The following is a 144,179-nucleotide window of genomic DNA, read 5'->3' on the forward strand; positions in this document are numbered from 1 at the left end:
GGTGTATACTTCAAGTTAAAGCTGCACTGATATACATCAAGGCTGTTATTGTATATATAATACAATAACAGCCTTGAAATATGGGGGGATTCAAGACAACGCAAGAAAACATCTCACAACACCATTACCATGTGTACACAGCATGTGGCACAGTGTAACTACGCTACACAGGAGTGTTATCCTTGTCTCTACGTGGGAATGACTGGGGTGAAATTAGGAGAACTGCTTTCAAAAGAAGTTCACAACCTCAGCTTTCCAGTTCCAGTCTTTTGCCTGAACTCCAATTTGCAGTGGGAACACTGTAAAGTTGTGAAGTATTTTGAGAATAATCTAAGTGGGTTATATGCCTCTCTGACGTTGGAACATGGGGAAAAGGGGTGGGATATGAGTGAAGAGGAGGGGTATAGGTGGGGGGGTAGGGGGTATAGGAGGCCTTTTGTAATTTTACATGTGACAGGAGTGAAGCGAGGGATGGAAATAGAACAATGGAAGAAATGCTGAGCTTCTGAGGAGGCTCTCAAAGACTTCCAACTCAGAGGCTGATAAAAGCCCTTCTACTTCATATCCCAGCACCCCCTCTTCTGTCTCTCAGACACACACACACACACACACACACACACCCATACACGGAGCTCTCTGAAGAGAATATCTTCAAGCTTTGTGCGCGTGCAGCTGAGCGACAGATCGCCAGGGTGTGACAACGATGATGGTTTCAAGCTGGGGAAACGTCTTGAAACGGAGTCACGGCAGTGTCACATCCTGAACGTGGTGTGATGAAAGTAGAGTAAACATGGTAAACATGCCAGGAAATTTTGGTCAAAACTCTGAAAGTGAGCAATACAATAGGAGGATGTGAGTTTCCACACTTGGGCTGACAGTGGACTAACTGTACACTGCCTTTGGAGGCACAGTCGATGAACAGGTGTGGTTCTTTTGGATTGCGATGTGCGGTGAAACAAACAAAAACAGCTGTAATTAGTCCTGAAGCATGAACTTGTTTGTTAAAAAAAAAAGACTGTTCTCTACTTACATATAGTGAGAAGCCAAAAAAACTGAAGAAAATATTTTTTTTTTTCAGAAATCTCATGAGATTTGATCCTAAATTGGGCTAAAAATGTGCTACTTTCAAAATGCAATCATGTAAATACTTTTCTACACCTCATAATGGTTACATGGTGAAGACGAGAGTGTGACTGGGGTTGCATATTTCTGTCTGAACTGGAGTCTGAGTCCTGAGTGAACGAGTCCGACAGGGTTCCAGTCCTGTTGGGTCGGGGTCGGGGTCGGGTGTCCACCCACTAGTGAAGCCACAGCCAGAAACAGGCACGAAATTGACATTGAAATAGTGTTTTGGTAAATAAGTGTGTGGTTAAAGGTTGTGCACGTATTTGTCTCCATAGTAACTGAGGTCCGTTCACAACTTGTTTTCGGTGGGTATTTTTTTAAGGCTTTTCTTTGTACACTTGCATTACTGTTCACGTGCATTGCCATAGATTTCATTTTCGCAACATCCCTCTAAAAGTTGTCTGTTGATTTTGAGCTATAACATTTCATGATGTCATGGTGCTGTGTATCAGTTTATCCCTGAATCTGCAAGTATGAGGTTCATCATAATGTTGAATGTATCTCAGCACTTTTTTATAGCAATTAAGTAAAGTCACTATTGTGATTCAATCATTTTGTTTCATTTAGCCTTTATTATTACATTTTCATTGATTGATTGATTTATTTGATTTATTATAGATTGATTTTCTACCTTAACTTTCCCAGCTCACATACAGCACAGTATTTAACAGTACTGAACAAATTACTTGAAAAATTACTTGAGTTACTCATTACATATACCCTAACCCTTCAAGAGGTGTAGAGATGGGAAACATTGCATTTGTGTGTCACTTTGCCCCTCTATACCAGACAGACCTGTGACCGCTGGCCCCTATTGCTCATACAAGGTCAGCTACAGGGGATCTGGAGAGGTCCACAACTCCTGGAAATCCCTGCAAAAGTAAAAAATGATGCATCGTAGAGAAGCCTGCAGTGTTAAGGTGCCACTATCTGGAATTAACTGAACAGGTCTACACGGTATCAATCCAGTCTACAGGCTTTCAAATGTGAACTCTAATAAGTACACCAGTGCACTTGATCAACAGACAGTACATACTGTTATGTTTTATTGTCTGTTTTTAATATACTCTACGCATCCAGGACTCGCTGGAAAGCAGTGGATTATCCTGCTGAAATAAACCAAACTACGGTTCAGAGGTATTTACTGGACATCAACAAAGATCATACCCGAGAGCACACAGCTCCCCAAAAACTCCTCACAGTAAAAGCTGCAGACCTCACACACCCTCCAACTCTGAACTAAACCAAGGGGGTTGCTGAATGTAGTCTTTCCACTGTCCAGTGTGGCTAACTAGGAACCTAAGACACAACAGGTAGAAAAGACAAGTTGAGGAATTAGCCAGGAAGATCACTCTCTGTGTTAGCAGAGGCTCGTTGCTTCCACCAGCCTAACATGTCCATCAGGCTGGACAAAAGATTTTCACAGAGGCTCCATTTTCTTCTGAAAGAGTGATGTGTTACTTGTTAGTGTGTTTCATGTATCTGGCGCCTGAGAGTGTATTTAGTGCCTTCACTTCATGCTGTTGCTGAAAAAAAAATTTTTTTCTCTTCATATCTTTCTTGGTTCCCTCCTTCTGAACCATGTTGAGAGAGGGAAGCTAATTAGAGTTGCGCAGCCTTGGAAGTTGAGGAGTAGGGGGGATAGTTAGCTGGCGGACTCATGGCGGCTCCCTGTGACATGATTGATTTGGACTGTCACAGTGCTCAGCTGGGTGTCATTGCATGGCGACAAATAAAGGATTACATCTTCTCACGGTAACGCCCCACCCCCACCCCCCCACCAACGCCGCCACCATTGTTCGTCCCACATCAAAGCACAAAGGAAGCACATTAGCATTTTTAATCAGAGGCGAGGCCGGGCGCTGTGCAGGCACCCAGTGCTGGATTTTTACTTTAATCTCTGGGCGCCCCCACTTCTGCCCCTAAAATGATCTCACCCAAAACACTGGGTGCACACACATACACACACAGACCGTTACTACACACACATTTAGACAAACACACACATTCACTCATATAAAGGACCATGCCGGAGGTTACAGTGTGACCCGGTGGTGGAAAATTAACGAGACCCATCTGCAGTCAGACTTCAATTAGCACTTGAGAGTTTGCCCTCATTTCGCTGGACAAAAGTCTAAAATCTTTTTTTCAGCTCAGCAAACGAGGACCATCAGAAGGGCCAGAATGCAATTGTCCTCCTCTGCCTTGTGTATGGCCTCCCTTGGAACATGCAGATGGATAATTAGGGCTATACTCCTGGTGAGAGGACAAAGATGATGCTAATTCCATTCATAAAGGGGCCTTCCGCTAATTACACACAGAGTTGCTCTCTCTACTTAGTGAACAATTGCACAGCTGAGTGGTTAAGGTTAAAGGGAGCAGCGTTCATGTTTGGAATCAAACGAGATTAGCTCTGATTGGTGTGTCCCTTCAGCCCTCTCAGGAATAATTTAGCTAATAAAGTACCTGAACTAACACTTTTTTTTCCTTTGGAGTCAGTCTGAGAGGAAAAAATGAAGTTAAACTCTCTATCAAGACTTAAGAGAATAAAAGAGAGCAAAGACAGACAGAAAAGGGCGTGAGGAGAGAAACATTCAAACAACCTTTCTCTCTCTAAACTATGGTTTTTACATGTGTAACCCATCAACTACAAATAATGCACCTTATATATTACTATTACTATATATACTCTTCTTGGTGTTGCATTCAAGGCCACTCTGAATCACTAGTCTGATGGTACAAGTTCTGTATTCTGCTGATTCTGTCACAAAATCACAGACAGACAATAAGCAAATGTGGAAGTTGTCAAAAGTATACAAAGAATTAGATTGTGTCTCAGATTATACTGGTTATTATTTTGTCTTTAACAGGACTGACAGAAATCATTTTAATTACAATATATCAATAGTATAAAAGAAATAAACTAATAAATGCAACAAATGTTATTTAACTGTTACTTAGCTAGGAGGTATCTGGGGATACATGAGCTCTTTTACATGACAGAATGGGAGAACACACATGGTCAATTTTCAACAATTACATTTAATACAATAAAAAGGACCTGAAAGAAATGACAGAAACAATATCCTCGTCCATGTGAAACAATTATATTCATAGTGAAACATTTTTTGAATGTGGTGTTTGAATAATACAAAGGCAGTGTTTCCAAATGAAGTTCATCCTGTAGACTATTCCCAGGGTGCATAATATAAAAAGGCAGTTTTGCTAAATTCTAAATAGACTCCGGGGATATTGAAGATTATCCGTCTAGATCATCTAGAATGAAAACACATAATTCATCGGTAAACAGTGATTGATTACCTCTCTCAATAAAGTTTCAAATGCCTGTTAATTGATTTTATTATCTCAGAAAACCATTGGCTGTCAGGAGGGTAGGTATTTAACATGAAACATAACCAGCAAGCTAATACTTCTATCAGCTCAAACGCTCACAGACACATTAGCTGGGCTGTTCACATTCATAAGATACCTGACGACAGCTCATCACGCACGTATGCAGTTTTACATATTGCTTTACTTATTGATGTATTGCTACCTAATGACCCACAGTGTCAACTTTCCTTTGGGAACATGTCAGACTTGAAAAATCACCACTTTGGCTCATAACAACACTTGCGAGAGAGGCAAAAATGTAGATCCCAAAACAATAAAAGCAAAGGAGTTTAGAGGGGCGGCTGGAAGAAACAGGCCTAATCTGCATGATCATCACTATGGCACGCGCTAGTGATCAAATACGGAGCGGGCTAAATAATAGATCACAATGGGGCTGTCACTGCCTTTTGTTTTGATGTGTGCACTGTGATGAGGCAGAGAATGTGCCTTGCAGTTTAACTTACACACTGCTGCTCATCTACAGTAGTGTGGCACATCTGCCCTGTCACCCACCGCACATGACTCGATTTGGGAAGAGAAAGGAGTGGGATAAGAGAGAGCTGTCACACTGAGAGACGATATGATCGCTACTAAAATTAGACAGTGATAACGTTTTCTGCAGAGAGACTGAATGAAAGTGAACAAACCGAGGCAAAGGTTGTCTCACCCCGCCGCAACTGGTAAGACGACTTTGAAACGGTGACTATCATGTGCGCCGAAATGAAAGAGGTAAAAATACAGGAGGGAGCAAACGGGTGCTGATTACAATGATGAGGAAGAGAGAGGGAAGATGGGAGGGGAGAAAACAAACTCGAGTCATCGTAGCTAATCGTGTTATCACACTTTGATGTGTCAGTGGCGTACACAATGTACTTCTATCATTTATGACTTTTAGTGAACACATGATGGCAGAGGATTACATTTACATTTGTCAGTGTGTGCGGTTAGGGGGGGGGGCTTTGAAAGAGATATGCTAATTTAGCCAAGGAGCAAAAGAACAACATCAAATATGTACCAGTGAATAGCCAAAGGACTTTCAAGTCTTAATATCCTTCAGAAGTGCTTTATCTTTGCACCACAACCTGCATTTACAGCACAAACAGGAAAAGAGCCAGTTGTAGCTTCAAAGCGCCGCTGGTCCATGAGTTTAATTCCAGATCAGGCTTAATAAAGGTTATCAGCTGGACCACTAATGAAACAAAGGCGAGTGCACATATGCAAACAGTGTTAGCATGTTTCGCATCGCCCCCTCTTTCTCTTCTCCTTTTCCTCTCTTCTCCTTTTCCTCTCTCCTTCTTTCATGGTAGGCGTTTGATTTTTTTTTTTTCTTTTTTTGCCAGCGTTTTAAGTTCTGCATCAAAGTGACTGGAAACAATACGCGACCCGCCTGACTCTGACTCTCTTCTCGCTCTCCCGCAGTCAGCGTTTGGAATCATAGCAGGGTGGTGCTTGTTTGATAGCTTGATAGTCATTTGTTTTGATCTGCGACTCCTTTGTCTCTGTTTGGGTCTGAAACAATAAGAGATTAGAACCCTAGACTGAGGGTGCAAGCGCAGAGAAAGAACAAATGCTTTCTTTGTTGTTTTCCTTTCAAGTTTTGTTCTTTCTCGCCACAAATCTTGCAATCTTTTTTTTCGCCTCCGAGTGACTTGCTGTGCTCTTAAAGCCCCCCAAAAAGCCTCTCTCAGAGGGTTGTTATGAGCTCGAGCAATAATGATTTTGAGCTGTTGCATACGCAAAAGGTTGCATCGCTAACTTTCTAGCACACACTGACAACAGGCAAAAATTGGTTCCTGTGGTTCAGTGATGGTATCCCAATTACGAAACCATGAACACACGGAGAAGGGATGCCTGATATGAGTATCACAGTGAGGAGAGTGGTAATCGAATGGGGACCATATTAAAGATCTTTTTCTCTGTCTTCGCCATCACACATCAAGGCAAGAGACAAAGAAGAACAGAAAGAGAGAAAGTGCAGTCTACTAGTGGAGGCCTTGACTGAAGATGAAAGCTTTCTAGGAATCAAAGAAGCCCCATCACTCATTATACCTTGGTGGGATGCCTCAATCCCCATTCCCCATAGTCATGGTGCAGGATGCCACATGGTAGACCTGGATTCCAGGTGAAGGTCAAAACACAAATCCTTTTTTAAACTGACAGTGGTCAAACACAAAGCTGGGACATCTCCAATATTGTGTTTTTCCAGGTTAAAATACTAAGAATTCAGAACCTGACTGGAAGGGAAATGGCAAAATTGGGATTACGATGTCTTAAAGTGCCTGAAAAAATTGGTCAACAGACAATACAGCTGAGACTGGTGGCTGCAGCGAGGCCTCATATGAAAGAATTCAGACACAGATATCTCTGTCTCTTCACTTAGAAAGCCCACAGATAAGGCTGTATGGAAGGACAGCGAGCTACAGTGAGGAGAGCGGGAGTTATGGCAGGGTTGGCGGGGAGGTCAGTGGTTTTAATAAGCACGACACACAATCTGATAAGGATGTGACTCCACATTGACACGCATTGTCTCTCTGGCAATGTGAGGTTTGTCCCGGACAGTCACCTACCCTCTCCCTCATTTCCTCTCATCATGCCTTCTCCCTCTTCCCCACCTCCCCCCCCCTTGTCCCCTCCCATCCCTCTGTTCTTTCGTTTTATCTCTGGGAAAAATAATGAAAGCAAGCACTTGCAACCGCGTCTCTATTGATGTTCGAATACACAACCAGCAGATTCAAAAACAAATTCTGGGATCAAAGTAAAAAAAAAAAAAAAAAAAAAAGGGGGGGGGGGTTTCCTTCTTCTTTCCAATGAAATTATGAGCGCAGAGGAGTCTAGGGTGCAGAGCTCATTTGCTAAGACTGTGAGGCAAATAGTCGTTAAAGAATGGCCTATAAGTAGGCATTAAATGGAAATGCCTGCGATTTCTGTGGATTAGCATAAGAACCTTTTCTTGCCAGGCCAGCTAATAATATTCATTTAAAATAAATACATGGGAAACGAATCTGTTTGAAAAGCGGGGCGATTGCACATATTTACTGAAGGGGCCGTCGAAATGAAAGAATGGAGTGCTCGGAGGGATGTGGACTTGCAAATCGTCAGTTCTTTGAAGTTCCAGAGACTGGAAAATTAAAGTCTTTACAAAAAATTAGAGGAGGAGAAAGGTTTTATGATTCAGTGGGCTTGTGAGGGAACACAAGGCTGAAGATGTCAAGCACTCGCAGTTATGTTAAATGAATTTATTAATTTTGTTTGTCATAATCGTGCCACGCAGCAGATGGTAACCTTTCATCTTTTACCTATGGCAGCCGTGACTTCCTGGTGAACTATGAGGAACTTAACTCCACCGCCGTGGGTTTCTGTCCCTGATTCCGCATGTAACGCTAACAAGAGATGAGAAAGTTTTGTTTTGTTAGCAAAGTCTTAAATTTGGGACATGAAAAAGCGAGTTCTCAGTAATCCAAACACATCAGGCCTCTGTTGCTCATAGGTTCTCTGTTACTGATACGTTCGTAGGCCAAGCCAATTAAAATGACCCCCGTACCCCCCTATAAACAAACACACTCACACACACACACACACTTCCACGGGGCCTTGTTTATATACCGTGTCAGCAAATGTGTCAATGTGTGCCCTGTGTGCGCCGGCTTCTAATGATGCTGGCCCATCATGATGGCCCAGTCAGACACTGACAGCCAAGCGCTAAAGTGGAGGAACTCCAGCCGTTTCTATAGCTACTGTGGAGTTCAAAGGCGGCCATCTTTTTCTGAGCATAACAAGAGAAGAAAGAGGCCATCACAGAGCAGGAGACCAAAGACGACCTCCAGGGTTACACGTCAAACCTAGCCCCCTCGACCCGCAGACCCTCACAGCCCCCCTTACCCCATGGCGTGGAGGCATGGTCCCAGGATCTGTGGCTGGACTGTCAGAAACCTCAGATGAGGTCAACAGAGCCAGGTAAAGATTCTCCTATCAGTATTATATTAGCCCACTTTCTTAAAGTCAAGGCTTTGAAGTGACACCAAAGTCTGTTGCAAGTATCTCTCATCTTATGTCCTTTTTTCTAAAACACTGCAGTGTCGACATTTCAAGCATCTTTCAGTGTTTAATGTTGAGCCTTTGATTTTTTTTAAGACACTAATTTTAACATCTTCAAGGGAGAAGTGAAGCCTCTGCATTTGGGTTCTTTTGTCTGTTGTCTTCTGCCCTTTCTCTCTCTTTATGATATGAAAAGATCTTAAAAGGAGAACTTGTTAAAAGGCGGATCTCCATCAAAAGTAATGCAGAATGTGCTTTTTGGTGACATTTTTGCTACTTGGCCATTTTAACACGATGCCTGTCATCCTGGGGCTACTTCTTCTGCTCTCAAAAAGAATTTTTTACAAAGCACACAGACAAAGACTGCATTTCAAGAGGCAAACAACTTAGATTGGGAAACCTTTGATAAATTAGTTGAACAGCAACCAATGCAGACAAAGGCCAAAAAAACTCAATTGTGTTGTGAAATTTGGGTATTCAGTGTTGAGTGTTGAGGCATCCGCCAAACATCTGGTAGTGAAATCATGTCAGTATCTGCTGGGTGAAACTGAAGACATATGCATTTACAAATGATTATTGACGCAGGAGAGGGACAGAGGGGTGAATGTTGAAAGAAGGAAAAGAGCACTAACTTTCATAGTGAGCTTTAAAATCATTCAATCCAATTACAATGTGAAGAAATGGAGGCTTAAAGGATAGGTTCTGAGTTTTCTCAGGTAGGAGTACAGTATGTGTGCCGACAGAGTTACTGCTAACATTAATCATGAAAAGAAAAGATGAAAAGCTCCTTCCTGGTGCCCCTATAGTGGAAAGGTGTGTTCAGACACTAGTGTGATAATATACATGATAATATACAAAGAAAATGGAAACAGACACAGAATGACTCTTGGTGGAAAAAACTGTGCCGACAAATTTGGGCTGACTTCAGGGCTTTATGAATCTACTTCTTAATTGTACAGACACAAGACACACACACACAGTTATGTGCACTAGCTAGTGAGAATCTATGTCTCTGCAGTCGGTAGATTGGCTGTTTGTGGTGGTTAAAAACGCACTGTGCAAATGTTTTTGTCTTTAGAGATGAGGGGACAAAATCACAGTCCTTGTTATGTGCAGAAATGGAGGCCAGTGATGCAGCGGGGGTTACAACACAGAGGTCACATTTAGTGCTGAACTGGAGAAAAAAAAGTTGAACCTCGCTCAACTTTTGCCAGATGACATCATACTGATGGAGCTGTTACTCAACCTGGACTTCCTGGATCATACTTTGTTGTCTCTCAAGTGCCTTTAACAACATGCTCCCAGCAAAGCAGTCCTCTGAGTTATTTTAATGCTGTCTTGTTTTCGGTCTGATCGTCCACCATGGCAGTGGGTTTCAAACTTTTTCACATCTAGGACCCTCTACTGACACAAATTATAAACTGACCCCATCTGATAAGATTTTCTGCTTTTATGTTTCATATTATTACACAGTTTGAAACAAATGACCAAAATAGTCAGACATTCTGTGTGTTTTTTGTGAATGGAATTATAGTGAAAATAAATTATTCCCCTTTGTGCTGAGGACCCCCCCCCCCCACTTTGAGAACCACTTGACTATGGAATATAATAATTATGGATATTAAGAGTTAAGGGCTTTTAAGTATAAAAATCTCTCCTTGTGTTTTCATCAACAGCAGTGATGTGCAGTGACTTTTATAGACAGACAAACACAGCGAAAGTTCAACTAAACTCTCCCCACACCATCTCATTGTGTGATTCAGCTGTTTACTACACCAAAGAGAAAAACTGACCAGACCAGAAAACACCTGTTCATGTCAGTAGTAGTAGCAAATCTCTCTCAGATCTCTGCTGCCCGTCTTACCTGTGCTAAAAGTCTGTCTCCTGCATCTGGCTGACTTCTGGCTGACTGTTCGACTAAAAAGCAGAACAGAATTAAAAGGCTTGGGTATTATGTGACATGGTTAACTGCAATATGTAAATTGACTTAATATGTGTGTGAAAGCATTCCTTGTAAAAAAGTGTTATTAAAAGCTGCTCCACACCTACACCTCATCATCACACATGCTGACCAAAGTGGTTAGTAAGAAAACTTAATAAATAAATAAATCACAGTGTCATTTTCTCATTCATTACTACTGCTCTTCACACTAAAGAAGAAAAAACTAATTTCAAACTTAAGCTAATTTTTTAAAATTAACAAATTTTTAAAATTTTCTAATATGCGAGTGTATAATAATACCTGCGATATCATAACTGGTCTCAGAACGGTGGAAGCTGAGTCAGTCAAGGGGCAGTTTGACAAGCACACTTGTCTGTAGCTAGCTATAGTTAGTCACCTGTTTAAGATCCCAGGATCATCCACAATGTACATGTGCAAACATCCAAAAAAGGCTGCTCCCCCCTCTGCTTGACTGGGCGGCTAGCTTCCAGAGACAATAGCTTACTGCGACCACAAGAGGGCAGTAAGTAACAAAATGAATGCACACAGGCCATAGATCCTTTATGGGACAGATCGCTGTTCTGAGATGTAAGGAGACATATCACTTCCACCTCAGTCTTTCCGTGCTCAACTACAGCAAAGGCATTTTACTCATAGTTGGATGTAGTTTTGTTGCAATTAACTACACTCAAGAGGACAGTGATACCCCCTGGATTTGTCCAAGTCAGACTGCTACAGCCACATATTAGCTTTTGTTAAACTTTTGTCCCATGTCACTGTAGAAAAGGATTGCCTGAAAGCCAGTATGGAAAGAAGGACTAATCACTGCCACCAATAACTCTTATGCGTACATAGTGGTGTGTCATGTGAGTCACACTTTAAGACAGACTTGAAAAAAATCAAAGTCTGTCCTTTAAATCTTGTTTGCCTTCCTCTCTCGGCTCCTCAAAAACACGCTCTGTAACAGGTGTAGCGCAGCTATAATGTCAATCTTGTCCCTTTTCCATCCTCCCTTCCCCTCTCTGCTCCTTTTCTCACTCTTTTCCAGCCAAGGATACCAGTTTGTATCTATGTATGGAATCATCAAACAAAAGTGAGCTTCACATCACATCAGGTAAAGAAGGCATGCCCAGGCACTTCTAACAGCCTCCCAAAGATGCCTGTTTCAAGTCCTCACAAGAAGGCTGCCTCTCATTGAAGTTCAAATGGATAGCTCTTGGGCACAAGCTTTCCAGGGGGGAGGGAGGGAAGCTTGCTCACCTCTGTACCAAACTCACACATCCTACCAGGGAGCTACGTGACGGGGAAAAAAAAAATTAAAAGTGCAGCTCATGGGCAAAGCAACTGACTCCTTCTTTTCTTTCTCTCAAGTAGCCCCCCATCCCCTTTTATCTCCCAACTGCCCTGTGCCGCCCCCATCCCCGCGAGCTGCTATTGCAGTGTCAACAAAATTGGGGCTGGGAATGTGGCCGTCTGATGAAAATCAGCTTGCTCAATTGGATCGTCACATGAAAAGAGCAGTGCCTCAGCACAGATTTCCGTATCTATCATTATGAGCCCCATTTATAGTGAAAATGAACTAATCGTCTAGTTATTGGTGCCTTGTTATCCACAGTATGCCCCAGCTGAATGGTGTTTTGCCATGAGGACCTGCCATTGAATAAAGACAATTAAACTACAAAGGGCTCGATTACAACTCTGCCACTTTGATGAGGGAACAATAATTCCACCAATACCAATCCTTATGAGTTCCTCAGGGTTAAACATTTGGGGGAAACAGTGTTAAGCTGTATCAAATTAAGTCAGAAGGGGGAAGTTCATTTAATAGCTTGGAACTCCCGATCTCAGACTAAATATCTTTTCCCATGAGCCTTTGCCTGCTCTGCCCCTCCTCCCTCCCTGCAGTGAGGCCTAATTTTCCTGTTTTTACCAAGAAGATTTCACGGTTCACAAGATCAAAAGCTTGCATAAGCTCCGCGTTTGTTTACATCAGCCTACACCCCGGAAAATAAAGCAATATTGACTATCTTTCTCTTTCTCTTTCCTGGCTCGCACTCGTCCGCCATCACACATGACCTCCCACCTACGCTCCCTGTATACGTGCTCTGATTCACTCCCAACACTCCCAGATGGAGGACGGGATCAGGAAAATGAATCCCCTTTCTTTTCTCAACGTGGTCCATATTCATGAGGTGATTCCAAGGAGTTTACAGTTAAAGCTAGAGCCACTTGGATCTTCTGAAAATGCCGTCTCTATCCACATCAGCTGTGACAGCGTCTTCTCTGTCTCCACGTGGTGTATTTTGACACAGCCCAAATGAGGTCCTTTGACATTTGAAATGGAAGTGTGACAAGAGGGACAAAAACAAGTACCAAATCAACACATGAATAAATAATCTGTTTGCCTTTTCAGTGTCCCATTTTGACAAACCACAGGCCATCCTTCCTGAAAGATGTCTGTGACTCATTTAGTGCTCAACTGTTTTGAATGAACATGTCTCTTTGATGTTTGGCTGAGTTTCGACATGTCTTTATAGCTCTGTTGTTTTATAATGTCCCACTAATTGGAGTCCCTTAAACAATAAAAATCAAATATCATGTGAGCAAACATCTTAAACAAACTTATTGAATATTACATATTGCAATAATTAGCTTGTGTGTCAGAGCTGAAATCTGAAACCTGCACAATATTGTCCTCTGCACTGGCAAGTTGTTATGGGAAGCTTTTTAAATGCAGTTGCAAGTGAATATTAATAAGATGCACCGAAATATTTGTCAGGCCACTACAGTTGGCAAAATTATATTTTTCTGTCCAAACACAATAAACAAAAACCAAAGAGTAATAAACAAGACTATAGTAGTAAATGTAACCTACTCATTCAGCACATACAACAGAAAAGACTTTCCCAGTTCCCTCCCTGACCATAAACCTCATCTCTACATTACGTGATCGTGAGACCTGGAGCAGATGGTTACTTTCCAGAAGCAGCTGCTAGGAAATTACAAAAAATAGTAAACACGACTCAAGAAATTCTCAAGAACTCACTGAGAACTGTACTCTTATTCCTGTGTGCCCTGGTTGCTTTCTTTGGTGATTTTTGTATTTTCTAATTCCAAATATTATCTGTGGGAAGTTCAAGATCCATATTATTCACAACTGTAGGTACCACATCTATTAACATGAGATGTGTTCATCTGCTATCACTGTTATTAGTGGTTCTTGGTTGTAGCTCACGTTCCTCCAGCTCTGCAGGCTACGTGTTTAGCCTGGCTAGACGCCCAAAACCGAATAATCATATAAAAACTGTGGCAGCATCATGTTTCAGAAATGACTGGTGAATGCAAATTGTAGATACATTTGTGAGCTCAGATCACAAGTATGATGTTTGTAATGATTTGTGGAATGTGTGAAAATGAGAAAGGGGAAATTATCTCATGTTGAAAATTGCACATCTGTTTCATGCCATTTCACTATTAGAGAAAAAAAGCTATGTCAGAACCATTGTACATTTAGTGGTTATTAAAACTGTTGATTCTACAAAGGCCTAAGTCATCATAGAAATACTGTAATTATCTCAGTTCTAGTACGGAGCACAGGATGGAGGACCCAGATGCAGACACTCAGGCAAGCACATTCAGATGGATGACTTTTCAATGAGAGGAGAGGGTAACAGCTTACATATGGTGCAGGCATGTTGCTGTTGTTTAGAGCTACGCTGCAACCTAGCTGCCACCACTCTGTTTCCATGATGTGTGAAGATTTTGTCAAACCTAACATTAGTGGAACATATTCACGGGTTGGGTAACTCACTGAATGACTGTTGCTGTCGCCTGAGTCATCACCCCTGCCGAGGGACGACCTTTCCCTGTAGTCACTCGGTCAGCGTAAAGCTAACTAAAGCTAACTGCTAGCAGCTACACTTTAGCACGCAGCTGCTGTGGGTTCTGATATTTTCAGTCTTTGACCTCACGTGAAGACACGTTTCCTTTCCTCTCTGGTCCAGGGACACTCGGGGGGCAGTCGAACCGGAACCTAGATGCTCAGGGCATCTACGCCCACCTGGTACGCATCACCCACTCGGCTATCAGGTCGGTCGGGGGCTCGGATGTGGATGGGTGCCACTAGCTAGGTAATGAGGAAAGTGGGCACTTTTTCGTATGTTTACAGACACATGACCGGACATAAAGGAAAACTAGTAGAAATAAATGAGGTTTTATTTGAAACTATGAAATTCTAAATTAGAAGTGCACTTTCGAAAAAACTGGGATAATTCGTGTCTCGGGAAAGAATATTATTTTTATCTTTTTAATATTCTTTTGTATATTTTCCGGGACAGTTGCTGAAAAAGGAGAACAATCATAGGAAAACCAGGGTGGGTGGCAATTGTAGTTGTTGCTGTTCAGCAAAAGTTGGTTAGCCTCAATTTAAGCAACATAGATGCAAGAACAAGTAGAAGTGAGTTGGTATTACTATTGAGCGACAGAGCTAATGGTGAAATTGTAATGTGGCTGAACAAAGGGACAGAGCAGCAGCAAGGAAATAACAGGAGTGAGGGAGTCATTGTGACAGAAACACTGTTATTGTGTGGAGGGCTGCCAGTTCAATGCAAAATGTTTATGATAGAGCAAAGTTTTGGGCTTATGCTTCATTTCACACAGTGAAATACATGGCTTGTAGCTAGCTCTCTTTTGATCAGTCTTTAGTGACACTGTCAACAAGGACAGGTGCAACCTGACATGTCAGGACAAGCTAATCAGTAATTTTCCACAGAACAACTGGGAGAGTCTGAACACAGTAAATGAACCACCACGTTTTGTTTTCAAATCCTCCACCACACTGATGGACTTTTTTTCCTTGAGTCAAAAACCATGACATAACATCCCGTTGTGCACGTTTGTACTTCATTTAGTGACTTGGATAACTGAAAGCTTTTCAGACATCAAAACCATCTGCAGTAAAATCATTTGCTGTCGGGGCCTCAAGTGCTTTTCTGACCTGGTGATTTGTACTTTGATGTTTAATAATCACACAGGGAGAAATCAACCGATAGAGAAGTAGAGATGTTTGAAACAACAATTCAAAACAGCCCCATGAGAAGTTACATTTTAACCAAGATGTTTGGTTTTGTTCTTGAAACTTGAAGCATTAACAGAAGTACTGCAGTATAGTACAGTAGTTGAAGGGAAAGTGGGTACACAAAAAAAAACGTTGCCTCACAAAATAACACCTGGGATCCCTGATTAATGATGTTTTACAGTGTAAGAGTATCTAAGGGTGTAGTTTTCCTTCATTATAAAACCAGGCCCACAGGATCAATAAATTCACACACAACCTTTACTTCCCACAATCTGCGGAAATTACAAGGATCTCAGATGATAATATTTCCCACAGTGTATGTAAAGTCTGGTCTTGAGCAGATTACAAGCCAAAGGTGTGCGAAGCAGAATGAAATCCCCCCACTCCCCACTGCCACCCCTACGAGGCAATTGGACAACCATCGACTCATGTGGGTTGGCGCTGGCACACCTCAGAGACGGGGGGGGGGGGGGGGCAAAGTACCTGGTTTTGGTTCTCATGAATGCTTTATAATGGTGAAACCAGTGCCAGCAGTTGAGGTGCCCAAGGCGTACAGAGTGAAAGAGTTACAGCAGGGGAGTGTGCACCTTTGAGCCTCGGCCAGAGAGAGACAGAGAATGTAAAAGAGGGAGAGTTTATTACTTTATAGTAAGCAACTATATTCACTTTACAACCAAACGTAATTAAATGAAGTTAATGTCTTTCAGAGAACCAAAACGACAACTTCTCTGCTTCAAACAAGAGAAAGTAGTTGTTTTATGTACAGTAGTTGCGTAGATGAAAACAAAATATATTAATGTAAATATCTGATTTCAAGGAGAAGCCTCGCCACTGCCTGGGGAGGAGTCAAATTTGAAGATGATTACAAGAACGTATTTCCCTCTGCTCGTCACAGGAAACAAACAGTCCAGCTCTGAATTTAACTCAACAAACAAGAACCATATGCCTGTCTTTTTTCTCCCGTCATCCTCCTCCACCACCCTCTTTTCCATGAGAAACATGTAAATACAAAGACCCAGAAACACATGTGGTTAGTCATAAAGCTGCAAATGTACCCCCCCCTCCCTCCACACCCCCCACCCCCTCGTTTCTCTTCTACTCTCTGTTCCGCCCCCAGCCTCAACCTCCTCACCCGAGAAACAAACCCGCAAGACAGAGGGAGAGAGGGAGAAAACCTAAGGAACAAGAAAACAACAAAAAAAAAAAAAAAACAAGAACAAAGAATGTTAGAGAGGATCACAGCGTTGGGAAACTGACTTAATTGCCTGTGTGTGAAAAGCAGAGGAGAAGAGGGACAAGCTGGCGACAGGGAGGCAGCAGAAAAAAAACAGACAGAACTGCTGTGGGCTCCTGCAGACTGCAAAGCCATTTCCTCACAATAGTGGCCTCTTGTCGTGCCAGGGGGGCCATGTTGGCCCATCAGTAAGTGGCATGTGAGATGAGGAACACAAACAAGGAAAGACAGCGCCACTACAGTCTTCATTAAGAGATGACTGAGTTGTGCGGTCGTCCATTAGCTTGTCGCGGGGGCGAGCAGATTCCTTTTGCGCTCACAACTTTCTACCTCCTCATCCAACTTAGTCCCTTCCCATCATCATGGCTGATTAGCCTAATCGTTTATGCTACAGGGATGGTTATCTTCTTGGGTGTTAGATGAAAATGGCTTGCAGCTGGGTTGTGTACAGCTCAATCTCTAACAGGTGCTGGGCTCTGTGGGTAAAGAGTAAACAATGGTGGCTAAGCCCCGAGCTTTGCCAGGCAGAGCGTCTGCGATGGGAAACAGTCGTGCTTGAGGGCTCATGCAGCCACAGCCCAGGTGGTTTTCAGAGGTTCATTTAGGCATGTGTAAACTCTTGGTGTGGTTTAACTTGTTTTGGATGGTGAAATTCAATGAGAAAAAAAAAATAAAGAGAAGGTTTAGATCATTTTAGCCACTAAATGCTGATCTGGTTTCCATCTTAGTTGCAGGGCAAAAGAGAGGAGATAGAAGACTGTGGCTTTATGGGATCATGAAATAAGATATAATACATATGCACGCTGTTCATATATCATTATATTGACTAAGTTGATGAAAATCCTCCGTTCCCTCTTTGCCTCTCCTCTTTATAGGACTCCAGTTCTGCGAGAGTCATGTGACCGCATCACATGACAGAGGCTAGTTTTTATCCCCGTGGTTCCTGGGAGGCCTCCAAACCCAGAGTGGCCTCACCACTTTTCCCACAGCCGTCTGGGGAATGGACTGCGGACCTGAAGGTATGTGTGAGGCACAACACTGAAGCACTATGGCTGTCTTAGGATAAAAGCGTGGAGAAATTCCCCAGTTTCTAAAAAAAGAGCTCAGTTCAATATTGTCAGTGGCAGCCACACCCAAGGGAGACATGTATGGATGACAATGTCTGGTCGCTGGTGCAGGTTGTTTGTGGTTCATGTCGGGGTCTTGGAGCATGAACTGCTTTTTGAATCAGCTTGGAACACATTTCGTGTACGTGAAAATGTGACACTGCTTCGTTCGTACCGTGCTATTTATCGATAGATTCAGAACGTGTCCGTATACATGTGCACACAGAGAGCAATAATGTAACAATTTCATCGTGCACTTTTGCGATACGGGTTGAGTGGAGCTAAACTGAAGTGATAATACGATAATCCACACTCAACGAAAGAAGGACAAGATTAAGAGCAAAAATATATTCCTGTATTTGAATGTCTTCTTCTTCTTGGCACCTGGCTGAGAATTGTGCTTTCACCTGATCCATGTTGTCTTTTGCACTACTGATAACACAATAATATTTTTAAAAGGGCCTGTTGAGCAACCAAACCAACCAAAAAGGCGACCAGAATGCCAGAGGCAGCCTTTATCTGTGGTGGATTTCAGTTTTTTTGTCCATGCCACCAACTGATGACTGGACTTGCAGGGCTTGAGTGTGGCGCTGGTTTATTGGTCTCATCTGTCCCAGATATAACTTTATGACAGGAGTATGTTTAGCTTCAAAGCCTTTTCTGACCCCAAACTCCAAACCAGCTCTCTGTTTGCATACCAAGCTGCCCGCAGTGTAATGTGGGCCGACGTGTTAACAAGACTCAAGGTTGCCATATCTTGACACATTAACATACTTTGTGTATGTGTATGGCCCGGAGGGAGTTTGGTTGAAGCGTTCATGTGAAAATAAAGACAACGCCTTAATCGCTGTATTTTTAGAAACGCCGCTCCCAATATTCAGGATGGTACAAGAAAAGACAGGAGTCTGATGGATTCAAAATACACCACACACCCTCCAAACTGAGGCCACAGGCGAAGCCTCTCGAGGGACCGCATTCCAATGGGTCACTGAGGAATGTGGACAAAATTGCGTGCCATGACAAACTGGTGTTATCGGATCATTTGGCCTTTCTGAGGTTCTAAACAATGGCGGTCCGAGTGGTGGTCAGCATAGACCAACTTTGGGCTGCATGGCATAATTCTATCTCTGTTTCTCCTCTCGAGATCTGAGAAAGATACCGTCCTGTGGTGTTTACTGACGAAAGAAGACTGCTAAATGGAGCTGTGGTTCACCGATCTGTAAATATGGCCCTTGCCAGCCAAATTGTTCCCCTTGTTGACAGTGGTTTGGGCCCAAAGCTCTATCTTGCCCAAAGAACACAGGCTTCCCCTGGGGGTGGTTTGAGACCCGACAGGGGGTAGTTAGACAAAATAGACAATGCTTATCCACCGCTGACACAGAGTTGGCAGAGGAAGAGAGAGAGGAAAAGAGACGGATGGATGCGCCCAAAATAAATGAACAAAAGTTGTCCAAAAAGAGTGCTTTTAAATCAGAGCAGAGAGGGCCAGAATGCTACTATATGCTTTTTGTCCTTTGAGTTCTTATGGGCAGTGTCTGATCATTGCAGCACTGAACTTCTAGTCATGAGATAATCAGCGTTATCAGCAGTTTCTCAAGAAATCTGCTCATAATTTGAGCGGGAAAGTTCATTTTTGACCGGGATGGAAAAAATAAAATAAACTCAAGGTCCACTTGCTAGCTCTTTTCAGAGCTTTCTGAAGCTGCAAAAGACTGTCTTTAAATAGAGACAGGGGGTTCAGTCTCCCCCCTGAAGTTCCAGATTCAATGGGGGGAGTTACAGAGCACACGATGACAACTGAGGCACTTCCATAATGGATTATCACTCACTGTACATTCAGACCGAAAGCAGCGAGAAGGTCAAAGTGACATCAGAAGAAGTCCAGGCAACTTTATGCTAATGATGCGATTTGGCAGTAACCAGTCGGAATGTAGAAGTGCTCCGCTCTGGAGAACATTAGAGAACACAACCCTGTAAACTTTTGTTCCCATCAAACATTTGTTCCCAAGCACAAGGGAGAAGATTTAGGTAACTGCGGTGGCGGGTTTCCCCATCCTTTATGATGTGTCCCATATTGTATAAAGGCAGATTTTCATGCGTTGTTTGATTATAAAGCAGGTCTAGGTTCTATATTAATACTGTGAAAGTATCAAAGCCTCAGTCCACAGAGAAATGCACACAGCCTGTATTCAGAAACTGAGCCTTAAAACCAGCCGTCAGGACTTCTGTAACTTTGTGATGTAACAACAAAGCAGTCACCTCTCTCAGCCATGACCCAAGCCCCGCCCACCTGGACCCATCATCCAACCATGCAGGATTTGGTTTCTGAGTGTTTACCTGCAATCTGCTATATTTTTATTCAATCACTCAGAAAACAGTCAGCCAATCAGAGGTGAGGCTCAGAGCCTCCTCTCCTCTGATTGGCTCATCGAACTGTTGTTACTAGAGCTCCAGAGAGAAGCCTGAGAGAGGAGATGTAAAACTACACTGAGATGGTTTTTGGTTCTTAAAACCAGAAATAAATCTTCTAATGGATCAACACTTCAAATCAACACAGGAAAAGTGTAAAAAATGGGAACTTTAAATGATAATGAAAAAAACAGTGCATGGACAAAGGTGTCAGACATTGTAGGTGTTCCAGCTGTGTTGGTGAAGTATAGTCTATATACATTTTGTGAAAATAGGAGAGAATTGGATGCTAACTAGCGCCATAGCATGCAAAACAGCATCCTGAACAAATATGCTAGCTGTCTATTTCATCTACGTCATCACTTTCTGTTAGAACGTATTGTCAGTATCCAGGTATCATTTGGCTATCAATCTATCAGTCATACATCATGAAATATCCACAATTATCTATCTATCTATCTATCTATCTATCTATCTATCTATCTATCTATCTATCTATCTATCTATCTATCTATCTATCTATGTATCCATCCATTCATCCCTCCATTCATCCATCTATCTATTTTTATCCTCATATCTTGAGCACATCATCTCAGAATGCCAAATTTCTTTCGGGTAAAGTCAGTAAAAGAAGCAGAGTTATGTACTTGCTCAACAGGCATACATCATGCTAGTCAAGGTTATGTTGAATCTAGATATTCCCTCCAGATAGCAGATACCCCCTCAACACCCTCACACCCACATACACATCACCCTCACAGCAGAATGACAGAGAAACAAGATAGTTCAGGGAAGCTGGAAAGATAAGTAAACTTGACAACACAAGAGAAGGGGAGAGTGGGTGAGAGAGACAGACAGCCAGACTGGAGGAGAGAGAGAGAGAGGCAGAGAAAGAGAGAGAGAGAAGGAGGGATCTCCAGCAGTGCCAGCCGAAAAGAGGATCAAGGTGGTTTTGGATGAGTTTCAGAGGTAAGCTGTAGTTAAAACCCCTAGCTTGGACTGTTCACACGCAAATGCCAAGCCCCACCGCACACATCATGAAAAACGAGACAACATTCAAGTGTTTGGTGACAGGAGAGAGGACAGCATCCGCTGTTTGGGGTTCGCTTCAAGAATGAAAATGCAGAATTATATCCAGTATCCTTCCGTCATGTGGAGAAAATATTCTCATATTGCACTTTGTGTGTTTTCTATCTACTGATACATGTGCATGTTAACAGATCATCTCCACTGTATAAATTTCAGTTCAGTTCAGTTTCTTTAGGTTGAAATTCTATCTCTGCATAGTTTAATTAATAAAGTTAGATTCTAAAAAAAAAATCAAATAAAAAAATCCATTTGAGCATTGGATTTTATAAAACACCATTCGTAGTGCAAACTCTCTCAAACTCTAGTGCAACAACTTTGTTTGCCCCAGCGACAGCAGCGAGTAATGATGATCATTTTCTGCGGGATGTGAGTGGTTCACCTCTCAAGGCACAAGCCATCAGCGTATGTCCGTCAGAACATCCACACCTGTTGTTTTCTTTATAAAGTCTTCTACTGTACCCTGACTACTTCTGTCAGTATCATGTGTGTGATGTGTGATGCCTGCTCTCCTCAAGTGTAGCAGAGGGAGGGACAGAAGGGGCTGAGGATGAAAGAGTGTCATGAAAGAGGTATATGGCAAAGCAGAGACAACATGCGCTTGAAATTTTTATGTCGGCCAAAAAGACAGAAAGAATGATTAGGGCTATGTGGCACTTCCTTCCACCCACTTGAGTCTGCAGTTATAAATAGGCATTGGGGTGCAGTATATCAACTTTATAAGGTGGTGATATGTCAGTGTTGCGTTTACAGCTTGTTATCCTGCCTCCAAATTGCCAAAAGGAATCAGCTAATGCAGGTTTAGGTATCCTACAACTGTCAAACTGTCTTAATAAAACTGGATCACTTAAGTCAGCGCTGTCCCTGGTTTGTATGATTTGATTAGCATTACGAGATGCTATGCTAAATCAAGCATGGACTTTGCAACATGCTTTGAATAACTGATTGCGTTTAGAAGTCATTGTAACCTCAATTAGCATCCATCCGATATTTGGGTAGAATTCTGCACAATACTTGCTCAGCAAACCAACAGTTTTAGTCGTGAGGATGAGGCACAACCTCGTGTATTGTACTTTGAGGCGCTTGTGACTTATGATGACACTGATCCGAATATTCTGGTCTTTTAACCTAAAGGTTTAACATGGCATTGGCCTCCTAATCACTGCCAGCTACCAGTCAGTCTGTTTGACCCATCTTCTCCATTACTCACCCTTCGGTCATTACAGGAAATGAAAGTGAACAGTCCAACTAGCTTTCCTCATTCTCACTTTCCTTGTCTCTGTTCAACCCCTCTATCTGGCACCGGGTTCCAATGTTTATGCATTTACTGAGATTGCTGGCGGGATTGTCAGAGAAAAAGGAGGGTTTATTTTTTTTTTTTCTGTTCTCTCTTTCTTTTTTTTTTCCTGTGCAATCTCTTGCCTTCAGAAACCATTAATGCCCATTCAACATCAACATCAAGGCACAGCTTTGATGTCTATTCTGGCAACAGACCTCTTTCTTTCTCCGCTGCCTGCTGCTCTCTCTCTGTCTCTCTCCTTCTCTCTATCCCCCTTTATCCCTTCCTCTTCCCTTCGCTCACTCTTTACGGTTACTGTACAATCAAATAATTAAACGGATTGTCGACAAAATGATTTTACCTGGCAATTAAATATGCAAAGCGAGTCGACAGGCAGTGTATGAGAAGGCGATTAAAAGGGGCCCGCTGCAAATCTACAAAGGCTTCACCAGCACAATAGGCAGCAGCCCCTGCCTGCCTCGCACACTAGCTTAGCCTGGGGAGTGACTGGTGCCTCTTTATACCAGTCTCACACAGCCATGTTTACAATAGCCTCAACCATGCTATGCCAATTACCACAATACAAGGAGAAATGAATGCCACTGTTTGGAGAAAAGACAGGGATGAAGGTAGTGGGATATGGGACATATAAGGCATACGCAGTGGTGGGAAAGAAAAGCGTACGCTGCCAATGAAATCAAAGTTACACCATAGAAATGCTCTCCATTGATGAAAAGGCGCTGTGAAAGAATTGTGTGCTTCAAATTAAAATTTAAGTTTAAAGAGCCAAAAGCGCCAAATGGGAAGTTAAGTTTCCGTGAAAACAGGAACTTCAGAGCCTACATGTAACCTGCGATGCACTTCAACAAAGCACCTATTAGGACTGGAATGCCACAGAAAAGGCTGAGGGAAGACGGGGGGTGGAGGGGTGAGGGCGGGCTCCTGATGTGCAGGGGAAGGGAATGCGACAGTCAATGTCCATCTATCAACGCTTTGCTGGGGAAAAATGCAAGCAATTTTCCTGGATAGGTTTCCCTTCAAAGCCAGTGCCCCAAGAGGCTGTAAAAATAGAGTTGGGGGGGGGGGGGGGAGGCGGGGAGGGCAGCGGCAGAAGGGTGGAGGGTTACACCTGCCCCGTTCCAAAGAGTTCAGCAGAAACTAGCTGGTTCAGCCTGATTAAACCCTCCTCATTGTGAAGTTAAGACCATGAAGGAATTGATTTTAAGGTTTGGGGAGTATGTAATGCATTGATTGCATATTGAAGTTTCACCGCTCTGTGCCTTTGATGAAAAGACGCTCGGAAATTCATCTGCTAATTGTGGTGTTAAAAATACAAACAGTTTTGCTGCAGAAATATTTTTTATGTCAAAAAAGGAGGATGAATATATATGTGCTTTAAGAAAGAGGAAAAAGCTACAGTATCTCATAGATGTGACAGGCATTGGCAGCTTGTCTGTTCTTCTTCCTTTTTTGCCATATTGCCAGGAACAGCTATCAGGGGAGAAAGAAATGAGAAAATCATTTTGTGGGAAGTGAAAGCTTGTCAGTAATGACTGTTGTTATCTTTGTTACGTGGCTACCTCTGCTTTTTGCCAATTCCAAGTCTCTTTTTAAGTCAACAGTTTGAACTGAGCCGTACAAGTGAGTGAGCCTGCATGCAGCAGAGAGCATCGCGCTTTCCCACCACTGAATTATTTCCTGGTATTAAATGATTTTTCCCCCCACTGCTGAAATAAAGCCAGATAATTGAGGCAAACATGGCTAGGCCCTCTGATGGGGAATGCAGGGTGCTTCATTAATGTTTGTGTTGACTGTCAGAGAGTAGAGTGCTGGTCCTCATTGCTCTTTAATAGGACCAATTAGCCCATGCCCCCATTTCCATGCTTAATGTCTCCCATTTAAGTGTTGAATACAGAACCTGCATGTTTAACCACCGAGGGGCTGTAATGCATCAAAAGGTTGCAAGCTTTAAGTGATTTCTGTTTACACCGTGAATTAACAGCTCACATTGAATTTAACCTGGACTTTTTTTTTCAGTTTTTCACTCCAGCTGTTTTTGAAACTTAATGGCAGTAATGGATATAATAATTAGTTCATTTTATTGATAATTTTAAAAATAAAGAGTCACCTCTCTATCATCAATCTGCACTGTGGTGTGATCACAGCACTACACTACTGTACTTGTTTAATGGTGACGTCAGGGACCACATTTTACATTCTTCATTACTGATAAAGACATGAAGGTCATAGAGGAGGCAGGTAACTGTCAAGAATAATTCTTGACAGTATTTAAGAAGAGGTTTCCTGCTTTGCAAATTCTGTCATTTTCAGTATAAATCATCTGACTATAGCATGGTGTGGTGTAATTTCCACTGTCCAATATTTCCTACCGTTTAGTGTGTTACGTGCTACATCGCTGAGCAGCTGATACTGACATCCTATAGTGGGTTTTAACTGGCAATACACTTGCTCATCTGACTTTCATAGTATTCATTTAAAAGGAATGTTATCCCAGAGCCAAGCATGATATTATTACCATTATTTTTTGATGGCCTTTTTGTGTAGCAACAAAGAATCATACAGTGTAATTACTGTATATGGTACACATCTTAAACCAGTAGTTCACCAGGACACTGTGAGGCTTGACGTGAAACACTTGACTGGCTAAATAATACTGCAGGTAAGCCATGAATTTAGCTTTTCTAGATTTGAACTACAAGAACGCTCATATCTAAAATAATGTGTTTATACATGCCTAGGTGTCTCAGACTTTATGAACTCTTCAGTTCATTATTGTCATAGAAAAATAATCTCTTACTAATACTAGGAAGTTTGTTGTGCAGTATAAACTGGCCATTATATGAAAACATATCATGTTGACACAAGTGGTGTAAGTATCTTTGTATCATCAAAGACGATTCCAGGCACAGCAGCTTTCATTTGAAAAATATAAAACTTTAATAAAGGCTACATCTCTCAATAATTACAATAATTATAGGTCCATGTAAATCTTTAAATGAAACTCTTTATATAATGTATAATTTACAGTTTAGATAGAATGAAACAAAACAAAAAGGCCGTGGTGTAAAAACAAAAACAAAACAAAAAAAAACATGATTACAGGATATTATTAAAAGCATAAAAATATCTTTTCAACATAAAACCCTTCTGAGAATCAAGGGATATATATTAAAACCCTGAAACAGGGTAGCACATGGTATGGCATCCATGTAGGCACAGGTGCTGTACTCATAAAACACCAGCGATAGTGTGTTTGATGTGTGTATTGTTTGTGTGTGTGTGTGTGTGTGCGTGTGTGTGTGTGTGTGTGTACTCTATGTGTGCATCACATGTGTCAGTATCCATACTTCAGAATGCATAATTACAATGTATACAGGAACTCTGCTATATACGATGTTACTGTAACAACATTCAAAGGATATCGGAGCCATAATTCTTCAATGTTCACTTTTTTTTTTTCTTCCTTTTTTGTGTTTTTTGACACGCTAGCTGACTTCCTTGAGAAGTCGTTCTCAATGACCCAAACTGGTTCTTGTTAGCACAAGTTATTTTGGTGTGCGGGCTGTAAACACTGCCATTATTAGATGGTACAACTTGTGCTCCAGGTCTCCTCTGTGTGTATCTGCAACTATCCCCCCCCCCCTGTGCAATGCCTGGTTTACAAACAAAGGCACAACATAAAAGATTGAGCTCTGTCGCCGGACTGAGAGAAGGGGAAAAGGAGAGGGAGGGGGGAGAGAACGAGGGAATGGAAACGCTAGTGTGACAAACTTAACATTACAAACTATCAGCAGCATTTAAGACTGGGATTGCCCATAAGGATAGTGGAGGGAGTGCGCCTCGGACAAGACCACTGCTAAGGTTGTTATTTTGGGTCAGACGGGGCTACAAGGCTATGGGAGGTGCTAGGCTAGTGTCACATCCTTTTGTGTAAAGTAAAAACAAACAATAACAAACACTAAACAATATCACCACAGTATTCTCCCAACATTCAAAGCAGCTTGCCCATTGGCTGGAAATAGGGAGAGGGAGGAACACAGGTTTAAGAAGACTTGGGAAGGGAGAACAGGGAAAGGAGTGGGTTGTTTTTTTCAATAAATACTTAATAAAAACTTTCAACTCATGACAAAAAGCATCTATATATATAATACATGTATATATACATATATGCATGTATGTATATGCACACGTACAGACGTTTTTGTAACGATGTTGGAGTGTAACGTTAAGAGCAGGTTGGTGGCACTGCATCTTCAGCGCCTGCTAGTCCGCTGCACTCGGCCGGGAAGCCGATGTGCCGAATGCACCATCAGTCTCTCATCACATCACGACAAAACAGTCATCTTCAGTGGTTATATTCAAGAAGAGGCGGGGTCCTCCTCTTGATCATCATCATCATCACCATCACCATCATCCTCCTTGCATTGGCCTTTAAAAGTCTGTCATGTCATTCCCTTGTGTTTCTAAGGCTGATTGGTTGAGAAAGTCAGGGAGGGGCGGCACCTCCACTGGATTCGGTATACTTCATTGGCTCGTCTTCCTTCAATCACTCCTCTTGTGCTGGATATATTAACTCTGTTTAGCTTAATATTAAGAAATAGAAAAAAACAAAACAACAAAGGAGTCCAGAGTGTTTTTTTGTTAATTACATAGAGTCTCTTGCTCAAGTTTTTTAGGGACAGTTTAGCTTTTGGTTGGGCAGGGAAGGGCATTGTTTGGCTGGCAACAAAGTGGCTTTTAGTCCATCCTTTCCACCTTGCCCAGGACCTTGCCCTCATACATGGGCAACACGGTGGCATCCTCCCACACCTCCTCGAACACAGCGCCACACTCGAACTCATCACTTGCCTTCTTGAAGTAGTACCTGAGGAGGGAAAACAGAGAGAAATGTCTGTGATTAGAAATTGTTGAGCGTAGGTGTAGGTGGTAAAAACAAAACAAAAAATGAACTCAAACGAAACCTGACAGAGTGGCAACAGGAGTGCATCTGATATATTTCATCGTGTTTTAAAACTGCTTTGAGGCACCTACACAACTACTTCCATATACATGCTTGCGCACAACTCCCTTTAGTCCAAATCAAACACAAACACACACACTCTGAGAGCCAGAAATGGATCCTGCTCAAAACAACTTAGTCATAGCCTTCAATGCCATCCCTGCACACTTCAAAGGCAGAGCCTGACTCCACATCACACCGCTGCACAAACAGAGCTGAACCCTCCGTTTAAACACTCCCTGTGATAATTCAAGCTGCTAGAAACAGCCTGTGTGTGTGTATATGTGTGTGCGTGTGCGTGTGTGTGTGTGTGTGTGTGTTCATCCATGTGTGCTTGTCTCCTCATCCACTTGTTCATCTTGACTGCTGTCCATTCTACAGATGCCTATCTGTCCTGCAAGGTCTTATTAAAGTTGAAGGGTTAATTAGAGGCTGTCTTAAGCCCCCGCCCCCTGCTCTCTCTCTCTTCAATAGTGCCCCCCCCCGTCTATGTCTCCATGGCTTCTAATTGGGCTGGCTGTCAAATGAAGGGCCTTTCTGTCACAAAGGTTGACATTTCAGGTGCCTCAGAGTCTGCCTGTGACTGCAAGACCACACTCTGCTACTCACGCATAAACACACACGCTGCATGTTTCTCTCTCACACACACTCGCCATCACAGACACACGCACACTGTGGGCAGCTTTCCAATCACCAGCCGAGAACAGAGGGGAAAAAGAGGGAGAAGGAAGAGAAGAAAGCAAATGCGGAGTGTAGGCCTTCCCTGGCTTGGTGACTGGGTGTGATAGGTTGTATGCGGGCCGAGCCCAAGGGGCTTTACCCTGGGGGGGGGGGGGGCTTAGACAGTCTCCTGGAGGTCACGGGTCACCTAGCTAGCCCCTTCTTCTTCTCTCAAGCAGAGATAACTGCCAGGGTTAGCTTGGTCCCAGTGACTGTGAAGTCTCCTGGAGCTCCTAATGATTTCTCCTCTCTACTTTAAACCCAGCAAAAGATCAGCGGGAGGGGATTTAATGATAAGCTTTGTAATGGAAAAATGCCTCATTTTGCCCATGTGTGCCTGCGTTCAGAATACAAAAAAGGGGAAAAAAAGCTCTGTTTTATTGCTCAGCTTTGAGTCATTCAAACAAAGGAGGGGCATACAAAAATGTATATAGACTGTTTTATTTTCCATGTTGACTGTAATTACACACAAACGAAGAAGGAGGCAGCAAGACTTTTCTACTCAAGTGTGCAGGGATGTGACAGAGGAGTGATGGCTTTGTTTAATGATATGGCATTTCAGCAAACTTCTCCTCTGCTGTCTAAGCTTTGCTCTGCAGGATTTAGCTATTTTATCTTCATTAATAAAAAAAAAACAAATAAACCCATTACCCATCTCAGTTTAACTGGCTGGATTTTTTTTCTCAAAATGCTACATTTTCACTCACAAATAGTTCAAAGTCATCACTTTGTTTCAGAGACTGAGACAGAGAGAGACCGAGGGAGTCTTTCCATTGGAACATGTTTTATGTGGCAGGATTTTTCTCTCTTCGCAACATCTGGCACCAATATCATCTGGCAGAGCCACGGCATACTGTTCTCCGCTGTACCGCTGCCATGTCCAAATTAACCAACTCCACACATTCTGCTGCCATTGAAGCCAGACGCTTCATCCACCTCCTCCTCTCTTGCTCACTGAAGAGTTATGGGATAGCAGGGGTGCAATGACTTGTTTGCAGGCCGCCTTCTCTCTCTTGCCTAACAAGCAGATGTGGCTGTAACCTAATGTTGATGTCATGGGCATGCAGGCTTTATGTCTTTTCAGTGGCATACAACCTACGCAGTACTGGAACAGTTACTTGATAAAGCGAGCCTGGACTTCCTGGACGATAGGGCTCCTGATTTAAATTTTCTTTAAACTGACTGGCCATTATATTTTAAATAATCTTACAAGTCCTTAAGTTGTTGAGGGATTCCCTCATCATCTGACACTGCACTGACCGGAGGTATTTTTGCTGTGTTAACTCCTATCGGTCATTACCAGAAGAAGGTGCTTGCGGCATTTGATTTAAATGTCTGATGCAATAGTGTGGAGGCCTCGCAATGGTCTTTGTGCACAAAATAAAATGGCCCAGGCTTCAAAGCCATATTTATTAAGGCTGCCTTACCATGGAAATCAGTACCAGATGTGAGAAAAAAATTCAAACCCCCCCCCCCCCCCCCCCCATTCTCTCCCCTCTCTCTGTAAGCTCTGAATACAGTGGATCAGCCCAGTTTCTTTTCAACTATTGGGCTCCAGGATTTCACACTCCCACTCAGCAGACAAGCATATACAAGTACAATAACAAATGCACGTACACACACATACATACACGCTGCTACAGCACCAGCCCCGTCCGAACAGGTGCAAATAGACATCTACCCGAGTATGTGGTAGTGTACTGTGATCTGTGTGCTGTTGTCAGTGCATCATATTTACCGGTAGTTGCCTTTCTTGCTAAGCTGCTCCTTGAAGTGTCCCAGGGTGAGGCAGTGGGTCTTCATCATGCTGCGATAGGGAATCTCTTCACCACAGAAGAAGTAGGTGACCACTAGTTCCTTAGACCTGAAAACGCAAAATGAAAAATGGCGTTCAAAAGCTGAACTTGTAGGAGAAGAAGTCAGGGTGGTGAATGTAGACAAAGAATCTTTGGAGTATTATTAATTAAGGATGCCAACAGACAGCTGGCTCACCGAGGGTCATCCAATTAAAACTAAAAGAGGCCTCACAGTCAGGTGGCTGCAGCTTAACATCAAACACCTACCCCTTTCAACAACACATGTATGAAGGGGGCTGATAAATTTGAGTTACCAGGGGCTACTTAACACATCTTTGTTGGGTTCCAGTGGTGAGTGTGTGTGTTGGGAGACTGGTGGGTAGTTAGGATTCCATATTAAAGCATGTTTAATCTTAAATGATTAAAAAGCGAGAGAAGAGGAGTTCAAAGACATAGCTATGCTGACTCACAACATCTCTCTTTGAAGGGAAGAGCAAGAAAAATCTGTGAGGAAGAGGGTGAAAACACAAGCTTGGGGGGGGGGGGGGGGACATTAAAAAACATGTCTGAGGAATTAAATCTGGAAAACTAGAAAGCTAGAAAGCAGTTGAAAAAGAAAAAAGAGTGATAGAAAGAAAGACAGGATTGTGTTATGGATTCAAAAAGCGAGAAGTAAAAGAAAACGCCCGTACTCGTCTGTTTGGAGTCCAGGGCTGGCTAGAGGGCTTCCTCCAGTGGGGAAGGCAGCTGCTGGATGGCTCCTGTCTCTCTGAAGGCTGCTGGCTGCTGTTGAATTCCTGTCAAAATCAGAGATCAATTACTAATCAGTACTCACATCAATGGGAAGAGAAACCACTGGACATCATTTACACTGTATTCTGATGCGGCCGGTCAAGAGAAAGATGGGGAATATGTATGATTGGCAGTTTTGGTGTCCAAATTTGCCTACCTCTGTTTTGGCGGCTTGGAGACCTCTTCAAGTCTGCGGCAGGCCTCCTCTAGCTGTGCCAGAGTGTTGGGTGGGGGCAGGGGTGGCATGGCTGGATCCTGGATGAACGGGTGGCCAGGGTGGTGTCCACGGAGGTGAGCCCCACTGCCGATGCCTCCTCCACCCCAAGAGTAGTTAGTCCGACCAGGCAGGGTCTTGGAGTCAAGTGGGCTGGACTTCTTCAGACCTTGAGTGCTGTTAGGATAAAAAAAAAAAAAGGGTCAATATATAATATATTTGAGCTGTGGCCTCAACACTCTAATGTTGTTTGTTACAAATAATGTGATGATTCCTGGAAGACACCTACCTGTGTGGCTTGTGCTTGCCCTGCCTCTCACTCTCTAGGATCCACTGCCAAACATTCTGAGAGCGATCAGTGGCATCAAGTGGAAGGCGCGGTGAAGACACGCCCTCATCTGTGGCCTTGACTGGCCGTCTGGACAAAGTGCTGCAGCGACTGGAAGGAGATGAGAGAGCCAAGTTATGACCAGAGACCGACCAGCTTTACTAGCAGGAAAACTTAGGAAGGCAGGTACTAAGAGCTAATGTACGATGTTCAGAAGTTACACTCACGCAGGGGTGAAGTCAGAATAATTGGTGCCCCCTGGAGGGCAGAGGCACTGCACGCGCTGAGCCGCCTCGGCCTCGATCTGCTCCTTGGTCTTCGGCCCAGCGTGGTGATGGTGGATGTAGTGATGGTGGATGTGCTTTGTGGACTGCTTGCCTGTCATCAGAACCTTGGCGGCCCCAGGATAAGCACCAAAGAAGGGCCCGTGGCCAGAAGACACCACAGCACCCGTCCGATCTGGGGAGCGTGAGCGCGGCGAGTGCCGAACCACGCCTGGTGACTGGCAACCAGGTGTTTTCAGAACACGGGATAGGTGCTCGTCTAGGATAGCCTGGGGGTCTTCCTCGCATTGACTGCCAGATGGGAGAAGAGGGTGATGGAGGGAGGTGTTGCTGGCAAGGTCGCTGCTCTCCTCCCTTTCCTCCTCCTGGACAGGCAAAGAAAAGAAAAGGTTATTGCAATTGACGAAAAAATTCATACACAGTCACACGTGGGAAAGGCAGCAAGCAGAGGAATTTATGTCTCAACTTACACCAACTTATATCTATCGTACTCTGAAGTCAGTGAGAGCAAACGCCTGGATAACTTGATTTGAGTTTCCTTTTTGCCGCACTGTTATCTTCGCTAACAGGCTTTGGGTGCACTTCATCTATAATGCAGAGTGTGCCTGTGCTTCACAAAGAGACTGGCACTACACATACTCAGTAAACGTGCCACTGGAGAGTAGCTAAGTGCTAACTATTTGAAGGAACTTCAAGTGTGTCTAGAAACATAAGTTTGAAAGTTCCTCCAGATGAAATAATGGAGGACAGAGAGGAAAAGGGAAGACGTAGCTAAACCAAGACAGACTTTCAAATCCCTTGGTTTTTCCCTGTTCTTCGACATGCTAAAGCTGGCATACGGGCTTTTGTAGTGCAATACGCAACCGTCGTCCCAAGCTAACTTGGTTACAAGTTAGAATTTCCAAGTGGCAGCCATGCTCAGTGTAGGTGGAGGTGTTGGGCTTTGTAGAACAGGTTTGTGTGCGCGCATACCTCCTGGATCTGCTGCAGCCTCTCTTCCAGCGAACTCATGGTGTCTTGCTCTCGCTTCAGCTTCTCCAGCCTGGCAATGAGCTGGGCGGCAAAGGCTGAGGGCTCAACAGGGGTCATCTCCTTAGGCAGCCGGTATGTCCTCTGCAGGGTAAGTAACACAGGGGGAAGGACACTTTAGAGTGTGTGTGTGAGTGTAACTGCTTAGTGTTTCTGACAGATGCAATATGGTGCATTAATCCACTGCCCTTGCCCTAATCCTATCTTGTTCCAAAAAGCCTGCTACTATTCCAAAAGGCCTAATCCAGATGCCCTTGCCCTCGAGCTAACCCAAACCTTCTCCGCCGCCCATCCCTCCCCAGATCTTCTCATGCCCAGTGCCCTTGGCAGTGCCAGGCTGTTGGGCGAGGGGGAGAGAAGGGGGTAGTGATGGTGGGGTAGCAGTTGGTCTCGCTCGGAGGGGAGGCCCCCTGCCTGCACCCTCTGTAGCCCGACCAAGCCATCAGCTAGGCAGCCTCTGAAGTCAGCACACTTCAAAGGGCCCTTGTCAAACATCAAACGCACACTAGGGGTGGGAGGGACACGCAGCTTTAAATCTCCGAATAAAAGCCAGATATCGACAGAGAAGAGAGAGTGAGGAGAGGAGTAGAAAAAAAGGGAGAGGGGGACAAAATTAACAGCATGAAAAAAGAGGAAGAGGATTGAGATGTGCGTTTGTGAAGTGGCAATAGTGGCAGGGAGAGAGCGAGACAGAGAAGGAGGGAAAAGAGGGAGGGAGAAGATAGACGAGTCAAATACTGGGAAGATCTGAGGGGAAGTAGTAATTTATTTCCTGGCTGCATGCAGGGCAGCTCAGAGGTACTCTGGTCACATTATCCTCCTTTTTCTTTAACTATATGCACTGGTTTTTCACTCTCCCTTTCTTACTTTTTTGTTATTTGGCACACTGGCTTTCTTGATTTTGACTCTTTTTTTGTTGTTCCTCTCATCTCTTTGTAGACACGATGAAGGGAAGAAGAAGAAAGGCAAGCGGAGCTGCTGGCAAAGGAGCGCCAGCCCTGCACGGGGCCCCTGCTGCCTGGGGCTGGTGCATCATGGGAGACAGAGCCATCTCCAAATCAGGAGGGAGACATTAAAGGAGTGCAAGTGGGAAAGGAAAAGAGGGAGCGATTGAGAGAGAGAAGACAGAGAAGACAGAAAAAAGGGGGAACAGACAACACTGTCAAATACATGCACAAACACACACACACACACACACACACACAACTCTTCCACATACACATACCTGTGTTTGGATATGAAGACAAAAGAATCTCATATCTTTTTTCTTGCCTCAAACAGACCCACCTCCTAACCTGTGTCAGTCTGTCCTAACACAATTCCTTAAACCTTCCCAAAACAACTTCAGCAGGTCAACAAAATGCTGAGTTCAAAGCACATACACTGCCTGACCCAAATACTAATGGGACCAGACAGTAGGGTGGCAGTAGAGGAAAGTGGAATTTAATAGTGACGTGCCTCCTATTCATCTTCTGGGAGGGTAAGAGTAGTTTTGGTAATAATTAATCCAGTTCAAATAGTAATCTTGAAGTTGAATTTATCATCGTGTCCATTACCACAGCGATCATTGATGCACAAAAACATATGAAGTTATGATACTTTGTGACACACTACAGTTGCTGAGACAGAACACAGAGATGACTACACAAGTTTATATTTACAGCCCTACAGAAGCGACTGGGACGGGGGAAAAGGAGGGGCTTGAAACAGCTGAAGAAGAAGTGAAGTGGTATGCAAATTCTGCCTTTCATTTACCCAGACTTTTATATGAAAACGAGCGGGGGGAATGAAATATAGTATTCTGTCACAACATGAGCGCTGAAAAAAATAAAATAAAGCACATCTCCTCGAGGGAATCAGGACCCAGTTGTCTGTCAGTGTGTAAAAGTTTGAGTTCAGCAGATTACAAAAAGGGAAACACTGAGACAGGAAGTAGAACTTAAGGAAGTAGGACTTACAGGAAAGTGGGGTAGCGTAACCTGGCCATTGATCTTGACACTGCGATGTATCTCTCTCTGGAGCTGCTTCTTGGTGCCCAGTTTGTATGGAGGGATTCCATCTCTGTAAAAACCAAAAGGTATTATACGTTACCATGTGGAGAAAAAACAAAGAAGAAGTAAAGTGCTGTCAAAGACCACTCAGAAGGTCATTAATTATAATTAACCAATCTGTTATAACCAGTTCTCCAGCGGATGTTATTTTCGATGATTTACTGCTACTCATCGAGTCACAGTACATACACACAAACAGTTGGTGCATTAGCACCAGTAGTCAATCCCTTAGGAGGCAGTTTATCATTGAAGTGACCGACAAAGCACCACCCAGTAACCACCCACTAGGCACATTACAGCTAAATCAAAAGGCCGGGAGCCCTTGAAGCCAAGGCAACAAAAACACACATAACAAAACACACCAGGACAATGGGAGAGATATGCTAAACATCCCTGTGGGTTTCAAAAGAAGAGTCCCACTGATAAGATTACATCAGTCCTTGTCAACTCTGACAGTGGTTGTTTAAAAAGCAGAAGAAGTAGCGCTTACCTCAGTAGCTGGTTTGGGTCAGAAACTACAACAGGTTAAAGCAGTCTAGCAAATGTGGCTAAAGTGCTGCTGGCTTTGGTGCTCTGATATATTAATATGAAAATCAAGATGTAGCGAGGAATAGTAGTCTCCGGACAATTAAGCATTTATTCTGGGAATCTTATTCTCCATTTTTCATTCTGTGTCTGCTAGCTTTTCCAGTCAGCTGCCACTTAAGCTGGGCCAATTATCTTGGCCGTTTTGGCTGCTCAGAAGTGTCTGACCTAGCCCAAACGCTACTTTTTCTGCTGCCTCTTTGAAATCTCACACTCATGCACATATGCACCCGCTGCCATCTTCGTTTGGCAAGCGCTCTGCTGTGAGCCTCTGATCTCAGCAACATCAAAAGGCTGGTTTGTAAGATAAGGTAATGTTTGAAGTTGGTGCAGCAGCATTCCCCAGCGTCCAAGTAAATCCATAAATAAGATATAAGCAAAAAGAGAAAAAAATCCCCCCACCCTTTCTTCCACCCCCCCTTCCCAAATCCTCCTCTTCTTGTTCTTTATCTGGGAAATGAGATTCAAATTTGCTGTGTGCCTGTTAACCACTATAAAAGGACACACTAATCAAATTGTTCCCTTAAATGAGAGAGGAAGAAGCTGTGTTTTTTTTTTTTCATGAATATTAGTTAGGGGCAGAGGGAAACGAGAGCTAGGGACAAGGACAGGAGAGATCTCTGTGTCAAAGACCTTGGTGATAACTATTAAAAGATGACTTTGGCACATGGTGGTGTTTTTTTTTTTTTCATCTGAACAAGTGCTGCAACTAACATTTGAGAGTGACATTGTCAAAAAAATCAGATAGTGGAGCCACGCTGCTGAAATCACCCGAGCTGCAGCAAGCTTCTTGCAGGCCCTACTACCAAAATCAATGTTTCACAAACTGTACCCCCGAGACTACAAGCCACCATCCCTCAAGGCGCAGGAAGAAACACAGGAAACTCTTCAAAAGTAAAACTCAACAGCCCAGAGGAGCTTGTGCAGAAACAAGAACCTCAAACTTAGCGGCAAAACATCATTAACAAACAAAGCTCGCCAACTTCCTTCTCGATAACTATGTTTTATCATGTCCGAACAACTATGTCCATACTGTTCCCATCCCGGTGAACCATGTGACGGCTGGATGCTTTGTCCAGGTTGGGGAAGAGAAAACAGCCGTGGACTCTTTCATGGTTTCATGGGCCCTTACTTTATGGGGATCTCCTATTCAGTTGTGCAAGTCATTTTCAAAGCAGCCAGCCACCCTCTTATCCCCCTAAGCTCCCCTCACCTAACAATAGGCTGAAAGCGATTCAGTTAAGCCCTTTATACTCCATGCACTTTATTTTCTCACTCCCTAGTACTTTGAGCCTCACCACTCCTGCTATTGGCTCTGGAGGCTGGAGGAGAGAAGCTTTGTAGGACTGGGAGGGTGGAGGTGATTTTTTTGGGGGTGCCCTAGTGTGGTCAGGGGGAGTTCCTTATGCCTTGTCCCAAGGTCTAGAAATGAGTAACCCCTGTGAAAGCCTCGCAGACACATGATCTCAGCACGCTGCAGAGGCCAGTGGCAGGAAACCGACCCACCATGTGAGTAAGCCTCCTTTCATTTGATGCCAACATTTTTCAATGAGTTTGTCTTGAGGCCCGAATGGCCATTTTCCTCCCCCTCTCCTCCATCTCTTCAAAGGGAAAAAGCGATTAGATAATATGAAAAAAAAAAAAACAAGTCTGTTGTGGCAGAAGGGTGGGATGGATACATTTCAACTTTGAGGAAAATGAGGCAACGCCCCCACCCACATCAAGACGTTCTCATTTTTTCTCCCTTCTCTCCAGCCTGTAACGCATCAGAATATACTTCAAAAGGTCTTCAGTCATAATGACTTTCCCAGAGTTATCTCCCTGGAGGCCACAGCAACAACTACACTTTAATAGAATTACCTGGAGTCAATCATAGAGGATAATTAAAATACATTACAGGCCATTATTTTGCAACAGTGCAGTCCCCTGGCCCAAAGAAAAGCTGAGTCTGTAAAACTAAAGGGCCAAATATTTTTCTTCACACCCCTAGACTTTTTCCTGGAAAGGTGTTGACTGAACTCTAGTCCGGGCACGTTTACATACTATGGAAATAATAAAATTCACAGAGCTTTGGCCAAGATCAGCGGAATGGAAATTAACCTTTTGGAGTTGCTACATTATCTCCAGAGCAATCTGGGTTCAAATGAAGCTGACCGACACACTTTTTGATTTCAATGAAAAACTAGAAAAACACTTACACACTACTGTCTGTCATGGACATGGAATCATCTGTCGTGGCATCGCTGGAGATCTCGCTGTCGTTGGCACTGGTGGCAGGGGCAAAAATGTAGCCGGAGTTGACAAAGTAGGGGCTGGCGGGGTCTCCTCGACGGTGGGACCTGTGAAAGACCCAGGATGGTTTGTTTACCGTGATGTCTGATTAGGCAGAGATGTGACACAGTCGGGTTAAGTTTATTTGCTTCTATTTCCTGTTGTTCACTTGATCAGATTTTAAAAGCAAACGTGACAGCTCAGAGTTTGTTTTGTTGACATTCCCTGCAGATTTCTGTAATTAAGAGTCATTTTTATGAGACTTTGGGGCCTGGGGGGGAATGTGACAAGTGTTAGAGATGGAGCCATGTTATTTTTTTCTTGTCTCTTCTTTCTTTCACCCTCTCTTTTATGCCCCCCCCTCCTTAATATACAGGGGCAGTGTGTGTTTGTGGAAGGGGGGGGGGGGGGGGGTTGAGTTGTGATCATGGTGAAGTGAGCAGCCTTGCTGTGTGAATGAATAACAGCATTCCCCTTCCTTCTCTCTTCTGCTGTCTCTATACCATTACTCCTGCACTTTTCCACTCAGAAACCCCACTCTCTTTCCTTGGAATGTTTTCTCTTTCACATTCTCCCACTTCTATCTCTCCTTCTCTCTATCGTCCAGTCTGGGGCCCCTCCTTTACCACTCTCCCCTGCTTTCCTTTCTAAAGCCTCTCTCTCTCTCTCTCTGTCTTTCTACTCTCTCCTGCTGTGTTGCATTCCTGTTCCAGTAGTGAAGGGGGTGGACAAGGAAGAGGGAGGGAAGAAGAGGAAGGGGGAACTTGAGCTTTAGAGAGGGAGGGAGAGATGGAAAGGGGGAAGGAGGGCCCCTTTCTTTATGAGAATGCCTTCTGCCGGGAGTGCTGAGAGGAGAACCCCAGCATGACTAAAGCCGTAGGCCCCAAGCTCAAACCTGACCTTTGGAAGGTCCGCGCAAAGAGTCAGGTATTTAGCACAGCTGGGCTCTCTGCACCCCCTGCTCTGTTTCTCCATCTCCTTTCTTCCTTTCTTTCTTTCTGTCTTTCTTCCCCCTTCCCCTCCTCTTGTCTCTCCCTGTCTCCCTCCAAAGCATGCTTAGTCTCTGTCAGACAGATTTTCTTTTTCAAAAAGGAGAGATAAAAGCGCTGGATAGAGGAGAAAGAGGAAGGAAAACACTGACACACACACACACACACACACACACACACACACACACAATCTATGGCAAAGTGGTTTTGGTGGTTGAAGCTGCGGAACTGAGCTGAGGATGTTTTGTTGTTGTGTTTTTCTATCACTTTGGAGTTGAGTATTGGAGGTTTCTCAAAAAGAGGGAAAAAAAGGAATCTGTGCAGTGGCAAAATTAGTTCCACATGTTTGAGATGGAAATTGGTTGACCTAAAGAGATGGTGAGGGGCAGGGGGAAAGGGGGAGAGCGCGGGTGACGGAAGGGAGAAAGAGGGGGCTCTCTCCCTCCTGCTTTTCTTTCAGTGAAAAACAAGAATGCAGGGGATCACACCAGGAAACCAGGAGATGCCCACATGTCAACAAACCCTGTGCTTATTGGTCCCAAACTCAACGTGATCACTTTGAAGCAAATGAGTTAACTGTGCTATCATGTTATCTGACATCTGCTCACATGAAGGATAAAATCCTCAAGGGAGTGTTTAAGTTCAGTTACTAGACTTAATCAATTAGTTTTTACAATGTCATCAAAAAGTCATGCTGGAGACCATTGCTAATCCCTAGTCTCCCTAAATGTTTAGTTAACTTGACAGGGAAAGTATGGATTATCTATAAATTGCTCCTTTCCTACTAAACCAAATATCAAGACTTTGTCAAACCTCGAAGTAATAATTGCGTCCAGATGTGAGGACAAAGAAGTCGAGTGAAAAACTTTTAAGTGCCCTTTGATGCAGGCCCGTGAATAAAATCCAGTTTTTGAAAATGTTCCTGGCTTGAAAAGATTTCAGCTGTTGGACAATGTGTGGGATGAGCTCTTAAGATAAAAGCCCAAATGATTTCCACAAACAGTTCTACTTTCATCTCTGACCAAGGGAACAATATCTCCGCTTGGCATGAGACTGGCTGCACAAGTCCTTTTAACTCTGCACTAGCATTTCTCCGGGTTAGGGGGATTTTTGACATCATACAATAAATGTATGGCATAGTGAGCAGAATGAACGAAAATACCGCATAACTTTACAACAGCATCAGACTGTTTCATGTAGCTGTAACAGTCATGAGACTTGGTGTCTGAATTTGTGCCTGAACCGGAGGAAGGGTTTCAAAGCACAGGAAACTTGAGCAAGCCAGCAGAGGGCTGCCTGCAAGACACCATTTACTTAAAAGGAAGGCTCGGATCCATTGATGTTTTGTACCCACCCCGCCCCTCCACCCCTCCAACCCCTTGGCTAACTGCAAGGCAGGAGGGCACAAATATACAGGCATGTTCCTCTGAGACCCTTTGATTAAGTGCCTTTATCTCTCTCTTTGGAATTTGTGAAATAACTTTCAACTGCCACATATTCACTGTAGTTAAACTAATGGAGGAATGGTGATCATGAGAACAGTAGCTTGAGCAATGCTCAAAAAAAAACCAACATGCACTAAGATGTAATGACACAGACATGCATTGCTGAGGTGAGCGCTGCTCCTACCTGCAACTGTTCTCCAGGACTTCAGTTGCTGTCCGGATGGTAGCAGTAGCCCTCAGGGTTTTCGAAGACAGTCCAACCACAGACCCTAACGTTTTTGCCTTCAGGTCATTACAACTCCATTCCTCTTCCTCCATGAGAGGAGGAAGGTATCCGCACATCAGCTTGAGACTGCCGAGACCGCTGTGGTTCATGTACGCCGCGTTCTCGCAGCCGGTGCGCACGTATTCGAGGTATATGTCAGAGGTCAAGAACATCTGGTATGCATTCTCTTCCATGTTGGACTGAATTTCCGTCTGTGCCTGGTCAAACATGGCAGAATCTATTAGTTGTTTCTTAATACTATCCCTTATGAAGGTCTTGGTGGCGGGTTTCAGCTGCTTGGCGACAATGCTGTTGTTCTCGATGTACCGCTTAAAAATAACTTTGGCAACTCGCAACGTTTTGGTATCCTTTAAGTCCATTTGCCTGAAGCCGTTGCAGGCGAACCAAAAGTCCAAAGTGTCCACGCAATTCTCCCGCTCCAAAAAGGTCCTGAAGAGGTGAGCGCCGTCTTGGTCGCCCAGGAGAAAATGCAGAGACTTTGTCCACCGGACTAGCGGCGAGTCCGGGGACGCGCTGCCCTCTGGCTCCCCGAGTCCATCCTCGTTCCTCCGCGGTGTGGAGCCGGAAGGCGCGGCGGCGGAGGGGGTATCTTTAACCTTGCTCTGGGCTCTCATTTTGGCAGATCTGCTGGGGTTGTAGCATGACGCCTCTCCCTCCTCCCCCGGTACCGGAGGACGAGGAGCATCTTCTCGGAAGCTACTGTTGATGTGCTCCGTAAGCGCCCTGCTCATGGCTCCAGCTCCGGTTGCCGTGTGAGAGTGCCGTCGTGCCTCCACTGAGCTCCAGCCTAATCCTCCTCACTCTCTAAAAGCAGCGGGGGAGCTTCTTAGCTCCTCTTCACTCTGAAACACAAAGTATTGATCTAATCAAAGCCAGATCCTGCTGAACTTCAAAGAAAGACATCAAGTAAACAGTCCCCTTCAAAAACACTCGCCGGGTTCACAGAGAAAGGAAATATGAAAGGCTTTTTTCGTTTCATTTATCTATTTATAATCTAAATGAGAGATCAACTGCAGCCTACATTCTCAGCGTGCATTGATCTGTCACATCAAAAAACATTTTACAAGAATAATCATCTCACACAGCCTCACTCCTCTCCAAAACCGTATTCTCACAACTGTGGCTTACACGTGTTTTTCTAACGAGTCCATGTCACAGGCTTCAACTCCAATTAATTCCCAATCTGTTTCGGACGACCGTACCCTACCCCTGTCTGCATCATACACACGGAGCCTACACTTGTCCTCACCATTTCAGAAATACACAGACGAGTGGAAATGCATCTGATCTGCACCACAATGACCTCAAACGTTGTAATGTACGAGGGGTAAAAAGTCCCGCGGGAAAAGCTAGCCGCTCATGCGTAAATATAAGCGATCAATCGCCTTAATATCTGCCCAAGAAGGCTATTACAGCACATTATTAAAGTCACAGCCCCGGCAACTTGTCTGAACTGCCGAAACGACAGACAGACTTGATACATTTGTGGTAAAACCTTATCCAGTACCTGAGTTTAATCGGAGCCTCGGCGTCAAAACTACAGAGACTGCAATGTTGTTGCAATGATGTGCAACTAAAACGGCATAAACTGTGTGGTTGGCAGTTACACATGCTACATAATAATTCATACAGTCTCAACAGGCAGTGTAACTCTACAGCATAATACAAGCGATGCTAAAAATCCAATGGGTGAAGGCTGAATAAACGTGCGTAAAACAACATACCATCGCAGAGCAGATCACACCAGAGTAAAGCCCGTGAAAAAGTTGAACTATTACTCCATTTTCAGTAGAGCCGAATACAGTCCAAAACTCTCCAGACAGTAATCCAGCACAAAAAAACCAACGACGGAATAATTCAAGCCTGTGCCGTGCCACATGTGTCCTATCTCGCTGCAAAACAACCACTGTAGCTTAATGTACCCTGTCCCATTCAACAACTGACCTCAGAGTAGGCAGGCTCAGTCCCTATGTAGATCACTGGGGGTGTCAAAATCTGGAGGAGGTAAAAGAGGAGGTGGAGGAGGAGGAGAGGGGGGGGTCTGACTGAAGAATACATCCCACTTTTTTCCCAGCTAGAAGACTCACCACCCGACAAATATTCGGTTTTTATCTGGGCTACACATTCATACATTCACACACACACACACACACACACACACACACACACACACACACACACACACATAAGCTTCTTATCTATCTCACCGTATTTCTCGCCCACAAACAAGAAACATAGCCCGCATTTCTCAACTTCAAAGCTCAGCAGCAGCACATCAAAGCGGCCAAGAGAGGGGGCCTGTGGAACAGCTTTCCTACAACTTACCATCCATGTACCGGAGTAGCCTCACTGATTAGAAAACGTGAAAGTAAAGTAGTCCAACAACAGGCTGTGCCATAAACCGCCCCGGCGCTCTTCTCCGTCCTGTAATGTCCTATCACATCGGACAATTTGAATGCAGCCGCGAATAAAAGAGAGAAGCGTTTCGCTATCGACTTTTCTCCTCAGGTAGTGTTTCAAGAAGTCATGGCAGGCGGTAGAAATCCTCCGGGCTGTTCCTACACCAACTGGGCTAAGGGTTTAACTGTGGACTTCAAAGTAAGGAACCGCTGGTCTGGTCCCGGAAGATACATAAAAACACAGCGTTTCATCTTCGCAACAACCAACGAAATAAAACAAAATAAACTAAACCAAAATAAAGATAAAGCCATAGGAATAGCCACACATTAGAGTAGATGTTTTGTTTAATGATTCTTCACAAGCAAACCCATGCGTATAGACGTGTAATGATATTGAATAAACTTTTCTCGACAGGGAAAAGATTTACTTGTGTGCCAGGACCTTATCAAAGACAAGCAATCTAGAGCCAACTCCCCGAGGCTTTGGAGCGTCAGAAGTAAGTGATCTACCGCGCCAATAGCATTATTCTTACAGTCCGTCTGTTACTACACAAAGTTTCAACAGAAACACAAAGCAAACAAAAGCGATACTTTTGTTGCCTGTGGCCTGACCGAGTGACAGGAGTGAGTTTAGTGTGTCCCACTGTCTGAGGGGAAGCCATTATGATAGGGTTTACAAAACATTTTGTTATATATTTATCTCATATTGTACAGCAAGATATTTCTTTAATATTTCTATATTAATGTACAATGTATAGGGAATTTTATCCGTATGTCATTCCTGTAATATTCCTACTTAATTACAGAATTACCAGAATCAGGGGAGTGACAGTAAAGAATTTGTGGCAAAATATAATTTTAAACAATGTCCACAATTGTTCAAAACTTTTCTTTCTTTTTGAAGTTATAGCCCTGATTTGATAATCCTATAGAGTGTAACTGTCAAATAATTTACATATTAGTCACAGGCTTTTAGCCACAAAGATGTCAACCTAACACACTTGCCAGTTTCCACATTCAGGGAAAATGGCACAGCATGACATTATGATTGAAATTGGACAGAGAGCAAAGGCAAGAGCTGTTCTCTAGTCTTTTAATTCACATGACTTCCCTAATGTCATTGTGACAGAATCTTAAAGAGTGGGTTAGACGGTGATCCAATCCCATGGTACTTCAAAGGCTATATTGTCCCTTTGATGTTGAAAATCAACTTTAAAGGAGAATATAATTATATAAGTCAGAGGATTCAAATTCACAAAACTCTCATGATGGTACAGGACAAGGGAACTAATGAAATCCAACTTCTCCGAGGTCCTCAAGTGGTGATTAATTCATGTCGAGTTATACATAGAGAAATAAGCATGCTATGTAGCAGCTCCCACGTGGATTTATAGTTGTTGCCAGCATCTCTGTGCATTTGTCCAAGTCTTTACACTAGGCAAAATGGTTTATCGTGGCATGTAATTTCATCCAGATTGACACTGTTGACTGCTGTTTGTTCAGTGACCTTATTATTTTCAATTTAGATGGTCAGAACTTTGCATCCTGCAGCCAGGCTAGATACAAGTTTCAAACTCGTACTCTTTAGTTCTGATATATTTTGCTAAGTAATTTTAGCAGACTGCAGCTTGCTAACAAATATATGTGCAGTAGCAAATCTTTCTTGTTTTCTTTGTAGCCTATAGCAGAGGAATCCAGTTGATTACATTGACATCCTGCCAACCACTTCCTGCATGCTGTGAGCTCATCTGATGATTGAATCCAGTTTATTTCAAACCCAATCTTTCAAGAAAGTTTCACTGCTAGGTGTCACAAAGCCATATGATAGCTGACGGTACAGTTGCCTTCTCTGTCTGTCCGTCTGTCTGTGTTAGTGCGCATGTGTGCGTGTGACTGTGTGAATATGAAGAGGTCATTCATAGCCACTGTTTATACTGGAGGGTTCTGTTAGACAAACATTGCTGCCACAAATCCAAACAATCCAGCACCCAAAATGCACAAAAAGCCTCCAACGCTTCACAAAAGGGAAGTGCCAGCTGTCTGCGAGATGGAACATGAAATCACAAAATAGGTCAGCGGCATTGGCACCGTGACGTTCAAGGGGCACTCGGCTGATCAGCGAGGCCCAAATTAAAGCAATGAAATATGTAGCCATACTGTTATCTGTGCACTAACTCCTTTAAAGTGTACTTTGAAAGGAGAACTGAGATATAGAGGGGTTATAAAATGTAATTTTTGAAGTGCAGGACAATCTTAAAAGTGGGATATTTCACATTCAGGATAAGATGTTATCTTCACTCAAATTAAATTAGGCCGCACATATCACTGCAAAAGAAAAAAAAAAAAGAGTCCACTGACAATTCAAGTTTTGCTGACAGGCAGGAAGCTTCCTTCATGCTTTGCTCCGTCTGCTTTTAATGACATGTAAAGTTTGGGATATTCAACTATTCAGGATGTGTTTGTTTTTAATCCATTTTCTAAAACCCAAACTTCTCTGATCACAAAAGTTACAGCCAAAACACAAGCTGCTGTCTTTTTCAATTCATTTGGGAAGTGCCATGAGATCCTAAACCCATGAGACCACACCTGTTGACCCTTGAATGCCCACTCTTGTGTTTAGCAGTGACAAAAGAGAAAGGGTGCTGTAAAGTAGCCCCAAGAAGCCCCCTTTTTGATGTTGACCCTGCCCTGACCCCTTTGTTGGGGCCCTAACCATTTCACAGGAAGATCCAAATGTTTTAAAAGCACAATACAGGACGAGAGTACTGCCACTGACTTGCTATGAAGCCCCAATAAAACGGGGTGACCTGGAGGCTAATTGAGAGCTTGTGGTTGGGGAGAAATTAAAGGCATCTGGTGTATCACCACAGACTGGAAATGAAGCTCCTCTTTAATTAAAGCCTGCATTAAAGGCAGAGAGAAAGTATGCATTTCACTGCTGTCAGTACAGGTGTCACGTCAGGATACAGGGAAACAGACAGAGGACTTTGATTATGGTGATATGTAGGGTATGAGGAAAACTCTTTCTTTCTTTCTTTCTTTCTTGCTTTCTTTCTTTCTTTCTTTCTTTCTTTCTTTCTTTCTTTCTTTCTTTCTATGTTCGTACTGTACTGAAGAAGTCTTTGATGGTGTATCATTAGTTTCATCAGTCAAAGAGTAAGGCTGTGTTCTCCCTTTTTTGTTGCTTTTTCGTAAGAACTTTTGGATTTGCATCATATCACAGCCCACTGTATATGTTTCCACAATGCGAACAATAAATTCTGTACAGCCCGTTTTATCGCCCTTTCATCCGCTCAAATCCTACACTTGTGCTGAAATAGCACAGAAAAAAAGAGGAGAGGGTGGATAATTGCAAATAACCCAATATTTGGGAGTTCAAAGGCTGCGGTGGGTTTGAGTGATAATTTTGGCTGAAGCATCACCATAAACACTAATAAAATTAAGTGCGTCGGAGGGAGGAGGGGGCGTGGCCAGTCGTCCCTTTGAACAGACCCTGTGATCAGTTCCCCCTCTCAATTAGCGTATTGTCCACTTCTCCTTTCAGCTGGGAGGGAGGGGGCAGTCTCCCCCGTAGCTTCCCTTTGAAGTGATTATCCCTTTATCTCAAGCCTGAGCGAGGAATATCTTGGGGGACAATGGCAAATTAAAGCCCATATGGAGAGAAGCGTGAATGTCTGTTTGTAGGCTCAGAGAGAAATAGAAAAAAAAAGGAGTGATAGAGAAATAAATAGAGTGGAGAGAGAGAGGAAAAAGGGGGAAAATAGCATCATTCTGTTTGCATGAGCTGAAGGGTGAGTGGTAGATGTCAACACTCATCCAAAAAATAATTTAGGGCTCGTGCCTGAGTTGACACTTGTAGCAGAGTGACTTTAGAAAAGCTAAAAGAAAAAAGAAGGGAGGGGGAGTGTATCTGTCATGACAGATGTAGAAAGACGGAGAGGGAGGAATAGAGAGATAGACGGATGAGCATGAAGAAGAGAGAGGAGTGCAGTTGTCAGCAGAATCAGATGGCGGTCAGGCAGACAGGCTTGAAGAAGATACAATTAAAGTGTGGAGTTAAGACGGGCTTTGAAGTCGGACATGGTGCATAACACCCTTAAAGTTTGAGAAGCCAGCCATTCATCCGCTTGTTATGGCTTATTAAGACCATTCCTTTTAAAAGGCCCAATTTGAGAAAATAAACTTTAATTTCAACTTTGGGGAAAGTCTAAATAAATCAACGGTGACAACAATCAAGTTAGGTTTTCAACAAGGTTAAAATAAAAAAATAAAAATAAGTAAAATTAAATGGTCATCTTTTGAAACTTGAGAAAGGGATTTGCTAAAGAAGGTGTGGGGGTGCGTGTGACCACTGAAGATGAATAATTACTTTCTCTTCCCACTCTGCCTCTTTTTTCTTACAATCCTGTTTTTCGGTGGCTTAAAAGTTTAATAATGTATAGAAACAATGCCAGTGATGCTTGGCCTAATCCGTTTTGGCTTGGCAAACCTTTGTGGTAACTGAAACCCTATCTGATGTGAGCAAATGTTTGCCAAGCCAGTCCGTACAGACAGACAGAGTGTGTGTCTGTTTGTCCGTCTGTTATTCAGTCTTTCTAAGCTGCAAGACAATCTGTAACAGCTGACAGAAAACAACCTTTGCGCACTGCATTGCATCATTGCATGACTGCCATAGTAAATATACCATTGGTAAATTTCATATTAAAAATTACATTCTATCTATAGTGTTAAGACTATTGTTAGAACACTCTACATACGTTAATGTGCATTGTCCTCCCACACTGAATTCTCTGTGTAACTGTGTCATTCGTTGCTGCAGTAATTCCACTGAAACAATTTCATGTTTATTAATTATGTTTGTCAATTTATCATGCTCAACAAATCAAGTGATTCTCATTGTGATTGTGAAAGCGAGAGAAATGTGTGAGTGTTCACTTTGAGCTCAGTTAGCCATCCTTAATGAAGATCAGACAAATGATGTAGAAAAATGCTTGATATGAAGCAACAGTCAGGCCTATTAGAGGCTGAACAACACTTGTTACAGACCAGTGGTTTAAACTGACAACGGCTAACTGGCTGAGGCTCAGCCTGACAGCAAATCCATGCACTGATAAGGGAAACGAATTGGCCCTATTGATCAAATGTTCCAGTGTTCAACTGTTAACTTCTGGAGAAGTCAGCAGCAAGAGCCACCATAAAACCAACAGGCAGACATGACAATGGTTCATTGTTTGAAATACAGTCTTTACAACCAGCCCTTGTGATATCAACATATCCACACCCTGCCAGTTCTAACATGCTCCAACAGAAAAATGTGGGTGACTGCTGTGTCCACACACAGTGTCAGATTCTGTGCAAAAGCTAAACAGTTCACTGTGTGGTTAGCATTAACCCGACAAGTATTTCATCACCTGTTTGTACTGATGCATGGAATTTACTTTTATTGTCACTTAAAAGGCCCATTTCCAATCATACAGCCTTGCACACCTCGGGCTGCTTCCTACTGTTTGCCACAAAGTGTTTCACAGGGCACAACAAAAAAAACTCACAATCACGGGATTAGAGGTGAGCATAACTACCAAAGGCGGGACAAAAAAATGCAAACCCCACATGAAAAAGGACCTCAACTTTGAAGTAAGTGGACGACCATTCAATGGCAGCTACACTGGCAAAATAAAGTGGAATGCCAATTAACAGTTTGTGTCAGCTTTATAAGTGAACAGATGAGTGACACTTTTATATGTAAATTTAAGCAACTATCAGTTTATAAGGGAAAAAGTTGTTGGTTTATCGATTATAAACGCAACAGTTACAATATTAAATCTGTACAAAACTGCATGTGGCTGGGTACCAACACCATTAGACATATTTGGTGGAATGTAGGTTGTGGGTGACCAAAGTTCAATGTCAGGACAATGTGTAATGCCAACGTCAATTTTACATAGAATACTGGTGACAGCTGATGTTGCTATTTTGTTGGTTTTAAGTTGTAATGTCAAGTCACCAAAATCCAACATCATCCAAACGTCTCAGACGTGACTTGACATATAGAATACCAGCTTCTAGTCGTGAGCGAAACCCAATGTCTGTTAAACGTCAAAATGTCAATTAGCCAGCATTGGGTTTTGATGTCAACCCGATTTCCAACCAAAATTTAACATCTAGCTAACGTTAGAGTCGTTAATGTATTTCTGATGTTAAATTGTGTGTTCTGGGTTATGACGACACAAGAATTTTGATTCTGCAAAACCCTAGATTACAGTCTGTGACAACGTTTTTTAAGTCCATTTCGAAGATTTTTTTTTTTTTTACAATTCCCACTTTATACAATATCTGCACATGATGGTAAAGTTAAAGGTCCCATATTTTATACTTTTACGGTTTAAGTTTTGATATCCATAAGAAGATATATTTGTGGTTTTAAGTACCAAAAACCATCTCAATGTAGTTTTATCTGTAGTTACATCTCCTCTCTCAGGCTTCTCTCTGGAGCTCTAATAACAACAGGTCTGTGAGCCAATCAGAAGAGGCTCTAAATGTTTTCTGAGTGACTGAATAAAAATATATGCAGATTTCAGGTAAACACTCAGAGAAACCAATTTCTGCAAGGCTGGACAATGGCTCCAGGTGGGCTGGGCTTGCAGAATAAATGAGGGTGGTAACTGCTTTTTTGTGACATCACAAAGTTACAGAAGTCCTGACAGCTCGTTTTAAGGCTAAGTTTCTGAATACAGGCTGTGTGTATTTCTCTGGGGACTGAGCACTTTGATACTTTCACAGCATTACAGAAACTAGACCTACTTTATAATAAAAAAAAAAAAACATGGACATTTCACTTTATACAATATGGGACCTTTAAGGTTTGGACCTCAAGATCATTGTTATGACAAATAAAGTATGTGTGGTTAAGGAATGGTTTGCGTTAGGCAACTTAAACACAAGGTTAGAAAAAGATAGTGGCTGCAGTTATAAAAACAAACATATTTTGCAGGTCTTTCACAGGAGGTGAATTCTAATCTCCTGTATGAAAGTCAGGCTTGCTCTACACTCATTCACCACTACAACCGTTTTTTTTTTTTTTAAGGAGCACACTGCTTCCTGCATTGGCACTGAATGTTGGCAGTGGACATAAATCATGTGGTGCAGAATCCTCCACTATGGACAACACACCAACACTGCAAACTGAAACTGTTCTGAAGATAAAGAATTGTTCTTGGTATTTTCTACACCACCTGTTTTCAACAGCTGATAAAGCAGGAAACAAAAGAATGAGTAATAATCTTCTATCCCCCGGCAACTGCTGTTGAGCCCTTAAGCAAGGCATCAATTCCCTAATTTTTCCAAATAATTACATCCGCTGAAGCCTGTAATTTTAATTTTACTGGGCAAGAGTTTTGGTTTCTGAAAGTTCAGCAGTTCTTTGACATAAAAAAAAATAAATAAAATTTGAAAAAATAAAAATAAATAGTGTATCAGACCTGAGAAATGTATAAACAAGAGTCTCTGATTGTCATGCACATACAGATGCAAATTACCTCACTGAAACAAGGGGGAACAAATGTGCTAGTCATAAAAATCCATAATAATTAAAGCTGTCAGCTGGATGTTTTGGCACATGAGCTGATTACCTGCCCATCATGTGTGGTGATGGCGGCTGTGTTTATTTACCCTAAATGTTACAACATGTGTACGGCCTGCTCCGCCAGCTCCTAATTGATTAGATTTGGGAGCAGCTCTCGTATTGATTAGTTAAAATATAGTTCATTTACATAAACATGCTGGTTCATACACATTACACATACACTCTCCCTAATTTTTTCTTCATACTGTTGCTGAATGTTTGTGTGTGGGCTAATATGCATGAAATAGCATGTGCTTGGATGATGACTTTTTGCAGTGTTTTACGAATGTAGTCTGTGTAGTAAACCTTGAGTTACCTTAACAGACCTAACAGCAAATTCAAAAGAACACAACAACAACGACAAGATTGCTTCATTTTGCGAGGACGTTAATGAGTACTCATGCAGACTCTCATGGTTTTGGTGTGAGTCATGCGCTTCTCAGGCTGTGCCTAACGCCTGACAGTCCCATTTCAAAGCAAAGCGCTCTCAAAGCTTAATTTGTAGCATTCTGTTGTTTTCGGTCAGAAGCCACAATGACTCGTGGGTATACACAAAATGTAAGAAGAAAAACTTCCTGTTTTCAAAATTTCAAAAAATTGTGGAATTTAATGTTTCAGTGAAAAACAAACAGTAGTAGAAGCAATGAAACAAACCCCAAAAAAACCCCTGCAACTATAGCTAGGGCTACAGTTTCTCTGAAGGGTGTGTGCATATGTTACTGTAATGTGCACATAAGTGCTCAAGTGCACATACAGTACATTATGAGCATGCTAAACTATTTCTGTTTGCTTTTATGAAGTCCTAAACCCATATGTGTGTCCGCTCTTGCTCTTGTGAGTGGGACAAAGAGGTTCAAAATAGTCACTGTATGATTACAGTCCTTGACTTTATTCTTTGAGGTTATGATATTTTTACAAGATGAAAAGTTAAACCCACCTACTGTGAATAAAGGAAGTTTTGGATACAGCAAAAGAGAGCAATCATCCAGGACCTCAGCTCTGGCCAGCTGCATATTGTTCGTTTATTCCTGAGAGAGTTTCTAAATCCATAACTAAAACTAAGATAAAAGTGTTTTGACCCTATTGTGGGATGTTTCCCAGTGTCACGCAGCTACTCAGCAGGTGTGCAGAGGGAGGGTGAGTTTCAAAACACACTGCACAGCAGATAGGCAAAGAGGAACATGGCAACAAAGCACTGCTGCTCTGCACCTCACTGACTGCACTGACAAACGATAGGGAAAACTTTCCCACAGTGAGAGAAAAAAAGATGGAGAGACGGTGTCGAGCAAGCAAAGAGAGATGTACGGCGAAAGATGGAGAAAGAGAGGAGAAGGGAAGGAGGATCAAAGAAAAGAGAGGAAGACAAAGGAAAGACAAGAAAGATAGATGAGACGAGAGAAAGAGGAAATATCCTTCTTCATTCCTGCATTATGTCTATGTATGTCTGTTTTAACAACAGTGAATCTGGGATCAGAATTTACATGTGATGCCAAAAAACAAGTGAAGAGAACATCAGGAAAGGGAGAAGAGACACAGGCACAGACACAATGATACTGGGGGGTGGAACAGTAATGGAAACACCTGTATAAGCCTTATAACAAATGTTACATTTGTGAAGCCAATAATGTTCAGCTTTTGCTAAGCATATGTCAGAGGTGATGACTTAGCTCTATTTGACCTTTTTTGGATGCTGTAGTTTGTGCTTTTGCTTTGGACCGCATTATTCTGTAAACTGTTGATCCCACACTACAGTACATGTTTATATGGTAACACAACTTCACAAAAATATTACAATCTATGGCCTCAAACATCTCTGTAAAGTTGCATTGACGAGAGAGGTTGCAGTAATCACCTGTTCATGCATATGGACTCAAACATTAGAGATGTGACAGGACTCCATTTCCTGTGAACTGAGGCTCAGAAAACTTGCAACATGCAACACACAATTGGTCAAAGATTTGAAAGTGTGATGTGAATCCAGTGACAACTTGGTGACAATCCATAGCGCAAGTGAAACAGAAGCACATTGTTTTGTTTTTTTACTCAATACTAACTACGTGAATACTTTACTTTGAACAAAAAGGAGCAAAAAAATGATCATCGTGGTCAGTGACTTCACAAGTCTGAGCTTTCAGGGAGTTGAATAAGAAAAATGATGCATGGAAACACATCACTCGGGGAATTAAGCACCTCATCGTGCAACAGTATAGTGAAAACATGGGAAACTATCTACCAGATGTGGTGTGTCACCCAACATAAACAATGATGCACTGTGTTTGCATATGGAAAGTTATACTCAAGGGTGTTTCTTCACAACTTTAAATCATTATCTCAATGCTAGACTATAAAATGTAGCTTCGTTCTCAAAGTAAGTTTACAATTTGTGATCATTCAGATCAAAGTTTATTTATCATTCACATCAGGGACACGACCTCATGTCCTTTATCGAGCTGAACGCAAAATAAGGGATTGTATTGTACATCTATGTCCATTATTTTGTCCAACACCTGTAAAGAAACAAAAATCAATCAATCAAAAAAAAAACGAATATGGGAAGGACAGCGCAAGAGAAAAAGAGAAAATAGTTTTCAGTCCTAATTCAAAAATGAATGAATAAATGTCACTGTTCAGTAGCACATTTGGAAACACCACAAAAACCAATAATGCCACGTCTAGTCAAAAGATGCAAGTACTTCAACTACTGGGAAGTCCTAACAGTAGGGTGGGAGAATAACAAAGACTGTGGGAGTGAAAAGGTCAACATAGTTCACCAGGCCTCGTATTAACGAGTAGCACCACCTTGGAGTTGAGCAGAAGGAAAGGCCGCCAATCATCACCGCTCCTCCAGCGCTGCTGAAATGTGTCAACAAAGCAGTGTGAGAGGAGCATGCTCCACTGTTTGCCCTCCCACACCTGAAGATGATAGAGGGAAGGAGTGCACAAAGAGAGGGGTGAGAGAAAGCAAGGGGAGAATACATGTAGGAGCCCCCCCCACCACCACCACCTGCCTATCACTCTCCCTCCCCCTCCCCCTCCTCCCTCTCAGAATAAAATCCGGTGCCATAAAATGTAAGAGTGGGCAAACAGCTCCTCCCCAGCTTGTCGGGGAGTTTGTTTTAAAGTGGAAATGAGGCTGATGGCGCACTTGGCGATTAGCCCTGCGGCTAACATGAAAGGAGAGGAAAAGACAGCTGCTAATTTTCTCCTTTGACCTTTGGCTCCCGCTGGTATTTCATACAAACGCTGATTTATGGAGGAGCCTAACAGCTCACTGCTACTGGAGGGATTACCGTAAGAGAAAGAGAGGGAGGGGTGGTGAGGGGTGGTGGTGGTGGTGGTGGGGGGGGTAACCTCTAGCACTCAGTATCTGGATTCATTCATTTCATCTTTTTGTTTCTATCTCCGTCCTTTTTACTTCATATGTCCTTCTCCTCTCTCCCATATCTCTGTCGATTTTCCTTTGTTTCTCTGTCTGTACGCCTTAGTGGATTTCAAACGCTTTATCTTTTTCCATCTTTATTTGTAGTCTGTTTGTGTCTGCATGTGTCCTTCATCCTGTCCATCCTCTCACCCTCCTTCTTGTGCTCCCACTCTCTCTATATTTCCACTGTGAAATAACCATTTACAGCACATTAGGTATATGTGTGCGTCTCTTCTTTGTTGTCACACTCTCCATAGATTATCATTACAAACTAGCCGTCTTAAAAACTAACCCAGACATCCTGACGCCCTTTGGTGCAAAAATGAGAAAGATGACACCCTTTTCTGAGCGGAAGCTCTTTCTCATGTGCCGTGCAGTGCCCAGTTGTGAATATGAATGCAAGTTGTGTCCCAGCGCTTTAGCTGCAGGGAGATCCCATCAAAGTCAGTTTCATGCAAATTCCATGTATGGATGAGTCCCGTGTAAGGAGGCCCTGAAAATGGCCTCTGGGGCAACAGAAACCCAGGAAGTGTAGATCCGCCTGCACATTCCCTTCCTCCCCTCCTCTTTATTATAGCCTCTCTGTTGTCCCTCTATTGTTCCCTCCGTTTGTCAAAGGGGGACAGAGGTGCAGTGAACAACCTAAAAAAGCCAGTCACTGGAAAACCCCACTTCAAACATGCATTTTGGATTAGCTAGCAAATCACAGTATGATTGTCCTGGTTATGCATTCGGTTGAGTTATTCAGTCCCAATAAGATAAACAGTTATATTAAACTAAAACTTTGTTTATATGAAGATCAACTGCTCCAGATACATATAAATGTTTCACTTGTAGCAGTGTGCTGAAAATAATCTTAACAACTTATTTAGCCCTCAAGGCTGATTTGTCTTAAAGTGAGGAAAAAGTTTGATCATGCAGTCAAAGTGTTAAAATGGCTTTCACTTCTTTTACTTGTGGCAGACAAAAAATGAACAATACTTAATACTATAATTATTGCTATTAACTCTGTTTATCCATAATTTCAGCCTCATGTCTTTCATAAGAGATGTTTTATTTTCAACCAATGCAAATGTCTACACAAGCCATGTAATGTGTTCAAGTCTATTTTCCCACTTATGATTTTTTAAATAATGACTTGACTGGTAGGTTGTGAGCAGTGCCTTATGTTTCTGAGCATAAGATTTGTAAGTTTATAAATGAAATGAAATGTCGACTTAAAGGATGCACACTGATTACAGAGATTTCTGATGACTGAAACATCCAGGAACCAGCTGCTGCACACTTCATCTCCAATAGGCATTTCTTTTTAAGGCAGATGCTATTTGCTCCCAGGTGTGTGCAGCCAACAATGCTATCAGCACCGGGGATGGATAGCCAATATGGCTAATTACTTTCCTGGACCACTTCAATGAGTCACATGGGAGAAGTTCTGGTAGAAAGGCTTTTTCTTAACACGTGGTTAATGTTGACAAAGGGTCTATTTTAACCCAAGCCATGATATTTTCCTAAACCTAACGAAACTGTGAAAACTGAATTTAATAATAAAAACAAAAACCCCCTAAAAAACCAAGATAAGTCAAATAAATTTAAAAATAAGTAAGTACCAAATTTTGATACACACTGGAGTCAAACTCCTCACTATGTGGCCTTTGTTGCTCATTCCACAAACTTGCCTGACTTTCTAAAGACTTTCTGCTATGGCATTTAATGAGCGCCTGACAGTGGCAGACATTCAGAGCACCACCCATCATATGATGCTTATTAAACAGCACATTGCAACTATTTAAACCATTCTGTTTTTTAATGGCGCCATTGGGTGATCCATACAAATGTAAATAACTGTGTTAGTTGCTGTGTGACTATTTTCACCCATGTTATGTTTGTAAAAATATGTTCAGTTTAATTTAAGCACACTGCCCTTTAAATATCTATGTACATCTCCAGATGTCAGTGCAGTCAAATCGGTTTTAATAATCTAAACCTGTTGTTAAGTTACTCACTTGATTTAGGAAAACAAAATTTTAGGACTCAAAAGAAAAACTATAGGGGTGCCCAGTAGCTCACCTGGTGGAGTGCGAACCATTCAGGGTGAGTCTTTACTGCAGCGGGCTGGGTTTAAATCCAGCCCGGGCCCTTCGCTGCATGTCATCACCTCTCTCACCTGACTTTCCTGTCTCTCTCTCACTGTCACTATTATAATAAAGGCAAAATATAAGCAATACGGTAGGAGGTATAGACAAAATGACTTGTTAAGATGGATGTATGGTTGTTGTAGCAATGATTTATTGCTCTCTTACATGGAAATTCCTTTAACATTAAAATACATAACAAAGCTCAGTTTTAGTTTTTCAGGGCTAAACACATGAGTAACATTCAAAATAAATAAGACTAGGAAGTGAAACAGTCACAACAAGAGCTGCTTGTCACCAGCCAGACACAACAACCATGACAAAACTTGGAGGCAGATGTGCAGCACGCTGAATGGAAGCGACTGAGGATTTCTATAATCATGCCACAGCTCTTCCAGCTAAAAGAAAGAAAATTGTGTTCCTGGGTTTTTGGACTGGAAATTTTGAACATGAAGGATATAGACAACTTTCCAAAGCTGGATAAAAAAGAGCCCGGCTCAGTGACGAGCTTAAACTGTGTCATCTTCATTGAACGGGACAAACATTTGATGGACAGTGGCCAGGGTGATTCTGCAGTGCAACATTTCTTGGTTCTTGACTGTACCATTGCAAAATAGTAACACTTATTAGCATGTTTAAGTTTGATGTTATTACAAATAAAACCCTTGGCTCTCTAGTTTTCAGCTCCCAAGTATCAACTAAACCATCAAATATCATGATATTCATAGTCAATTTAGTGTTATGGTGGAATCTGTTTCTTAAAGAGAAAACTAGAAGGGCTTTGACCCCAAATCAATAAAGTAAATACACTTTAAATCAATTACCAGTAACCATTAGTACCAGTAAACTCAAACTATTGTAATGTATATATAAGGATAAAGCAGAGGGCCAAAATGAAACTCTGCAGCCATGTTCACACACTGCTTGGTTTTAACTGTATCTCTCTCCCCACCTTTTGTTCTCTGTTGTTCTGGATTTCATTCAGAGTTCAAACAGGTTCATTAGCAGAGTGATTACAGTTGGAAGGAGGACATCCATTAAGAAAATGCCAGCGTGTGTGTGCGTATGTGCGCGTGGGTGTGTCTGTCATCATCATGTAAATGTGTGCATGCATGTGTTTGCCTAACCGCGATCACAATGCGTGTGTATCAATCACTCCACTGTGGGTGACGATGAGGAGCTGTTTGTCTTTCTCATAAAAGAGAAAGGGATCAAAAGGGCTGGTCTACCAGCTGGACCTTCAATCACACTGGGACAACGTGACTTTTGAGCCTTGGGCAGCTGGAGCTCTGGGGACTAATGGTGTGCATGTGTGTGTGTTGCACCCATTTAATCAGGGTCCCTGCACAGTTTCCATTTCCAAATTCCATGTTTATCCTACACTTTAAAGGATGATTCTGGTTTATTACAACATGAATCTTATATCCAGCAGTTCCATTAGTTCAATCAACAGCACAAAGTCCGACGAGTCAAGAAATATGAGTCAAACAGTTTATAAAAAAGCCCTAATTTTAGCCAGATTATATAAACTACTTTACGTGGAGATTTTTTTTTTTTATCAAGTAATCTGCCAATTATTACCTTGATTAACAAATTGTTTATTCTATTAAATGTCAAAAAGTATTGAAACAAGCTCAATATAATTTTCCAGAACCCACAGTGACATCTGCGAATGGTTTGTTTTATCTGACCAACAATCCCAAACTCAAAGACTTTTCATTTACTATCAGAGATGACAAAATATTGTATAAAATTGCCACATGAGAAGCTGGAACGAGCCAGTTTTTGGCATTTTTGGTTGAAGAATGAAGTGATTATCAAAATAGTTTCCAGTTGCTGTTCCTTTGATATTTATATTAGACAAGTTTGGTCAATTATTCAACGTTTTCTGTTCTTTCTTTCTACCAAAACAAATTTTGGCTAACCATCTGACTGCTAGTGTTTTTCTGCCTTGTCTAACTTCTTTTTTCGGGGTGGATGGATGGATGGATGGATGGATAGATAGATACTTTATTTATCCCCTAGGAGAAATTCATGTGTCCATTAGCTCATTGTCGATAATAACAGTTAATAATAAATAAACAGTAACTAAATGAGTCCACTCTCTCTGGCTGAGGTGTTGTGTAGCCTGATGGCAGTGGGAACAAAGGATCTCCTCTGCTGCAGCTGTAGATGTCACCATGTCCCCAGAACTCAGCAATGAACTTGCTATGATGATGTTATAAACAATAGAAATGTCGACCAAAACTATGAATGTAAGAACTAAGTTGAAATAAACTGATGAGAGTGACAATGTAATTCTCCATGATTCAATATATAAGCTTCTCTCAAATTGAGTGTTTGAGAATAGTATTAATTATTTTTGCTGTGTATTACAATCCAATGACTATTTTGGGGAGTCTTGGGGTTTAAGATGCTGTCTATGTAATTGCAACATCCCTTGTTCAAGCCTGGCTAAGGACCTATGCTGCATGTCATCCCCCGTGTCTCTGTCTCCTCTATTCTTGCCATCTTACCACTGTGCCCCTGTAAGGATTATATTACCAAACTTGAGGGTTTAAAGGCTGTAGGTTTTCTCTGCAGCTGAATGTGATTTCTTGAAGTGGGTGGTGGTGATTGTAGCTTGACAAGCACTTTGGCCATTGTTGTCTTTATAATACAAGAGGTTATAATACGCCCTCTGAGCAGCGCTACATCTTCACGGCAGATTGGAGGCTGCAGTGAGTCGCTCTCTAGAAGTGACCAGGGCTAGCTCATTAGCATGCTAACTCAAGTACGACATAAGACATGATATAGACAAGAGTAAACATTGGTGCTGCTTTCCGCCGCTGGAGACAACTCTTGCTGAGTAAAGGAATGAAGTTTGATGCTGTACTCACAACGTTTCTTCTAGACTGGTAAGTAAACAGCTCTTAATGCTAACGCTAGCTATGTAGCAATAGTAAAACTAACAAATACCTCCTTAAATAATTAAGCGCTATTAAGTGAGAGGTGGGATAGGGAAAAGGATACTTATTTGATGACATGTATAAATACAATGTGCTTGATCACATCTCAAAAATAAACTTTTCAAGGAAATTATAATACAGATAAACTGCTTGAAAGCCAGGATAAGCTTAACCCTAATATTTCAATCCAGCCACTGCAAACTCAGCCCAAACACCAAACCGTGCAGTGTACTTTAAAAGGCATAAACATGTACTTACCCATTGCTGCACATGAGCTGTATTCTCACAGTGTTTCCGCCAAAACATCAGCTGACACCTCTGAGAAACAAACACAAACGCTGAATTATTTCCAAGTAAACAAAAACAAATTCCACATCCTCTTATCTTTCCTAACTTTTTGCAAGTTGTATCATTTACTCAAGCCAACACAGGTTGTTCCCGCACTGACACTCATTTGTAGCTGGCTGTGTAACCCGGTGTGGCTGTGGGATCATCTGTGATATGGCACAGATGAAAATACTAGCTGCATGTTGTCAAATGAACAGGAATGCACAAGCTATTGCAACCAGGGTTCAGCAGCTACACAGACGAGATGAGAGTTCAAAATTCTTGCACATTCTTGTCAAAGCATTCCAAAGACATAACTTATCATGTTTCCTCCATATTTTCAAAATGTCACCCTACTTGCTTTTCTGCCTGATATAAATCACACTTCTGCTTCACAAAGAAGAGTAGATTTTACCTGGGTGTGTGTAAGCGCATACATTCGCAAGATGTGGGACGCTATAGTGTGTGTGTGTGTGTGTGTGTGCGTGCGCGTGCAAATGTGGAGATCAAGGCTGCCGCTGAAGCATGACTGCAGAGTTTTAAGAGCTTCACACGCCTGTTGAACCTGTCATGTTGACAGTTATTGTCTGTGAGCCTTGTTCGTACTGCCCCTTCTTCTGAGAATATCACTTCCTGTTTTTGAAACACAATGATTTCCTCATCAAGTACAAACACGGATGATCCAGAGCGGTGCTTTCCATGGTGCCACCATAATGGATGACCTATCCTTTATAGCTCTGAGAGCGCATGAGCTGGTTTCACACAGTTGACCAGCTGAGTTGTTAGCTGACGCTGAGTCTCATCTGGGATTTGAGCATTTCTACATTACTCTGACTCCACACTGAGGTTACAGGATACTCATTTCTGAGTTTTGACAGTCGGGTCATTAGCCATCACAACTGGACCCATGAAAAAAAGACAGCCAACACTTGTTTGTTTAGCCTAACGGTGGACGAACATGACACTGAGTGTGTGAGAGCTGCTGATGACAACATGAACAACATATATCATCTGGTAGGAAGCAGTGTTAACATTACCAAGCTAGGCTAGCTAGCTTCCACTTTCTGCTTAAAATAGAAACTTAACAACAGCTGTGACAAGGATTCAAATTTTTTGCTTGACTTTAATTTGATAAACTGTATCAAATATTACCCTTATCCCTCATCTGGTTATGATACATGGGCCTTTGGGAGTCACTTTGAAATGTTTATCTGTTTCAACATGGAGACATTACTGAGCTGAACTTCAACTTGGCTGAACAGTGCAGTACGCCTGAGGAGAGACGTTACAACCAACAACTCTTTGACACCTATGTCTGTTTATTTGTGTCTGTGACATACCTACTGTAAGTATTATAAGCATTATGAGGATGCTAGGGGTGGGTGTGACTCTGTTTGCATGTGTCATGACATCACTCAGTGTGTTCCCGGTCTTTCTGAGGACTCTGTGGGTAAACAGGTTGTGAGAAGAGGTTTTGTAACAACAGATCAAAGGAGGAGGTGTGTTGCAAATGAAGTGAATAACAGTGTAGGGAAAGAGATAACCGGTGTGGCGACTGCAACCCTGCCAACTTGTTCAAAGGTGGAGGAGAGGTTGACGCAACATCTAAATATATCCGGCTGTGTGTTTAAGAGCTCTGTCGTTACCTTGTATGTCCAGTTTTAGTGGAGGACTGAAGGATTATAATATGTCTTCTATGGATTTAGAACATTTTTGAAGCCAAGACTCAGGCAGACCTTTCAAAGCCTGTTGTGTAATTTCAAAAATGCATGGTCACCAAAGCAGAACTCAGAATAGTGAGAAGTTGGTGGAAGGTTTTTGACCCTGCAGCAGTGATAGCTAAATGCATGGAAACAGCTTGGGAATGGTTTCAGACACATTCTTTAGGCAGCCTCAAAAAAGGTTGCTTTTCTTTTTTTTTTTTTAGTCTCTTTGGAATCTGAATGATATTTCAGTCAAAAGGCGAGAGCAAAAGCCTGTGGTTGTGTGGGTGAAATTCGGATACCATCCAACGTTCAAAGCCTTGAAATACATATGCCACACAATGTTAAAGCATTCCTTTTCACAATTTACAATGCATAAACATGATGGTTTACAGAGGCCCAGGGTGATTATTTGCACTGAGGTCTAGTTTCAGCTATTTCAGGCTTTCTTGAGGCCGCCCCACAAAGTGGTTCTTGAAAGTGTTAAACCACTGGCCCCCCAACCTTGGTGAACACAAAACACTGACTGTTTAGACTTCAAATATCCAACACAGATTGTCCAGACAGCACAAGCTACAAAGAGCAACTCACGCCTAAATGAGACAAAAATAAACCGTTCGGGCCTTTGTGCTGTTTAATTGCCTTCAGCATTTCACACATTTCAGATTTTTATGAATGAGAGAGGTCTGCTTAACTTTCAAATGTAAGCGCCATCTCTGTGATTTCCTGACAGCAATGTATTGTTCCTGATAAAAGACGTGACATATAAATCACAATACTGTTTAAGATAAAGTCTGACAAGTTACACCTTAAAACTCGACTTTGCTCCGGGTCATGTATTCGTGGCATCGTCTTTCTGCATATACAGAACATGAACTTACTGTCAGCAGCTCTGATAACACAAGAGAGAATGCACCAATTTCTCATTTTTCAAAAGTTGTGAAAAACCTAAGCAGAGCAGCATCTCCACAAGGGCCCCACTGATCTTGAAAGACTGTGACTTCTCAGTTTGCATTTGATACGGTGTCTTTTTAGCAGCCACACGAGAAAGCCAGTTACGGGAAAACTGCAAAAGGGAGAGACAGGACGAGCTCCTGGGCCTTCAGAAGTCTTGTCAAAAGCTTTTCCTTTCTATGCTTTGTCCCACCGATATTCATCTTGCCAGTTGAAAAGTGAAGACGGCAAAAACTTCGGGCTTGAAAAGAACTTTTCAACTTCTAAGAGGCACCTCGCAACAGGATTGAATATTTGAAAAAAGAGAGAGAGAGAGAAAAAAAAAAGCCTGAAACAGAAGGAATGGAAGGGACTTCCACACTGAGAGGCATGTTAAAGAATCAGATACCGCGTTTGGAAAATGGAGCGAAGATGAATATGGCATTGTCCTCTGGTGAAAAGAGGAACCAGACGCATAGAGAGTGTGTTGATTCTGGCGTGCTTTGTGTGCTCACATCCCTAAAATCAATGTGACATATCCCAATAAATATATACTTAAGCTTTCTATATAACCTCAGTCTAAATGAGCCTGAGTGTGTGTGTGTGTGTGTGTGTAAACAGATATAAACAGATGTAATAGAAAGGGCGAGATGTGTGTGTACGTGTGTGCGGTGCTGTGCATATGTTTATGTATTAGCGTCAACCATCAGTAACACCTTGTTATACAGAATTCTTCTCAGAAGTGGCGTCCTGCAGGCGCGCCATTAAAAGAAAAGTTTAATAAAGTCTGAACACCATTTATTTTATCTGGAAGATCAGTGAGGCCTTTCAAAATTTGCAGAGCAAAAACTTTCACTCCACATCTTTTTACCTCGACTCTGCTCGTCTCTCAAAAGAAAGCTGACTTCATCACCACACCTCGAGAGTTTGACGAAAATGAATGCTAAGCTCTTGAATCCTTTCTTTCTTTCGCTCAACGGAAAATGAATAAATGATATTCCTCCCTTTAATCGACGCACTCAGCGATAACAAAGAGACTTTGAGACACTTTGAGGACACCTAACGATCAGAAGCATCAGGAGGTGCTCTTCGTTTTCGTTGACGGACAGGCAGATCAAAAAGCAAGCCCCTTAAATGCTTCTACCCACTTTAGAATAATCTCGCTTTTTCCCTCTTTCAAGCACAAAGTGGGAAGAGAGAATAATCGTTTCATCTTTACTCTCTTTTCCAGTTTCAAAGTTATTTTGCCCGTGATAAAGCGCTCTGTATTGACGACTTCGAAGGTGCCTTGTCTCTTGAAAGAAGTGACATTTTATCTATATATAGTGTTAGAGTGTGCTTCAATTTAACTTTGTCTGGCACAGAGCGCGTCTAGTGTTGATGTGGCTGACAGCTGCTGGTTGAAAGACACGGGGAAAGAACTGAAGATTCAAATGAAGTTTTGCCATGACGACAGGGGCTTGATGTATGCTAATCAATCGATGGGGTAGAAAATATGCTTGCTGGTGGAGAGAGAAAAGGGAAAAAGTGTGAGTGACAGAAACTTGTCAGACAGCACTCACCGAGATATCAAAAAGTCGCAAAGTTTGCGTCGCCACACAAGAGCCCAAATCGCATGTGGTATATGCTACAAAAGGTTTGAGTTGAAACACGTTGCATTTGATATAAAGGAAGAGAAATTGGGACAATTCTCCATATGGTGTGGCAGAAAGTAAGAATCTTCTTTTTTTTTGACAAGAGAGGGGGGCAGGCTTTGTCTCTCTGACACCTATGGTGAATTCCTGAGAAAATTCTCCATCGAGGTCTGTCTGAACTTCTCCCATCCTTCAAAAGGACGCGGGCCATAGGATGTGGAATTTACATCACAAAAGACCCTGAACTGTCCCAGCAAGTAAAGGTATGACGGATGATCAAACAGGCACATCAGAACAAATATATAAAACATCAACGTATAATAGAACAGATTGTGGGAGACGGACAAGACATCTGCTTTAAAGAACGCTCAGCTGAGGCTAAAAATATTCTTTTCACTATAGTTTATCAGACTTGTTTAGAGTAATCTCGTAGCCAGACGAGTACAAGTTTACCACCTTGAAGCTGCTCTCCAGGCTACCTGACATGGAGCGTTGGGGTAAAACCACAACATCTGAGCTGCTGCTGTTCATTTCAGCGTTCAGCTCAGCAGCCGGAGCTTTCATAACACAGTAAAAAAAAAAAGAATCCATTCCAGATGTGGATCCCTGTGGAATTCCAGGAAACGCATACTATCTCCACTGATCTGTTCATCCCCATGTATGTCTCATATGTGTCAAAAACAACAGGTTAGGATGACTCAGACAGTAAATTCAATCACTGGTGAATAATGGCAGAGACACGCCGCGCTGGACCTGTCATGTTTCATGTCTTAAACGTGGACTTATCAAAGTATTTCTGGCCTCCGCTCTATATGGAGGTCCTTAATTGCATGTTGTTAAGCCGCTACATGTGAAGATTTAATCATGGGCCTTTCTGTTAATCAAAACAGACCCACATCATTAAGAAAAAACAAACATGAGAGTGTCATAAAAATTTTAAAGCCTGCAGAGGAGAGTGAGGAGACTCAGCTTTTCTCTTTTTTTTCCTTGAATGTCGGGACCACAAATGTTTCTTCCAAGCTCAATGTTAGAGCAATAAATCCTCACATACTAACAACCGCACTCATGTATACAATCTCTGACTCACATTTACGCTCACAGAATAGATGTGCTCATGTTGGCACACACACACAGACACACACAAGGAGCTGTGTTATCACCAAATGTGATTAACACTGTAAAACGATTAACATCAGGGTATTTATTCAAATCTAGACATCAAACACATTCTTTCTACTGTTTTATCTCCACAGATCACAGAAGTTACTGTCAGGGGAGAAAGGCGCCTTCCGATCGGCTCAGCGTCCAGCGCGGCCGGCCAAACAAGGCCCGCGCTTTCAGAACGACTCTCTCGCTCTCTTTCATCATTTACAGAGGGAGCGTGCCGTGCCAGCACCGTCCTCCTCTAGAACAAGGCCGCTCGCTGTCGGGAGGACAATGGACAGTAGAGCCGGAGGTGGCAGTGGACTCATTGTGACGGGTGATGTCACCGGCATCAGACCCCGACGCTGCCAGACACCGAGCGGAGGGTCGACGGGTCAAGAGTGAGGGCGGACGGCAGAATGGTAACAGTGACACGAGGCATGAATGGAGAGTGTGTGTGTCTCTGTGTGTGCTCGTGGCTGAAAGAAATATGCCCTCTAGATAAGCCAAATATACACAGTCATGTATAGAAACAGAAGGAATGAGGGAGATCCAGACAAGACGAGCTTTTGAGCTACTGCAGGCTGGTGATGGCTCCTGATAAAACAATCATGTGGCTTGTAAAGTTGACTCAGTGCACAGCCCTGGATATAGGACAACAGTTTTGTCACCCTCTTCAACTCTCACTGCAGAGAAAGGCAGTTCAAAGTCCAACAGGAGTTACAACACTAATATTCTATCTGTGAGCAACATCTTCGCATAATAATTAGTAAGTCAAAGACATACACACGTTAATTTACTGATAAATTGTCAGATACAACGCATCCTTTTGTTTTCATGCTCATCCATAATCTATTATAACAGTACATAGATATACACTAGAAGGCAGAGTGAGTTCAAAATGTATTTTTCCTTTTTCCACTTTGTCTCATATAATACAAATAAATCATGTTTCTGAGAGATTATTTTAACAGCTTGGTATATTTCAGCCACGAGCAGAGCAGTGTGAGTGTCAGATACTCTGGAGGACCACAAAAAGCATTTTAAATCAGCTATTAGGGCCCTTGCCTCAGATTCAGGCCCCCTAGTGGAAATTTACTGTATTAGTACATTTCTGAGAGAGTTTAAAAGTCAGTCATGTTGCTTTTACTTGAGGGAGATTTTACAAAAGTATTTTTTTTTACTGCACTACATTAGATTTTAACAAGACAGATAATGCTGGATTTCCAGAAGTAGAGGTGAACAAGTGGAAACTGCTCAGCTGAAGGGAGATTTTCTCAGTGAGGAACAGAATGATTAGGGTTAGCACTTGTTGTGCTGCACCTCAAACATCTGTTAGAACTGCATGGCAACGATCACATCCACAATTGTTCTGGTTCTTTTCCCTTCAGAACAGCACAATAAAACTAATTCCTACTCACAGGATAGTTGAGAGTAGCTACTTTCTACTTTTACTTAATTGCAAAATGTATACACAACAGAATAAGTTTACCAGTAATAAGTACTGCACTACACTACAGTAGTAGCAGTACAGAGTACTACACTGCCTGTGGCGGTTTTCCACAGTGTGGACGGTAGAGTTCCTGATTAATGAAAGGGTTGTATAATGTCTTTATACAAAGAGCTTTGCCAAGTCATGAAAATAACCCTTGATGATGTCATACTGACATCATCAGAGGTTATTTGAGTTCGGGATTAGAGACAATCAGCTGTTAATGTGTGGGAAGGAATTAAGACATATTTTCAGAGGTTAATTCATCCATTCATTAACCATAGCTCTCATCCTTTTAGGGTCGCAAAGGGGCTGGAGCCAATCCCAGCTCATATTGGGCGAGGGCAGAGTACACCCTGAGACAGGTCGCCAGTCATCAGTCAATCACTAGGCTGACATATAGTGACAAACAACCATTCACACTCACAGACAATTAAGAGTCACCAGATAACCTAACCTGCATGTCTTTGGATTGTGGGAGGGGGCCGAGGAGAACAGGCAGCATGTCTGAAACTGACAGTCCCAACATAGCAGCGCCTATAATATTTTCAGTGGTGAATTTAATGCACTTTTCAGAGTGGGTGAATTGGAAAACACTGTTAAACTAGGTGAAAAACATGCGGATGAGATTTATGTTGGGACTTTGTTCCATCAGTTGTCTCCACAGTCACACTACACTGGGATGATCAATTGTCATGCTGATGCTTGTTTTCATGTCTGATTCCCCACATCCGTGGGATCGGGTTTATATTTACCTGTGCTCCTGTTTAATATCAGCTAAGTCAAGTATTTCTACCTGAATTTCCACCAGTAGCAACATTTAGCGGCCAGTGTTTCTGCTGTGTTGTAGACACACTCAAGAATGCAAAACAATCCTCTCCGTCTGCTGATTTGTAAATTGAAAAAGAGAACAAGAATACCAACAAGGATGCCGTTGACATTACAACCATAACACACATTGTTTCTGTCTACCTGTCTGGAAGAAGCAGAGTAAACACATCCAACCACCCAGTCACCCACCCAGCCCATGCCCACTTTCTCTGGTATAATTTGTTGTTTTAGTAATTACAGACACAGCTTAGCTGTGGCTGGCAAAATGTTTGCCGTTGTTTAAAACAATTAAACCAGCCTGAATTCACCATTGTGTTAAACCTAATGGCCAAAAAGAGGCTTTGGACTTTTTAGTTTTGTTGGCGTACATCTTAACATACAAACCTGAGGGTACAAGTTCCTTAAAGGACGAGTTTGACTTTTTTTTTTAATACCACTTTCATATCTGTTTGTGAAACAATTCCAGCAGATCAACTCCCATAAAACCATAACTTATCACTTTTTGTATTAAGAGAAAAATGAAACCAATTCATTTTCCTAAAGAAGAAAAGATGTTGCTGCTTTTTCAGATCACATCTGCATGTGGTTCAGAGCACAAATTATTGCCTAGAGGAGTAATGACCTTTGCATTTGTGCACAAGCTCAGTGGTTTCACCTTTAAAGCTGGTGATGACTTTTCCAATGAAATCTTTTGTCCTTCATTATACATTTAACTGGAGAAAGGTCTTGTAAAACAATGGCTTGAAGTCATTTGGCAGAAGACTGTCCTCCCAAGCCAAATGATAGCATTATTCATTGCAGCAAATACCCCCCAAAAACATACTCTATGTTTATGTTCAAATGAAAAAGAAAAACCTCTAGTGGCCGTAGATGTGATGACACTAAAAAAGGATGTAATGTTGTTATAGAGTCACAAAGTCTACAGAGGGAGGAAGTTGGCGTAGGTTGAATGGGTAAACAACACACTGGACTATGACATGGGAGATCACTATTTTGCTTCCTCTTTCCTACCAGCAGTCAACTTTGGTTTCTTTAAAACCATGACCACAATCGTTCCCTAACCAAGTCGTTTTTGTGCCTAAACCTAACCAAACCCTGACCACGGTGGTGTTCAATTCAAAAACAGGTTTATTTTTCCTCGGTTTTGGAAGCCATACTGACGGATGATGTCGTCCTGCCAATACGGGGGTCAGATCACAGCGGAGGGGTCAACAGTGTTTTTTTTGTCACTTTATCTGAAGGACTTGTTGAATACCGGTCCGGACTCATGTTCAAGAAAGGTACCACGACAGAGTTATTATGTTTATATATGATGCTTTTACATTCATCTCTGTACATAAGCTAAAGATATTCTGATAAGACGGACTGAGTGCAGTGTCATCCAACCAGAATTCTTTAGTCAAAACGTCTAATAACCAACAAATAAAAGTGACAGTAAAATGAAAAAGAGCTTTCTCTATAAGTATCAGGTTAAATGCAGGAATGGATGAAAACCGAACATGGGACTTAAAAAAAAATACGATTTAGCTATTTTTACAACTATACATCACATTTATTACATTTCTAAGAGCAACTGACTTGAAACCATTGAACATTTTCAAAGTTTTTGAAGCTGCATACAAATAAAAGCGGAGATGCAAGATGTCTGCTATGTAAGTCTTCAGTCTTTCATCTTATTTTTATGCAGCTGCTTCAGCTGTATAAGCGATCCCAGCTATGGAAACACTACTTGTGTGTACGTGTGGGAACATCAAAACAGTTTTAATTGTGGCTAATCCTGGACTAAGATTATTTCTAATGGGAAATCTTCAGTGGAGATGCTTCAGCTCAACTTCCATCTGGGATTATTGAACTCTTTCATTCACAGGCTTATATCTCAGTGTGGATAATCAGCCTTTCGTGTCTTGGATTGCCATTTAAAAAAAATATAAATAAATAAGTAAATAAGATATATGTGGTTCTGTGTTTCTGGTTTGCATCTCCACATGCACACACACACACACACACACACACACACACGCACTTGTTTATGTACTGTAATGTGGTGATACTGTAACCTTCCTAGATGTAGCCTAGTGTGAATTTGAGATGTGTTCTTCATTTTTTTTTTGTTTTTTTTTTTTTGCTTTTTGGAAAGGAACATGAGGCCTAGGACGCCCATGTAGGTCAAAAACAAATCCTGCGCCTCAAGCTGGGAAGCCAGAAACTTCTTTGAGCATCTGAGGGAAAGGAGCAGGAGCACTGAGTTTCTTCCAGGTGCTGCTTTTCACAGTGGTAATCCTGCCACGGCGTGACTGTGATTTTTACAGAAAATCTCTCCAAACAGGGCCCAGATGGTGGGAGGTAGAAGCACACACACATACACAGAAAGCACATTCATTCACAGACACACACACACACACACACACACACACACAAGACTGTATACAGACACAGGCGTACACTTGCGCTTATAAAGTACAAAGCTCAGGCACACACACGCACACACACACACACACACACACACACACACACACGCTAAGACTAAAGGTGAGAACTGACTTGTTGCTCCTGGGTGGTCTCTGTGTAAAGATAAGGGCAGGCAGGAATAAAGCCTGTTGGTTACATTGAGGCACAAGTTTGGGACTGTTTCGTTATGTTCCTCTTTTATACACATGTGGAATTTCTGCGGCAAAAATAAGAGCTTGTTCTTTTCTAAGTTTAGCTGCGATTACAGAGGGCTCTCTTAATGACAATGAGTCAGGACTGAAGCTGTGTAAACCTCCTCCTCGGCTCTATTTCTACTCTCATCAGCTCTGTTTGTGGAGGAGTTATACGTGTCCTAATACGAGAGACACCTCTGCTTTGTATTGGTGCTGGTCAGGCATGAAGATCCTGACAGTGGTTAGCATGTGGAGGATGTGGATATGGAGGACGTTTGAAATGAAGAGATAAAAGAGTTAATCTTCTACCGTTCCTAAACCGATTCCCTCCATAGCTCCCTATTTATGTACAAGGAAAAGAAAGGAAAAAAAAAAAAAAAAAACTTGCTCCATCTCTCTCAGCCTTTCTCCATCTCTCCCTTTCTGTTTCATGTGGTTACTGGAACAACAATGTACATTCTGAGTGCTAGGCCTTTGATGTTGTTGCATTCACCGAGCCGTCTTAAACCGGAGGAGAAAAAGACGCAGGAGAGATTCTGTGGTGTGCTTTTGCTCTCTCTCCCTCTTTCCATCTCTCTCTCTCACTGGCAAGGCATCTGACATCTCCCGGCAAAAGACAAATTCGGTTTCGCCTGTTAAGTCGTCAGTCAAAGCTGTGCAAGATTTTTTTTTTTTCTTTCTTGCTCTCTCTCTCTCTCTCTCTGCCTCTTTCTCTTCCTCTCTCTCTCTGTCTTTGCTTCATTTCCGTGGATGCGGTGTTGTGAAGGCCGCTTACATGCTTTTCAAACAATAACAGTTCAGCCCCCCCCACACACACACACACACCCCACACCCCCACCGCAAGTTTCCTCTCTGCCAGAACCCTACACATGCCAGCACATCCTTTAGAGAGCCTTGAACCGACAACAAACGCTAAGCATTTTCACTGCCGAGAGAAAAGAGGGGCCCATCCGCAAGCCCCTGTGTAATTAAACTAGATCTAATACTGTTATATGTTTCTCTTAGTGAGGAGGAGCGTTTCAGGGGCCTCTTTCGCACAGCAGTGAATAGCTGTTTCCCGGTCAGCACAAAGCCCTGCACAGAGAAGAATAAAGCTATAGGAAAAGGACATTGCAGGTTTTTTAAACTTGCTCTTGCAGGCCTCAGAGAGTGAGACGCGCTCTACAGTGCTGACCTCAAAGAGCTCACAAAACTGTAACGATGAATTTTATACTGTCTTTGAACCTCACCGTGTCTCATCTTACAGTCACTATGAATTCTGAAGCTTTTAGCAAATGTTACTCTAACAGGAGAAAACAGAGCACTTGTAGGGGACTTGTTTCATCGGTGGATATGGTGCTAGGGAGTATTTAAGACACCTAGACAGTGTCAAAATAAAGTACAAGTGCGTTCATTGTAATGAAGCCAGCCAGTTCAACAATGTGGCAGATAAAATATCTAGAAGTGACTAGACGTATGTTATATATTATTTGCGTTGGGTACTTACATTATCTCAAATGATTCCAACAATTCTCAAACCTATAGAAATACGTGATTTTAACCATGTTGACAGTATGTTTAATTTAGTCGCCTGTCAATGGCGTCAAATGCCATGTGCACGAGTCGGCTAAAAACTGACCTTTTATCCAGTTTTAAGCCACTTACACTTTTTACACCATGGTTGTTCTCAAATATGTATTTTAACCAAATGAAGGATTTTAGTCATCGGACGACTGGATCTTAAGTTATCAGAGAAAACAGCCATGCAAATGTTAAACAGCTGAGCTCAGAGATGTCGTGTGTCCACTGAACTGCATCGGTGAAACCACTGATATATAATAATCGCATTATTCGTTGTTTCTACAGGTTTTAATCCCTTGGTCTGTTTGTTGTGGACAGAAGGATAACTCTGCAGATAATTCAGCTGCCGTTCCCTGACATCCTGTGTCTGCTGTGAAGTGTCGGAGAAACTCTGACTTTTAATGTGAAACTGCTTTACTGAGTGTTTTTAACAGATTGCCTGGTGTGTTTGTTGTGGAGAGGAGCAGAGCTCTGTGGATAACACCTCCTGAATGACCGACACTGAAGGAATCCAAACCCAGAGAGGCTGTCGACAATGGTGACGGAGCTCGCATGATCCCATGCTACTTCATGATGTCACCGAATGCCATATTTTGGTATTGTTTTTACTGAGACCCCTTGCTGCAGAAGTTACATACTGTGTGTTTAAATGCGTCTAAGGTTTTAGACTCACAGATAAAACTTGATCAATTCATTGTTAGGTTTTATTTTTTAAGGGATTTGTTGAGAATAACCAAAATGTAGAAAATCACCAGACTTATCCAATCTGATTGTTCCCGATGAAAAGCAGTAACCTGATTTATGTAACATCATGAAGACGAGAAACTGGCTTCCTCTAATAGATTAATGGTTTAAAGCTTCTCTCATAGCGAGCCAACTCTTTTCTGGAACGTACAGTATCGCTCTGTTGTCCACAGTTAAAGATTCATGTCGTGATGTTAACCGCATTTGACGCTGTTTTTAACCACTACAATCTTTTCCAACTCGCTGTTACATATACGAGAGAGCACGGATGGTCTGATGACTAACATCCTTCCAGTGCCTCTGTCCATCACCTTGGCAGAAACACATCACATCTCAATCTCCCTCCGCTGCGGTAGTCCGCTCGCCATCGGTTCACCTCCACCCTGGCGTTGCTGCTTACACTGAAGGCGGGAGGAGAACATGAAAGAGACAATGAAACGCGAGGCATCAGAGCCGTCATTGGTGCCTGCAGAATGCAAAGCGTTATCAGAAATACAGCTGAACCTGATCCTCTGGTGCTCCGTCCTTCCCACAGGCAAAGTTATCCTCTCAGCTCACCGCGGCTTTCAATAACACACAAACAAAAACACAAGGTTGGAGTCGTTAACTTCAGAGATGGCTGCGCGTTTGAATATTCAGACAACATGAGAGCGCCACTAATGGTGTGATATCTAATAACTGTTTGGAGACGAAACTGGAGAAGAAACACAGGAACAAATGCTGATAAGAAAATGACGTGTGTGATTTTGTACTTTTAGTGTAGCCTTTTTTTAATTTCACGTCACAGAAGCGTCCAAGTCACGGCGACGCTTCTATGTGACGATCAACTGAGCTGAAGTTGCTCTCAGTGCAGTAGGCCTGTAGCCCCATTGAAACGCTGAACACAGTGGCGCTATTGTCACAATAAAAGGGGAGGTGTGAGGATGTGTAGATAGAATACCCAGAAGCCGCAAATACCCCAACGTCGGTGCAGATGAAAGGGCCCCACCAAGCCAAATCACTTTATCAGCCCAAACAGCCTCTCGTATTGTGGAATGCCTCTTAGACGCCGGGTGTTGAGATGTCACACCACTAATTGAGAGTCGCAACAAGCACCGTTGTTTGGCCTGCTCCTCCGGTTGTGTACAGCTACTGTAATCACCACAATAATTTGGCTCCCCAAAACATCAAATGGTGGTGTGGAAGCTGCAGGAATTTGCATTGCACCCTTTGATCTGGGAAATTTAAACAAAGCTAGCTCTCACTCTGTGAGCGGCGTGAAGGTTACAACGTCCTGCCCTCCCTTGTCTGCCTGTCACTCCTGCTCCTGCCTGCACCACCTCCATTTTTTTGTAATTATTTTGGCTACAAAAGCAACAGAGCGATAAAAATCACACGTTCAAGAGAAATATAACCCCGGGTTGACCCGGGGGCTTGTTTATCTATTACACACAAATGGAGACAGACATCGTTTTGGCGACGTACCGACAACAGTGATGATGATGGTGGTTTAGATTTCACAGCATCGTTTGGCTCTGTGAGTGAGTGTGAACATCTGAACATCAGCGCACAAGTCGACTTTTGATATCTTGTTTATAGGACGGCAAAGATGGATTTACTCTTACACACATCGCAACTATTTAACGTGTTTTTAGGGTCAGGTGGACAGGAGTGATGGATTTTCTCTGAGAAAAGATACATCAGTTCTGTTGCCATGAACAATATAAATTGGGCCAGGATAAATAGATAGTGGATCAAAGTGACGTATATAATTTACTAACTCAAGAAAGTGGATTTAATTAATTAATTTTTATTTCTTTCGCAACAAGGTCTGCGTCAGGAAGAGGTTGGGGTTGAATATAAATTGATAGGAATATGAGTGGTGTTCAAGTCCCATGTGAAACCAGCGGTTTATATTGTAACCATGACAACAAATATCATCTAATGTTGGGGAAGCACTTATTTGAGCCCAAATCACGATCGTTTCCTAAACCTAACCAAGCCATGACTGTTATTATAGTAACCATGGTGACAAAGGTAGGTACGCCACTGGTGGTACATCCATGTGTTTATTATTGTAACCATAACAACCGAGGTCCGGTACGCCTGCCGCTGTAGGGGGGCTATTTCAGGAGACACTCCTCTGGGTCTTATCAGAGGGTTGATAAAAAGGACCTGTATGGTTGTTCAGGCTGGAGGACTGGTTGCAAAGGTTTGCAGGTATTTGGTCACGAACCAAAGTTGTGGACAAATTAAAAACTTGACCTGACAAAAGTTATTTCAATTCATCCTGAGGGAAACTTGAATGTTTGTAGCAAATGTCATGGTAATCCATCCACATTTATTTTAAAACCACAAATGTCAGCTTTGAGTTGGCGGTAGATGAAAAGTCGCTGGTTGACCAAAGTCATTAGGATCAATCCACAGGGAACTTTCCATGTTTGTGCAAGATTTTGTGCCAAAATGTTGTAGCTGTTGAGATATTTGACAGGATAAGAGAAAACTTTGATCTGCTGATGACAAGTAAGGCGATCATCAAAGTCAATAGGACTCATCCTCTGGGCACTATGAATGTTTCGATAAAATGTCATGGTGATCCATCCAATAATAGATGAGTGTGAATCAAAGTGGTGGACCAACAGACCAACACTGCCATGCCCAACAAGCTACAGATCCATGATTAAATGATTAACTGAGCTTCCTCTTCAACAAAAGTCCAATATTGTCACCAAAGTTACTTCCTTTTCTCGGGGTCATGATATTTCTTCTCTCTCAGCTGTGAGCACAGCTCCTCATGTACGCAGCAGAACAACAAGCGAACAGAGCTTCAGTAATCAAACACAGACACTTTATATACATGTACCTGTTACCTCATCTACATTCCTTATCTACCTACCAACCACCTAAAGCCACTGAAGGGAACACTTGACACTGATTTCACATCACTGTGTGTGAGCGACCTCTCCCTCCCCTCCCCTCCCTCTGTGGCCCGCTCAGTGAGATACATCTAATCAACAGCAATTAACCCTGGGCTTGTTCCCGGGCTGCGGATCTAGGAGATAATGAAGACACCACTATGTTTTTTTGTTTTTTTTTCACACCCTTCTTCTGTCACCTACACACTTCCCCTCGCGGGTGACTGACACTGGAATGTGATCGAGCGGCTCAAGGAAAGCGTCCCCTGGATATTGCTGTGGCTGCTGGGTCAGTGCAAGCGAGGCTGCGGTGTCGGAAATAAGATAGTGAACAAAGTGGGAGGCTGTAGCGTTAGATTTCATATACATAGGAGGACAGGAGCCAGCGGTGCTGATGTGTGACAGACCTTGTTTTGTGTGTTTTAATTCCATTTCTCTTTCCTTATCGCTGAGATAATGGAGTTCCTGGACCAGTCCCCCCCCCCCCCGCTGCATCTCGCTCCAATCTCACTGTCAGCCTGCAGACTGACCTAGAAAACAAATAGGCACAGGACACATCCACACAGTGTTACGGCCTTCAGCTTGAGACAAAGGTATTTTGCATAACAGAGCTAGCAGGCAGATCTCAGATGGAGTTTTGGAATCCACCTTATAATCTTGATCAGAAGGACGATTCAAGTGTCAGTCAATCTCCCCTGTGAAAAGCAGGCGAGCTGGTTGGAGCCTTCAGTGCAAAAATAGCATGGGAGATAGGACACCCCTGCTCTACCCCCACAAATGACCTTTTTGCCCCTTGAAGAAAAAATGTCTACATCAAATGCTCTGAATTATCTATTCAAATGCCTGGAAACAATCTTTGGACAATGACACATCAATCAAATGTTCCCTGAACCGGGGGTGGTTGTTTATATAAATGCTGTCCATCTGGGGCAGAGATCTCAGCAACGTTACAGCTCTTTTTCTGTGGGGAGATGGCAGGAAAAAAAGAGAGAAGGAAGTTCATAGAAAAACTTAAAATTCTGCTTTTTTTTCCCTCTCTCTCTTTCTTTCTTTTTTCAAATCCCAGCGTGAATGTGTCGGCGAGCTCGTGGTATGCACCAAGATGAAAAGTAGAGGCCATCCCTTTGAAATCCTCCTCAAGTCAAAATTACCATTTCATTTCAACTCCAGCCAGGAAACGGAGAGCGGGGCCACTGCTAACTGCTTTGGGCATATCGTTATTTATTGTGTGTAAACTTTGGAGGAACATTGTTGCCTGGGAAAATGTGTTGTGTGGGTGGTGGAAGTGAGCAGTTGGAGCAACCACAAAGGGAGAGATCAGGCCTATTTTCTCTGTAGGAGGAACACATAAAAGTGAAAATAATGCCCATTATTACAAAAAAACAACATCAGACTTCTTTGCACATAATTTTCTAACAGCCAAGAAGTTACGAGTGAAGCTAAACAACCAAGCAGTTGACCCTATTTAGGCAAAAGCATTATCATTTTTTTCTGCTCTTTTAATTAGTAAGACTTCTGTGTTGGGCGGGTCGTTATCTGAGCTGGAACTAACTGCTTTTTTCCACAGTGGTCACATTAACTCTGTCATGTCGTTTTATTTAGTTGGCTTTATTTACCTCTCCACAGCGGGGGTTTGCATTACCTGCACTATATACAATGGACCTGCTTACAGAAACCTAAGCTTTTAACGTTGTTAAATCTTTTCCAAACAGCTACAAATTGAATCATTTTCAACTGCATGTCCTTAGTGTGAGAGAGATACATGGCATCTTTCCAAATCTTTGCTATCCTCTAATACTGTGATCAGTGATTGCTCAGGGTTTCTTGTTTATTCACAGTGACTTTATGACTATAATTGTATTTATTGCAGCTGTGCAGCCTAATGATGATCAGATATCATGCTTTGTTTGCAGACATACATCATGGGGCAGTTACAGTGATACAGTGCGTCCGATAGCAGTGACCCTTTGTTGGCTTGATATATGGCAGCAATAAGTTTGTAAATGACTCTTTCATGAAGCGCAGAGGCTGTAGTCGGCCTCGACTCATGTTCGTTAAAACAGATTCTTATACGTTAATTTTTCACAATTGGTAAAAAAAAAAATCAGTGGTCAGTGATCAAAGAAGAAACTAGGAAAGTTTCCGACCAATAGAAGAGCAGGAGGTCAGAGTTTCTAATGTGCAAGAAAAGGGTCGCGCCTGTAACGCCCCTCAACCCTTCACATCAAAATTAACGGGCATACGCAGGCTTTTTAAACGCGGAGATAAACGCGCTAAAAAAGGCAACTGATTCCTTTTACACTGCTGAGTTTGCCGGAGAGGAAACACACACCTTCAGCAGTCACACATGCAGACGCAGGGGCGAAAGAGTGAGCTGCTGGGTAGACTGGTAAACGTCTCAGCCCCAGCTTGCTCCTGTACGTGTCAGAAATAGGTGATTCCTGAGCGCAGCGTAGCTGTGATGTCACTAGTTTAACAGCACCGTGCTGAGCAGGTGACAGGTGTGTCTACGGTGTTTGTGGACAGGACAATTTTGAAAATGTACAGGTGCACCCGGATGTTGTATTTAAATCAATGCGGATCGAGGCCAGAGCTGATAAAAACCCAGGTCTGCTGCAGAGTCATCAGACCCTGGTGTGAATGCGGATTGAACTCTTTTCCATTGCAAACAAAAGCCTGATGTTAGCAAGTCTCAGCGGGTTTCTTAACCAGTGCAAAAGGGGCTTTAGCACTAATTTATATAAAAATATGTTGGTTTTTTTTTTGCTTTGGACATTTTCTACTGTAAAAAAACTTATGAAATCCACTGTGACATAAAACCACAGCCTGTATTCTCCATGATGACAGACTAAAAACTTTTATAGACAGGAGCGATGTCATTGGCTTATGAGGTCAACATGAAAAGGTGTTTTTTGTTTTGCCCTAAAACTGCACAAATTGCAACAGTGATGAATAGATTGATGTTCTCTTTTTCAAGAAGGAAACCTGCCTGTTAGCTGGGAGTGCAGAATCAGCTGTTAGCTCCAGTGATCTGATGACGGCTGTGGATGGTTTGACACTGAAGCTGCAGGAGTAAACACCAGTGTTAAGGTAAGACAACTCGTGTCCAACGATATTTAATGAACATTGCTAAGGGTTCTGTGTTTGACAAAGATTTAGAGTTTCAGGGAATCGGTGACAGCTGATGGAGGAGCAGACTGGTGGCTTTGGATGGAAACTGTGTCACGCTGTTATGCTTATAAATTTCCAGAAAGTGACAAACAGGTAGACGGAGTCTGTTTTTCATGATCCTGTGAGGCTGATCAGTAATTCTGATTAAATCCTGCCCTGACACAGTTTGTCAGCAGTGACGCGCTGTGCCTGTTTGCACTGCACTCCTCTCTAGTAGGAGTTTTTGCATTGTCTGGCAGATATTCAGTGTCTGGTACATTTTGAGGAAAGAGGATTTTCATACATGCAAATGTTATGAATATAATATCAGATTAAGCACAGCAGTGTGTGAAGCAGGCAAACAACATGACAACATTATTTTTTCATTATTCCAACAGTGTGCTTTTAACTTGAACACACACAGGTCATGTCCCTACCTGTGGAGTTATTGTTGTGTATAGTCTGATTCAGCATTACCACTGCTTCTACCGTCTGTTTCTCACTGGAATATGTATCACGTCAGCTGCCAGAGTAGCTGCTTTATTTCTAAATAGTGACAATGTCCGTATATAAGCTGTTATGACACAGAGCAAACGTGTTTTCTACCTTAATGCTTCACGTGCTTCCTTGGTTGTTTTTGAATAAAAACATGTGCAGAGGGCGAGTGTCGAGGCGAAGCAACGCTTTAACGCTGCAGGAATCAATATTTTTATATAAACAATGAATCAAGTGACTATTAGTGATGTAAAAGGAATCACTCTTGCTGATGATCCCACATAGATTAGTCTCTCCAGTCTGCAGCGCTCCACAGCCTTATTGACTTTTGAGTCTTTTGGTTGAGTCTCTTGGTTTTCTGACCCATATCCAGCCACAGCAGGCAGCTGTTTTCAGCAGAAAAACACTGTAGAAAAACTGACTGTTCTCTACCTGCCACACCAAACAGCAGACTGACAGTTGGCAGCTGTAGCAGATGAATGTAGTGTGAGCATTTAGCAGCTCATGAGCCTGATAACCAAACCTAAACAGAGAGTGAATGTTGGATCATTCATCCAGTCATTTATCACTGAGTCTAGTCATTTTGTAATTACTATTCAAAGAAGACTTCACACTAAACAAAAACCTCAGCGCTAGCATTAGTGCTGCATTAGCATAGAGCAAGAGGTTAATGTAACCTCGCACATTTGCATAACACACATTAGCTGTCGTTTATCACACACACACACACACACACACACAAACACACACACATCACATCACATGTTCAGAAATGAACACACACATGCCAGTGAACATTACACCATCATTCGTACTGTTAATATTGAGTTGTTTTTCACACGTGATGGCTGTTATCACAGTATTTAACAGGATGAAGACACCAGGCGGAGGGTGTGGACAGAGCCGCGTTGATTCACGACCAGCGGGGAACCAGCAGAACTTTGTTGACTGTGTTCTCGTCTAACAAAAGAGTACATCTAATCTTAAACATATGGCCGAAGCCGGGGATACATGCATGACAGCATGCAGAGTGTGGAAAAATACTGCTGTTGTCTTTTTTTTTTTTCTCCTTCCTGAAAATTTATGTCTGCTCTTTTACGCCCTGGATGTTTTTGCTGGTTTCAGACAGTCGCACATTCAACATTTCATTAGCTTATCTCACTTTTAATCACTTGTTAGAAATACAGGAGTTTGTTACAGAACAAAACAAAATGCAGGTTGTTTGATTGATTCCCATAAAGACCAGGCAGGGCATGATAAAGGGAAATACTGGTATGTGGTAACAGCATTGATCCAGGCTGTACTGGTGTATTATAGTGTGTATGCTTAAGCCAATATACTGCAGCTGTAATACAGATGAAAACTATTGGAAACAAAGTTCTGACAAAGAGATTTTCTTCATGCGCTTTAAGCAAAGACTTTTCTCACTGTGGACTTTACACAATACTTGTTACAACTTTAGTGAAGTGAATCATAAATGGTCTGTAATTCAAAAGTCCAACGATCCTGTTCCGACTCAGTAACATCATCCTGGCCGTCCTCAGAGAAATTCTGCAAACGTGTCAGTTGAAGGAGTTGAAAAGCAAGCTGGGTGTTGCATATATATTTGGACTACAGGGGCTTGTTCATTTGTTTTATCTATCCCACTTTTTGTGTCCTCCACCTCAATTTATTTGTATTGGCCACAGCCACATCAGACTTGGCCGTAGCACTTATATATATATTTAAACAAGGGCTGTTGAGGGTAGGGGGAAGTGTTCGACTAAACTAGCCGGGTCTTCTCAAACATTTAAACACTGCTCTGTCCGTGGGGGCAAGATGTTTACCTCAGCTGGTTCTGTTCCCGCTGCACAGGCCCGCCGGACTCGCTCAGATCTGCACTCTGGAAGAGCAAAAGACACGGAGAGTCAGAGAAGAAGAGTGTGCGATAGATCTAGAAAGAAACAAAAAAAAAAAAACAGGGCAGTTGTAGCAAGTAAACAAACTGACAGAGAGAGAGACGAGCGCAAGGAAAAGACAGATGGAAAGGGAGTCAATCGCACAAGACTGGATCATCTTACAGGAAGCACACACTCTGATACTTTAGCCACTGACCTCTCATATACAGGAGTGGGGGTGGAGGTGACAAGGGCTCCGTGGGCCCCATCTGCACGGCTTGTCCCTGGCTATGTGGCCATGTGCAGCACCTGGCCCCACGCCAGCGCCCAACGCCCCTTTGTGTTGGCCAGAGTGGCCGGTTGGGGTCTGCCTTTGATCCCGGGCCAACTATTCATCTCTAAAGGAAGAGGAAGAGCAAAAAAAAAAAAAAAAGAGAGGGAGAGAGAGAAAAAGATAAACAGAAAAAAAATGGGGGGGGGGTGGGGGTGGAGAAAAGAAAGTCAACCTCTGCTGCCAATTATTGGAAAAACATCAAGGTCTTTTTCTGTGTGTGTAAAGAGAAAGAAGAGAAAAGAGGGAGGGGGAGGTAGAAGAAGAGAGTCATTTGATGGCTGGGCTCAGAGTTGGTTGGAGGATTGTGGCGAGTTGAGGCACAAGCTGACCTGCAGGAGGTGATTACAGGTGGAGAGAGGTATTTGTCTGGCTGCTCTTTCGCTTTTTGGTGTGTTTTCTTTTTTTTTCTTTTTTTTTTTCCTGTATGCCCTTTTTTTTATCTTTGCCTCTTTCACTATCTCTCTCAGACTCCCTCTCTTTCTTTTGTTGTCACCATCCTTATCAGCGGTTTTCTTTCTGTCACCACCATGTGCTGTTAAACCAGTTCACAAGGACAAATAAAGGTCATTTCTTTGTCACTGTTGAGATTTTTTTTTCTGTCTCTGTCCATCAGTCTGTCAGCTTCTCTCTCTCCGGTCTTGAGCCGCCACCACACATACACATACATATACTGTATATACACTCATATAAACTGTGTCACCAAAGCAGGAAGCAACCGTGAATGACAGGCTGTGTACAGAAGAAGCATGTCAGACAAATGATGAGGATGTCATGACAACAAACAGAGGAGAGGATTACAGTGTTGTCAGTAAGCAAGACACATTTTAAAGCCCGTGAAGAGCAGAAATAATCACATAAATGATGCAGGTTACACTACCACAGTAACTCTAACTCGGCCTAACAGGCTCAAGGCTCTTTCTTTTTATTCCCTTTTTGTTATTCAGGCAAGAGTTTGGCTCCGTGTACATGATCTTTTCCACAACAAATTGTGCTTCACATCACTACTCAAAGCTCCTTTGCTCATCATAACTTTTTTTTTTTTTTACTGCTGGCTACAGAATCAAATAACAGGGTTAAATGACATGTTCTGTGTCATGTTACTCCTCTCACCACCTTTTGACTTTTTTAAGGTGTCATCAAGTTCAGTCGTCACAAGGTTACACAGCCTAAACTCGAAGATTTAAAGGATCAGTTAATTTTTTTTGTTGTTTTTTTACATTTTTTTTTAACCCTTTTAATCAGAGTCCCTGCACATTTCAATCTCAAAATTCAATGCGTATCCTATATATATATTGAGGTCTATTAAAACTGGGGTCTCATTTGTTTTAGTTGTTTCCTCGGGTTAGAATCACACTGTAGGCACCAAAGTATTTGCTTGGATCTGGCAACATCACTAAAATGTCCAATGGGGCAAGTGCGAGGAGAAAGATCAGACGGGTTGTAAACAAAGCAGCAGCTGAGATACAATATAATTATACGGAGAATATTTTGATAAGGATTCCTTAACAAGTAACAGCCGCTGAAAATCATCATCTCACCTCGCTGCAGTCATGTAGAAGGTGAGCTCCACCCGGACCTGGTGACATCACCGCTGGCGTCTGCCCTCAGTTGACCACACCCATCAGTGATTCTGGGTTTAACACTTGCATCCAGAGAGGACAGCAAACACAGCTCCTCTTTATTTATTCATTTATTTTCATAAGAATTATGCTGGAACATTATCAGCTGACATATTCACTGCTGAGCAATATGTTTGTCCTAAACTAATACTGGATGATCATTCGAGAGAACCTAATTATTTTCTAATGTAAAACTAATTCACTCGGTAGAGTAAAACCAAGCGGGTCCATCTGAAATGTTATAATTCCGTAATTCGGTTTTCCCATAATTCACAGGAAAACTGTGCACAGCTACAACAGGTACAGCGCAGTAGGTCAAATCTAAACCTTCATTCTTTATTTCAAATAAGTTTGACTAACCTGTGGGTTTGTTTAGAACCTGTCCGATCATCTCAGTGCACATACTGTATATGTGCACATACTTCTTGCTCCACCTGTGTTCCCACATCTCATCAGTTCACCTGCTGAGTATAACGTTTGTCCAAACATCCAATAAAGCTGTGATAGCGTACAGTATTTTATCAAAATGGTGCCAGCATACATGCAGTATATGTTGTGTATGTGTATAACAGCAGCTGGACAGTTACTTTTACATCCAGCTGGTCGGTTCAGGCGTTCAGTCTAAGGGCCCTAAACTCTGTTCATGTGCATCACTCGCCTCCCCTCCTCTGCCTTCGTCCTTGTGGACAAAGAACCAGAACAGACAATAGCACATGCATTGATCACCAAGGACGACTTTCTATCGCTCTCTCTCCCTCAGCCTCTCCCTCTCCCTCCGTCTGTCTCTGTAATTTTCCTTTCATGGCTGTTTTTCCTGCCGTCTCCCGAGACCTTCTCAGTCGACAAGAGAAAACACAAACCGAACGTTAAAACGCCCCGCAGCCCTTTAAACACTTGTCATTTGTCCTTTGTACAAATCATGGCGAGAGTTGCTATAGACTGCTCTTTTTTTATTCTTTTTTTTTTAAACAATTTTTGTTTCATTAAGTTTAGTGGTGAGACAGAGAGAGAAAGAAGAGAAAGATTAAAACAGACAGTTAGGAGGAAAACCACAGTCAATTATGAGAGGGGGGGAATGATCAAAAACAAGCCGTTTAAAAATCCAATTTGCCACGGGGGTGTGAGATGAGAGATGATTGAAGGACAGTCAATGTACTGAGCATCTCTGTGGACATATTGACCAACGTAAAGCTTCTTTTTTTTTCTCTGAGAGAAGACAGATGAAAGGGATGAGAGTTTTCTTGGATGTTTAGTCCACAGTTTAATCATGAATACTATTTTTCTATAATGAGGCTGTGAGTATTGTCTTTGCGGCTTGTTCTCTCTGTGTTTGTAACATGCGAGTGTATGTACTGTGTCATGTTTCTGCACCCCTTCTCATTGTCTAAGTGTATGTACTGTGTATGAACGTGAGTGTGAGTGTGTTCATTAGATTCCCAGTACCTGCGCCCAGCCATGGGCGTTTAATTCAGCGAGCAGGCAGAGGCATTATCACACACTACCATCACTAATCCCCATGGAATGAAACACCGACACTTTGATGTCTGCCAAAGAACACTGCTGTAGTATTTGGAGGCGAGACCGCGCATCACGTACAAACCGTAATTAACAATCTATAGCTGGACTCCAGCCAGGCTGAGCGGTGGAGGCGCAAGGAGGGTGGGAGAAGAGAGAGAAAAAGGAGAAAGAGAGAAAGACACTGGTGGTATAGAGCCAGAGGCAGGATTGTAAAGCTTGAAAGAGGCGCCATATATGTGTGTGTGTGTGTGTGTGTGTGTAAGTGTGTGTGTGTGTGCGTTTGTAGCCTATATATATATATATATATATAAATGTACGTATATGTGGGTTGTAGTAGCTGGAAGACATACCATCAGTCCCTACCAACATGGAAGTGTTTCTGCAGTGATCAATGCTGGACTCACAGTGACACACACACACACACACACACACACACACACACTATTACAACAGTGTTGTTGTCTCTGTAACAACCTGCCCAGAGCTCAAAGAAGACAGGATGGTGAAGTAAGTCCTGGACAACAAAATGAAGCTGAACGGCCGGTGGGTAGAACACAAACCTTTGGACTTTTTCTACTTGATGAGGACGCTGAAAAAAAAACTCCAGGCCCTCTAACACCAACTGGCGCTGTCCCACACACACACACACACACACACACACACACACACACACACACACACACACAAAGCGAGATTCCTCATGCCACCTACACACATTCTGGTGAGAAAATGATATCAGTACATGCCAGTGTTCATCACAACACGTATGAGTGTGCGTGTGCATCACACACACGCACACACACACAGACTATAATACATATACCTCATGTAAGAGGATAAAACACCAAAAAACCAAAGACTTTCATCAAAGCAAGTGAGAGAGGATGTCAGAGATTTTTTCTAAAGATGAAAGCGAGGGATATTCTCTCATTTCGGCTCATCTCTTCCTCTCTCTCTCTCTTTCTCTCTCTTTCAAAATCCTTGAAGTATCATCCATGTTTCTATGACGAAGACAGAGAGAGAGAGAGAGAGAGAGAGAGAGAGAAATGGGGGTAAAAGTTATTTACGTCCCACGCTGTGTTATGTGGTCTGTCACTTCTCATTTTCTCCCAGGGCTGTCCAACTGGAAGACTTCAGTCAACTCTCTCCAAGCCTGTATTTGCTGAGGTAATTACAAAGTGACAGCTTCAAATCCTCTGCCCCACACACACACATACACACACACACACACACACACACATTCTCTATCACACACACACACACACACACACACATTCTCTCACACACACACACACACACACACACACACACACACACACACACACACATTCTCTATCACACACACACATTCTCTCACACACACACACACACACCAAATATGGGTAAATATGTGAATATGGTTCTGTGGCCTTTCAAATTCTGAGCGCCGTTGGGTAAAACCTGAGACGCGCATCTCTCATTTCATTCTGTCAACAACTAACACGACTTCAGCACAGATGACCTTTAAATGTTCCAGTCTGCACTCATCAGGAGTCTCCGATGATGAATAATGCTGATAATTATATAATGTTGGGAAAAAACTGAGTTGGAGTTAAAGGTTTTTTTTTTTTTTGGCTATCTGCATTCCCCATAAAACATATGTGGGATGCAAACACACACTCACACATACACACACAAACACGTCCACCTCCCATATCCACTTAGAGGTGATTGTAAGAACATCTTTGATCTTTTTTTTCCTTTCTTCTTCAAGGAGATGCATTGCCTGTACACATAATCCATGACAGGCATAATGTGATTTGGTAGTATCTCTAAATGGCAGGGAAAACCAGTTGACAGAAATTAATAAGTTACTGCTGCAATGAAGGAACCGGAGGAGGAGGGGTCGGGAGGAAATGGTGGAGGTGGTGGGGTAACCTGGCAGCAAAACACACAGATCATCAAATTATCTTTTGAGGCATATCGTCATGGTAAAAGTCGCATGCACGCAGAGCTCAACCTGCCCTATCTGCAGCCGCACATGATGCTGGTCTGTCGTCTCCAGTTTGGATCATTACTCAAAAAAAAATGAGGGTGGGAGACGTCAGATGCTTGGTGTTATGAGCAAGCCGGAGACCTGTGGGGACCTTCGTGCCTCGTTTCTGTCAGTTCAGTCCAGATCTACAGGAGGAAGGCTTCCACTTCGCTCTTTGAGCTCAGCGCGAGGCCTCACAATTGAATGGGAATGTTGATGTATGGACACTTTGTGCTGCACACAAACTGCAATTGGACTCAAGGCGGCGTGTGCATGTGTGTAAAGGTCTGTGATAAGGGGGCGCTTTCAGACGTGTTTCAAAGGCAGGGCGACTGCTTGAAACAAGCAAAAAGTGACTGAAGTAGTTATGCTGAGCATGAAAACAGAGTTTGAGAGAGAAGTTCAAAGCTTGCATATTTTCTCTCCTCTGCACACCTGGCAGGTCACTGAGTGAGGTGGGGCTGCTTGTTGGATTATAAATTCAGAAAGTGTCAAATCTGTTTGATGCATGTCCCCAATTCTGACAACAAGGTTTCAGACGCAGTTTGACTTTCTGACGAGCACTTTGTTTGAAGCACACAGACCCGGTAAAGGTTTGTGTAACACTAGAGTTTATTGCGGCAAAACTTCAGACCACGATCAGTGCATTAAGGGAATCACAGCGATCAGTGGATCCACTGAAAAAGCAAAGTAAACACACACAGAGTTTCTGCAGAGTTCAGCTGTTGGTTTGGTGACGTTTGACCATCGTGACAGAGCTTACCTGTGATGAAACTGGTGCCAGGAAAATTGCGTTTATATAACCAGTGCTGTAGGAGTATAAACTGCTGTACAACAGATACTGGAGTCAGTCAAGAGACAGGTTTAGATATGACGAATGCATTACCTTCAACTGACTGTGTTAAAGCTTTAACATCACCATAACACTAATACACTAAAATATTAGTGACCAAATAAACAACAATTAAAACCACTTTGACACAAAAACTCATCTGCGACTAATTTGCTTTTGCTTCATCAGGGTGTGATTTGATCAGGTTTGATTGACAGCGACAGCGGAAACTGATTGGACATGACATCATCTTTTTCCAACTGAGCTTAGTGAGAAAAAAAGAGGAAAATCACAAATACAGAAATCTGGAGTTCCAACATTAGTAAACCCTCTGTAAAAATCTGCATGAAAAATAGTTTAAAACTTCTGTCCAGCTTGAGTGCTACAGTCACGAAGTCACCAAACTCCCAGCTCCACCTATTCCATAAAGATGAGTAAATAATAAATTATATTATGATAAATAAATAATCAGTTTTGATGTGAAACATTCTGGTCTGACTAGGCACTAAATCTGGAAGTGGCTTCCCTTAAAGTTTTTGTCATATAAATGCTTTTCCCAAACCTGAAGAATGATGCCCAAATCTATCTGAACAAGATGGTCTGAGATCAGTTCCACTCGAGCTGTTACAGTCACTGCAGTCACACTGAATTTCTCACTCCCACTGGAAGAAATGCAATTTGCCCCTGTCACTACTACATCATTAGCGATGAGCAGAGCACAACTTTCAGGCCTGACTTGATGCCATGTTGCGCTTTTTCCTTGGATGTTAGATGATTCTTTGCGGGCCGACCGGATGGTCACACTCAGTCATGCTCATGTGGCTCCACCCATCCTTACATTGGTCTCCATTTTCCCTGCGTAGGCCAACATTGTTTCCTGGCAACAGCTGTAAACAGCTACTCTTTGATGAGGAAAGCATTACGTAAATGTACCACAAATCGGAACAACAGTAAACAAGTGTGAAAGCAGAGCAGAAGAGGGGGGGGGGATCAACTCTGGTTCTGTGTCTACAACATGTGCGCACATTTGCATGCGTGCATACTTTGTCTGCATGTGTGTGCCATGTATACTAGTGTGCTTGAATGTGCATGTTGGTATGCTGAACTCAACAACTCTCAACATCTGGATTTGATTTGCAGTCTGATATGTATAAAGACACAAATAAATAAACCAATAATTTGCCAAACTTTATCTCACTATCGAAAAATTCAAAAAGGAAAATAAAAAAAAAAACTGCATCTGGAGCATTTCAGGGAAATAAATATGAGTTAACTGTCAAAGTGATCCAGATAAAGGAAGGGATTTTCAAGGTGGCAGTGTTGTTCATGTCCAGTGGAGAGAACTGGGCCAGATGTGGCTTTATGAGTTGCTGTTGGCTTGAATATGACTGTGTGTGTGTGTGTGTGTGTGTGTGTGTGTGTGTGTGAGAGAGAGAGAGCATGAAAGAGAGCCTGACAGACAGAGAGACAGAGAGAGAGAGGGATGGAGAGGAGAAAGAGAGAGTGTGATCGAGGGAGGTATGTCATGCTCGCCAAACCACTCAGCAAGACCCTGATTTATTTGGCAACTGCTAGCTGGTGGTCCGAGTACAAGAGGCCACCTACACCAGTGTCTGACCTCTGACCCGCTTCACCTTCTGAAATGAACTCAGCTGTCCTTGCTAAATCTACACCCAGACAGGAGGGATGAGCTGTTACTCACAAAAACATCCCCACAAACACACACACATATACACATGCTTGCATTTAAGCAACAGCAGATGCATGTATAGGTGTTCGTGTCTGTACCAGTCACGCATAGAGGCACACATATGAAAGCTGCACGTAATCAATACTTCAAATTCTGTAGAAGGAAAAAAAAATAAAAGGGTGTATTATGTTGTTTCTGTTGTTTTAAAGAGACATTTTAGATCCAAAATCCCACTTCCTCACTTAGGCGTATTTATACCTGTGCATTCAGTCAGGTTTTGAGATATGTCCTCTCTCCACCACACTACAATGAAAATGAATGGAATTTAATTTGTGGTGCTAAAAAAAGATAAATAAAAAAAAAATCAGCAACTTATTCCAGAAACAATTTCCCAGCTACTCTGGATAATCCACAGACATCAGTGTGAGTAGCTTTCATTGAAACCATTTCCTGGTTTTGGGCTTTGACCTTGGACACACACACTCACAAACACGAACACACACACACTCATATGTCCATCTGCTTCCATATAGATTGGCCTCTTCCTCCCTCTCTCTCTCTCTCTCTCTTTCTCACTGGTCTCATCCTCCCTCGTCATCCCCCCATTTCTTCCATGCATTTAAAACTTAAAAATATCCCACCCTAATTGTATTCTGTACATTTTGTTACCATGGTGATTGCCATGTAGAGCAAGCAAAATAAGCGTGTGCGCGTGAGTGTGTATGTATGTATAATGTGTGTTCATGTGCCAGTAGCAGTGCTATCAGCCAAGCACAGAGTCTAAAGCTATTCTAAGAAAACAAAAATAAAAGGAGGAACATCCACTATCCTCTCTCTCCGCTTTCCCTTTCCTCATTTCCTCTTCTTCTCATCTTTCTCATTCTCCATCTTCTCATTCTTTTCTGTCCCTCCCGTCTCCCTCATCACTATCTTTCTCCATTGCTCCATTCCTTCTTCTCTCTTTTGCCCTTCCATCTTCCAGCCCCTCCCTTTCTGTGCCAGCCTAACAAATGCCCGCCGTCGCCCTCCTGCACCCCATGGCAACAGCCAGTGAGAGGGAGACAGAGACAGAAGACAGAGATTGACAGAAGGCGTCTCAGAGGGTCTGGATTTGACTGTATGTGGTGATACTGAGCGAAAGTCCAGCCTCATCTGGCCTGCACATCGCAGCCTTCTGACACCAGCAGCATCACAACACCAAGATCAGGTCAGCATACACACCCCACTACCACCAGTGGCCTGAGAAATCAACACACACCGTACTGGGACTGGCTTTAATGAGAGATACACCTCTGTATGCGTGTGTATATGTGTTATCCTTACTGTAATTTCCGGCTTTCTGCGTGTGTTTATTTGTGTGCTGATGTGTTTGTGTTGAAGGGTGATTCATATTTTGTGTTTGATGACATCTCTCGTAGAAATATGTGCCTGTGTAATAATGTGCCTTTGCACACATGTCTGAGTAAATGTGTGCACAAATTCTGTGATGGATAGACATTTCAATTTGTGCGTATTCTTGTGTGTCATCAAATTAGATTCATATTATTCTGCCATATGATGTTTCCTCGTGTTTTGTGTACATATAATCATGCACATATGCCATTCTCTCTCTCTGTGTTTGTTTATGTTTAAAGCCATGCAAGAGTTCATTCCCACTGATCAAGGGAGCAGAACGTTCTTTTATTCCAGGGGTGGTCCCCATGTGCAGCCACCACTCTGGGCTGATCAAGGGCAGAGCAGCAAGGGAGGAGCAGCCAACAAGGCCTGGTGGGTCTGTTCATCTGACTGAGTCTGCTTGTAGAAACAGTGGATCTCAGCAGCCTTTTACACAAAGGCAGGGATTACCAAAGCCACAGAATGATATTGATTGATACATTTCTTCCTGGTTTCATTCTGTTAGGTGATAATATACAGCCTCAGGGAGTTATTTTAGATGAAACAGATAGGGAGAGAGAAGCATCTGCCAAAATGCAGGATCTGAAGTTGCTACCCTATGGTAGAACACCTACGTAGACACCTTGCTTGTGTGTTAAGATAATTTTGTTTTATTGCAGCTTCGGTTTTTAGCCATCATTTTTGTCAGGTGTTGTAACACTGTTCTCACCAAAGTAATGGCTGAGATCTAAGAACTGAGCAACAGTCTAATAGGGTAAAAAAACTTAGGTGAGAATGGTGAGAAAATAGGACTGGATAAGAAGCCAACATAAAAACATATTAAACTGGAGGTAAACCTGAAACTGAAACTGTGACAAATGTTTACAGTGAAGAGTTTGAGTAATAATTTGACTATCTTAGTGATGATTCCTCATTAGCCTTCATTTTGTCTTCCAATTAAGCTCTGATAACCTGGGGTTTGATTAAAATCTGTATGACTGTTGAACTTCTTTTTTAATGATCTTACATGTGGCAGTTTTTAAGTTGAGAGTACGATCATATTGACAAGAGCAACGGTCAAAACTGTGGAAATAAGACCCAAGTTGTTGTAAACTGGAATTATTCCTTAAAGGGGCTATAGGCCACATTCATTTTCCCTGCCACCAAACGCGGTTTCTTGCCGGGAGCAGGTGGTGGTGATGGTTGCTTGCCAAGAGTTTCAGCAACTGTGGTGTTTACAATACAAGAGGTTATAATATGACCTCTGAGCAGTGCTACATCTTCAGGGCGGAGTGACTCGCAATCGGAAAGCGGCTTGCTGGTTAGCATGCTAACATCAGTAGTGGAAAAGAAGTTATAGAAATAGAAGCAAAACAAGAGTCAACACTGGTGTTGCTTTCCACAGCTGGAGACAGCTCTTGGTAAATAAAAAAATGAAGTTTGACACTGAACTCGTGTTTCTTCTAGACAGGTAACTTAACAGCTGCTAATGCTAACATTGGCTCTCAAACCAAAAACGTAGATATTGCTCCTTTAACGTAAATGTTTTGTTTGTGTGATGCAGCTTAGCAAGCTAAATGTTCTACTGTGTTTACCAGCTAGCTGCTAACACCTTGCATACATAATACAGCAGGTTTATCAGACTCTTTTCACTGAAAACTGCTGCTGGAAAGAAGCTTGATGTGAGCGGTGAGAGTCAACCAAATCAGTAAAGTTGTGTGCTGTAAAACCAAAACGATGTGCTCAAAGACCCTAAAATGCTTCATAGAGCTGATGGGATCTTTCATTATAAACATAGTAATTTTTCTCACTGTTAAAATAAAGTATTGATTCATGCAGCTTTAAAAGAAAACACAGGACAGGATGAGAAAAAGAAACTGTGAGGCCATGGCTTTGTGGTGTATGCAAAGAGAGAAAAGCAGGTACCCCAACTGTAGAGGGATATAGAGGGATAATGTAGCTCTGTGTTGTCAGTCCCAGCTTGCCAGTCGCATTGAAGCAATGGATGGTTTGTGTATTCCGATAAGCTTCTTCCAGGAAGTGCTGTGTTTTCTTGGTTGGTAATTACCTCTCCTGGAGACTGACCAGGGCGAGAAATAAATCTAGACATGTGTGGATTGGATATTGGGAGATCTAGAGGGATGCTTTAGCTTGTGGCATGAGGTGACACACACACACACACACACACACACACACACACACACACACACACACACTAACACATGAACGCGCATACACATAGAAAACCTTTTCTTCAATCTTCCTGGTGACAAGCAGAAAAACAGGGATTTAAGACAGGAGCTTTCTCCTTAGCCACCTGATAAACTCCGGTTAGCAAGTCCTGCAGCCACATAAAGTCTGCAGCCTGCATATGTGTCTACACCTCCTGTAATGTATCCTCATTCTCTGCTGCTCTAATACTTCTAGCACAGTGCAGCCATTGAGCCATTGGGTCTGATCACTTCTGATACTCCATCTCTCTCCTCCACCTTCCCAATCCCTTCAAACTTGTTTTAATGAAAATACATTCCTGAGTTTGGCGGATTTAGCGGATTTTCCTCCCACTCTCATCTCTCCTTCTCTCTCCAGGATTTTGGTGGTGGTGGTGGTGGTGGTGGGGGTGCTGAAGCTCCAACTGTAACAGTGGCGGCAGTAGCCCATTTTAAGAAGTGCTGACACCAGAGTGCCGAGCATTTGTGTGTGCATTCAAGGAATGAGGAATGCATCTCCAACCAGCTTAGTGAGAGGCAGACAGAGGTGTAGAATCAGGGAGTGGAGAGGTAGGTGGAATGGGGGAGAGAAGGAGGGTCGGAGAAAGAAATTAAAGGAGCTGTTTGTAAGTTTTTGCTACTAGCTACATAGCCAACGTTAGCATTTACAACTGTTTACTTGCCAGTCCTGTTGAAATGTTGCAGCTCAGCATCAAACTTCTTTCCTTTACTCGCCATGAGCTGTCTCCAGCGGTGGGATCTCTTCTTTTCTTCTACTGACAGTAACATACTAACCAGCTTGCCCCAGCCAGGTTGGACAATCTCGTCACTTTCCGATACAGAGTCACTGTAGCCTCCGGCAATGATGGCTGAAGCTCTTGCTAAAACTGGTGAGTCAGCTGTTAATGCTAAAGCTGGCTATGTAGCAATAACAAAACTTAGAAACAAAAGACAAGAGATGAGAAAGAGGTGAGGGAAACGTCCATGAAAACTGTGCTGCACCTTCACCATTAATGCAGATTTGCCCAGGTAAACAGTCAAGGATTCCTCAGTACCAGGATAAGAGCACACTACTCAATCCTATAGCTGGACATTGGTATTGAGAGCATGAACCTGGTTTATTTGCTCAGCTTTAAGTGGATTCAGAGGTCTGATTATTGCAAGCATGTAAGGTGACAGGTCATTTTTGTTATGAAATATTGGATGGTCCATCAAGGCCAAGGAAAAATAGTATGACTCCTAATTTTGTTTCTGGATTCTATGCAGGGAGAAATATTTTGCAAAGTGAATTTTGAATTTTTATTTGGTGTGTTATGCACACCATACAGAATATATCACGATTATCCAAAAGGGTAAACGGGTGACATATGGTGACAAAATGGTGGGGGCCGGATCAACCCACAGACATTCCCAGACCACAATAATCCACAGCAGATGATGCCTGACACACATGTGTGCTCCATGAGGACAGTGGCTTTGTTGGAAACCATTGTGGCCTCACAGCCATGATCATCATTTCCTGCACACTCATTTGCCATAAATGCATCTGTGACTTATTTGTAATAGCTGATATCAAGGACTGTGAATGAAGCCTCCTGATATCTGCTTTAAAAGTATGTGAATGCACCTAGAGAGGATTTTTGATTCAAAGTCAAAAAAACAAAACGTCACATCATCTGACAACTGACAACGATATTCCTTCTGATGAATTGCTGTGAGGGGTGACAGCTGTCTCCTTCTCCTTCTAAACACAGTCCCTCACCCTCTACAAACTCCACAGCATCCATCCATTCACCTGTTCATCCATCCATGCATGTGCACAGGCCAATCCTCAAAACATCATTCGCAGGAATCGACATATTCAAGTGTTGACCTCCTGCACAGCTGGGAGTGGCAGTGGAGTGTCATTCCAAGGATGCTAAGTTAAGCCTGACAGGCCTGAGGTGTGTTTGCAACCACTGGTGTGAGGATACGACAGGAGGAGCCGTCGTTGATAAGACTGGTCACGCTAATTGGAAACAAAATGTTCACAGAGACTAGAGAACTGTGGAATCAATGCAACAAATGAACAAATGAAATAATGAGCAAGCACAAAATAACATGAACAGCTGGAGTGAAAGATTGAACAAATGAACAGTACAGTACAGTATACACTTCATACATACAAAACAAATGCAAAAGAAACTTGCAATGAGTCCTATGGGGGCTTAGTGACTGAACAAATGGGAAAGGAGCGGACACTGAAGATCACTTGGTGTCTCTCACTGTTGACTGCGGTCCATTGTGTCTGCCTAGAGTGAAGAGTCGTCCACTTCTCCAGCTGTCCCTTGTCATCCTTCAGCGTCATTGACTCTCCACTTCAGACAACTCTGGGCCCCACGGGACCCCTGGGCACTGCCTGCTGAACCTCCTCGGCGACAGCTCGTTCCCATGGCTGGCCACCGACGCCTCGCTTTGTATCCTGGAACAGACAGGAAGAAGACATCACCCCTGAAGCATGGGAACATTTCATCATAGGGAGCACAGGTGACAACGGTGGTCGAAGACAGGTAGATATATTCTATTATTCACAGCCCAGCAAGGGCGTCAGATCTCCCCTGGCGATCGCTACAGAGGCCGGTGTCAGAGGTGACATCAAACAGACAAGGGCTCTGTGACAGCAGCCGACAACGCCACCGCCGAGGTAATTCCCAGGTGCCAAGGCAAGGGTCCCTACTCTGGAGGCACCAGTGGGATAAGGAAAGGTCACCCGGCAACACAGGTCAAAGCTTTGATCCAATCAGAGGAAAAGGAAAGGCCTTTTATGAGTGAGGGGTGGAGGGAAATGGTTAGCTGTCATTTTGTGTTTCAGAGGGAAAACATGGAGCCAAAGGGAAGCAGGCAGCAGCAGCAGCAGTGGCCCAATCATTATTTAATACACAGCTCGCTATGGATGCTTCTGGACTAAAACACAGGATGGAAACAAAACAGGACCCGCGATAACCATTATTATTAAACTGCATATTTTATGAGGCCCCTCCCGATTAGAAAGTCAATTGCCGGTTATGTATTCACGCAGGCAGTGAAAAGGCACTGAGAGACTGACCCTCAAGCTTGACCTCGCATGCTTTGAACTTTTTCTCCTCGGCCCCCCTCCTGTCTCTCTTTCTCCCTCTCTTTCTGCCTGCACTTCGTCCCTGGGAATGAATGCTTTGATTCGGGCCGTCCAGCTGCATAAGTAAACCACATTACATTTTAGGAATGTAAATAGCAGAAAGTGCTTTTGTGAAAAATTCATTGGATGCTCCCGGCTGGACCACATAATTATTTAGAGAGCATATGTAAATACCTCTTACGATTATGGAGGAATGCACGCAATTTCCCTTTCAATGTCCTAACCGGTCATTTGGTCTGGAGATAGGAGGTCACAGAGACAAAGTGGGAAACTATAGAAACGCTTCACAGCACGGCAATGGACCGCGGTGAGGGAGGTGAGCTGTTCGAGAGATCCAAGTGCTCTTTGGACCCCATACAAGAGCCAGTGTCTATTACTGGAGTATCATATACATCCACAGAGGACCCGGCGGGTGCTTCAGGCTGACACAGCTGCAGACACACTATGATATCATTGCATCTTAATACCATTCGTCAGGGATTTAAGAAATAATTTGTCAGGACTGTCAGCAGAATGCTTCATCATCGCCTTCACTGGCTAAACAGACACATAAAGCTAGAAAACAAACATGGGTTTGTGCATGTCAGATACAATTCTTGACAAGATAACTCTGATACACACATGATGCGCTGAGCTGTGTATATTTTTTTTGCAAAGATCAAATGTATACTTTACACTGCACACCGCATCTGCCATATGTGGAGACATGGCTGCGCTCAGATCGGCTGCCATCGCTCATCACTTCCTCCTCTCTGCAAGCTTCACACACAGACAGGGCTGACTTCCTGTCTGTCTGGAAGATTGCCTGTCTCTGGGGAAGGGGACATGTCTCTGGTATGACAGGACTGCTCCGTGTGTGTGTGCACATACATGTATATTCATCCATCTATAGTAAAAAGAAAAAATACAATGATCCTGCTTTGCCAAATACAATCATTTTCAAATATCAAGCAGAATCTCTTCTCTTGCCCTTCCCATGTCCTCTACCATATATTGTGTTGTTATGCGGACTAACAAAAGGTAGTGACTCTGAATCCTCCCCCCATGATCAAATGCAACAACACTGACAACCAAACATCTCCTCAGCCAACACACAACATCCCCAAAGGTAGGCTGATATGATATGTGCGAATGTGTGAATAGTCTGTGATCTCTTTCTCTGTCAAACATCAGTGTCTTCTCCCAAGACAAGAGATAGGTGACAAGACACAAAAACACACTCAAACAATAAACAGTGTTATTGAGGAGGTGATTGAGGAATAATAATTAATGACGAGCGTGCGGCAGGACAAAGATCCTCTCTAAAGACTGGCCTGCTGTCCCCCAGGGGAGAGAATGGGGCTTCAATTAACTGACAGGCAGATGTATTAGAATTTCTATCATGGGCCTCGGTGGGCAAGTGAGATGCAGGACTACAGTGCCTTTGAAAACCAGTGTGGTTTCCCCATTAAACACGTCCTCTAGGTGCTTTGATCTGCTGGGTGGTATGTGTCCTTGGAGATACGTGTCTGCTTCCTCAAAGCTCTTTGTTGCCAGCACCTCATTTTCCTGCACTGAGTTTTAGTGCCACAGCAACAGCGGGCTCAGCTGCATTCATTCTCAGACAACAGAGACAGCACATGCACATCATGTGACACCAGGTGACTTTAAACATCCATGATGCTAAGCACACTAGTGATCCATGTGTGCGCACTGCGAGAGCATGAATACAGGTGATATGACCATCGCGGGGCTGAACATTTAGTTACTACTTCTATGTATTTTTTGATATACACACAAATACAAAATGTAATTCAAACAAACTGAAATGAAAATTAAGTTCATAATATTTCCTGGCCATGCATCTACCACTTTAGCTTTGCTAATACCAGTTAGTCTACATCCACACTACTATGTTTCAGTATCTTTGATACATTTACACGTCATGTCCACTCTGCTCCGGAGTTTTCGAGCCCCTAAAACAGAGACATTTGGAAACACTGCTGGCCCCGTTGTAGTTTGAAAACTCTGGGGTTGCATTTTAGTCTCAGCAGAAAGATGACAAAGATGACACAGATACCCATAGTGGTTCCCTGAATGGGTGTCATCAACCTCGGCTACCAGTGGTGGATACAACATGGATAACGAATTACAAATGTCACTAACCTTGTTGTCTTTGCTAGCAGCTGTTGTGCAGCTAAATTCTCCATGTTAACGCCACAACTGTCCTTGCTGTTCCTCGTTCGCAGTATTTTCTCCAACTGACTGCAGAGTGAACAATCTGCTTCCTGTTACCCCGGCACACACATGCCCAGTGTATGTGAATGGTGATGTGTTTTCAGGTGTGATAGTATAGACAGAGATCATTTCGGATAAGGAGCTGAAACAGTCGCCTTTAAAACGCCATTTTAACATCCAACTCACGTGATGTAACCACTGACAGCCTTTCAGGCCAAGTAGTTTACCAATCAGAGCTCTGTATGGGGGATTAAGAATGGTGATGTCATCTTTCCTTATAAGCATGACATTTCCATATAACATGAATGCAGTGGCAAACTGAATAAATAAAGTGAAACATAAAGGCAATTCAGTCTGTTTATCAGACTGCTACTGACCCTGCTGTCACGCCAAAGGCAGTAAGTGCTGCTAGACATTGCATGAAGGGGCGCTCATTTTACACGTGAAGTTACAGTTTACTTGTCACAAGAGGTGACTTCTCAGCTTAAGGAAATATTTGAATTATGTCTCCAATAACTGTGATGGCTCTATTAAAAGACACTATTGAGCTGCAGGAAATATAAGAACCAACATCTCTGCAGCTTGACCCACACAGGGTCTCATGGTATCTCTGCTTCTCTGCTCTTTCACTTTTGACTTTTGACCATTTTGATTCCCTCAACTTCATGTAGGTGCAACATTAACATTAACTGCACTAGTATGCTGGGGTATCTTTTAATAAAGGTTAATGGATAGTGTGGCTGCACTTTTTGCCCCAAAGATGCTGCCATCTATGACCTGAAACCAAGAGCACTGACAGGAGGTGAAAGTCACGGTGCCAATTGGGTAAATGGTAAATGGACTGCACTAGCACTTTTGTAATACTTGCCATATTCATCCTTTCATTCACACATCACACACTGATGGAACAGCCAACAGGGGGAATTTGGGGTTCAGTATCTTGCCCCTTGGCGGTGGAGCTGGGAATCAAACCAGCGACCACTGATTTGTGGACGACCTGCTCTACCTCATGAGTCAGCCGCTCCTTTCAGTCCAGGGATGAATGGATGAGTTATTTTTGTGCATCTTTGAACGTCCAGAGAAAAAAAAGAAAACATGAAAAATTCTCTAGCATGGCAAAAACATATGACGATGGAAATAACAGGTTACAAAATACATTGGTGATTATTCATATTCCAGTGTAATTGACAGAAGTTAGCTGCTGTGGAAGATGGGCGTGCTTTTCACGTGACGCTTACGCTCTACAACCAATCAATGCTGATGTATGTGATATAAAACCTGCTATAATCAACTGTAAAGTCTCAGGAATGATAGCTCATGGGGCAAAAGCCAAGCAGCCTCCTTGCCCCCCCCCCCACACACATGATCAGTGACGTCAATAGGCGTTCTCACCAGCCGCTTCTCCCTTGAACTGCTGGGTCAGTTTCCTGTTAGGCCCTGACACAATATGCATGAATGCTCCATCTCGCAGCACTGCCTCCCTGTGAAGTGGTGTTCAGGTTACATTCCTCCCAGCTAAAGCCCTTGGCCCTCCCCAGCCAAAGCAGATCTGTAAACTGTTTACACTTCACTTCCCACACCTGGAAGAGGGCCAAGGCAAACCTGGAACGGGGCCCACAAGAAGGAACCAACAGATAGGCCCTTAGATTTCAGCAGGAGAGGAGCGATTGTGTCTTGGGCTGGAGTGGAGTATTGACTCACCGACACCAGCAGACTCTCTTTTTCTCTCTCCTAAAGGGAAAGTACAAGAGGAAGTTTGAACTGGAAACAGATCCATGTGCTCAACAGTCTGCTGGCCCACAAAACTAAGACACAGTGTGCTCTCATCATATAAATATCTCCTCACATAAAGTCTTCTCATAAACTAGTTTTCTCATGTACGATGACTAAACACAAGTTAGATGGGCCTGGTTCATTCATACTTACTTTTTAGTGTTTATTTGGATGCTTGAAGATAGAAAAGCATGGCCTGCATTTGTATATAAGGGTTACTTTCCCCACTCACCTCCCTCTCTGACTGTGATTAATGTTTCCTTGAAATCACAGTAGCAAATCCACCACTGACGCACCAGGTGCCCTAGAGTACGTCACTGCCCGGGTCCCAGTGAGGATATCACAGCTAACTTGTGCTTAAGCCACACACCACTTCTGCCATGTCAGTTTTAATACAGGCTACACCTCATACAAATGCAAGACCAATCCCTGACATATTCTGCAAGCGTGATGTAAGTCCAAGACAGAAAGAAATCCTCCATTCCCCTGGTGTTCACAGCAAGGCTCATAGGAATGAGAGAAAAGAGACAACTGAGAGAACGAGGGAGGACCCTCTGTGTGTGCTTTATGATTAAAAAAAAAATCTGAATCACTTAGTCTAAAAAGGGCGGGGGATTTCAGAGAGTAAGACACAGATACACAGATATACACTTCAACAGAAACTATACTATGGAAAGATAATGTGGAAAAGTGTGACACGTGAACAGCTATAGATGAATATTAGATGAATATATTTGCTACTGAAATAATGAGAGATACATTTATACACTAAAGACAGTGAGGGAGAGGGGAGGGAAAGTGGAGAGAGACATACATGTACAAAAAAGATTCCAGAGTGAATAAGAGACAGGCCTGTTTTCTATAAAGCCTGCTGTAACCCTTTACCAAGCAGTGAGGGGAGGGGATACATCCAAATGTAGTGGAGTGTCTGAAAACCATACTACTTAATACAACAAGAATGGAAAAATATGTCAACCACATTTACAGTAAGCCTGGCCCAGCCTATTAATTGCCCCTGTGTCCAATTTGCTGTCTTCTTTTTAAGTGACAGTGGCAAAGAAAGGCATTTTCTATGGCTGGAATTAGGAGGGGATGAGAGAGGGAGACATGGAGAGGGCAAGAGAGAGAGAGAGAGAGAGAGAGAGAGTAAACCCACAGCCCCAAACTAGCATGTCCTGCAGTGACATGTATATTGAATACCAATCAGAGGCATGGGGTTTGCTAGCCCCAGCGCAGCACTCATTTCCAATGCACACACTGTAGCTCAATCAGTAGGACCCTGGCGGATAAAAAGGGATCGCTTGCCTGGCTCTCTGAATATTAGCTAATGCCACATTTGCAAGTCTTCAAGAGCAAATGAGGGGGGGTGGGAGGGGGTCAAAGAGAGAGATGAGGGAGATATGGAGGGCTGGAGAAACAGAGGGATGTGAGATGGGGAAGATAAAGATGGAAATATAGTGAAAGCAAGAGGAGGAGGAGAGAAACTTAAAAAAAAAAAACTGTGCTCTGTTTGGGACTGTGGAAAAAAAGAGATTATTTCTTGCAATAAAAAAAGCTGTGAATGGCTTTGTAGTGCACAAGTGATGGAAGTGATGCCTGGATGGGGATTATGGTCTTTTCATCATAAAGCCCCATCTGGTATACTAGCAAGACCACGTCTGTCCAGGCCTCTCGCCCTTTAAAGTGCCGGCTTGGGTTACACATCAATGCAGTCCAATTGCAGCTGTGCCGAGAAAATAAGGCAGACCAGTTCTGCACATACATGGCAAAACACACTGTGACGTGCGCACACATGCATGCAAAGAAACGCTCCTCCATTACAAAAAGTGTAGACATGCAAATAGACAGATGGATGAACAGGCAGGGAGACTGAAGGACAGACAGAACGATTTCACACACACATATGGACCCTTGCCCCCATGTGCAAAGTCCCACAGAAACAATGATAAAACACAAAAAGGCCAGCTCTGTTTTTGAAGCATGCCTATTTCAAACTTGAAAGAACCAACCATAATTAAAACCAATGGGCAGCAATGCGAGATAAATGAATTGCAGAGCGTTCACCAGACCCCTCCTCATCTTTTAAGTAGACCACTGGTCCGGTGTCTGACAGATGTTCCAGCTCCATTTGATGTGTGCATGTGCATGCCCAAGTGTGTGTGTGTGTGTGTGTGTGTGTTTTTCTATGCGTCTGTGTGTCTGCACTGACTGGCAGGACATTATCATTTGTCATTTCCTTCTACTCCGTCTTTGGCCATTTACATACATGAACCCATCATGGGCTCAAACTCTTATTAGAACCAGATTTGCCCAGACTACAAGGGCAGCATATGCAACATGCACATGGTACAATAACACATCCTCTATTACAATTTAGGAAGGCATCCTGTGTGATGATATCATATAGAGTTATAACATCTAGGGATCTAATTAAAATAGACACTTATATTTTCAGTGTTTTATCATCTGCGCACTTGCCAAGACAATTTACTCTACACTACATGTACAAACAAATTTTTTAAAGCTGCTGGTGCATGAAACATTACATGTGTTTTGGGAATCTGTGAATTGGAATCATTAAATATTCAAACAGTGTGAATGTTTAAAGAGCAATTATATTATTCTACAGCAATGAATACGACGCAGGGAGCTGAAAACTGAAATAAATCATTAAAGCTGTTTCATAGCTTAATTCCAGACAATAATGAGGATGGATTTCTATCACACTGCACCACCAGACCCTTTTTTTTTTTTACACACTCCTTCTTTAAAGGAGATGGGATTTAACTGATCGGTCACATTTCTCCTGCAGATGTGCAGTGACTCTTTACTCTTTTAGAAGAGACATCTGCCTTTTAGCCACAAATGATATTAGATGTCACACATTAACTTGAAGGACGTGATTCACTTTCTAGCTATGCTGGACCTTTAATTCTCCTGTATAAATTGGCTGGGGAGGACGGTGCTTCATCTTCAGACCGTGTCATCTTCACATTGGGCCTCATCACTGGAAGAAAGGCCCGGCATCATTATCTCATGATCTGCCTATCCCTATTTGTTGCTAGACCAATAGGATATGAACAAAGGGGATAATATTACAACTGGATAAAGATAAATGAAACTCAATTTCACTGGAATTAAAACAAGCTTTTGATCTATGTAAAAAAGAAAAAAAAAATCATAATAATGAATTAAATTTGATTTGTTTGGCATTAAAGGTAGTTTGGGTTCTCCTTTGACCACTCTGGATGAAGAAATTAGTTTAGCTTCTCATTCAGTGCCTTCACCATAATGAACAATGGAGAAAGACAAAACAGAGAGAGATTGAGATGGGGGGGGCGGGGGGTTACATTATGACTCTATCAAAAATTGTACTGTTAACAAATTGGTGGGTCTCAGCTGTTTTCCAAGAATTCAGCCTCCAGGTGCATTTGTCTGCCTGTTTGTCTGTCTCATTGTACTGCCTCTATCAATGCTGGACTTCCAGTTGTATCCGGACAGCCCAAATGACAACGCTGCCGGCGAGAGAGAGAGGTATTTGACGGGCAAGGAGTGAATAAAAGGAGCCCAAATCACTGCTCCCCCTCCTCCTCCCACTTCCCCTCCTCCCCTGTCAGCGAGTCTGGACAGCCCTGAGGAGATCAAACCTGTTTGTAATCCCGCTCTTCCTCTTCATGTCTGTGTGTTTACAACCTGACCACATTGCTGCTGTACGCTCTCTCTCACAGCTCTGTCTGTGGTCCATGTCTTTCTCCATTAAATCAGATGTAGGAAAGTGGCAAAGAAATGGGATGCATTCATTGTCCTTGGCTGACAGCTTCTCAGAGAGACAGTTGCACAGTGTTAGTTTTTCCTCACTGCACTGACAAGTGACGGGCAATTAATTCACGCCAACTGCTCCCCCCAGTCTTCACATGGTCATCATAGATGTTTCCAACCCAGGGTCTGAGTGAAACGTGAAGTGTCTGCTGTATGACTGTCATCAGATGGTTTGCATGATTTCTGGTTCCTTGTTGTGAGGAATGCAGGCTAACTGTTAGGAATGACATTTTCCTCCAGAGCAGTCTGGGGGCCTTGTTTCTCTTTCGTCCATGCTCGGGTTCTTTTCAAACACAGTAATTAGCGGAAGGGGACCCCAGCCATAGATCACAGGCCCTGGATCTGTGGGGTTGGTGGGCAGGGGGAACGGCCTTTGGGGTGCAACCCTGGAACTTCTTCAATGGAAACCGCATGGCTGTTAATGGGCAACCTCTGGGTGGTCCAGTCAACCTCAAGATGACATTTACTGACATATGTGTCTCTGGTGATTGATTTCAGCCCATGAAACATCAGCCTATTATCCCTGTGTCTTCCGATGTTGCAAATTGTGATTTATCTAGATGGCAGCAACAGATGATTACATCACACCATGAATGAATTCCAAGCAGGTTTCATTGGGTTTCCCAAGAGCCTTTGTGGTTTCTTTGACATCTTCATCCAGCATCGAGCTTTTACAGCACTTTGGAAAAAGATACTTGTAAAGACAAAAACAAGAATCTCATAAACACTGTTCACATTTGTAAGAAAGGACTAATTTTGCATGTTAACTCGTCTTTGATTCTTTGAATTGTGTTCCCCATTCAAAGTCAACACAATGCTGTTAACATCTCCCCAAGCCTCAAGGTCAGAATGTAAACAGGATGGCGACGAGCTCACCACATCTGACCCCAGTCACCAAAATGTTACTAATCTGCATCACAAGAAGAGCAATCATCTCACTTCAGCGGTTTTCCTGCTACAAACCCTCTCGCCCTGCGACAATCTGACATCATTGTCCACAAACTCTCCAGAACATTTGTGGTGTGTAATTTCAAAGCAATGGGAAAACCCCTTCCCTCCAACTCGGAAGTGACCGTGAATAGGCAACTTTTCGCTGGTTTAGCTGGTTTCACAAGTAAATGTGAGGATGCTTTAATGCATAAAGTGAGGCTCATGAGGGGAACATAGAAGCATAGATGAACATATCGTCCATAATTCAGTCCTAAACATCTATATAGTACATGTATAACCCATTAAAACAATAACAATGCTATCAAAAACTATACAAAAGTCTATTTTGAGTCTCTGAGTTACAATCTGTTACAATCAGCAGCTGATCCCACTATTTTCATCTTAGCTGCCATTAGCCTGGATTGTAGTCTTTGTTTTGCATGAAGGTTAAACAAGTAAAATGTGTTTTCCCTGTGCACTGGACAGCGCTGATTTCCATCTCAAATGACATATTCGTTCAGCAGTCACCTTGTAGTGATGAGCTGCTTTTAGCATCTTTGCCTAAATCCAGTTTCCCATTATTAAGCTGAAATTTACAGTATCTGCTGGGTGGAACTCTATGGTGAAAACAGGACTGACTCAAAATGACCATGTAATATAGCCCATTAGTAATTTAGTATATACATTAAAAGTGTGCTTTATCCCAGTGTTAGTGGTTGAAATATCCATACATACCAACAAAATAACCAACAGTGCATAAAACATATTGTCACTTGGTCCCACTGTCAATGAGGCCCACACTTACCACAGACTTCAATTTCTCTGCATTGAGTGAAACCAATAATCTGTGATCTAAATGACCCACACACTCCCAAAACCTGTTTGGGACAAAAACATATGTAATATTTTACAGTATGAAAAATGATGAATTCTCTCCAGTGTAAAATATAGTTTTAGATTATCAGATAGAACTGGTCTTTAAAGAAACTAATGGTTCAACAGTCTTTTGACCGACACAATTACCAAACCATCCCGCTGGGCTGATCATCTCACTGTGGAGCCGTCATTTGTAAAAAATGTCCAACTAAAGAAAACATTAAAAAAAAAAAAAAAGAACATGCTGATATCCAGCCAGGAGCTAATAAAGGTGGTTTGGCCATGCTGACAAACTACATTTGATTCTCAAGTTTGAAGAGTCAAACACAACCACTATTGGGGGTCAGCCTGCCGAATGGTGTCCCACAGAGACCCCATGATAGAGGGACTGGAGCTGAGCAAGGGAGGGGTAAGGAAAGGGTAGAAGGGGTTTGTTGCTGAAATGAACTGCTAAAAGAAATAAATGCAAATCATAATCGTCTTATGAACAAGCCAGCATTTGAAAAAAAAAAAAACGGAATATTAATTGTAGGCAGCTACAATTCAATAGGTTGTAATAATAAGCTTAAGAGGATGATGACCGTAATGGCTACCTGCAGTGCCTGGAAAAAAACCAGAGTGCGCCCCCACCAAGCCCTCCATCTTTCATAGAGCTACACACAGCCTGGGCTTCTCCTTTGGTCAGCCAGCAGCAAAATGAAAAGACAAATCCTCCCCAGGGTTTGGAATAAAAGGCCTGAATCAAACTAACACTAGGACAGTTTTTCATTCACTTTGCCACCTGCAGTTTCTGCATATTAGCCTCTTCTACTCTTGGTCCACATCCCGCAGTGAAATGAATACAAAACTGCATTAAAGTTAATGCCACATGACATTTCCCTCCTTTTCAAAAATTCCCCCTGCTTTTTGTTGTGGTTCTTGCTGCTGTAGCACATTTGTAAAAACCACCTGCAGGAGTGATTTGCCAATTTGGTAAAGTGCACCTGCAGCAGTCCAGTAGCTATGACCAACGTCCCGGAACATCACATGAGCCGTATTAATGGCAGTCTTCAATAACAGCATGCCAACAGTGAAAATAAATAATGCATTCATACTTTGTATTGATAGCAGCAAAGAATCGCGGCTCAAATAGCATCACACATGATGGAGACCCCCTACCTGGCAGCCCCCGTATCCACGACCCCCGCTGTTTGTGTATTGTCGAACCATAGCGGCCCATTGACAGCGTCCCCCGGATTGGCAATTTCCCGTTGGTGGTCCCGGGTTTCGCCTGTCCTCTCTCAGCATTGTGCAACTGGAATAGGTGCGTCCTCCCCTGTTCACGCTGCGGTTGTAGCTCCACGATCTGATTGGACAGTGCTGAGCGAGACTTCATCAGCAGAACATCCCTGTCGTCATGACAACTTGCCAATATCCCAACAGGGGTGTATTTGTGGGAGGGTGGGGTGGCGGGGCATGGTTGCCGTCTTGCCTCCGACTGGAAAACGACAATGATTCATTTTACATCATCGTTACCTCACTACTCGCTTCCCCCTGTTCAGACCTAGCGGGCTAAGCTAATCTGTCCAGTCTGCGATCTGTGGGCCACTCTGCCACAGTCTGTGAGTTTCCAACCAGCTGTCTCCTCGGGGTTTCTCAACCCAGTGTCTCGCACCACAGGACACCAAATCAGCTTAAAACGATGGTCATAATCACTACTCCTTCACATGGGATTCAGGACAGCGATAGCAAATCCATAAAGGGACCTCAGATTCTAACGATAAAAGTTTTTCTTATGATGTTGTATTATCATATTCCTTCCACAAAGAAAAAAAAAAGATTTTGACAAAGGCAACAACAGTTTGGCCACGTTTGTTTGAAACCATGGTAACTTGAGGGAAACTTTTGAGAAAGACATTTCACTTTCTATCCTCAAATGGCCTTTGTCATTGTACCCCAACACTTGTCACCCACAGCCTTCCCATGAAACTTTGAGGACAACTTAGTCAGCACACAGTTTAGTTCAAAGAAAGAAAAACCAAATCCCACAAAATCAGGCTGGAACAGAGCAAAAGAGATCAACAAAAGACGGGAGGAAGAGAGAAAAGTGGGCGAAAGTGAGAGGAAAGTAAAAGTAAGGCATTATCTTGTTGTCAGCCATGCTATCCGCGGCACAAACAGATGAATGTTTGGCGGGTGAGACACCTGCTGTGCTGCTAGCCTGCTAGCCCGTGATTAGCACAGAGCAGGCGGCTGGTTCCCAGGGTTCTTTCCCAGTTACCTCCTGCCGAGCTGGAGACGATGACCTTGGCCACTGCTGGAGCTCTCCTCCCCTGCTAGGACTGAATGGCAGGCCGGGACGGAGGGCCCTAGCCTCCACACTCCTTTGATTGCTAATCCCCTAAACATTGTGCACCACCCGGCACCCTACCTGGCCCTCTAGCTGGAGGCGGCTTGGTGGTGGCCATTGAAAGCAGGTGATGAATGGGGCATAGCTGCTGGAAGCCAGGCTCCCTGGGTAGCAGGGGAGCTCTGCGGGCCCACAAAGCTGCTTAAAAGAGTCCAGTGTGGTTCTCATCTGTTTTGGTGGATTTCAGAGGAAAGAAGAATGCCCCCGCTTAGTCCTTGTTATTTTAAGTCTTGATGAGTGGACAGCATTTTCCAAAAATAGCCATATGAGACGAGTAGGCTATCGGGTATTCACAAAACATAAACAACCTTTGAAAGGGGAGAGTGTGCTACGAGACACCCGTCAACATGTGCAGCACATCCACGAAAAAAAACCATAACATGAAAGCATGAGTGTGGAAAAAACAAAAGCTGACAACTGAAAAAAAAAATCATAATACTGCTGCTAACCAGAGGAGCCAGCAAGAACTGATCGAGCGTGGTTTGGGAGAGTACAGGGATCTCTTAAAGTGATAGCATCCCTTTCTGTCTGACCACCGCCCAGCGTGAGTTAGACCTTGAGTGTCAGCGTAGTGATAGTGTGTCAGTCTTTAGGCTTTTATTCTGTGTGTAAAGTCACTGACAGTGCTTTGACAATTTCGATTGTGACAATCGGAGGATATAATCTACGGAAACTCCAGATGATATACATAAAAAGCGGTAAATTTCCCATAAAAAAAGAAATTTCCAAGAATATTCCTCGGGACAGACTAACAAAAACTACTTATTGTATGGAATTCACCATGACAAACAGAAGGCACCAATACAATAACACTTCCCACAGGGCAATGGCGGTAACACTCGATTCTGCCATTTCAGATTTTCGCCCTAGTGACATAGAATCCCAAATCGTTCCTAAATACATTTCGGAGGCGGCGACAAAAAAAAAAAGAAGAAAAAAAAAGGAGGAATAAAAAAAGAGGTGCGATGCCACAGATTGAAAAAAAAATGAAAACACAAACCTTCTCATTGTAACGTCAGCAGCATGTTCAGGAGAGACTGCTGGATGCCAGACTCTTAAGGGGACCGAAGCTGAATTCAATGCCTCTTGTCAGGGGAGCTTGATGTGATTATCGCCCCCTGCTAGGGCAGGGATAGTGAAGTTGTCTGGCTCTGGCAAGGACGCTCAAACAGCACTGCGGGATGCCCCTCTCGCCTGTCCCCACTCCAGGAACATCGCTCCGGACGCAACAGGGGGTGGGAAGCATCCACCATCTTCACCAAAAGACCCAGTGTGTACGTGTGGTGGTGTGTGTGCATGTGCGCATGTGTGAATTCAGGTTGTGTTGACATTATTGTTCTGCAGTTCCTTACTGTGGAAACTGCTGATTCTATAGAAACAAATGGGGGTTTTAAGATGAGATGGGACCCCGACCTCCCCCCCTTCACTGACCTAAAAACTTGTGTTCAAGGTCAAGGTGCTGCTGACTAGTCACATATGGGCTTATTATTTTTTCAATGCACTACACCTCAGTGTGTGAAGCACTTTTAAGATAGCATGTGCACATATTTGTGCTTGCCTGTGAGTGAATAAAAATCATTGTTTGGTCTGGAGGAATATTCCCCTCCCCCCAGTTCTCTGCTGAGGAGTCCGTCCCTCCTGGCTCATATCGACAGACCCTCTGCTGAGTATTGATCTATGAATTTGTACAATATGATAATAACAATATGTCTTTTTCAGTAGTGGGATTGTGATGTGTCTGTTTAATTTCTCTCATGTCTTGTGCTTCTCTTTTTAGCAGCTGTCAAATAAAACTGAGAATACATATGTACAGTGACTTTGTACTTGTCTTTCAGGTGTAGTTTTTCTTGTACCACAACATACACGACGACACCACTGTAGGCTTAAAGCTGTACAAGAATTACAACTGACTTAGAAATTGACAATGCATAAATAAAACAGAGAGTAGTAAAGGCCTCGGGATAATGAAACTCTCTCCTAAGGACATGTTTATGCATGCAGAAAGAAACATGAGCGGCACAGCTGACATAAAAAGGCAAAACCCTGCTGCACAAACATGTAACACAGTGACATACATATCAGATCTATGTGCTTTGACCACCCAGGCACGAGATCATGAGCACAGTGCCTTTTGGGTTATCAGGGCATTTCGGTAGATTCCCCCACATTGTACCACCACCACCCCCCCTCGCCTTTGCTTTCAGTGCTGTCCCCCTGGAGGCAAAGGGGGTAAAATAAGACTTCAAAGCAACTCCAAAATAGTCCTGACACAAACTCATTTCCTCATGTTACATGAAGGGGGCTGGCAGGCTCACTAGCCTGCTCCATCTCTGGTATGTCTCAGCCTCCTGCTCTGCGCTACCTCATCACAAGCGGTGGTGACGGGATGCCATTTTGACAGAGCGATTACGGACAGTCTGACATAGACTTAAAAGGAGCCAGATGGGGGGAGAATTTACAAGGGCCTATCTGTGGGTCATGCTGGGCTCAGATGAGATGAGGAAATGGGAGCTCATTTAAGGGGATGCTATTAGCAGTGAAGGACCACAAATGACTGCTGCTTGGAACTATATTAAGATGAAGCAGAGCAGGGTGGGATAGCCCGCACATTCAGCTGTTAAAACTGTTATTCTTGACGTTTTGACCACAAAACGTACCAGGTTCAGAGGAGTAGTGTTTGCACTAAAACAGTGGTTAAAAGGTTACCGCAAAAGGATTTTCTACAACTATTTTTTCACATGCAGTAGAGGTCTCAAACACCTGGAAACAGGTTAGATACGTAAAATCAATAACAGTGGCAAACGTGAAACTATTCACATGGCTATCATACGAGTTGGTACGACAGAACCTTTAAATGAAGTAATGTTTCTTATCCTAATTTTACTGTTTTTATTAGAGGTGGGGGACTTAAGTCACATGACTTGACTCAAGTCAGACTTAAAGTGATAGTTAGGGTAATGTGACGTGGGATTGTGTGAAGTAGTTACCTATAATCAGGGTATTACCTGTAGTGGATTCAGATCGGCACGCTCTCAGTTTAGAGAAGCAGCAGGAGCACCAGCACAGAGGCTGAGTGATGTGCAGCTGTGGACGGAGCCGACCGCAAAAATGTGTTTTAGCCACTTAAAAAACAAAATGCCCACAGTAAAAAAAAAGAAGCTATTATCAGCTGAAGAGCACACTTTATTTACAAAATGTTCACCTCTTTATCACACTTTCCTTTGGAACTACAGTTTGTGAACCGTTGAACTACCGTATTACTACGCACAAGGACACCTACAGCGTGCACTGTATTACTCCGCAGATCAGCTGCTTGAGTCAGACAGAGCTAAGCGTAGGAGTGCTTTCCATGACCACTGTCTTTAACTGATTTAAATGTGGAAGCTGGTTGATCATCAGAACTTCATATAACTTGACTTAAGACTCGCTTGAGACTTGACGCTTAAGAGTTGCACGTGTAACTTACTCCCACATCTGGTTTTCACTCCTGTTAGAGAGTGCGTGGTGATATTGATTATGTAGCAAACTTGAAACAATGACTCATGAACATGAAACATGAACAATGTAACTACAAGACAGAGCCAAAGTGAAATCAATGTCTAAAATTCACATGTGCCGGTGTGTGGATTCATCACATGTTAAATGCTGTTCCACATGTGACTGATGTTATATGACGAATCCGCGAAATATCAATATAAACCCATATCATACATCATGTGAATCTACTCAGCCCACAGTTCTTGCAATTACAGTCTCATGCGGGAAGTAGCGTGGCCTTTATGTAGCGAGCAGAGAGAACGGCTTTGGGGCTCAACGTGGTGAACGGGGATGTAGCGTTTCAGATTTTCATTTCAGAGACTGGAGTCTGTGTCTCGTCACAAGAGTTTGAGTTCAAGCTTTAGTTAACCTAGTTAACCTTTAGCTTTAATTAAAACCTAATGATGGCCTTTCCCTAAACTTAGTTTTAATTTCTTGACTCTGACTTTGACTGCCATAAATATGATCCTTCCCTCACTTCAATAGAACCACTGCCGTTCACAGATATTGTAGAAAGCAATAACCTTAAAGAAAAAAAATGCCATTGAACACAATGCAGAGTTTTGTAGGTTTTGTCATCCAATATTATATTGATATTGTCTGACAATAGAGTTTTTCACATGTGATGACTTCACGTGTTTATTTGTTTATTTATTTATTGCAAACACAAAATAAACTTGAGATAAGGAAATCGAGCTAAGTTATATATTGAACAATTAAAGAGGTATTATACGCTCTCATAATTTCAGAATTATTATATATTTCATTTTGTTAATGTTCATTACAAAGTACAAACATTTTTTTCAAAGAATAAAATAAGGATGTGTGCATGTCTGTGTGTGGACACATGGCCCAAAAAGTAGCACAGATTTACATGGCCCTGAACTTGACTTGGCTGAAATTCAATCAAGAATTTGACACACTTATTACTAAGAAATTATAAACTGGCTTCAGATCTAAAGTTTCATTTGGAAGGAGGCTACCCTCCCTGCTCCCTTTCCCATCAAAGGGACTTCTTCATTTAAAAAATTTCTAAATGATTTTACTCTTTTTCTTTTTTTTTTTTTCCCCAAGTGTGTGCGGCTGCAGCAGGATCACGGTGCAGAGGGATAAATGATATTCTGTCAGAAGTGCTGTATTTGATGGTTGGGCAGGAATCTGCCGCTTGGATTAGATGCCAACACCACCATTTAGCCAACAGGTATCCAGCTGTTGCTAGGAACTTCCTCCTGCTGCAGTGCTCTGATGGTGATTGGTTAATGCATTATATGCCTTGTGGGTGGGGGGTGCTGCATTGTATACATGTCTAACCACACTGCCACTGAGATAATGCTCTGGATAGGATTTTAATAAGGAGTTCTTCCTTCAAAAGAAACAATTTACCCCCAAACAATAGAACTGTTCTCTGCATATATTACACAGAGTCATCTGCATGATATATTTCAATCACAGAGTGAAATGAGGTAAGATTATTAATCAAGATTAGGTGATACTAATATTAGATAAATCCAGGATGTAATATAGCTCATAATGAAAGTAGGAATGAACCTGGGCAAATTCATAAGATAATAAATGGTACAAACGCTCAATCTTCTCAGAAAATTGATAGCGCCGCATTACCTTCAGCAGCCCACCATCTCCCACACATAAACACACCCAGATCTATACATATGCATGCCTAGGGTTAGATGGGAAAATATACAGGAAGGATTTACAGAGTTATGATTCATAAAGCAACAGTTGAGGAAATAATGAATAATGAATAAATGATTGTGGCGAAATGGATCTATCTCGCAAATTGCAGCCAGGCAGAAGTGAGAATCTCTACATCACTCCGCACTAAATATAAATTCTATGAAAGGTATTGACTTTTTTTTTTTTTTTTTTTTTATTGCTTGAGGATACATTGATTTTCCTCTTTGTTTGTGTTTTCCACAGACACAGGAAGAGGAAAAGCAGCTTCAAACCGAGGCGCAGATAACACAGACAGTTTCCACAAAAGAAAGGATCCAAAAACAGATACCTGGCAGGACGGAGCAGCCAAGGACACGCGGCGAAAAGCTGCAGAGTTAGAGGAGTGACACAAACCTGTTGAGCGACTCTTCCGCCCTCCTGCTCGGCTGCTGGGAGGAGGACACTTGTTTCTCGTGCACAGGGGTTTTGATCTTTTTGCATTGGCATCCGCTTCCTCCATCTACAAAGGCCATGAAAGAGAATGAGTAATTCATCTATCTGTGTGCATGTGAGTGTGTATCTGTGTGTGTTAGGCTTGACCTATTTCTGCTGCGCTGACATGAAGCTGGCATTTCAGCCTCACAAGTAGAAGTGCAGACACAGACACACGGTTGCATAAGCCACTTGTTTTCTGCACATGTTAATAGTAATTTGAAAACACTAAATATGTGCAAATCGGCACTTACAAAAAATTTTTTTTTACTTATTTATAAACTTTTCTGTGAGTATGCAAACCATCTCTCTACAGGCCTGCTTCTCCAGCTATCATCAGTCCATTCACATACACGCATTAAATGTCTGATTAATGCTGTAAATACTGGAGGTTTTAAACATTCAGCACAAGGTGCATTTTACAATTTCATCTTATTTTTCATATTTTCTTATTTTCAGTTTCCACAGCTCCATATAAACATATTTTTTAAAAGACAGAAAATGGATGAAGAATCAGAAATGAACACATACAAACAAAATGAGAGCAGGGTGGGCTGCCTCTGTTTGAAAAGCAAAATATGTACAAAAAAAAAAAGATGCAGGTTCATAAATAAAAGATGACTGTGAATTGGTACAAATATTTCAAAATGGATTCCAGCTTCCTCAAAATAGTCATATGTGACATTTAAATGATAAGAAGTAGCTCACAGAGGAATCAGTCTAAGAGTATAAACTGTGACTCTAACTAACCGAGTCAGTCTAACTGACCCGACAAGTCCTCCAAATGAAATTACAAAATACATGGTCTATTCCTGTTGTCCAGAACAACATATACAACCATTTTCTGGTCTGACGCCACCGTCAGCAGGAGGACGTCATTTACCCAGAGTCATCCAAACCAGCGCAGACAAGGTTTTGTTTGGTTTAGGCACAAACAATGATTTGGTTAGATTTGGAGGAAGATCGTGGTTTGTATTAAAATAAAGACTTTGTTATGGCTGGGGGACCCTTGTTTTCATGGTTACAATAATAAACACACAGTTAAGGTTAGGGAGGGATACAGTGCCACAGGAATGAGTCCTAAAACCCAGTTAGCATTAGCACTATTATGGAGTTAGCATTTCAGTACTCCCGGTTCCCTTGTTCCGAAGTCTATTGGTGTTTTGAATGATTTCTATAAGCTTCAAAAAGATACGAAAACCGACCGACTCAGCAGTCCACCTTTGCACCCTCGTGTTTATACTCATGCTTTTGTAAACTATTTCTAACTTTGTAAGAGGAAAGACTTTTGTATAAAAGTTAAGAGCTAAATCACTGGACTGGTACTGGACTGTTGCTAAGCAACTCATAAACATTTTCCTGACCTGCACAGTGCACACCAGCTTGCTACTTTGTCTACATGTTACCTCAGTTGTGCGCTGAAGTATCCAGGCTTCTTCCCTTCGTCCCCTTCTGACGACCTTCTTCTGACGTACATCCTTTAATTCAAAGGTTATTTCTGTAAATATATTCATCTTTGCAAAGTTTCAATCTAAGACAGATAACCACCATTAATGTAACGCTGATTAATGGTTGATAGATCAGCTGTGAAGCGGAGTGACACCTGTAGTTAAAAGTGCCAGTGCTGTTGTACTCTGTATTAGCACCATGGAATGCCTCTCGTCCAATCAAATTACTTGGTCGGAGCTAGCTGTTGTATAATGAAGATTATCCTGCTGAACAGAATGTGTGAGTATCATAAACGTGTGTCTGTCGCAGAGCTCATTTTCTACAATGATCCAAAAACCAATGTAAAACTCCCAGTGGCTTTTTGTCGAGGGAATAACAGCACAAATACGTCACCCCTGTGGAACTCTGCTGCGGCCATGTTTTAAACAAAAAACAACGTTGACAGTCGTGTTGAACTCTGATGGTTTGTTGATCCAAAGGAACCCAAACAGAACATAAATGAGAAAGTGACCCGTCAGCTAGTTTATATTTGCCACATACGTAATGGTGATACTGATGGACAGATTTGGAAAAGTGTAACTAGCATTATACAATTTTAAACGTGTGCTGGAGAAAAAGAAAACCCCAGATCACAGTTATGATAATTAATAATGCACAGAAAGCTTTTTAACTAATGTCTTGGCCATCTCAGTCGTATTCACACACGTGCACATGTAGCAGGCTCTTCACCTTGAGAAGAGGAAAGAGGAAGCCTCTATCAAAGCTTTGATGTGGGACTGGAGACTGAGGGAAGTTCAAAGGGCATGTCAAGGAAGAGAAACAGAGGGAATGAGCAAGAGATGGTGGTGGGTGGGGGGTGACATGGGAAGACTCTCACCAGGCTTCTCCAGGGGGATAGCAAGGAGACTCTTAATAAGGACACCAGCTAATGACTTCCAGTGACATTCAATATACACAAATGCTCTGAACGGTCTGCGTAACCGCTGATATTCCTGTTTGTCCATCGAGAGCTGAACGACGTGTTCCTCATGATCTCATGAAAAACAGGTTCTGGACTTGATATAAAGGCCACTAATAGGAAAAGCAGGGCCATGTGAGCGGCATGTTGTTGTTTACCAGCGCGCGGTTCTCTTCATAGCACAGTGTTATTCAAAACAGGATGCTTTTTGAAATAATTATGCAGAGATGTTTGCAATTTCATCTGGCCATATAAAAACAATCCCTCTTTGCAACCAGATGGAACATATCATTTCAGAAAGCTTAAGGATGGAAAATTCATTGTCCCACTTTTCTTTTTTTTTTTTTTTTGTAGATATGACTGCAGTAAAAGCGTGGAAGATGTGTGCTCATGATCGGGAACTGATTTGGGAAGTTTAAGATGTCAGGAGGAACATCTTTCTTTCTTGCACAGTTTAAAGATTTGGCTCTGGGTCACGACGCTAGATCATCAGCTCTGGTGGAAAATATTAAAATTGTTTATGATTTTGCTAATGATCAAGATTAAGTTGTGTAGGAATCAGTTCCTGGCCACAAGGGAGGGAAAATGATTTAAAGGACGCGTTGTTTCTTCCTTATCATTCCGACAAAGCCCTTGGGGGAAAGGTGTGTGGTGAGAACTGACATTCCTACATGTAGCCCTCATTAAGCCAAGTGCAGAGAGGGAAAGACTGGTTTAGATTCATGGCCATTCTCAACCTCGGCTCAGTTGGTGCATCTGAAAAGACCTTGTGATAGAAACAGCATGCTGCAGGAAATTGACTACAGCTGCATCACTGTTGTTTGTTTCAGCGTTAAAGCTCTTTTTTTCCTTCTTTTTTCTTCTCTGCTTCTTCACACCTTTTTCAGAAAAAGGAGGAAAAAGAATGAAGTTGTTTTTTGTTTTTTCTTTTGCCCTTACTGTCAGAATGCCGGGTTGAGTAATGTTTCCATGGAGCTCATTGGATGGCATCATCTCCCCTCCCCCCAACCTTGAGGTCTGTGTGGGACTTTTGCAGAATGTCTTCGTCAGCCATTACTGGGAAGACGGGGAATTTCACAATCACGAACGCATGTCTTTGGAAGTGGATGTCAGACTTGCAGTCAATCAGTGGAGCCTCAGTTTGATCTTCAGTCTGAGGCGGCTTCAGACTGTGACTAATGCCTCTGACACATTTCCTCGTTGCCCCGATTTCTATCTAAACCAAGCCACTGGATGTCGATTTGTTTATGTAAACAACAAGTGGATTTTTTCACTATCTATATATCCCTATAATGTGCGTTTTTTTTTTATTGGAAACAGATGATGCTTGTAGAATGGCCCTGAGAGATTTTTTAATTACTTACACCAAGTCCCCCACCCCTGAAAAAATGTGTTTTGTTCACTGTAAAAAAAAAAGAAAAAAAGGGGGAATAAAAAAAGAGAAAAATGTTGAATTAGGTGACTTAACTTCATTTATTAAGTTTAGACTTTGAGTTTAAGTAACGTTGCCTCGTGAGGGTGATGCAAGACGACCCCCCGTTTGGTGTCGGCGTCCTGCGTCACCATGTCAGGGATCATTTCTCAGTAATGACTCTTCATTATCCGTTATGTTTCTGCACCATCTAAACCCAGTGGGGGACAGTAACTACATTTACTGAAGTACTGCACTTAGGTACAGCTTACGTTACTTGTGCTTAATTTTGAATTCAGTGCTACTTTATACTCCTACTCCACTACGTCTTTTTACTCTCCAAATGTGCTGATTTGTAATGTTTGTGATAAACTGAAGCATTAAATGTTTCTTTATGGCCGCTAAATATAATTTTTATGTTTCCTTAACATTCTGCTCAAATCTGAATTGAATGCTTCTGATTGGAAGCTATGTTCAGTGTTGCAGTTTCCAGTCACATTATTTTAACTAGCTTGTTGGTTACTTATCTAGTTTCATCTGCAATTCATGTAGGGCTGTGAGGCATTTTCTGACATCTGTTTAATTTGCTTACCTCTTACAGATTCGAAGAATACCAGATGAACAAAAGCCTCGGAAACAATCCCCTCAAGTGTTGTGGATTTTTTGTTTGTTTGTTTGTTTATTCACTAGGGGCACTCATTGTGTTAACATCACTTGGGGTCTGGGTATATTTTATACTTTGTTTATTTACAAAGAACTTGATATAAAAGCTTAAACCTACTGCTGGCCAGTCGAACATGTTCACACACACACACACACACACACACACACACACACACACCATAAAATAGATGAGTAACAAGAACTATACCTATCTTCTACACATTTGTTTTTATTTCATTTGGACAAAACATGCCTTAAATAATTCATTCTGTCTTGGTTGTGGTTAGTGTTATACCCTGAGTGCGATGTCAGCACTCCTGTTTTGTGTGATTAAGTTCAGTCACACTGGTATTGTTATTTTATTTTAAGAAGTAAATAAAATTTTAAAATAGCATTAATGATTTGTGTAAATTAAATAGATTATTTCATTTGGTGAAGAGTGCTAACGACTTGTTTAGGACTCGAAATTCTCCTGTAGAACAACGACTTTGTCTCACCTCTGCTGCTTATAGTTCATAACCCAATTATGTTGCCCAACATAACACAATAAGGGTGTAAGAAGTGTGTGAAGTGCAGAACATCTTCATCATGGAGATTATTATTTAATCAGAGAGAAGCTGACACCTCTGAGACATAATAGTCTTGAACTTTAAAATATATATGTGTATATACACAGATTCTGGATTTTTCAATGGGACAGAGGAAGTGCACATGCTTCTGAGAATATTTAACTAACTGAACTTTTTTGTTCATTATTATTGAAAACCTGATTTGTCTTAAAGCATGTGTTGATGGGCTCTAGAAGTTTGATTTGAAGAGAAAATAATGATGTTTACACTTACAACATCCCAAGATGAAAATCATATTCAAAAGTTCATATATATTCAATTTTAATGATAGACTTTTATGTTTTTTATGCTCAGGTGATATTGTACTGACTCTGAAGTTCAGGTTCAGCCCCCCCCCAAAAAAAATGCCTCAAAATCTTTCCAATATTCTAGAAATGTATGTAAAGAGTATTTTACTGTCTTTTACTTTACTTCATGTATTCAGTATTGGTAGTTGTGAACAGTGAATACCAGCAGGAGATTGAGGATAAATATATCTTAGCTTTGAAACCTGATTTGTCATTAGTCCATGAAAGGACAGAAGTGGTCAAGGTGTGAGAGGTCATGATGGTAATATCGACCTTCCTGTGTCTGACGGCAAACCTCCGTTAAACCGGAACTTCTTCTTCTCCACCTGCTGCTGTCTGTCAGCTCCGTCACTGCCCAGCACACACACACACACACACACACACACACACACACACACACACACACACACACACACACACAAACACACACACACACACACACACACCTGTTCCATGTGGTTTCACTGCTGCTACTACCTGCTGAGTGAACAGCCGCCCACGGCGCCCATAAACCCAGATACTTCCCATCAACGCTGCCACCTAATGTCTGCTCTCTGACTAAAGGCACCGTCACAACGAGCTTGTCTGGAGTCTCCACCTCAGTACATGTGTGATCTGCGGAGAAGGTGTCACGTTCAAAAGACTCAATACTGCAATAATCAGTATTTTTAATGCGTATGCGTAATGTGAAGGGTATGATTTTCTAGAGATGTCATCAACCTGCAGTTTAAACGCTTCCTGCAGATTTTGATGTTAAAATCTGTTCACACTGAGGTTAGCAATCGGTTTGACTCCTGGTCCATAAATGCACAGTTTTGGATGATTTAGCACTTTTTGTGGGCTGATCAGATTGAACATGGCAAATGAAGAAGATGAAGATGCAGCCACAGCTGGGAGATGAACAGCTGTAATTGGTTGTATGAATTTAAAATATGAAAAAAGAACCCTGCTGCCTACTGCTGCTAAAAACAGGGTTGATGAGAGCTGAATGACACTGAACCAAAACAGTTTCAGGCCGTAAAACCAAAACAATGAGCTGAGAGAAGCTGGAGAACTCTCAGAGCTGAGGAGAGCTACAGAGTCTCTGTGTGTTAATCACTGCAATAATAATATTTCCATATGTAGAACAGACAATGAGCACAAACTGAAAGAAAAGGGAGAGAAAAATACTTTAGGTGTGACTTGAGAAATAACAGGTGTCACACCTACTGACGGAGCACGGATCCTACCAGCTCACAGCCTCTTTAAGTTTCTGAGTTTCACCAAGCCAGTGATGAACCCATTTACCTCGATCACAGACAATCAGATGGACTCCATATGACAGGATGTTCCAATATATTTATGTTGTTGTTTTCCGAGAGAAGACTCACCAAAACTGTCAAAGCTGCTCCAGATGACTGTTGTGCTTTCAGCAAATACTGTACGTCTGCGATGACGCGCCAACATCCGTCGAACAGGGAGCTCGCTGTCATGATTCAAGCGCAATGTGGCTTCTCCTTTGTGTCGTTTTTTGGTTTGACACCTTAGTTCCTGTTGTCACAGTTAAAGCACACAGTGTTACACTTCCAAGCACTTTTTCTTTTTTAAAGGAAAGGAGAAGTCTCTCCATACTGACACCTGTCAAATTCACCGCTGTATATCCAGAATGTCAGCAGTGGAGAAGCTGGGAGTGCAGCAGGTAATGCAGATAATCCCAACACTCCCTTTACTCTCACCTTAAAAGGCCCATTAAATGTCTCTACTGCTGTGAATGTGATTTGGTTTATGATTATGAACATCTTGAGATCTACGTGTCTGAAACTGTGGACTTTATCCTTTATACTTGGTTAAATTTTACTGTGCGTTTTGCTTATGTGCTGCTGTAAGAGAAAATATATAATTTCATTGAATAGCATAAAGGATACAAACATGAAATATTAAGAGTAAGTATGGATAGTTAAGTTACCTTTTTGTTTCTCCTAGTGTTCTTTGTCTCGTACTTCCTGTTTTATTTTGATACTCACCTCTTGTCTCGTTTCAGGTCCTTTACTTCCTGCCCTGCCCTAATGTGTTGCACCTGTGTCTCTTTGTCTCCCCTCCTCCTGAGAATATAGTGTCCCCTTCCTTCTGTGCCAGTTCGTCTTGTTCCCTCGTGACAGCGGTCCAGCTGTTTTCCTTGTGAGTTTCTTAGAGCCAATAGTTTCCTGACCTGTTTTTGCCTTTTGTCTGCTGATTTGGACACTGTTGCCCTTCTGACTCATCACATGTGTACCTGCCTCGTTGACACTCACGATAGTTGAAGTGCAGGTACTCAACACGCACTTTATCACACATAGTACATGAAATAAGCATTTATGGGAAAGAATTAATTATCTTTGTTCAGGGTTCAGTTGCTAATTTTGCTTGCCTTGTCACCAGAGTTGGGGAGTAGCATTGCTATGTGGTTTAACTACATTCCCAGTAGTGTTGGGTGTTTTTTCTTTGAAATGAAGAAAAAAGGAAAAAAAAAAAAACACATTTCAAGTTAATATTTAATTATGTGTTTTGATGGAAAGCATTCATTCTGTATGTATATCTCTGCGATGCACACAAACATGACTTTTATTTGCTGTCACTGTCTCTGTGAACAGGACATAAATTATGGGAGGACAAACAGTAAAAACACAGTAGGTAACTGGGCATTAGTCATTACGAGAGCAATTAAATAAAACCACAACATCCCAACTTCCTGCCCTGTCTGAATTTTGATGGCGATGAATAGCATTGCCTGGCAACTAAACCAAAACCAAAACTAATGCAGTCAAATACTACATCTCTGTAATAAATGATACCTTAGTGAATGTTATAATCATTAGTGTGTGTGTGCTGATAAAATGAATTACACCACAATACAGTAAAAGTCTAAGTATGTTGTTGTAGTTTAACCGGAGTGTTTCCAGGGTGGCTTCACAAGGCGGTTTACAGTGGCACTGCCTGTGACTCCACACACACAGACAACATTCATTTATATGTATTTTAGGTTAATACTGGAAGCATTTTAAAGCAGATGTAGACCAGGCACTGGGTACTGGATATTGTTAATCCCAAACAAACTTCAACTACAGCAGGAGAAGCAAGTTACTAAAGAAGCATAACCTCAATAAACCCAAGTTAAGGGCTGCCTTTTGTCAGAGGGGATTTGCAGGATTTCACAGGAAACATGTTTGGATTTGTGTGAAGTTGTGGTTGTTGACGCTTTGTTTGTGATTTGTTATTACTTCAATATTATCATTAAAGGAGGATAGTAATCATCTGTGTTTGCAGGGTTTAGTAAAGTACAAGACAAGAGAGACTGTAAATTCTCATTCCAATGATCCATGGGTTCTTCAGTTATAGGGAGTTTCGTAGTGAAGCAAAGGAAAGAGCACCCTCAACCTTTCAATTACAGCCCATAATCATAACTCAGGGCCACGACAGCTCTGTCCTCCTATATTTGGCCATGGTTTCTATTTATGCTAATGCTACACAAAACAAACAAACATCTCATGAGCATTCTGATGTGCCCACTGATGGACCAAATCCTATGAAACATTATATATAGCTCCCTCTCATCTTCAGTGACATTGTCACAAAGAATAGTTGCCATGCCACTTCTCAAATGTGGCCCTCCAGGGGCAGATGCCTCTCTCTTTTAAGTCCTCCTTAATGTTTTTAATGCACTGCGAAACAGTAGAAAGCAACAATAACAGGAAATACTGCCAAGAGAGAGGCAGACAGAAAGAAAGACCATCTTTCAAGACCTTTCCTCGTCATCCTTTTTTTTCTTTGTAATTTTGGTTTCTCTCATGTTTGACATCAAAGATGTTGAAATTGTTTTCCCCAATGTTGTGTACTCTGTAATTATTAATCTGCCTTGCAAGACGACTGCCTTTGGGGCAAAGTCAGACACAAAAGGCCCCTCTCTGGATCTCTGATGTGGAGCAACACACAAGGAAGAAAGGAAGAAAAAAGGAAAATGGAGAAGAAAAAAAATGAGCAACAATGCCACCAAACTAAAAGTGTGAACTTTCAGACAATAGTTGTAAACTTTGAAAGACAGAAAAAGAGAGTGCCACAGAAGGCTGAAAAATGAAAAGCACAAAGTGAGACACAGAGAGAAAGAGAGGGTGAGGCGAGGCTTTAAAAGTGCAGTGTTGTTATGACAGCGCCAGGTGAAGGAATAGTGACTAGATGCAGTAATGAGCTACTCTTTTCTTCCAGGCTCACTCAGCTCCTACACTCTTCTTAACACCTTGAACTGATTAGTCCCCATTCACAAAACTTCAGCCTGTGGATTTTGTGGATGTGGCAGAGAAACACTAAAAGACTGTGGCAGCTTTACACCGATATATTTCACTATTTATACACATGATAATGCCAACCGTCACTACTCCAAATCTGTTATTGTAGACTGTACGTTTCCAGGATGTTCAGCTAAACCACAGTCTAACAAAAAAAGATGAAGAAGACGCATGAGAAATGATCTTCTTCTGCAGTTATCAAACAGCAGTGTGGGGCAAGTTACTTCTTATCAATTACTCATTACACCTCATTGATTGAAAAGGTAATTACTTTACTTTGCTGACTATTATTTGTTGTTTTACCCAACTCCATCAAAAATGCCTTTAAGGGAGCTACTTGTAAGTTTTCTCTGCATCTGAACATGGTTTCCTGCCGGGAGCAGGTGGCAGTGATTGTCACTTGACAAGAGTCTCAGCCATTGTTGCATTTACAGGACAAGAGGTTATAATATGTCCTCTAAGCTTCACCACGTGTTCAGGGCAGATCGGAGGCTACAGCAAGTCGCTATCAGAAAGTGATAAGACGGGCTGGGGCTAACTGGTTAGCATGCTGAGCTCAGTAAAAGAAGAGATGTGATAGAGACAAGGGGCATCATTGCTGTTACTTTCCACCCCTGCAGACAGCTGTTGGTGAGTGGGGGTCAGCCCTATTGTCCCACATTTCTTAGAACTTTTTTTTCACAGAAATTTTTGAAAATTAGGGTTAAGGTTAGGGCTGTGGGAATTTAGGGTTAGGATTAGGGTTAGGGCTGTGGGAACATAGAGCTGTGGGAACATAGACACGCTCCCGGTGAGTGAAGGAACGAAATTTGATTCTGAACTCACATTTCTTCTAGACTGGTATGTAAACAGTTGTTAATGCTAACGTTAGCTATGCAGCAATAGCAAAACTTACAAATAGCTCCTCTAAACAGCTCCAAATCCTGAAGACCCACACATCACATTGTGTGTAGAAACAGAAGACAATACAATGTCGTCACACAAGAAGCCAGAACCATTATTAAGAAATATTTACTGACTATCAACACCAGTGCATTCATGAAGTCCCATCCTCAAGTGAACGTTAACCAATCAGATATAGGCAAAGCTAACGGTGACTAGCCAGCAGCTAAGAAGATACAGTATGAAAATAAGACGAGTTACTGGCAGCTACGCAGACATTTGTGTTTGCTTCCCCTCACCTCTGAACCCTGCATCAAGCTAACGTGCTGCAGCCGTCTAAAGCACTTAGAAAAAACTGATTTATATTGGGATTCCTGACCATAAAGTAATAAGTGAATTATTCCCAACTTGTTACGGAAAGAGTAACCACATTACCACGATGCATTACTTAGTACCGCCCTACGCTGCTGGACCAGTTGTGGTATGATAAGGTTGACTGTGACGGTTATGAGTTGGTTTATTTCTGGCCACCCAGCACCTCCATTTCCATTTCCTATGAGTCAGTATTTGCCGTACAGTGTCTGTTTTGAAAACTGCATTATGTTGTGCTGAACATCTTATGCATTTCACAGTTTTACCTTGCTTGACTGTGCGTAGCGCTACGGAGGAGGGAGAGCTGACATGGTGGCTACACTGAGGTGCTGATAGTGAAATCCCATTAGCTGCCCTCCCACTGACGCCAAACTGACATCAATAGGAAGAGCCAGAGCAGGTGGGTGGTCTGTCACTCTCTCAGCGCTCACTGGCAGGAACAACCTGCTCGTACACACACACAGCTGGGAGTCTGCGAACACATTGCTCCTGTTGTGCCGTGCCTGTCACTGATAGTGTCTGTGTGTGTGTGTGGAGTGGCATTGATGAATCCCACGATTTAATATGATGGACAATAATACAGAGAGGGAATAAATTTGCTTTCTAGTTCCAGCCAAGACAGAGGTGGAAGGAGACAACTGGAAATGAAAGAGAAGGACCCACAGAAGTGAACAAACCATTAAAAAAGGAGGAAAAGGGGAATGCCAGCTCCTACGTGGCTACCAATTTAAAATGGTTTCTGGTCAGGGGAAGTGGCAGGAGTGGATGCCCAAATTAGAGAGGTCCCGGTTGGATCTTAGGAAACCCTGTTATCCTCAGCGCGCCGGCATTCCACTGAGCGGGGAGCATGGGAGCAGGAGCCACCCGGGACAATGTTTGGTTCAGACGAGATGGGAGGGCCCCTGCTTCGTGGTGGATTTTCCAAAACTCCGAAACCACAAGGCACTTGGGAAGACGGGGGCCGGGACTCTATCGATCACAGCCAGGCCTGTTTGCTGTCAAACATGCTGCCAGGGAGGTCCCTATCAACAGTCGCTCATGGAGATGAATACACTCCTCGCCCTCGTAAACATCTTGATCTACATTCACACAGATTCCTAATGAAATGCTGCAGGGCTTGAATTGTGCATATACTTTAGGATCAGGGTGACAGTTTTAATTGCACAGTGACTTCAACAGGAGATCTTTTCATTAACAGTGTTTCTTGCCTCATGTTATATTGTCACAATAAATTGTTCTGCGTAGTATTAAAGCTGAAGCTACTTTTATTTTAGTCCAACATTTTAGGCCGCTGTGTAGAACTAAAAGAGCATCTGTTTTCCTTTGTTAGATACAGTTTTTCTTGTTAGAGATATGACTGCTCTGTTTATCATAGTGACTAAGTGCGAGTGAAATGTATTTGGTTTAAAGTGAAGCACATGAACATATGGAATTTGTGGAGAAATGCCTTTATTTAAGTGTTTGTGGAGCAAGATTCATCCAGAGTGAACTCATCCAGATGGTATGACATTCAAACCAAAGCCAGATCAAAAGAGGTAAAGGAAAGAGAGAGAGAGAGGAGTTAAAGGCAGACAGCTTGAGCAGAGAGAAAAGAAGAGAAGTTGAAAAATAATACAAGAATTATATATTCATCGCCATCAAAAAACAAAAACAAAAAAATGGCTTCTTTCTTCCACCCCGTGAGACTACAGACTACCACTGTCAGCTCTGCGAGGCTTTCGTTTCAAGGCCCACTAGTATATGTATTCATGCATACATTAGCCAAATGACAATCACAAGTATAAACAGGAGCCGAGAACAAAACCCGCAAACACCTCCTCTCATTGCACGCCTGACAGCGAAGGTCACAAGAGTCAAGATGAAAAATGACGCAAGCATGAAGCGACCAGACAGCTCGTCACAGATATTATATATCAGATGAAGAGCCGGAGAGAGAAAACAACTCCCCTTGTAATGAACCAAATCTTCTTCCTCTTGTTTACAGCTGAAGGGCCTTGATTTACCAGTGGAAGGGGATGAGGGCTGGTAATGGCGGGAGGAGGGTGAGGCGGGTGGTTTCGGAGGGGGGAGGGGGGTGCAGCGAAGGGGGCTTATGTTATCTGCTAGGCTTTGCCTGTCCAGTGCATTACGAGTCCTGCATCGCTCATTTCATGGCAAGTGTACTGGAACAGATTATCGCCGGCTGGAGAGAGAGAGAGAGAGAGAGAGAGAGAGAGAGAGAAAGGGGGTGGGGGGCTGGCTGGGCCTGGTTTTGTAGTCAGAAGATGAGCAGCAGAGTGAGCAGCCTCCAAATCCCTGATTATGCACACCCCTACAATTGCTTCACATTATCCACCGATTTATTTACTTTATTTATTTACCCCAGCATTCAGCAGGTTTCTCTCTCTCTCTCTCTCTCTCTCTCTCTCTCTCTCCGCCGTCCTTACTCCAAAATCATTTCTCTCACAGAAAAAAAGAAAGAAAAGTTTTCTCCCTCTGAATAAGCAATCTAACTTTTCTAAACACTCTGTCAAAACCACGGAAAATCATTCTTCTGCTTGTAGCTTTCCTCTGTAGTGTTGAATTGTCATCGTGTCCACATCACCTGTCACTGATTTCCATTGAGGCCTAACTTCGACGTGCCGGGGAACGTAGTATTGTGTTGTGTGCTGTATGTTGTTTTGAAGGTTTACAAAGGTTTACAATCACGGCAGCCACATGGCCGGATCAGGAGGAAGCCATTTTGTGGCTTTCCCCTGCATCTGTTGATCCCCGTGGATACTTCCTGCCTCTTGTGTTCTATGAAAGATGAGATGACTGCAGACCACCGGCTGAGGATGGGATGCCTTTGCCCTGGGGGAGGCAACAACTGGAGTCATCTGGTGGCCTAAACTTGGCCAGAGGGCCTGGAGAGGTAATACAGTTGTTTGGGGGCAAAGGCACGGATGACCTCTCACTCCGAGGCCGCTCTCATTTAGTGTCCACGGCTGTCCCACTTCTCAGATAACATGTCTCTTCACATCTTCAGTAGCAAACCCACAATTCTCAGGTAACAGAGAAGATATCCGCTGTTCATATAATGATGCCATGGCAACTTAGCATCGATTAAAATATCATTATCAGAATCTAGTATTCTCCATGGTTTTAATGTTTGGGTCAATCCTTACAGCTCCTCGGTGTGCTGTGATCAAATATTAAAGAACATAACAGCTACTTTTATCCTTTATTCCAATGACAGCTCATTTTACCGCCTTGTCTTTATATTATATCTTTAGTCAAGTTGTTTTCTCAACATTTTCCACTGACAAATTAACTTCTCATTAGAGAATTTTCAGTCAGCCGAAGGAACAAAGGCACACTTATTTTTCTTTAAACTGAGAGGTGCTCAGATGGCAGGTAAATTGTTTTTTTTTTTTTCATGACTCTGAAAGTGAACAGAATGAATTCACAAATCTTCTATGTAAAGAACACGTGTAGGTTGAAGACTTTCTCCTCAATGTTCAGATAGAAACAGTAGATATATTCCTTTAAGATCAGGACCTGAGCTGATCGTAATGATTGGTATCAGGGCTGATCGCACAATATTTTGGGTCACAACACTGCTCTCCTACTGTGTGAGCACTCCGCGGCATATTCAAGTGAATATTAGAAAAATTATTCAGACACTGAGGTTGGCAAAATGCACAGATTTTTCTAAACTAACACTGATGTTAATTATCATTCGCAGCTTTCATATTTACTCTGCGCTGACATCGACAATGACAAACATCGGCGGTGGCAGGTCGTATCAGCTATCACTTCTCAAGGTTAAATTCTGCAGGTCACTTGATGGCCGGCCAAAATGAAACGTAACTGGGTTTGTGCGTCTGAACTCATTTGCCAGGGACGATTCTCCGCTAATGTGACTATACAGTTGTACAGACTGGAGTGAGTGCTGCTGATCATCGTCTTGCTGGTCAGTTCAGTTCAGTGTCAGGGGTCACATTCTCCCAGTTTGTCCTTCATACACGTATCAATAATTTAAGCTTATCAGTGTTATATTTTTGAACAAGGACCTCCAGTACTTCAATCAAGTAGCTCGTGAAAAATACGGTGTGTCAGATTAAGAAGGCCACGGCTGTGTTTTCAGTTTCAGATACATATTCAAGGTTAAACGTAATTATCAGATATGACTGGGATTGGGATCAGGGCCAAAAAAAAAAAAAAAAACTAGACATTTCTAATCAGTGCTACATCCATTAAACCATAGTATCATGTTAAGGGCAGTCAATAAGAAAACACTTGAACATGATACCATTATTATGCATTTGCCAAGAGCTTGTTACATTTCCCATGTACAGTAACAGGTAGTGATGGTGCGGTCCTTCATTGTTAATGAATGTCTGTTAGCCACTTGAAGGGGCAACATTGTCTTCCTCGTGCTAATTATACTTGATTTTCATTTTTATGAATCACTGATCGAGATGAAGTGATTTAGTTTGATTTCAGTGAATATATAAGACACAGTGGGCGTGGGTCATAGTTCATGCAACTGGGAATTTGCTCTTGACAGTTCTGCTGTGCTGCTGTCAGCAGATAAGGCTGCTGCAAAATACCCATAGAAAACAAAATCTGGTGGACATAAGTGCAAAGACAAAGGTTCATTTAAAAGTCTTGTGTGCTTTTTTCATTGTTCCTGCTGGTTCTCAACATCAAGAGAAGACAGTGATGGTCTCCTGCAAGAAGACTGATCACCAGGTTGAGGAAACATGAATCTTGAGACGTCAGAACGCCCCAACGAGATCTCATTGATTGATTAGAAACTGAAATGGAAATTTCTCTGGAAACTAATGAGAAGAATTATGGGACATGACGATTTTGTCTGTGGTTAATGACCATGGTTTCAGCACATTAATACACTCTGAGGTGTCCTGATGTAGAAAATGGCAGACTTAGCATTACATGAAAATGATTAGAAAATCGATTATACCTATATAGTCTCATGATGAGCCCAACATTTCATCGTTACTTAGCTCTGCTTCGGTAGTTTGGTCCTGGTTTGGTTTGGTGCTGGTTCAGCCTTGTGTGTTGATTCTCCGTGGGCTCGACAGGAAGAGCAACACTTGACACGACAGGGAGAGATTTGATTCAGTGTTTCTATCAAAATATATCCTTTAATGGAGCTTTAAAATCTCTTTACACATGTGTTTAAATGCCTGGTGCACTGTTGGAAATGAAGCTCGCCTCCGTAGGCTAGCATCGCCCATTGTTCTCCCTTTCTGTCTCCTTTTGTATAAGCACCCACCACAGGGGTGTGCCAGTAAGAAAGCTCTCCTCTTTCTTCTCTCTTTTCCCCTGATCTGGCCAGGAGACAAAGCATTCAAAGAAGAAGAAAGGTTCTTATCTGAGGCAGGGAAAAGGTTTTAACCCGAGAAAGCCAGAGCAAAGAAACTCAGAGGTTGTTCAGCTTTTTCCCCCTCTCTCTCTCTCTCTCTCTCGCTCTCTCTCTCTCTCTCTCTCTCTCTCTCTCTCTCTCTCTCTCTGTCTCTCCCTCCTTTAGTGTTCCTGAGGGGAACACGCAGTGGGCTGCATATTTGTGTTGCTGTGTGCCCACTTTATACCGTGCTCCCCCGCCGAGCGAGGCTACGCAGCATGGAGTGAAAGGCCATGTTGGAATGCCTATAATGCACTGTGGAAACTGTGACTGCTTTTGATTTAAATGGTTTCAGATGCGCCTTTCGGAGGTGTGCAGTGAGAAACAGCTGGTTGCTGTGGCTATTGATATGCACAAAAAGCGTGTTGAGGCTGTTAAAGTAGCCTTGTTGGCAGGATTCAGGCAGGATCTTGCCAAAACATGGCGTTTATCCTTATGTATCATGTTTTGTTATGTAGATACATGTTTTTAATAGATTATCATGATACCGATGTGCACAAGTCCTTTCATAAAAGCATGTCTACAACCCAACACCCCGAGCTGAAATATATTATACTGAAAAAAATTACTATATGAAAATTACTGCTGAGCTTTTAACTGCAACAATGGGCATCAGCCGATCTGCTGCTCATCTTCTTTCAAGAAATTTCTTTGAAAAATCTTCCAAAAGACTCTAGATTGCTTTTGATTAAATCGGCTTTTAGTAGATACCCCCGAGGAAAAATAAAAAAGGCGACTGAAACATATACTAGCATGATTCTACATCTTCAATGCACTTGAAGGCACAGTTTGAACACAAAAAAAGTTGGTCACTGAGTTTCTGTCTTTCTTGATGAGCACATATAACAAGAAAGAAAGTCTATGAAGTTTTTGTCTTTTGGGGGATTTAGGATTCAATCAGTGCTGAGCTCCAGTGAAGTTCAATTTCCTTCTGGGTCCTTTGGCTTTGTCACTGGTTGGACTGACCTGATGGGATCGCTCCAGCTCGGGCTTGTAAGTGGGGTATTTGGGAATACAAAAACATGCTGCCACAGAGAGAACAGCCAACCACGACGCAGTCCTACCCAATCACCTTTGATTGTTCTCCGTTACACGCTGCTCGGCTCAACCAACAGAGCTCAGTCAATTTCAGCTCCCAACTGAGCTGAAACTGACTGAGCATGGAGGAGAGGTTGAACTTATTATCGCCTACTGCGCTGAGCGTCTTCTGAGATGTTTTTAATGTTCGAATGTCATCCGAACACAAAGAAAAGATACAAGACTATGAAGTTATATTTGTCCTAAAAGACTGCACTGTATATAAGAGCGCCCACTTTCCAAGATAAAGAAAACAGATTTGTTGTCCTAGCTTTGTGTGATTTTTGCTCAATGTAATGTAGTGGCTGTTCTAAAGAAATGTTTTCTCTAAAAATACATTTGTTTAATTTTATTATTTTTTATTTTAAAACTATTGTGCTTTGAAGGCCATTGAGTTCAAATTGCTGTCATGTCGTGAATGTGGTATTTTATGTTTTATTCTGTATTTTAATATCTGATGAATTTGTATGGCTGCTATTTTGACCAGGTATCTCTTGTAAAATAGATTTACAAGACTTTCTGGTAAAATAATAAATAATAGTAATAAAAATGCAGTGTGATGGGTTTAGGAAGATACAGTTAATGTAAATAAGGTTAAACTTTACACTAGTAATTACACTGAATTATTCCATTAATTCATTCACCTGGCATCATGTTCATGTTGGTCAGTAGTGAACCAAACTGAAACCAGAACGCTGCAGAAGTAGAAAAACCTCATTTAAAATGAAATTAAAATCTACAACTACAACTACAACTACACAATAACTAATTAACTATCTTTGAACCAGAGCCTTCTCACACATGTCTGGTGTTCAGATACGGTCAGTAGTTTTCTGGCGAACCAAGTACTATTGTTTTTTTTTTCAATATTATATATAACACCATTTCCCATAAGCCCCACATGGTACCAGGTTAAACATCACAGCTAGGTCAGACATGTCTGTGATAACAGCAGGACAGACAGGAAGTTAAAAATGACTCAAGAGGACAGCTTTGGTGAATTTGATGGATTTTTCTTTTCATGGGAGCTGTAGTTTTTTTCTGTGCTCACAAAGTAATTGTTGTTTAACTTAACAAAAACAATAATGAGGGTTTTAATTTGCTTGAGCAGCTGCTGCAGTGAATGTTGATCTGTCTCGGAAGGAACACGCTTGATTTTTTTCAGAAAGACGAGATGAGAGATTGCACTGAGCTACAGAAGCTAGTGGTACAGAGGCTAGCCCAGACATGATGTCAGAACTTTGGCTCTCTATTTCCTTTAGGGAGGGGTGTTTGGTTTTGTTTTTCCCTAAACAATCAGTTGCAAATAACATATTCATTACATCAGTGTCATTTTCACTCGACATGGAAGCTGGTGGTTGCTACTAGCAGTTAATGTTTTTAAACTCATCAAACAAATTTGTTGATTTAGTGGTTGTTAACAGTGTAACTTTTAACAACTGCTGCATTGATCTACTCCACACTTTTACCCATTTCTCTGTCATTGTTTTTTAGAAACGAAGCTAAGTAGCTAACTAGCTTTGTAGGAAGATGACAACATCAACTTAACTCATTACCCGATTGTGTCTCCAACATTAGACCTATTTGGGAAGCGAAACAAACTGAAATGTGGAGGCCAGTTTGGAGGTCTGGAACCAGTCGACTAAAGTTTGAGTAATGAAGAAGAAAATGTTTCACTGTGTCATCTGAACACATGAACATGTTTCCACAATCACACACAAACTAAACCGGATTTTCTTTCTTTTCCAGTTTGCAAAATCTCATTTCAAACTGTTTTTCTGTCCCTTTTTTTTTTTTTTTTTTTTTTGCCTGGCACACAAAAGTAATTTACTTCATGAAGAGGAACTATTGTTATGTTCCACACATTGTGAGAGACTGTTAGTGTTAAGGGCAGATATACCCGCAGACACACACACAAACACACATACACAAACCTCCCTTGCCTCTACCTGCAGACAGTGTGGAGAAGAGATAAGGCTGCATCAAATACACAACGCAGTATTGATTTCCATGCCAACCAATCTCACCCAATCAAAAAAGGTCACGCTGTGTAGAAATCAAAAAGAGGCCTCTTTGTTTCAGAATTGCATGCTGGGTAGCCTTCAGGCAGACAGATTCAGTGAGTGAGACAGTTTGAAGCGTAACGTTTTTCATCTGTGGCTAACCACCTCGTGCAGCAGGCAAAATTGGAAAACAATATTGATATCTGACCAATGTAATGGCTCAGATACCAGTGTGAGAAAAGGCAATTTTTTTTGTCTCCTTTTCAGAAAAGTAGTCTGGGCTTGCTCTCATGCATGGCGAAAGTGCACCCATTACACACTGGTGTTGGTGTGAATCTAATTTTGTCCGCCCCTTGCCATGCCTTCCAAACTCAATCTGTAGCCTTTGTCCGTCTCTGCGGCTCACTGAGACATGATAAACAAGGCAACAATTCAAATCTATGGGGCCGGTGGGCGGATTTCACAGCCTTCCTATGGCTCGGTGTGATGACGGTCAAGATGGGGGCTTTGGAAGGCGTTTTTGATGTGTTTGTGTTGTTCCGTGCTGGGTCCAGGTCACCCCTACATGCATTAATGAGCTGATGCGGCGTTTGATGTTGGCCTTCAAATCTCCTTTGGTGCTCTGGCCCTGGTGTCCACCCCTCTATCTTCCCTCTTTTCTCGCACACAAATACACCCTTTACACACACAGTCAACATCACACGCGGGCGGATACTCACTCATTTACATCGCCAGCAGGAAACAAGCAGCGCCGCTCTCCTGCAGCGCTCTGCTGCTGATGAAATGAAGAAGAATGTGCACCTATGTTTGTTTTTTATGTTTGTATGAAAGAGGGAGAGGTGGAGGCAGAATATGTGAATAGTTTGTGTGTTTACATGCACATGTTTATGTATGTTTACAGGATGACACTGATACAAACAGTGAGAACATTTACAGCGATGCTATGAAAACCTTCTCCCAACAAAGAGAGAATACTTTTTTTTTCCTCTACTTGTCTATATTCTCCTCATGATTATTTCTCTCTTTTTTTTCAGTGTGTTTTTTCCCACTCATTCGCCAAGTCCCCCCAAAAACCCCCATTTTTGTTCAGGCAGCCAGCGAGGCCTTCCAAATGCACAATTACTTTCCTCTGTGAGCTCTCCTGTTTCCCGGTATGCTAATTTCCTGTGATGATCAGAGGGACATAGGGATAAAAGTGCTGTGCTTTAAGCACTTTGTAGTTTTTATGTTGTTGCCATAGTAACACGAAACTGGAGGCCAAATCAATGTGGCTTCTCTCATTTGCATGGAGAAATAGAAAACCTTAAACAGAAACAGAAGGGAAGGAGAGAGGGAAGAGTAAAGAAAACGAGGCCGATAGAGGGAAAACAAATGCCATCCCACACTGCAGAGCATCACCCTTCCTTCAGTACAAGCTACTTTAACAAGAACAACCACCATTTACGCACGGCAAACACTTCCTCTTCGACAAGGCCAATCGCTTATTAAAGTGCACTTGCAAGAAAACAGTAACGACTTAACTCTTTCTCCCATCTGAGAGCTTTTAGCTGGTCTCTACAACACACCCATGTAGCTCCTGTTCACTTGATATGCATCCCGCACGCTGCTCACTCCACTTTGAAGTTGTTCGCAGGGCTATGGAGCTATGATTATCCTGCCCCTGACAAACCTTCCACTCCTCCTCTGAACTGCGTGCTGCCGACTGCAGGAGCCGCGGCGCTACAGCCTGAGCGCCGTCCAAACTGCTCCAACCAACCACAGCCTCATTCCCATTCAGATGCAGCCTGTGAATGCTTAATTACTTGTTAATTAGCCCGGCTCCTCCGTACGCCACTCGCTCTATCTCATCATTTATCAGGTTCCCAGACTGGGCAGCTGTTAATGAATGGTGTAATTTATTCAGCCCAATCTGTTTGTCCTCAGAGTGCAGTGCTGCATAAAGACTGAGCGGGTGCACATGCATGAAATGGTTAGGAAACATCTTACTGTGCTATTAGAGCGGCGCAGTCAAAGTGTCTGCAGGTAGCGCAGACCTACCTCCTTTCTCTGGGTATTAACACCAAACCCTTCAGTGTAACTATCGTTCATGCAGACAGATTGGAGGTGGCACCAGATACACACCTTCTGTCAGCAGTCTCCTCCCATTCATCTATCACTACACCCAACCGACTTGTGTAAGTACCGGATGGTACTTACACAAAACAGTTCGACTGCGCCTGCATCAGCTTTATAATTCATCGCGCAACAGTTGAAGTTAGTGACAGAAGGAGGTTGATGTCAGATCAGCGTTCAAAGAGCTCCCACCCATGAAGAGAGTTGGAGGGAGGTGATAGATACGAAAGGAGGAAATGAGATCAGGAGGTTCTGGGTGGTATTTGTAGCAGAACTCCATTGGATCTCATTATCTCCACGCGTGGTCAAGTAGTCATTCGTTCTGTTGGTTCCTTTCTTCTGATACTAAAGGAGACACAAGGAACTAATTCAAATTCAGAATCCACAGGATTATCATGTGGATATTTAGAACAAGAACGAGTCCTGTGGCCTATACATTAGCAGGGATCACATACTGTATAACCCCCCACCCCCAGGTTACAGCCTGGGGTTAAGTTAATTCAAAGAGGAAAAGTAAAGCAGGTTTGGCTGCATCCCAAGGAAACATGGTATTTGTAAGGCTGACATGTAATTACCTCCCAACAGCCCTCTGATTCCACTTAGCACTGGGCTTAATCTTTATAGGCCTCCATAATGCATGGCAGCCATTAGTCACTTCACATAAGTTATTTGTCATCTTGCTCCAACATGGCGCATTCAAGAAAACAGAAGTTTGTCTTGAGCGAGGAGAGGGGACGCGGGGCTGGAATTCTTGCAGCGGCAACAGAATTTCAATAATCCCAAGAGGGAATTTTGTAGAAACAGAGTCAGAAATTTGTGGTGAGAGGGTTTGGGAATGGAATTCAGAGATGAAAGCCAGATCCCCCCTCCACCATACTTCACACAAGGGGCCAAATTACCAATGACGTCATCATTGTGTTCTACGGCCAAACAGATTAGCCTTAAATGAGGCCCTGGCTCGGCAACTGTAGAATCCACTCATCAGGCCCGGGTCCACGTGGTAGCCGGGTGTGATATCTCTCAGGCAGGAGCCGAGTAAACACAGAGTAAACACTGACATCATCTGTGGGAACCGATCGAGAGTGACATCAGCGGGAAATGTTCGAGAGCAGTGCCTTGTTGTGTGTAAGACTTATTCATCCACTATCCTCTTTCTTTTATTTTCTTTTTTCTCCCCTTTTTCAATTTTATTGTGCATACAAGCTTTCCTTTCTGTAAAAGTCTCATACACACAGCTTGACACACACACAAGCATGCAAAGAATGCCCATATCCTCTCCTGACTACACACACATCACATGCGAGCTTGAATGTAGGTTAGGTCGCGTCTGTCTGTGTTAAATCAGCTGTTGTGTTTCGTTTGAGCTGCAGAGTTGAGAAAGAATCGGTTTAGACTTAAAAACAATACAGAATAATGATTCAAGGTTTATTACTTTATTGCCATTTTAATGTTGTTGATGGGAAATTGCCTGCAACGGCAAATGAGAAACTTCAGAGTATCATAAAAAACAAGTGGTAAAAACAGGAAATGACCAGAGTCAAACAATAATGTTGTAAAAAAGAATAACAAAAAGGAAATGAAAGTGTTCCCGTTTCATTCTTTCATATTCAATAGTAGCATGTAACGTGTACACTCAGACCAAAAAGAGAAAATACACAGACACACACAACCAGCACCCTGTCACCATCTGACATCTCTCGGTTTTGGAAGAGGAGATTCAAATTTAATATAACAAAAACATGATTAATGTCCCCCTCCACTCAAAATTAGTTTTCTCATTGTTACTTCACTTGGATGTTTGACCTCCACTGAGCAGAATGATGCATGTGCAGTGTTTTCACTCACTCACTCATGCTCACTACAAATCTGAGGTTAGGATGAGCACATTCTGTGACGCTCATTGCCAATGCAATGTACTCAAGTGTGATGTGACGTGGATGTCTAGTGCACACACAGTTAAAGTATAAGACACATTACACTTTATACTTTTGAAACAAAATATATCTGCATATTCAGTTTCTCTTTGAGGAACATGTAGTTTTAAGATTTTTAACTAGTTGATTTTTACTTTTTTGTGGGGAAAAGAAACTAAATATTATGTCTTAAAACATGTATTAAGATAATTCCACTTCATCACAATTTGAATCTTATTTTCTTATTTCACGTATTGCTGTCTGTACTAAAAGCACTGTGCTCACCAAGATCTGGAAGCACAGCAAAAACAAAAGGCCAAAGAATCCAGACAAAAGAAACACGAGCAGTCAGACAGTTTTAAACAACCCCCAGGCTAATTAGGTTGGAAGACAAAACAAAGGGTTAAAGGTAAAATTTTTACCCAAATCATAGAACTATCATACTTTACCTACTGGTTTGACTTAACCTGACATTTTACCTTAGTTCTATGCACTAACACGGTTTAACCCCCCCAAAAAAGCGGTTCAAGTAATACAGATATACCCTTTGCATTTTACCACCCAACCAATCATCTGACTCATCTTGCTGTTTTGGTTTCATGTGAAATACAAATCCTTTATTCTGCAGTCGTACTATGGAAATCTCAAAGTGAATACTTCGGAGGAATATTCAAAGTGACCTTGAAAAGTAGTTATTCAGTGGTCAGAGCCTCAGTAATTTATAACCTGTTTTACATTATATAGTGAGTCCAGAAAACACGGGCCATGCTGCTTCACCAGTGTTTGTGATTGTTGGTATTTATGTATTTGTCGTATGTTGTTCTTGTCGTGCTGCTTGTTACATTTTGTGGTTTTCTTCTCAATGACTGTCACTTCTTCATTATAGTGATGTCATTGTGTACCCAAAACTCAATTCAATTCTGGGATTTGAGGTTTCTCCGGGACAATATTACCATAACCAATCAAAGGAAACAAAAATAAGACCCGTGTTGTAAAAGAAAATGGAATTATCCTTTAAATCAAGCATACCAGGAAGGTGAAGGGTGGTGCAGGTGTCCCCATTCAAGGGAGAAGGCAGGTGTGCAAGCAAGCACACACTCGCACACACAGACACACACTCAAACACACACCCATACACACTCCTCAGTTACAGCTTAATTGACACTGCACCCATGGACATTGACCAGGTGTTGCCTTCATGCTGTTCACATACCTGTCTCCTCTCAGCCACCTGACTGTGGAGAATAAAAGCCCTAATTAATTTAGGCTGCAGCTTCCCCTTTCAAACCAGTCCGGTGCTCACTTTGATCTGTTTGCACTGCATTTGATCTTTAGTGAGGCTGTTAACAGCACCACTGAATTAGACCATTGGCCCCAGACGAAGTCCGTCCTAATTACCGTCCCCTCTACTTAACAAAAGGCCCGGGGCCTCAGGCCTATAACCAGTCCGCCTTCCTCAACACACACACAGACACACACACACACACACTCATATCCTCAGAGACAGCAAGGCTTTCAAACCTGTAGAAAAATAAAGAGTGCGGTCTACATGAAAAGCACACCTCATGTTATGGTAATGCATGTCTGTATATTCTGATTCATTTTCATGTTCATTTCTGCAAAATGACACTTAGAAAGTATATTCTATGCTGTGTCTTGCCCGAAGGTTAGTGTCATGTTTTTTTTCTTTTTTTGCTTCTTTCAAAAAGAAATTCTATTTCATTTTATTGTTTGATCTCTTGTAATTTAATTCCTGAAACCTTATTGTTAACAATCCTAAACTCATTCTGACTGTCAGACATTTGTGCAGACACAAGGAGCATTGATTCATATATAAAGTCTGCAGCCTTATAGACACACTATACAATATAGCTGCTGGCTGGTTTTCATGGGTTTTAAGCAATTGTATCATTTAAAGGCTGTTTCTTCCATTGCTGAGATAATATATAATTTATGTGAATGCATGTATATGACATCATACTACTACCCCATTGAAATGTAAATTCCCTCTGGGCTGCACATAATGAAGCCATTTGGGAATCTCCATAGTGGAAATTTTACCATTTCACCCTTAGGTATAATTGTATTTCTTTATAGGCTGATACAAATAGAAAGTTAATACAGTGTGCTTTTCACATGCAGTGTTTTTCTGAAGCTAATTGAAACCTAATTACATGTCGATCGCTGTGGAATGAAATCGGCTTTATTATCTACTCATATATATTGTGTGCCTTGACATTTAGCTCACACTTTTTTTTTTTTTTTTTTTTTACTGTTGTACACATCAGATTTCCTGAGATGGATGCCAGTATTAATGTTAAAGAAACAGTAACAGTGTGTGTTTGAAATAGCTGGTGCTTTTGGTCCTGCTATAATAAGCAGTCATGGCCTCTCAGGTGAAACCTACACATGTGAATCATGAATCCTGCTCTCAGATCACAGGCACGCTCTGAAGACCTTCTACATCTAATCTGATTTTCTTTTTTAAACATGGCCTTTGATGACTTTGCAGGGGACAGTTACATCGGCAAATTCCCACAAAACATCATGAGGGCAGCTGAAAAGGAACAGCAGAGTCACACGGTCAGGCCCACATTGTCTGTTCAACAGTGGTTCCTCATTCCTCTCACAACCTGAGGGTACAAGGAAGTATAGGAAAGTTGGTGTGAAAGTAAGAACTGATAAATTAATAAACTGATGAAGACTGATAATGAGACAAAAGGATATGTGTAGGTTTTGTGTAAATCTAGTTTTGAACAGGAATCTACAAGAACAGGACCCTGCGAGATAGATTAGATTAGAATCTCAGTTTTCTCAGAACACAACAACAGGTATGTCAACGAGAGCACGTGCCTGTAACAGACAGACACTGCACTAATTCATGTTTTTGTATTCACAATGGATCAGGTGGTCATATATAATCAAAGGGCTGTTTTAGTGGGAAGAAAAAGCGCAGGAAAACAAATTACCCAGCACAAGTTAGCAATTAGCTGGTGAAGCTAAAGGGCCATATATTAAACAAAGTGTGTGAATATTGAAGTTGGAAACGCATTTTCCGTAACAATTTTGTAAGGTGATATAATGTTGAGTTAAAAAAAACATATATATGAATGAGTGCAACTTTAAGGGGAATTTAGTTTCCATAAAATCACATTAAAACAACTTGTTAGATATGTAAAGTAACTATAACCTGAAAAACTGCTGCGTTACACCCAATCTAAATATAAGATCACCTCATAGCATAACAACATATTAGAGCCTAAATATCATTGTAATAAATGTATGAAGAGTGAATACTTTACTTATTGTGAGTACTGTAACCATGTTTCAGTGGTAGCTCTGCACTTTAATTCTGGTTTCACATCAGCACCCGTTGAAATACTAAAACTGTTATTTATTGTTGCTTTACCCTGTTTTGTGTTAAGTTGTTGTGTTACTCTCATTTTTCAGGCAGTATCACGCAGAAGAAACGCTGCTGTGCAGGTATGAAAGAGAGTTATTGTTGCACATACTGTTCCCGTCCGTTCTGCTTATGTTTTATGTTGCTGGAGTTAAATATGCCTGAGAGCTCTAGTGAGGAATGCAGTGTGTGGGCATATGGATTTGATAGATATACATTTTGTGAACAATGAGGTGTGCTTGGACCCGCGCACAAACACACACACAGGGGAAGAGTTTGGAATGCAGAAGGTGCAGGTTTATACATCTGACGATGAAAGACTTATTTGATTAAGGCTTTTAAGTTCAGAGCCAAGAGTTGATGTTAATGGATGGTGGTGATGGAAGGTGTGCACGCCTCTCTTTAAAGTCAAAACTCTTTTTTACAACCTGGGTCTTTGTGTAGCAGCTTTGGCTGTCATTCATATGAATTCATTCAACTTAAGTTCTGACATTATAGAGCAGCAACTGACATGAAGGCTCAGACAATAACACTGTTTGTTGTTGTTGTTGTTGTTGTTGTTGTTGTTTGGGTGTTGTTTTCTTAGGTCAGTTAAAGTAAGTAAGCGCCTCAAGTACAAACATCATACATGTTCCTACATGACATCATAGGACAAAAGATACTGACATATTAAAGGAAATATTTCAGGGGCTTAAAGCATTATCAAGTGTACCTCATAACAAGAAGTGAAGTCACGCTAGTAGAAATTTCTGGAAATATCATCTGGTGGTGACTTGTTTCAAGCATTAATCGGGATGGTAAGTCAAAGAAACCTTTGCTCCTCTGTGCTCACAGTTACTCACTAAGTTTGTCTGTATTCTGTCTGGTGCTGAGCAGGTCAACAGCTCCCTGCTGTAGCTGGAAGTGAGGCTGATGAGAGTGAACCAAAACAATAAAGTTGCAGGTAGTAAACAATGAACTAAAAGACATTATGACTCTCCATCGAGCTGAGTCAGATGTTCAGATGTCAAAAATTCTCCAACCAGCACCTTTCACATCACACATTAGTCATTTGAGCCATTGTTCATATAAGAATATTGCTTAATATTTTAAAATTTGGTGTTATTATTTAGGTAATTGGCTATGCTTGAATAGTTTAATTCTTTAGGTGATTATGTATAACCATGGACATATTTTGATTAAAGGATCTATTTGTTAGTTTTGCTATTGCTACATAGCTAGCATTAGCATTAACAGCTGTTTACTTACCAGTCTAGAAGAAACGCTAATATGACATTACGATATATGTTGGAGCATATTTTCTAAAAATATTAGAAAAAGGTTTCCACTGGAGCTTCTACATCGCTCTTTAAAAGTAAAGTTTCCTGTGGGGATGGGATAAATACATTCACTCCAAATTAATGGGAGTTAATGTCAATTCAAAAGACAACACTTTTTGAATTTATTTTGGCTTGCTTTAGTTATTCTTTGTGTTCGTACCTGACCATCCCACCTGGACTATGTGTGTGAGGAATATGTTATTAAGCTGACTTACATGCCCTTGAGCAGCTTTCTGCACATTTACTTTCAAGTCATCATCCGCATGTGACATCATCAGAGCGCTCTTGCATACCTTTGTTGCGCTTTCTTCCTCACTTTAATTTACAGCCACAAAAGATAAGAGGAACCCATAGCATACCAGCCACAAGAAGAAGAAGAGCGCTGAAGAAAGAGCAACGCAAAGGCAAAATAAACAAATTTCAAAGCACTTTTATATCAAGATCATCAAACGTCCCATGCGATGAAACAACATGCCACAGCTCGCTTTAATTGACACACTGACAACCTCAAACTTATGATAAGAAGAGGAGAGTGGGGGCAAGAAGGATGGATGGAAGGAGGGAGGGAGGGAGGGAAGGAGGCAAGAATGGAGGGGCTGAGGAATGAAAGGGAGATCAGCCTAAACTAACAACAATAATGGAATGATAGAAAGGCTTAATTTCGCCTGACAGACGGTGCTTTCATCAGATTGTGTGCCTTGAACTGCACCTTGATTAATTATTAAATAAGGCGGCTTGCTCTTCAGCTCTGGCCCTCATTTGATGCTCCTGCAAATGTGTTTCTGCTGACAGATAGAGGTCCACTACTGGCCCCTGTTTACATATACCAAAATAGAACAGCAGGCAAGTCCTAATACTGTGTTATAAAGCATGACTGGAGCTTTGATGGTATTACAGGCGCCTTAGGGAGATTTTTTACCATACGATTTCAACCTTACACATAGATATTCTTCACCGTCACTATGTTTATTATGTTGATTCATTTGTTCGTTTATGCGCATACTGTGCCGTATGTGGAGAATCTGTACTTATTTACTCTGGAAATAAAGAATGCTTTTATCATAACACTTCAATAAAAAGTGTGTGGTCCTATTCTGCATTCATACTGGCTGGCTGGAGCTGGTTATAGCTTGTTGCAGCACCTATGGTAGAGGTGGTAGAAAGTACATTTACTCAAGGACTTATTTACAGTTTTGACGTACTTGTCATTTTTCTACTTAAACTCGACTGCATGTCAGAGGGAAGTATTTTAACAGCTGTACTCACAAACCACTCCGCAGATTAAGATTTTACACATAAAACATATGATCAGTTTATAGAATATCAGGGGTTGTTATATACTATATAGATATATATAGAATAAAGTAGTTAAATTCAGCTCCACCAAATACAATGTTAAAATGCTACTTATATGCATTTGTGTTCATTTATAAGGTCGTGAAGTTAAAGTTGTATGTTAATGAGTTTCCTTTTTCAACTGGTATTGTATGTTATATATGTATGGGTGGAGTATGTAAATCTTTGAAATGTTATACATACTGTATATATGTTTGTATGTATAAAATGCAAATGCAAAGATAATTATTTTTTGTTTCCAGTATATGTACATTATTTCCTCTGTATATGCATATCTATGTGCTTTTTTTCAGTATACTGTATGTGTGCATATGTATTTATTTTTCTTTTTGTTTCATTTTTAATGCCACGCAGTATATTATTGTTTATAATATAAAACTTTAAAAACAGTAAATCGAGACCAGAGTTCTTTAGAGAGACTACAGTCAGATAAAGACGCAAAATTATTTCAATAAATAATATCTAAAAGTAATCTGATATATAATTACTGAACAATATATCTTCTCTAAATATCTTCTAATCCACTTTTAGATGTTTGACACCTTGAGGTTAAACTTCCTTTGGCACATGTGCTGTACTGTACCACAGGAGTGCAGAGATAGAGTTATGATTTATATATATCCATGGATAACATCAAATTGCCTGCATTTTGACATGCTAATAAATACTCCCTCCAAATCAATCTGACATGGGAAACAATAACCCAGCCCATCATTCAACAAATCAAAACCCCATGATTTCCCCTGAAATGGTCATGGCCTTCTTTCCGCGCTGAAATCCGTGCTCTTGGCCTCGATCTGACACGAGATTATGTGGGATTGGCGTCTACCTTTCTTTTCCCCCTCTCCCTTTTCCTTTGATTTGGGAGCCCTCTGTGTGCGGCCTGCGTCTTTTCAGCTGCTCTTGTTTGGTTTGGGCATATCTGGCATAACTGCGGTCTTGTTAATACCCCCCACCCCACCACACCCCCCACCCCACCACACCCCCCACCCCCACCCCCCCAACTCAGTGCATCTGGAGAACATCCCACACACCCCCATAGCTGTATCAGACAACCCATGCTCACGATGTATACATACACCTTCAGAAACGAATATACAAAGTTCACATACGTATACAGTACACAGGGTAGCTGATGCCAGGTCTGTCCTCAGATAAACTATCCAGCCTTCATTCTTCAGTTCTCTGAGGACAGCACCTGCGAATAAGCTCGCACGTCGACTCAGTTGGGAAGAAAGAGGAGAAATTAGCAGATATAAACGAGTCTTCTTGGAATGAGAGGTAGTAGTATAAAAAAGCCTTTGATCCAGCCTTAACAAGATCGCTTTGACAAGTCCAATTTATGGCTGCTTCTCCCCACAATAGCTCATTGTGTAGAGATGCTGGAGATGATCTAATCACCGCTGCCCTCAGAAGTCTGAGTGAGGAGATGAAGAGGAAACATAGTGGAAACATTGTCATCCATCACTTTTGATGTGAAAACACATGATGGCTTCACCTTATCTGATTTTCTTCCAAATTAGTAAGACCAAATGAAATGGAGCAGATCAAACGAGAAGAAGGAGTCATTTAATTGCGTTACACACCCATACTCCACTTCCTGCAGTAAACTGTCCTGCTCCTCTGCCGGAATGGACATTGCGATGAATAGATGGAGAACAATGCTCCTGCAGATGACGCTTTGTTGAACGGTTTACACGGTTTTATCAGTTCTCAGCTCCCTGTTAGCACAGCTACAAACACAGACACATCTCACATACAAAT

The 144,179-nt window shown here is 42.3% G+C and overlaps 1 protein-coding gene and 1 long non-coding RNA gene across 7 annotated transcripts; one reads left to right on the plus strand and one right to left on the minus strand.

The window, feature by feature from the left end:
- Positions 1-25,626: 25,626 nt before the first annotated feature.
- Positions 25,627-108,404, minus strand: LOC130166357 (axin-2-like). 6 transcript variants are annotated; one of them, XM_056371917.1, is made up of 15 exons: positions 108,192-108,404; positions 94,299-94,494; positions 80,660-80,840; positions 80,392-80,447; positions 59,276-59,335; positions 40,395-41,338; positions 37,704-37,844; positions 34,828-34,930; positions 32,813-32,953; positions 31,784-32,205; positions 31,518-31,667; positions 31,172-31,405; positions 30,915-31,019; positions 30,165-30,290; positions 25,627-27,571 (listed from the first exon to the last, which is right to left on the minus strand). In XM_056371917.1, exons 6-15 carry the CDS (start codon positions 41,225-41,227, stop codon positions 27,445-27,447), a joined length of 2,382 nt encoding a protein of 793 aa, XP_056227892.1. In that variant the 5' UTR covers positions 41,228-41,338; positions 59,276-59,335; positions 80,392-80,447; positions 80,660-80,840; positions 94,299-94,494; positions 108,192-108,404; the 3' UTR covers positions 25,627-27,444. The 6 variants fall into 6 exon arrangements, with proteins under 6 accessions (XP_056227892.1, XP_056227889.1, XP_056227891.1 ...); XM_056371914.1 differs by lacking the exon at positions 108,192-108,404 and adding an exon at positions 105,961-106,596; XM_056371916.1 differs by lacking the exon at positions 108,192-108,404 and adding an exon at positions 105,961-106,596 and having other exon boundaries at positions 80,392-80,840.
- LOC130166358 (uncharacterized) lies at positions 58,642-69,029 on the plus strand. Its single transcript, XR_008827136.1, has 3 exons — positions 58,642-58,966; positions 64,868-65,179; positions 66,549-69,029. It is a non-coding gene; the product is annotated as an uncharacterized LOC130166358 (long non-coding RNA).
- Positions 108,405-144,179: the final 35,775 nt, after the last annotated feature.

This window comes from Seriola aureovittata, chromosome 3, assembly GCF_021018895.1.
Source record: "Seriola aureovittata isolate HTS-2021-v1 ecotype China chromosome 3, ASM2101889v1, whole genome shotgun sequence".
In the NCBI taxonomy this organism is placed as follows: Eukaryota; Metazoa; Chordata; class Actinopteri; order Carangiformes; family Carangidae; genus Seriola; species Seriola aureovittata.

What these genes read in the sequence shown, in the direction of transcription:
- LOC130166357 (XM_056371917.1), bottom strand. Translation starts at nt 41,227, where the DNA reads ATGAGCAGGGCGCTTACGGAGCACATCAACAGTAGCTTCCGAGAAGAT. An exon ending in TCCATGACAGACAGTAGTGT is followed by an intron (nt 34,931 to 37,703) that starts GTAAGTGTTTTT and finishes TGGTTTTTACAG; the next exon opens with AGATGGAATCCCTCCATACA. An exon ending in TTACGCTACCCCACTTTCCT is followed by an intron (nt 32,954 to 34,827) that starts GTAAGTCCTACT and finishes CTTACCCTGCAG; the next exon opens with AGGACATACCGGCTGCCTAA.